The sequence below is a fragment of the Sphaerodactylus townsendi genome, linkage group LG11, assembly GCF_021028975.2.
Source record: "Sphaerodactylus townsendi isolate TG3544 linkage group LG11, MPM_Stown_v2.3, whole genome shotgun sequence".
In the NCBI taxonomy this organism is placed as follows: Eukaryota; Metazoa; Chordata; class Lepidosauria; order Squamata; family Sphaerodactylidae; genus Sphaerodactylus; species Sphaerodactylus townsendi.
This window is the reverse complement of record NC_059435.1, coordinates 52,674,879-52,819,057: the sequence shown is the minus strand read 5'-3', so window position 1 is coordinate 52,819,057 and position 144,179 is coordinate 52,674,879. Positions and strand designations below refer to the sequence as shown.

The 144,179-nt window shown below is 41.8% G+C and overlaps 1 protein-coding gene across 1 annotated transcript; it reads left to right on the top strand.

Moving 5' to 3' along the window:
- Positions 1–28,832: 28,832 nt before the first annotated feature.
- On the top strand, positions 28,833–128,247 carry ZNF804B (zinc finger protein 804B). The gene is made up of 5 exons (XM_048510489.1): positions 28,833–29,037; positions 33,529–33,602; positions 99,779–99,922; positions 118,704–118,834; positions 122,970–128,247. The coding sequence occupies exons 1-5, from the start codon at positions 28,833–28,835 to the stop codon at positions 126,430–126,432; spliced, it is 4,017 nt and encodes a 1,338-aa protein (XP_048366446.1). The 3' UTR covers positions 126,433–128,247.
- The last annotated feature ends 15,932 nt before the right edge of the window (positions 128,248–144,179 follow it).

Below are 144,179 nucleotides of genomic sequence, written 5' to 3'. Positions count from 1 at the left end.
TACCAACAAGTTGCTGTAAGGGAGTGTTAGAACAATGTTGTATGCAAAGATTACTGCAACAGAATGGTAGGAGGCATGATTTAACAGACCAGTTCTGTAGTAAATTCCTTCCTACATTCATCCACTCCCTCTGGCATTGGCAAATAACTATCAGCCAGAAGATCCCAATTCTTCCATTGGAATCAATAGCTTTAGGGTTGTCAATCTCAAGGTGGGGCATAGAGCTGGGGACCGGACACAGGGGGGAGAAAAAGCAGGTGGGTGGCCAAAATGCCCCCCCACATGACCCAAGTGAATGGTGCCTTGGTTGTCTGCCCCCTCTGTCCCCCCCCCCATATATGCCACTAGGTGTAGAGGATGGTAAGCACTTTGTGTGGGTGGGAAAGGGTCATCACAGGGTCAAACAGATTTTGTTTATCATTTATTATTCATACATCATTAGCAGTTAGAAATTGATGTCAAAAACTAAAGACTTGTACACATACCAGCACACTAAATTTATTCTTGTCCCATTCATTTAAGCACATGCTGCATATATAATTAAAACTTAACATGAAAACAAATGCCTTGTATAATTCCACTGTTGCTGAGAACAGCATACATGGGGAGAAAAGAAGTGAATCCTCTTCATTTTTCATGCCTGACATTTTTACAACTAATAAATAATAAATGTCTATCAATCACACCGATTTTGTTAATTTTGTGATAGCATCCAAATTTAGGTGAACATCATACTTGCTGCCCTTTTCTTTCACTTGTGAATGATTCAGTTTCTTCCAATAAGATCAACTGTAATAACCTGAGAGGAAATTCTGGGGAATTTTGAGTTATGAACAATATTAGTAGAGCTGAACATGGAACTTAACTCACAAATTGCACTTGATTAAATCCTTAGGTGTAATAACTCAATAGCCTTTTGTCATACTAATAATTAATTACTTCCCGTTAAGAAGGATGGATGATGATGGGCTCCCTTGCTATTTGACACTTGAGAATATTAATGCTTGCATTTTTGCCCTTTAACAAAGGTATTTCCCATTTTTCTGCATACCAAATTCAGAGGGATAGCACTTCTTCATCGACAGAAGAATGTTTTAAATGGAAATGTACTTTGTTGGCAAAAACATGGCAAGGAAAACAGAACAAAGAAAAAAGAAAAAAAACCCAACCCAAACAAGATGTATTGGCTTTGTGAAGAATTATTGAAGACATCTTGTGGAACAAATGCCACCCAGGGGGAGGCAGAAATATAAATTCAGCCTGACAAAATGACATTCTACAGGCATGGGTTGTTTTAAAAGCGTTATAGAGGACTCAGCCCCAACTTCTGTATCACTGTTGAAGCTAATCAGATGTAGAGGTGATCAGTCCCTTGGATGGGAAGCCATTGGGAGCAGATTAATTAAAATGAGATGTATAATTACAAAATTAAACAGTCAGAGGGCAGGAGTTTCTATATTTTAGTGAACATTTCTGTTTTCATCATCCATGAAAAGATGCGAACTGGATGTCAGATAAAAATGGCTTGCAAGTTTGAATTTTAACTTAGCCATGTCTCTCTTTTTCACCCCTTGCTTGGACTATATTGCAAGGCTGAGTCAATTTGTAGGGGTGGCAGTGTTGGAAAGTTCAAAATCAGTCAGAACAAACTATCAAGGGATACCATAAGTCATCTCCTTACTTAAAACACCAGGGACAATGAGATCTCTGTGTCTCTCATACCATGCAAGTAAAAGGAGTATATGTTCAGATATATGGAACAGAGCAGCGTTTCTCAACCTATGGGTTGTGACCCCTTTGGGGGTCGAACAACCCTTTCACAGGGTCGCCTAAGACTCTCTGCATCAGTGTTCTCCATCTGTAAAATGGATAAATGTTAGGGTTGGGGGTCACCACAACATGAAAAACGGTATTAAAGGGTCACGGCATTAGGAAGGTTGAGAACCACTACAATAGAGAAAAGAATGGGGGGAAAGCTAAAAGAAAAATTTGTCCCAGATTCTGTTGTTGCCCTTCAAGTACAACAAAACAAAATTGCACCAGATGTTCTCTTCTTTTTTGACTGCTTGTGTCTCTCTTTCTCTGTACTACGATTTTACATTAGTCCTGATTTTACCAAAAAAACTCTGGGACTGGTGCTTTGTGAAGGAAATAAGGATTCCTAACCCAAGTTATTCCTCAGAAAATTACAACTCACAGTGTTGAAGAGTCCACAAAACTCTTTGGGACTGAGATGGATTTTTCCAGGTCCTTTGGATTGATTTGTGGAGACTTTTTTCACCTGCCTTTAATTGGTCAGGTAAAAGTTTGAATTATTAATATTAGTCATGGAAAACTGGTTAAGTCCTAAATAAGTCCTTAATAGGAGATACAGGAAGAGTGTGGAATGCTAACACATAAATAGAGCATATTGGGGCATCTAATAATGAATGGAACATTCCCAGGCAAGGTTTTAGAAGCTTGATCAGCCTATGGTGAAGCCTTGTGAGGCTTAACACTTAACAGCACAATTTTCTGTGTGAACTGGGATAAACCATTAGCCCTGGCTGGGTTTTGAGGTCAATTTTTCCTCCTTCGGAGTGTTTCCCAAACTACTTATACAGGTGACACTGAATTCAGCAAAAGAATGTGCTGATAAACATCTTCCATAAAAGAAAATTGTTCAGAACATGAACCCTGCAAAGAGTAAGAAGAGAACAATATTTATAACACTTCACTTCCATTTTGTCTTCATGAGTTTGTAACAGTCAGGGCAAACTCTTCGGTGCAATCTCCTTCCCTGAATACATTACACCTTGATTGATTTTGGTGCTCTCTTGGAGCCTCATCTGCTTGATCAATACTTCAACGATGCTCATATTCTTTCAAGAGACTTTATATGCCCCTCATGAGGCATGCCTTGCTTTGGGAACCCCCGAGACATAGAACAGTTAATGTTAAAATGTAGCCAATAAAACTCTAAACCTACCCCCAAAAAATTGCACTTGGGGAAACTTTCAAATAATTCATTCTTATAATTCAGAAGGGCCATATTTTTCAGTATTTGTTTTGTAAAATCTCTGGCCTTGGCAGAAACAGGAATAGTTGTGGATTCCCAAGTTGTTGTGAATGACTGTACTCCTCCATGTTGGTGTACTGAAAGTGCCAGGTTCATCTGATGAATGAGGGGCATAGAGTTAGTTTGCATTGAGGGTTTACAGCTTCATTGTACTTCTAATGCTTTGGTCATTGTTTTTCTGTGTGTGTGTGTGTGGGGGGGGGTATTTGCTTTATACATACCTCAAACCTTTGGTGAAAATGTAATTTATAAATAATTATTTTTTTTAAATCAAGGTAGTTCATTAAGAATTAAAAAAACACCTAACTTTGATATTTATATATTTAAGTCCAAGCCTAGAAAGACATTAAGGGTTATTTCAAGCCTAGAAAGACATTAAGGGTTATTTCTGCACAACACAAGTAGTATGTTTTGCAGATGTTATAAAAAGAACTGTTTTGCTTTTTTCTGTCTGCTTAGCACAGTAAAATAAGGTGTCCCCGGTGACAATGGTTCTTTACATTTTTTAAAAAATCTGAGATGTATCTTCAAAGCTATGTAGGTATGGAGACTCGAAATTGACACATGTTGCTGATTCTCATATGTCATATTATGCCGCCATAGCATCGAGGATGGCTCATAGAAAACAAAAAAAATGAAAAACAACACATTTGTATTTCCTTTGTAGAAATACTGACACTGCAATCCTGTGTGAGGGGATGAATTGTGTTGTGGAGCTAGTACACTGCTGCACCCATGCATTTGTCCCCCCACACTGATGCAGGGGTAACCCTTGTGGAGGGGGCAAAGGCATTGGCTGCTGGCTGCCACTCAGCTCCATGACAGTGAAACCCAGAAGGCAGGGCTGCCATGGAACTGTGCTAATGTCCGATCATCAACAACTCTTTTAAACAATAGACTAAATTGTGTTGACCTCTATGAATTGTTAATAATTACATCTTTACATAATGGTGGTGCAGGTGGAAACAACAGCCAATTGCGAGCTTTTAAATGTATGCTTACCTCCATTTTGAACATTAATAATATTTAATATCACAGTAAGAAATGGTTGGCAGAACCAAAACATAGCAATTTGTTTCATTCAATAGCTACAACAACTTAGCATGTTTATGCGAATTGTATCAATTTACCAATTTCCTCGGCCTTTTGTGAATTGGATTCTTCCTAAGCCATTGGGAATTAAGTTAACTAGTCTCCTACACTGCAGTAAATAGAGCAGATCATAGTACAGTGCACTAATGCTTGTGAACAGGCCTCTTTGGACCAACTTGGAAAAGGTAAACAAACATTCAACTCTTTTTACCCGTCCCTGGGTGGATGCTAAGCAATTCGGTTATGGAAGCCATCATCAGGAAAGGGAATGGTACACACAATAAAGTGGTCTTTTCTAGATTGTATTTTCCTCTAAGGTCTTTTAAAACTGAGGCCTAGAACACTTTTTTTAAAAAAAATAAAGATTTGGTAGGTTTTAGGAAGCACCAATGAGCTTGTTTCCTGCCAAATACTTATATTTGCCATTTCTGTACAATAGAGGCTTGGTCTTAAAATCCTAAGACATAATGTGCTTAGGATGGAATGTGTGGCAGGGGGGCGTGTCCCCTGGCTTGGGCGACGCGCCGGAAGGTCGCAGGGAAGATATATCGATCGGGCGACGGCGCAGCGCTGCGCTGTCTTCCCTGCCTTTTCCGGGACCGTTCGTGCGAACGGTCCCGGGGTGGGTGTGTCAGCATCGTATACGCCGACGCACCCCCCAGTGTGGCCGTGCGGAAGCGGCCATAATCCCTTGGTAAGATCTACAAGTTTGGATGTATAAGATATGAGCAAAACAGACACACCAGCTAATTGGTTTGACTCCAGGAGTAGCCAGAAAAGTGTTCATAATCGAGCTGACCATGGGCAGCAGAGCCTGCTAGTTCATGAGCAGAATGTGGTTTTGTAGATATTAAGGCGAACACTACATCTCTTGTGTTGAAGAAGTACACAAGAAAAAAATAGGGCTTGTGGGAGTGATATGGGTTGATATAGAATATAACAACACAGAAGGGTTTGGGGTCTTCTGTGTAGCGAAAGGTGGACCAGCACTAAGGGGAATGAGTAAAAAAATTGCCCCTGGACAGGAAATCCATAAAGATGCTGGGTCAGTCCTACAAAAACCAACTATACAATTTGGGAGAGTTGGAAAATATCTTAACTGAGGCATCAGAGATATTCCAGGGAAACATAAAATATTTTTTAAAGTACAAAAACAAAGTTGACACTAGTTGAGAAAGTGCAGGGCAAGTTTCATGAAGTCCTTATAGCAATCACCTCAAAGTGGTTGCTCAATTGACCATGCCATCTTGGATTCAGCCTGAGTCTTTTTTCACTGCCACTCTAGCCGCCTCCCTTGTTTTTCATTGTGTACAGCTCCTTGGTAAGCCAAGGGATTGGTAATGCTCTTAGATTTGAGAGAGGACACCTAGGTGTGATTGTGTCAATTGCCCAGGTAATTTCCTCATTCCAATCAGGGCACTGATGGGAATTCTGACCATATCAGCAGGAAAATCCCCTAATGCCATCACAAAACTATTTGGATCCATCAGGCTGCAGAAGTGGATCTCCTTAATGGATCCTCTACTCTTGCCAAGTCTTGTTATCCCTATAAATATAAACCCCAGCAAGGTCCCCAGCAAGGGACCATCTTCACTTTCCCCCACCTTCATTTCACTGTCTTTCTGCAGTGAATTAAATATCAGGGCTGAATCCAACCAACTTTTCCTCTGGTAAAAAAAGAGAGGAGAGGCTGCTCTCTGACCACCAAAAAGACAATTTGGAGATCATGAGACTTGAGTGGACAAATGCCATGTGAGGTGAGGGCTGGCTGGATCCAACCCAATGGGTTTTCTCTTTGCTGCCATTAATTTTATGAGAATCTTAATGATTTGTTGCCCATCTCCCTTGTTTTATTACCATGTATAGTATTTTATATTACACTTTATGATATTATATTATCTTTTATATTATATTAATATTATATTTTGTTATATTATATTTGTATATTATTTTAATTATTTTATAGATGAAAGAAACTGCCTGAATTTTGATTAAATGAAGAGCATAGCATATAAATATATTAAATTTTGTTTAAAGCAGATTGAATTCCCCAAAGGGTCTTCAAATATTCTGGATGAACTGCACTGGCAGTGGCTTAGTTCTGTATCATGGCGTTATCCATCTCTTAGTTGCCAGATTACATTTTATTATTTTTGTGGCTTACCGTAAGGTCAGATGGTTATCTTGGTCATGTTTTTTTTCACTGTAGGAACACAGAAGGAGGCAGCCCAGAAGGATTATTTTAAGACCTTCTGCAATAAGCAGCCCTGAATAGAGCCATGACTTCTTTACAGCTCTTTAAAATGAAATGAGTTTTCAAGGAAGGATTATAAAGAGAGCAGCTGAAATGAATTTCATAGACTAGAGGCACCATTGATGCAGTGTATCTTGTGCTCTCCCCCTCTATCACGCAATTGTCCCTTGTGGGCATGAGATTCAAAGTGTGTGTGTGTGTGAGGTAGAATTAATATCCAAGACCGGTGATCCTAGCATGACATCAGCTGTATCATAGGAGAACAAAAGGTTAAAGAAAAGAAATTCTAATTGTTCAGCAATTTACATGGGAAAAGAAAGTCATATCAAATTAATGATTCTAAGGCCTTGATGTTGTCTTGCTATATATTTTATAAATTTTTCTCCTGTGAAAAGAGAACATCTCTTATGAAGAGACTGCATTTGCTTAGAGAATAAATCAGTACTTTTTTTTTCTTTCAGGATCAAACTTCTTATACATTTCCATCACAAACACCCCTGAGTTTTACATAGAACATAACATGCATTATAATATCTGTGCTGTGTAATACTAAGCTGGGCTTGGTCAGGTCAGTGTTGGATGTGGGGGACTGTAGACTGGCTCTGAATAGCCTTTGACAGCTGCTTTATATAAGTTTTTCAGGAGTCAGAGCCAAGTATTACAGGAGCCCAGCTATTGTTTACGTCAGCGGTTCTCAACCTGTGGGTCGCAACCCCTTTGGGGGTCGAACGACCCTTTCACAGGGGTCGCCTAAAACTCTCTGCATCAGTGTTCTCCATCTGTAAAACGGATAAATGTTAGGGTTGGGGGTCACCACAACATGAGGAACTGCACTAAAGGGTCACAGCATTAGGAAGGTTTAGAACCACTGGTTTACATCGACTGGATGTACCATCCACCTTCTTCCTTCTGCATGCATTTGTCATGTTGTCTGAAAGGGAAGGGAAATGTGTGTATTTTTAGTATATATACATCTTTTGGTAGGTAGTCAACTTCCAGGCGATAGCTCGAGATCTCCCACTGGTCTTTTCCGCAAAACAGCAATATAATGTCTTGAGGACACCATAAAAGGCATTTTGGGGAAGAAGTTTGCACAGCTTGCTCACCCAAAACATGTTCATGCCTTTTTTTCTGCCTTCTTGTCAATTTCTGTCAATTTTTTCAAAAATCACTAGTTATCTTTTTACCAATGTACAGGCACACAGGTGCATATAATCATTGTGCCCAAGAATCTTGAAACCATCCAATGTGCAATCACATCAAGATCTCTTTCCTGCATTATTTTACCAATCTCTACCTCCACATCAGGAATATGGGTGTAGGAGAGGAAATGTAAATGAGATGAAGGAACAGAAAGATATCACAATTTCTAGTTAACCTGGATTTAAGAAACAGTTAAACTTGCCGATTGGGAACTATTCTGTTTCTCCATATTTTGTCCAAAGAGTAGCCTCCAGAGTACTGGTTGCACATCAAAACAACCAGATCTTTTGACACACTCACATGTTTTAAAACTGTCCATAGCTTTTCATCAACCACAGTTAAAAACTTTGCTGAAAACTATAAAGCACAAACTGATTTTCTCCTGGATTTTTCTGGAGGCCTCAGTAACCACTGTAAAGTTGCAATATGATCTCTAGTGCCTCTTCCTTTTCTGAATTCAGTCTGAACATCTGGCATTTCTTGTTCCAGAAATGATAAGAGTCTTTGTTGTAAAATGTTGAGCATCGCTTTGCTTGCATGGAAAATTAATGTGATGCAAGTTACGCATTTCATACAAATTAACTCTTGAAGTGGGGGAGAGAGAGAGACTGGAACCCCATCATATTTTATGGTCATGTATGAAGTTTCACCCACCTAGACAGTTGTAAAGCTATACAATAATGTATAGACTGGCTTCAATATTGATTCTAGCTTGGTTAACTTCAGGACACAACCTTGCTGAAAGGGAACAGAAAATGTTATCTCCAGAAAACAGTGTAAAGAAGCTAGCACTATGTACACATGGAAGCTATATGCACAGGAGTGCCTTCTTTGAAGTTTATCTTCTTCATAACTCTTGTAGCTGAGAATGCAAGCTGTTCCCACCCCCACATCCAAATAACCTTTTCCATCTTTGATAAGTTGCTGTTGGATCAGGAAAAAGAACCTCTATTAGTGTTGATTAGAGCTCCTTTCATGCCTGAGCAACTTCTTTGTATTAGTGTCTCAATCTGAAAATCAGAATGGAAGCAGAAACCATGTACTTTAGGGAGGACATTTATGTTCAGATACCATGTATACCTAGTATATTAGATGCCCCTGCAAGTAATTCCATGTCATGTGGTAATCTGTAGTCCATTAAATGAAATAGATCTTCAATGAAATATCTTTTTGGTTGAACTGAAAGATGTGACTATGAATTACACTTTTCAATTTCCATCTACCGGTAGTTTTTGCTGCTGAGGTGTACGCCTTTATACAGTGCTGTTAGTGGCTTCAAGGTTTCATGTGCCTTGATTTCAGCTTCTATGCAAATGTCACTATTGGTCAGGATTTATTTCATTAAAGAATGCCAAAAATGCATCCTGGGGTTTTTAAAAATGTATTTCATAGCTCTTTCTGCACAAACCACATAAAATGTTTTGAGTCAGGAAATGCAATGTTTCCTCCATGGAGTTCCGCATAGTTTTTAGCCCAAAATGTATTTTGTGCCTGAAAACATTTTATTTGCATGCTGTTACCTAACAGTTCTTTGTTGAAAACATTTTGAAAAGGTTTTCACTTACTGTGTGATCTGTTTAAAATGTTTCCCATGCCTATCTTCAGTCCCCAGACTTCCTTGTTGATGCCATTTTCTGAGCTCATGCTGGATGTTTCACACTATTTCTGTCAGGTTTTTTTTTATTTCAGAGCGTTGTGTCTATGTAGTTACGTAGGCACAATCCCTAGAGAATTGCAGTAGGAGGCTTTGAAGCTTTGTTTTTTGTTTAAGAAGTTTTTTAAAAAATGAAATGACCACAAAATGGTGGCCACAAAGTGTCTTTGAAAGGGTGAGTGCGAACAAATGAGTTTTTTAAAAAAAATGCTTGCAACACATTTTCAGGGGCTTGCGTGGAATGGCCCTATTATAGCACAAAATAAATAATTCTTTTCTGGGAATAAAATGAAGTGGAACTTACTGAATTTTTTTAATAAACTTTGTTGAATGAGCCCGAAAGTTCCATCTTAAGTAGAGTTGCATCCCTCTAAGTACATTGATGTCAGTGGGCTTAGGAGGGTGGAACTCTGCTGAGGATGGACGTGTCGAGGTCTTACGAGACAATGTGAAGATCACAAATGCCCATTTATCTTAAAAAGCTATATTACAGCTGTGTAGGATGAAATTCAGATAGGGACTCTGAAAAGAGTGGGAATTGGGTTTAACTCCTCTGCACATGATTTCACTAATCAGAATGAATCAAACTGATCAAATCTTTATCCTTCCCTGCACAAACTGTTCTTATCCCTTTAAAGGAAAACCCAACAGACACTAATCTCTGGAACCACCACTTTTCATTAGCAACATTTATATGGGAGTGAAGTTAAATCCCCCTCTGCTCTTCCTGCAAGCATCAATCCAAATCAGAGTCTTGTACCACATTAATTTTACTTTAAAAGATTCCAGCAAGATACAGTTATGGACCTCATCTGTTTCGACCCTGAATCTGCTTTACAGTTCCTGGAACACTTTCATTTACAGGTTCCATAAGCCCTGTAAAATCAAGGCTGTTTTCTCCTAAACATCTTTGCTGTAAATTATCAGATTTGTTTGAAGGAAGGTTCCATTTAAGAACTTTTCTTTAAGTTGGGATAGCCTAGCAATAAAGTCTCGGGGGTGGAGTCTTGTCACCCCCTCATCAAGAGTGTGAGGTGACTTTTACACTCCATTTTGTTTTAAAAAATGTTTACACACCAGAGAGCATTTATCATGCCCTACATATGAAAATGATGAGCCTGCCAGAGAAGGTTAATGCAATGGGCAAAATGAATCAGTTTCAAGTTTCAACTAACAGCCTTAATAGCTGGGCAAATCACATCAAAGTGTTCTCTGAAATGGCTGCTGTAAGCTAATGTGACAGGGTGTCCTCCATTAAGAAACAATTAGTGGCCTTAAAGTAGAGTTGTCTTTGTCACCCTTTTAAAGTCATAATGAAAATTTTGAAAATAAGATATAGGAGCAAAGTAGAGTCAGAAAGACATACTTTGCATTCAGTCACAGGACATGAAAGTCAAATTGGTTTGATTGTCTTGGTGTATTTTGTATCACAAAACTTCAGCTCCTTCCATATGTCACACTTGGGAATGTGTTCAAGAGGTCTTTTCACACAGTCTGTTTATTTGTACTATAAACGTGGACATCGTTCTCATTTGTTGCACACAGACCTCAAGGTTTCCATCAGTGCTGAAATAATCGAATATTGTGCTTATTCTCAAACCACTATATTTTGTAATGTGGAAAATACTTAGATAGGTAGGTGTTCATTGCTGTTACATTTGGTCCACGGAATCCAGTTGTGTGATTGTCAGTAAATTTTCTGTGATGTTATTAACCTTTATAAGGTAGTCGTCCCACTATGAGTACACTTAACTAACTTTTGTTTTGAATTGGCAAATACAAAGCTATCTTCCATCTCAGATATTTCATGCATATAGCCAATTTGTAAAAAGTATGAACGGAATCCTGGCTTCCTGTCCTCCTCTCTTTTTGCTAGCCTTTCCATCTATGTACATTGAATTCAGCCTGCAAACTGAGTATTCAACAGCCAAACCTGAAAACATGCTTTGCCTTTTATTTTTTATTTCTATTACTATTCTATTCTATGATTCACAAATCAAAACTGATGTTAAGTAAGGCCCCTTCTGCACATACAGAATAATGTACTTTCAATCCACTTTCAATGCATTTTGCAGCTGTTTGGAATAGCAAAATCCACTTGCAAACAATTGTGAAAGTGAATTGAAAGTGCATTGTTCTGCATGTGTGGAAGGGGCCTAAGTATCTAATCCAAAATATATACATATGAAAAGGATATGCTCTTACAAGGGGGCAGAGGCGGAGCAAGGAGCGAGGGAAACTGTGCCCGCCCCGTCGGTGCTCCGCCACTGCAAGGAGGAACCCACAAGCATTTAATTTTTTTAAAAAATTAAGATGTTCAAATACCTTTTTGGCTCAATTCTTGTAGGCAGTTGCAAACAGGTACCTACTTTTTTGGCAAACAGTTTGGTAGTTTGCCAAGCTTTTTGTTGGTGCTTGGCATGTTGGTTAACTATATTCCTTCACCAGATTCCTTCCTGAATATGGCATAATTTGTTTTTTATGCATGCATGTTCTCACATAGCCAAACTGAACTCTTCTAGTGGATACAGTGATGGCCACAAGTATAAAATGCTTTATCATGGTTAGATAGATACACGGAAAAGAGATCCATTGATGGTTGCTAGCCTGCCAGAGAAGGTTAATGCAATTGTGACTAAAGGGAATTTCAAGATACAGTGGCAGCAAAACACTCTGAATATCAGTCCTAAGAGACAGCATTAGGGGAAAGCTTTCATCTTTATATCCTATTTGATGACCTCCTGGATCTGGTTGGCTGCTGTGTGAAACAGGATGCTGGATTAGATGGACCCCTCGTCTGATCCAGCAAGATATTTATGCAAATTCTGTTGTTTCAGTGAGGTTTACATTTGCCTTTCCCTAGATTGCATTCTAGCCTAATGATGGAAAGCTAAGTCAGTTGTGCATGTATCAATTATAACTGCATTTTGGGATGCAAAAGAATCAAAGCATCTCAACAGACTCATTTCTAAAGAGGGACAAAAACATCGATTCAGGTATGTTAGGAAAGAATGAATATTTATGAAAAGCAATCTTGATTCTCAAGACCAGTATTTATAATGTGTAAATATTATAACGGCTGCTAAGTTAAATAATCTGTCAAAACTATAGATCTCCTGTGTTTGCCTATGAGAAACCAAGGACAGTGTGTTTCTTATAACCATAAAAAAGACTTGTGCTTCATTAATTTGTGTTTTTATTAGATTTTCTTTGTCATGGTGCCTGTGGAAAACATTACATTTCATACCCAGAAACTGGCATGGAAGGATCTTTATGCAAGATATAAAATTTGATGTGGTTTCAAATACTTTGAGCTTTACTTCTTAATCTGCAAAATAGAATGCTCTAGCCCATTTAATCTATCAAATAAAATAGTAAGTGGATGTAATCAAAGAGGGTTTAGTGTTATTTTCTCTGCAGGGTTGAAACTTCTCCCATTGATGAGAAGGGGAAAAGTGAGTCTGCAAACTTACATGAATGAAGGCATTTTTGTAGCAATCTACAAATTAGGAAAAGGATGCAGTAAGCTAAAAATGTTTCAGTTTTACTTTCAGAAATCATTTTTACAGCAATACATTACAAATGCAGACTACAGTAAAATTAACCTTCAGAGCTCATATATTCAACATTAAAATGTTGTTCTATGGAGAGTGACCATGCAATGCATAGATTTTGTACAGTAAATATTACAAAAGTTCAGCATTAGGATTCTATCAGTGGCCAACCTTTCCATAAGTGCAGGAGAAAGAATAAGGTTCCTTCTATCAGCCTCTGGGGCCAATTGTTCCTTGACCTCTCCACTTCAGAGTCCACTGAGTGTCAGTCCTGAAGTTGGCAACGCCATCTTAGTAAATTTCTGGAGATTTGGGGCAGTTCCTGGGGAAGGGAGAAAGCTCAGCCATAGAGTCCACCCTCCGAAGCTGCCACATCCTCCAGTAGGAACTGATCACTGTAATCTGGAGAAGAAGAGTTGGATTTATATCCCCCTTTTCTCTCCTATAAGGAGACTCAAAGGGGCTTACAAACTCCTTTCCCTTCCCCCCTCACAACAAATACGCTGTGAGGTAGGTGGGGCTGAGAGAGTCTGGTGAGGGCGGAGTCTGGAATAGAGATGGAAAATTCCTGAAGATTTTATGGGTGGAGGCTGGGGAGGGAGGGGTTTGGGGAGGAGAGGGACCTCTGTGGGCTATTATGCTATGGTTACCGCGATTTGCCAGGTAACAATAAGTGATTTCAGCTCATCAACTTAATGAGGCGCAGGAAGCAGGCGTTCTTCAAAGCAAAAGGATTTTATTGCAGATGGTGGTCAAGGCTCGGTCAGGAGAGAATCGCCTCTTGCAACCCAGTGCAAGAACTTTTATTCCCAAACTTCAAAAGGGGCAAAGGGGAGGTGAGGGGGCAAGTCCCTCACCCAAAACACCAATCATAAAACAAAACAGTTTACAAACAAGATACAATTACACTTTTCTGAATGGGAAACCCAAATATCGCTGTCAGGCGTCTTCCCACGGGATTTCGCAATGGTCCTGAATGGAAAGCAGATAGCGTCTACTGTAAATCTAGGTGGCTTGCTATTGCCCTCAACTGATTTATTATCAGCTGGCTGTTTCCTTCAGTGATGCCCTCAGGTTCCCGCCTCTCTCTGCTGTAACAAAGAAAAGTTCAAACTGTCCAATGGTGATTCCTGCATGTCTTCCAACAGCTGGGAGTCCTTTGGGTGCTGGCCGCAGATTTGATTTGTAAATCCAAAGAGGGTTGTTGTCCTTATCAAAGAGTCGGCTGGGCGTTGGTCTAGGCTGCATTCCAGAGCCAACTTCCTTGTTCCTTAATATCAGACCTTGACTGGCTATTGCCTTTACTAACAGACACAAATTTCAAAAATAACATTTCTAACTTAAACATTAGGGAAACCTTAAAGGATACCACATGTACTTATACTTAGAGGCAAGACTTCACAAATACTTATTGGCATGGCTTTCTTAAATCTAACACTAACAAAACCTTAAGCTAACTGAAGAACCTAACTAAACTAACATCCTAAACTGCAGGCATATCCTAAATTCAACTTAAAAGGGGGCATTTATTACATCCTAGAATGACACAAACACAAGGGAAATCATATAGCATTGGCACAATCATACATATGCATTCTTTGTGAACCTTATGAAGGCTTCTGAACCACACAAGTCTCCGCATCCGGGCATGGAGCCAATGTAGCCAGGCAACCTGTCTTCAAGAAAATATTTCTTTATTTTCTTGTGGTGGTAACACTATGATGCAGTCCAACCTTTGAAGCAGCCCTTTTCTCTAGGGGAACTGATATCTGTTGTGTAGAGGTCAGTTGTAATTTCATGAGATCTCCAGGGCCCCCCTGGAGATTGACAACTCTAGTTGATCATGTTATGCATTGATGAATGTAAAACCCGAGTATTTTCTGTGCTAAATAAATGGAATAAATAAGGGGAGTCATCACTCTTTGGACTCTTACAGGAGTCAGCTCTATCTTTTATTCACAGCTGAATAGTGAACTGTCTATCACTACAATTATCATATTGATCTCCAGTACTTAACTGTATTGTAATCTTAATTTTAAAAAAATGTTTTGGTTCCAAAAATGAACAAATGTTGTTTTATTATAGGGCTAACACTCTAAAGGAATTCAGAGGGATACAATCACTAAACAGGATCTTCCTTGTAATATAATATTCCAAGTACATCTGACTTCTTTACAACCAACAAGCAATCAAGGGCTCTCTGTTGAATTTCCCCCCTTCCATTTGTGGTTAATATTATCTGCTTTCAGTTCAGTTCAATTTTATTTGTCTCAGGCATAAATGATAAGAACAGAAAAAATAACACTCACTAGAACAGCACAGACATTTAAAAATGAAAATAACTGCGCAAACATCATAAAACATCTGCAACAAAATATTAGTCATCCAGCTCAGAGTCTACTACTTGGGCACTGAAGTATTCTGTCAACACTGCCTACCCTCAAAGCGAAATTGGTTGCTTTCTGTATAGCTTTATTAATATTTCCCAGCAAATCTAACCATATAACATATTTTAACCACATACTTCAATCTGCCCTAGAAATTAATGTCTCTCCATGCCTAGAGAAATCCATAAAGGATGTATTCATATTCTTCAGTGCATTATTTTAAATTATTCTGGCCTGGTTAACCGGAGAGGCAGATGTTCAGTACTTCAGAAACAAAGGCTTTTAATGTTTCCACAATTGAATGGGAAACGTCTTTGAAAAGATATGAACCCCTGTATCTCTCCCAGTTTAACAGTATGAGTGGGGCTGTTTCAGAATATGCAATTAGGTGTCCTGAGTCTATAATTAGCTGGAGAATGTGAGCAATTGGAGAGCATGCTATTGTGATCGTGCAGGGGCCACGTATACTTTGACACATCAGAGAAACATCCATTTCCTACAGTGCTCTCAGTTAAATAACTTTACTACTAAGATATGTGTAGGTCAACACATACATAAATGTATACAGGCTTAATCTATGTGGAAAGATATTCCAGCCTTCTGTCATGTCTCATGGTTTGGTGTTCCTTTGTCCCCCCGTGGGCTTGCCGTTGCCCTGGCTCTCAACATTCTCACCAGCTGGTATTTTCAATGCATTGTTTTAAGTAACTGGGGAGACTGTATGGTTGCCAACCTCCAGGGGGCTCTGAACATCTCCCAGAATTATAACTGATTTCCAAACTTAGGCCCTTTCCGCACGGGCCATTTACGGCGCCCTGGGGACTGCAAAAACGCCGTCCCCAGGGAGCCGTTCGCACAGGCGGCACTGCCAAAACGCAGCAGCGCCGACCTGGCTCCCCTCCTCCACCTCCAGGGCGGCGTCAGGCCGCCTCCAAAAACCTCATTCCCGGCGGTGCAATGCAAACAGCACCGCCGGGAACACGCTGTTTTCCCCGTCCCTCTCCCACTCACCTTGTCGCCTTCGTCACCCTGCTGGCCTCCTAAGACCCTCCCTCGCTGTCCTCTGACCCCTGGAGGCCGGAGGGCAGCGTGGGCGGGTCTTAGGAGGCCAGCAGGGCGACGAAGGCAGCGAGTGAGTGGGAGAGGGACGGGGAAGAGGCGGCTCCATGCCGGCCTCTGTGGGGGCTGCTCGCACGCTCCTGTGCAAATGGCCCCCACCCCTCCACCGGCAGAATTCCTGCCGGTGCAGGGGCACCCTTTCCGCTGTGCAGAAAGGGCCTTAGTTTCCCTGCTATGAAGGGTGGACTGAGTCGCACTACACCCTGCTGAGGTCCCCCCCCCCAATCCTGCTTTCCCCAGGCTCTACCTAACAAGTCTCCAGGAATTTCCCAACCCAGATGTGGCAGATTTAGAAGGCTGGAGACTCTTCTGTGATTCCAGCTTTATAGTGACTATTTTGGAATGTATTTTGCCAACTGAAGTTAGTGTCTATAGGACACTACATCTTTAGACATTGCTGATTCATAAAGCAAGATAAATAAGTTCATCAGAAATTATCATGCCCGCAGAGAAGCTCTTACTATTTCTTATCAAGTCTGAGTTGTTCCTTTAGTTACAATGGGTTTAGTTCCTTTTGTATAGTGTTCTAAGGGAAGTTATACCCTGTCCCTTTAAGAAATCCCCTAGAGGCAGTCTTCCTTTTATTATCCAGTAATGCCCCTGTTCAGTTAATTTAGTCCAAGGTGCCAGTGGAGTTGGAAGGCTGCAATATCTCTTATGTCTATGGTGTATAGCCTAAAGTGTATAATGAGTATAAAAGTTAAGGTGTTAACAGAAAGTAGAATCCAGATAAAGAACACTGAAGGAATCAAGAGAAAGCACAGACAAAGTGGATTTTCTTAGGAGTCAAGGAAGAATCTAAAGTCTCAAGCTTTAAGTTGTTCCATTCAAGCAAGTAATTTATTTTAGTCAGACCCTGGGAGGAGTTAGGGTCTTAATTCTTCTAAGCAATAAAACCTCTTTTTAAAAAACTGTTACACCTTGCTTGTGAGTCTCCACTCTGTTCTGGCTGAGTACAGGGCACCTAAGATATTTTTACTTGGGGAACAGAACAGAAATCAATAGAACATATCTATCGCACTGGAGGGAAGGATGCATTTCAGAGTTTTATCCTTTCTGTGGGGGAAATGTTCTTTAAAACAGGAACATGGAAGTAAAGAGTTTATTTGACTGTTCTAAAAAAATGCCTTATGTACTGCAATAATTATACTTTTTAATCAACAACTCTCTGATGGGAAAAAATCAGAAGTTTATTTTTCATGTGTCAAGTGAAAACCTTGTACTCCAGCTAAAAGCACTCACTGTTACCTTTTTAGCTTTTATTTAAAGACAATCTAATCATTCTTAAAATAATTAACTAAAAAGAATCACCATGGCCATTTTTGCATAGTCAAAATATCCTAGGGTGAGCATGGAAAATATCCTTGTGCAGCCTGGAATTCCGCATGGTTCTTGAAGTTGCACAGAGTCTGCCCCGGTGTTACCCCACAATTTTTCCTTTGCTCCATGACTTTCAAAAATCGCCAGTTTGGTGGCTTTTTAAAAAGATCCACTACCGTGCAAGCACTATGAGAGCAGACATTTTTCCAGTACATTTTTCCCATTCCCTCTGGCGAGGCTTGGATCATGCAGGGGAACGTGGGGGGCCGTTCCCTCTTGCTTTTGGAGCCCGTGATGCATGGGTAAATACAAAAGACCTGGGCAGTGCAGAACAAACTGGAGTATTATCTTCCTGTCCTGCCTTGGCTCCTGGAAAGAAGCAGGGAGCCGTGCGGAGGCAGAAACCGGTATAAAATATGATCCCGGGTCTACTCCGGTGTAATTGTGCTGTGCGCAAACAGCCAATGATACAAAAATGTTAGCATTATGTCAATGAAATTAGAAATAAAAAGCCTACATGTTATTCCTCATCCTATCTTAAATTTAAAGAATAAAATACATTTTTCTAATATTTTACCAATGCATTTTCAGAAAATGCTTTCACTGAAGCCCCAATCGGAGAGATTTAAGGATATTAGGGTATGGCTACTTTCTGTGAGCCCAGTTACAAGAACCTAAAATGACTTTATTAAATCATCTAATTTATTTCCATTGAAGGCATGATGTAAAACACCTCTGAACCTAGAATGGCACTTTTCTGAAGAATACTTGTTTCAATCGATGCTCATATTGTTCTGCTCATTTATTTTAGGCATAAAGACATTTATTCATATAATGTCTAACATTATATGGTTGCAGGATGGCCCATGTCCATTCAAAAAATAAAATAAAAATAAGCCAATAGCATCTTGCAGTAAATTGGCAGTTGATTCCCATATTGCTTATATTTAATTTGATCTTGTAAGCCAATAGGGCAACATGGTTAGAGTGCTGGACTAGGACCAACGAGATTTTAATCTAGACTACCATAAAGTACCCTTGATGATATTGGACCCATCTCTCTCTCTCTCTCTCTCTCTCTCTCTCTCTCTCTCTTTCTCTTTCTCCCCTCAGCCTTGCCTAACAGGGATGGTGAAAAAATAAAATGGTAAAAAGAACCATGTATGCTACTCTGTGTTCCATGGAGTATTTCTTTTCAGTTCTACTATTTTTGTCCTACTGTAGTAAAACTGAAAAGAAATGATCTATTGTTTGGTTTGTTGGCTCACTGACTGACTGGTTACAATAATTTAAAGTCAGTGAGGAAGTAGATATGATAGTCAGACATTTGTAGAATAAATTCCTCTGCTCAAGGAAGGTTGTGTGAGCAACATGATGATTTTGAACACATTAATCTACTGCCCTAAATGAAAATGGGAACAAATAGGAAGTCTTTTCATCAAAAAACTGGAGACTTAATCTTATTAATTAGATTAAGAACAGATACGAACATTTTAATGGAATATTCTTTTGTGATACGAGAGGTCTGCACTTGTGGATTATTTTTATTTTTAACAGCTTTGTACTACATATTTCTTTTCATGAAATAATCTGTATCAATAAAAATAACAGAAAAAATTGTTCTGTGAGGTACATTGAGTTTCTGGTTGACACAAAGTTGCACAGGGATTTGAAAAAGTTTTTTAAGCATAGTAGAAGTGTTTTAAAAAGCAGATAAAAACAAAAACAAGAAACCCAAGGCATCTGTTTTTTAAAAATTCATTAGTTATAATAAATTAACATACAGGAAACCTCTTGCGGCATGTGTCATCCAATTTATGCAATGAAAACCAGATGTTTCATTTCTGCTTTTTTGGCATGTTTCTCCATTACTTCTTTGTTTTGGAGTCCACTCAGAAGATAACATTCTTAAGCGATAATTGGTACCCCTGGTAGCAGGTTTACATTTCTAGTCTGCTCAGTGCTAGTGAAAATTATAGCAGGGGAGTTGCATTTTGTTCTGTGTATCCATAAAATTGCACTTGCTACTCTTATGTTTAAAGGATGAGACAGAAATTACAGGTTTTCTACCAACCAAACATTTTAAGTGTATGTTGTACTATAATGCTGCAACAGCTGATTTATGTCCCATAGAATCAACAGGAAAATGTAAGGTTACAAAAGACAAGGTCTAATAACAATGTCCTTTTCAAATTTACACTAAAACAATACTATTCTCATCCTCAAACTGCGGGCTTGGATATAACAGTCTGCAGAGGACTTGAAGTGACAAATTCCTAAACCATAAACTCTTCCTGTGGAACTGACAGGTAATTCATTTAGTGTATCTCAACCATGGTTTTTATATCTAGCAGTTTTTTTAAGCCTTTCTATACATGCAAGTCAATAAAGTTTGTATTTTGCAAACCCAGTATGTTATTATGGCCACAGCAGATCTCCCCTCTTAACAGTCCAAGCACTAATGATTTGTTCAATGGGCAGAGGCAATTAAAAACCCCATACTCTGGCAGAGGTTCAACTTCTCTCCTCTTACAATCTCCCCTCTTACAGTCCAAGCAATAATGATTTGCCTAATGTGTAGGAGCAACCTAAAACTCCATACTCTGGCAGAGGTGCAACTTCCCTTTCTCTTTGCCGAAGTACAATTATATTGTGCGATCGTTGCAGGTTGTACTTCTAAGAAGCAGAAAAATCTCAGTGATGTTAATGTAGGGAACATGATATAAGCATATCAAACTGAGTGAATTTACAGTGGTCTGCTTTATAACAATGGGAAAACTGCTGATACATTTGAAATATCTAAACAAGAGAACTAGCATTTGCCACGAACATAAAGGGCAAGGGTAAAATCAATATTTTCCCATAGTCTCTCAATGTAGAAGAAGGATCCTTTCCTTGCCCGCCCCCCCTGCATGGATGGTAATTGAATGTTAAATTGTCTTTGTTGTTATAAATGTAGAACAGAAGTTAGAACTCCTTATCTTCTGCCCCCACACACGACACACACACTGAGTAGAAATGATGGTGGTTGTATATGTGAGACATCTAATATTGCTGTTTAGCTACTGTATGCATTAAACTTCATGTTCTTTGAAAAATGACATAACTTTTTAAAATTACAATCAACAATGAATGCGACGTCTATAACATCCAAATATCGAACAGTTCACACGTTGCATTCAGGCTGTAAACATCAACAGAAATTTGTATTTTTCAATAAGAACATAAGAACATAAGAACAAGCCAGCTGGATCAGACCAGAGTCCATCTAGTCCAGCTCTCTGCTACTCGCAGTGGCCCACCAGGTGCCTTTGGGAGTTCACATGTAGGATGTGAAAGCAATGGCCTTCTGTGGCTGTTGCTCCCGAGCACCTGGACTGTTAAGGCATTTGCAATCTCAGATCAAAGAGGATCAAGATTGGTAGCCATAAATCGACTTCTCCTCCATAAATCTGTCCAAGCCCCTTTTAAAGCTATCCAGGTTAGTGGCCATCACCACCTCCTGTGGCAGCATATTCCAAACACCAATCACACGTTGCGTGAAGAAGTGTTTCCTTTTATTAGTTCTAATTCTTCCCCCCAGCATTTTCAATGAATGCCCCCTGGTTCTAGTATTGTGAGAAAGAGAGAAAAATTTCTCTCTGTCAACATTTTCTACCCCATGCATAATTTTATAGACTTCAATCATATCCCCTCAGGCGTCTCCTCTCCAAACTAAAGAGTCCCAAACGCTGCAGCCTTTTCCTCATAAGGAAGGTGCTGCAGTCCCTCAATCACCCTCGTTGCCATTCTCTGCACTTTTCTAGCGATCAACATCGTTTTTGAGATGTGGTGACCACAACCGAACACAGTACTCCAAGTGCGGTCGCACCACAGCTTTATCTAAGGGCATGACAATCTTTGCAGTTTTTATTCTCAATTCCTTCCCTAATCATCCCCACCATAGAGTTTGCCTTTTTTCACAGCTGCCATACATTGAGTTGACATTCCCATGGAACTATCAACTAAGACGCCTAAATCCCTTTCCTGGTCTGTGACTGATAGCACTGACCCCTGTAGCATGTATGTGAAGTTTGGATTTTTTGCCCTTATGTGCATCACTTTGTACTTTGCTACAGTGAACTGCAGTTGCCATTCCCGAGCACACTCACCTAATTTTATCAAGGTCCGCTTGAGCTCCTCGGCAATCCTTTGTGGTTCTCTATACCACCTCTACATAATTTGGTATCATCTGCAAACTTGCCACCACGCTACTCCACCCTACTTCCAGGTCATTTATGAATAGGGTTAAAGAGCACTGGTCCCACACATCGGATCCTTGGGGACACCACTCCCTACATCTCTCCATTGTGAGAATTTCCCATTTACACCCACCCTTTGCTTCCTGTTCTCAACCAGTTTTTAATCCATAGGAGGACTTCCCCCTTATTCCTTCATTGCTGAGTTTTCTCAATAGTCTCTGGTGAGGAACTTTGTCAAAAGCCTTTTGGAAACTAAGTAGACAATGTCCACTGGTTCCCCTTATCCACATGCCTGTTTACATCCTCAAAGAACTCTAGTAAGTTTGTAAGACAGGATTTGCCTCTGCAAAAGCCATGCTGACTTTCTCAGCAGGTCTTGCTTACATGTTTTATAATTTTATCTTTAATGATAGATTCTGACTAATTTACTCAGGAACAGATGTCAAACTGACTGGGCCTGTAATTTCGGTCCCCCCTAGATCCCTTTCTCAAAGATTGGTGTGACATTGGCCATCTTCCAGTCTCTCAGGGATGGAGCCTGATTTCAAGGATAAGTTGCATATTAAAGTGAGAAGATCAGCAATTTCATGCTTGAGCTCTGTAAGAACTCTTGTGTGAATGCAATCTGGGCCAGGGGATTGGTAACATTTAGTTTATCAATGGCTGCAAGATCTTATTCCTAGTCTACCTATATCTTTGTTAGATCCTCGGATTAACCTCCTAAGAAGCTTGGTTCAGGTGCAGGAATTTTCCTCACCTCCTCTTGGAGTGAAGACAGATGCAAAGAATTCATTCAGCTTCTTTCTGCACTCCCTGTCATCTTTTAGCACACCCTTTGTTCCTTTGTCATCCTAACTGGCCTACCAGCTTCCCTTGCTGGCTTCCTGCTTTGATGTACTTGAAGAACTGTTTGTTGCTGGTTTTGATGTTCACAGCCATGTGTTCCTCTCTATAACCTTTTTGCCTCCTTACAGCTAGCTAACTTTGCTTCTTTGCCACCATTCTGTGTTCTCTCTGGTAATTCTTTATCAGTTAAGTTGGACTTCACTTTCTAAAAGACATCTTTTTTTCCCACAATTTCCTCAACGGCCCCTTTTGTTAACCATGGTGGCTTTCTTTTGGACTGGAAGCTGCCTTTCTAAGAACACATTCCAGCTGAGCTTTTGTGACTGTGTTTTTAAATAACCTCCAAGCATCTTGGACATTTTTGACTCTCTTGATTTTCCCTTTCAGCTTCCCCAAGACTATCCCCCTCATCTTTGAGAAATTTCCCTTTCTGGAAGAGCAAATGTAACTACATTAGTAGTTGTCACTTGTTACGCATGTGCAGAGATACTCGAATCTGACAGCATTGTGGTCGCTGTTCCCTATCGGCTCAACAACACTGACTTCCCGCACCAGGTCCTGGGTCCCACATAGAATTAGATCTAGGATCCCACATCTCCCTGGTTGGTTCACTACAACCATCTGCTCTAAGCCACAGTCATTTAGGCATATCCAGGGAATGTTCTCTCCTTACCATGACCTTGAACATGCATTTTCCAGTTTATATAGATAGTTAAAATCGCCCATTACCAATGCATATTTTGCTTTTGTTGGCCTCTCTAATTTCTTTTTTTTTCCATCTCAGAATCCTCTTTGCGCTTTGGTCAGGGGACTTATAATATATTCCTAATGTTAAACTATGCTTCACCTGGTATTGATATCCACAGTGCTTCTGTAGGGGAATCAGCTCCCTGCATTTCATTGTCTATTTTATGTGACACCATGCTTCCTTTGATGTAGAGGGCCACTCCACCCCCAATTCTACCTGTCCTATCCTTCCTGTAGAGCCTGTAACCTGGGATAACAGCATCCCACTGGTTCTCCTCATTCCACCATGTCTCTGTGGATGCTCCACTATATCAATGTCCTCCTTCAAAACTCTGTACTCCAGCTCCCCCCATTTTAGGGTCGAATGCTTCTACTATTAGCATAGAGACACTTGTATACTCTGTCTCTGTCCCTAACCTGGGATTTATGTGTTTTGCCCTAGCCTTTTGTAGACACTATCACTTATCACATTGCTGTGCTCTTCACTTGTATGTGGTTGATTTAAAAAACTCCTTCTCTGTCTGCATCCCCATGGACTCTGTATTCCGGAACTGTCACCTCAGCTCCTGTCGGCTTTCCCCAGGGATCAGTTTAAAAGCTGTTCTGCCACCTTTTTTTCAAGTTGAGCCAGCAGCCTGGTTCCTCTTGGTTAAGATGAAGCTCCGTCCCCTTTGTACAGGCCTGCCTTATCCCAAAGGTTCCCCAGTTCCTGACAAATCCTGAAACCCTCTGCCTTGCACCACCTTCTCATCCACGCGATTGGTGAACCCTGTATTCCTGGGCTGCTTCGCTCTCATGCCAGTGGAACAGGTAGCATTTCAGAGAATGCCACCTTGGGGGTCCTGGATTTTAACCTTTTTTCCCTAGCAGCCTAAATTTTAGCTTCCAGAACCTCCCGGCTACATTTCCCAATGTCATTGGTACCAATGTAACCACAGCTGCTGACTCCACCCCAGCACTGCTCCTTAACAGCCTATCTAGGCGTAGGGGCTGACATCCGGGTAACCTTCTCAAGACCAGGCAGGCAAGTCACCTCAAGTGCGGTCATCCGCCTGTCACAAACCCAACTCTCTATATTCCTGATGACTGAATCACCCACTACAAAGGAGCCCCACCTCCCCGAGGGGTATCCTCAGTCGTAGAGGATATCTGACCACCAACTAAGGAAGGGGTCCCATCTAAGGGGACATCTTCCACCGCAGACTGGCACCCTCTGTCACCCAGACTCTCATCCTCCATGACATCTGAAGAGCTGTCACCTTGGGAAGTGGGACCCGGCTGCTGGGTCCCTGAAAGCCTTGTTTGTTGCCCTCTCTGCCTCTCTCAGCTTCTCCAGGTCTGCCACCTTGGCTTCTGCAGAACGGACATCGTTCCTTGTATGCTGAGCTCATTGCAGCGAGGGCACACTCCATCACTTCTGGCTCTAGTGGCAGATAGTCATACATGTGACACTCAATTAGTGCAAAACACTGGCTTCTCCCCATCCCCTGCTGGCTTCCTGCCTTCATATCTGCTTTTGTTTATATATTTAGATATTAAACTTTTAGTCAGTGCCCCTTTGAGCTATCTGTACCTACTATCCCTCAAAAAAATGTCCTTATTAATTAATTAATTTATTTATTTTAAAAAAAAGAAGAAGAGAAATTATAGCTAGCGCCAAGGCCTTTGGTTCCAGAGACTGAACTAAAGACTGAATGACTCACCTCAGGAGCCCCACCTTTAGCAGCCCAGGACAAAGAGTAACCTCTGTTAACCCCTGTTAAGCCCCACCTCCAGCAGTCTCAGCTCTTAGCAACCTAACAAGGAGAAAAAGAGAAAACCCCTGCAAACCCCTGTTAAAAATACACTGTTTTAAAAGATGTGGCTTTGAGAAAAGCCCTCCAAAATGAACACCAGCAGGTCACTCTGCTCTTCCTGGCCAGTTGCCTTGTCCACTGCTGCTCCTTTCTGCTCCTTTCTGCTGGTTCCAGAGACTGAACTAAAGACTGAATGACTCACCTCAGGAGCCCCACCTTTAGCAGCCCAGGACAAAGAGTAACCTCTGTTAACCCCTGTTAAGCCCCACCTCCAGCAGTCTCAGCTCTTAGCAATGAACTCATATCAATGAACTCATATTAAAAAAAATGAAGACTCCGAAAAACACTGGATACGTGTGATGCGTTTCTTCACTGTTCACTGATTTCACTGAAAAAATGAAGTGACTTTTCTACTACAAGAATTTTTGAATGAGTTGATGATTTGAAATATAATGAAATTTGGCTGAATTGACAGTTTGAAGAGAAAACTCCGGTGTTTGGTATGGATATGCTAAATGAGATAGTCCAATTGTTAGGATAATATATATTTATGACAACCTTATGGGGTTTATTGTGATACTTACAATTGATAATGAGTTCATTGAAAAATACAAATTTCTGTTGATGTTTACAGCCTGAATGCAACATGTGAACAGTTTGATATTTGGATAACTTTTTAAAAAAACATGTCAACAAAACCAATCACAATGATTCCAGCACTTCCCATTCAGTTCCATGGCATAACTTCCTGCTTTTGTGAGAGGTAAAGGTACAGGGGCAAACTAAAATAGATGTCTTATAGGTTTACTCAGTAAATATTTATTGTGACATGAAGTTTTTGTGAGCTAGAACCAGTGGTGGGATCCCAAAATTTTAGTAACAGGTTCCCATGGTGGTGGGATTCAAACTGTGGCGTAGCGCCAATGAGGCTGGGCGGGGTACGACAGGGGCATGGCTGGGCATTCTGGAGGCAGGGCATTCTTGGGCAGGGCTGTGGCAAGGACGCAGCTGCTGCGCCGGTCCTTGGGCGGGAAACGAATGCACGCAGGTGCAGGCTGCCACGCACGCCGGTGCACCTCCTGCTAGACTGCTTCAAGTTCTGCGCGCTACTGCTGAGAGGAGGGGCGTTACTAAAGCAAAAATCACGTGGCAAAATCACCAATTAGTAACCCCCTCTCGGCACACACAAATAATTAGTAACCTACTCTCGGGAACCTGTGGGAACCTGCTGGATCCCACCTTGGCTAGAACCACTTTATCAAATGTAAGAAGTGTCACACACACACACACACACACACACACACACACACACACACACAAATGATAGATATATATGCATACATATAAAATGATAAAATTAGACACATAGCTAAAGAGAAAAATATAAAGAGGCACAGGCTATGCAAAATGAGTAGATGAGGAGAGTATTTTTGTCAGGAATAGCCTGGCTGGAAAAAAATGAGGAAAGTTCCTTTTGCTTCTTTTACACATGAAGGCTTCTATAGCCATTAGAGGACTGCTCCGATACTTGCTGTATTTGTGGTAGTTTAAATACTGAATGAGCAGATTTGCCTCCTGCCAAAAGAGCTGCAGCAATACCTGCAGCAAAACCACCCTTTTTTTTGTTGAAATGTAGGCAAATGTAGGTTTATAACAAATGTTGTACCCCACATTTCTCTTCAATGGTAACTTGTGACATGAACAGAAGGTTTGCTGTGTTTCCTGAATTACAATCCAATCCAAAGCCTGAGGTGGCAAGGGATGATACTGCTGCTGTGCTGCCCCGCTTCCTCCAGAGGTCTTTCAGGTGGTGCAGGGAGGCAGGGAAAAAGGAAAATTCCCCGGCTGCCTAAATGCACTCCATTGCCTCATACAAAGTTCTGCCACCCTTTTGGGTGGTGTAACTCCAAGGCCTTGGGCACCACGTTCCTGGCAGCAAAGCCCAGGTGGAAGTCAACTAACATTGGCTCCACCCCCAAGAACACTCCTGGATTCCAACGCAGCTCTGAAAGCCAGCCTCTCTTCTGGGTTGGGTCAGGTGCCACTGAGGTCCACACTGCCTGCCCACCTCCCAGCTTGCCCACTCCACCAGCTTATTTGCCAAATATGCTGGTGGGGTGGACAAATGCGCTGGCACAAGCTTGTGCCAGTTCCATAGACCCATTTCTCCCTGCTTTGGATTGAGATGTTAAAACTATTCATGTCTGAGATGATGGTTGCTAGAATGTTTTATTGTATCATCATATAGTTCATAACTTATTGCTTTTATGGTGACCACTATTTTTTGTTACATTTTATGTTGAGATTGAATTTATTTGCCTTGATTTAAACGTAGTTGTTGTGTACAATCTTGTGTATAGGTCCATAGAAAGGCAGGATATTAATATTTCAAATAGATGAATGAATAATGAGCAACAGGGCAAAGGCCAGAACTGTCTCACAACAATTGCTGCTATAGTACTTTCTCTGTTGTTTTTGTAGATTCTGATCCAGTACTCCCCTTTCTCCCAACAATATTTCAGGCTGCAGAGTTCCTCCAGAGGGTCCCTCGGGGATTTGTGTCAGGATTAGTGCTTTTCAACCTGTTTATTAATGACCTGGAGCCAGGGGTGAATAGTGAGGTGGCCAAGTTTGCAGATGACACCAAATTATTTCGGGTGGTTAAAACAAAAATGGATTGTGTAAAACTCCAAAAGGATCTCTCCAAATTGACGGAGTGGGCATTAAAATGGCAAATGAGATTCAAAGTGAGCAAGAGAAAAGTGATGTGTATTGGGGCAAAAAAATTTACATAAACACTGATGGGATTTATGCTGGCTGGTGGTAGTGGATAACTCAATGAAAACGTCAACCCAGTGTGTGGCTGCTGTGAAAAAAGCAAATTCCATGCTGGCCAGAATTAGTCAAGGAAGAGAGAATAAAACTACTACTATCATACTGCCATTACACATATCTATGGGGAGACCACACTTTGAATAATATATACAGTTGTGGTCTTAAGAAAAGATATTGCAGAGATTGAGAGAAGGTGCAAAAAAGAGCAGCCAAAAATGGTCAGGGGGCTAGAGCAACTGCCATATGAGGAGCAGTTAAAACACTTGGGGCTGCTGAGAAATGATACAGGTCTATAAAACCGTGCATGGTGTGGAGAGAAAAGACAGGGAGAAACTTCCTCTCGCATAATACTAGAATGTGGGTCATCTGCTGAAGATGAAGGATGAGAGATTCAAAACAGACAAAAGGAAGGTTTCTTTAAAAAAACGCACATATAGTTAAATTGTGCCAGCATGTGGTGATGGCTGCCAACTTTGGAAGGCTTGAGGAGGGCAATGGACCTGTTCATGAAGGATAGAGCTATTTATGGCTACTAGTCAAAATGGATACTAGTCATGATGCGCAGCTATTATCTCCAGTATCAGAAAAAACATGTCTATTATATTAGGTGCTGTGGAGCAGGCAGGATAATGCTGCTGCTACAATGTTCCCTGTAGGCAGTGCAGGTGAGCAGCCTTGCACCCTCCATTTCTGTGCTATGCAGTTGAAAATTTTGCTACTCATTGAATGAGCCTGAAGGACACTTTGCAGGGGGAGCTCTTCCAGGTGGCTGGTAATCTTCCTCAATCACAGACGGGAAGTCATGCTCTGCCAGGTGTCACCAACCTGACTGGGGAGAGGCATGTGAGGGCCGGCGCAGAGGTGCAAGATGTGGCCTGGTGCAGCTGGGGGAAGTGCAGCGGCAAGGAGGCCAGAAGAAGGACTCCAGAAAGTGAGGCAAAGTGGGTTGGGGTGGCACCTGGTGCTGCTCCTTTGGGAGTCAGCATCCTGCTCTGGGTGGGAGCAGCACTGGTGAGTGAGGGCTGGGAGGAGTGGGGAGGGGGTGCTCTAGTTCTCCTCTGTATGGGGGTAGGGAAAGAGCAGGATGTGCCTCTGCTTCTCTCTCTCTTTCTCCCTCTCTCTCCTTCTTGCCCCTATCCTTCCCCTTCTCTTTCCTTTCCCCTTCTTTCTCTCTTTCTTTCAGATCCCACCCTGAGATGTTCTTGCAGATCCCAGTTGCTCAGTGTGAAGTAGTCTATGGATTCTTTGCTAAAGGCATCTCCATTGCCTTTTTTCATTTATAACAATTTTAGAATAATATTACTGCCTTTATTACATTTCTTTGACTGAGCACCGGACACTCAAGTCTTAAGTTGTTAAGAAGCTCCATAAAAATGTGAGCAGAGGATAATTTTATACCAATATTCACAATGTAAGAAAAAATGTTTTCATGTTCCAAAAGTGTGGCCTTGGGCATGGTTTCTGGGTGTAGTGATTAATGAGGTCTGGTTTTAATTCTAGAGTCGTCCCTCTTTTTCTTTTAAAAAAGACTTTTTAAAATTATGATTTTTAATACATGATATGGATTGGGGAGGCAAGCCCAAATAAAGGGAAAAATGAAAGGGTGAGCCTCGTGATGGCAAGGAGGACTCACACACATTTGCAATGTGATCCTCAGCATATATACGCATCAGGAAATCTCATTGGCCCAGACCTAGATGGCCCAAACTAGCCCAAGCCATGGTGAAAGTCTATAATTGCTATGAAGAGGCAGGCAATGGCCAACCACCTCTGAACAGCTCTTGTCCTGAAAACCAGCTGCGACTTGAGGGCACTTTCCTCCCCCACAAGCAAATAGAGCGATGTCCCTAAAAGCTCAATTATTTATATTTCTAACCCAGATACAAGTGATGCAGTAATAACTCAATAGAAAAGTCTTTTTAAAATCACAAATATGTGCTGTATAAGCTGCATGAAAGGTTGACAGCCACACAGTAGCTTTGAATTTAAAATATTTTTGCTCAAACCATCAAAAGTTCCGCTCAGTGGTTGGGAAGTTCTGCTCAGGTCGGGGAAAATTAGAGGGAACCTTGTGCTGCTGTCGTCTTGTTTGTGAATTTTCTAGAGGTACCTGGATGGCCACAGTGTGAAAAAAAACTGCTGGACTTGATGGGCCTTGGTCTGATCCAGCGTGGTTTTTCTTATGTTCTTATGTTTTCTGTTCAAAATACAGAACTTCCTCATAATATTCCTTTGTTGTTCTGTAGGTTCTATAGGTTCTGTAGGTCCCAGCTGCATTCTGTATGGCTAAACTGGAAGTACTGGGGAAGGCATCCTTTTGCTGCAGTTCTCAGTCCCTTGCATTTGTTTACATCCTTTTCATCTCTACATTAACCTTTGGGTGGCATGTTGGGAAGTGAAAGTGGTCAAGGAACAATATTGGCTGAGTGGCCCCGCAGAGCTGTCAGCAATGTGAAAGAGTGCTCGGCTCAGAATTCCTCAGCAGCAACAATAATCAGTGCAGGAGATGGCAACTGGTGAGTTGACACCAGTCATTGCTGCAGTTGATAGAGCTTCAGGTCCTTGGCTCTGCTTGCTACGATCACCAGTAATTTCCCCAGTAAGTTACATAGTTAGTCTGTCCTATTACCAGTAAGCAAGTATATACTGACAAATTCTGCAGAAAAACTATCCTAAATGTGATTGTACACATCAAGGCCCCTTCCGCACATGCAGAATAATGCACTTTCAATCCACTTTCACAATGGTTTGAAAGTGGATTTTGCTATTCCGCCCAGCTGCAAAGTGCGTTGAAAGTGGATTGAAAGTGCATTATTCTGCATGTGCGGAAGGGGCTATTTTTGTGTTTTTTGTGCTGATGGTAGCCACACAAAGATGCAATTGTATTGTACATTGTATATCCAATCGTATCAAGACTGCATTGTGCTAGGGTTTTATAAATGCACCAAACTGTACGTGTGCATTGATAAAATGCTTCCCAAGAGTAAACTAAGATGTGCAGTCATACATATAGACATATAAGCATGGCTTTTCAGAATGTTTTACCAATGGACACAAGCGCATCCATAACATATAAAAAGGAAAAGGCATGAATGAGCTAAGATGATTGACAGTTACAGCAGCCTAGAAGTGAAATAAAATAAAATAAAAAGAACAGTTGAGGGGATGTGAACATTGCTTTCACTTTGGAAACACAACCAGGTAATTTAAAGTTTCAAACTCTGGGGAGAAATTTGGATGAAGATAATTTTAGAAGCAATTCCCTTTTTAAAGCCACAATTAATTTTCTTCTTCACACTTCATACTCATTTAATCAGTGCTTACTGAGAGCATGATTTCAAGGAAGTACAGTGCCCAGGTTTTCAACATAGTTTAGATTCAGCTTCAACTAGGCCATTAGTAAAATGTTCTGCACCTCAAGCTTCATTGAATCCTTTTCCATTCTGTTAGTGGAAAGAACGTGTTGTTTTTTTTACCTTATTCATATTTTTTTCCAGTGATTTCTTTCCCATGGGGAGGGATCTGGGCTCAGCAGTGGTGTATCTGCCATGAGGATATCTGGAGACAAACACCCTGGGCATCCCCATAGGAGTCATGTGGGTGGGTGGAAAATCCCCCCCCCACTCCCGGGAAGGAGAAGGGGCGCAGCTGGGCCTCAGCGCGATGTGAGCACACCAGCCGGGCCAAGGGGGGAAATGGCACCCGGGGAAAAATGGTGCCCGGACTTCACCTTTCCATGGCACTTTCCTTGCCTGGTGGGAACTACACTTCCCAGAAGACCTTGCGAGCCTCACAAGGTCTGTTGGGAAGTGTAGTTCCCAACAGGCTACTTTTTCAGCAGACTGATTTTTGCAGCTGGCTAAACTCAAGTAAGTGGGGGGAGCACAGCAGGGGGAGCAGGGCCTGGGGACCATTAGAAGACCCCCCAAGTTTGGTGAAGTTTGTGTTGGGTTGCCCAACACAAACTTCAGTTTCCCTCCATTAAGATGCTCATTGATAATACCTAGCATGGCTGCAATAAGATCATTAGGTCCAAATCTGTAGTACAGCTGCAGCCAAAACTTGAGTGTTAACAACTACAGTTTTGTTCCTAAAAGTCTTTGACTTGTTTCTTGATATAGGGAATGAGTATAGAGAACTCATTTTGGTGGAGGGCAGCTTCATGTGTTCATGTGTACTCTTCTATGTATAAAAATGGTCCAGGTGGCTTACAGTATAAAAAAATATAAAAACATATAACAGTCCATAAAATCTTATTTATTTATATTATATTTATATCAACCATTTCTGGTTGAGGGCGGGCTCAGGGCGGCTTACAATAAGATTAAAACTGTCTAAACATATAACATTAAAAACCAAATCTAATATTTAAAACCTAGCATTTCTGACAGCGCCTGTACAATAAAATCCCAGCATGGTTTCTGTCATAAATAATAGGCTTAAAACAATAAAATTCATAAGTGACATGAAATTCTGTTTGAAGGCATTTTGGAAAAGATACATTTTTTAAAAAACCACTGAAAGTGTAATGAGAAAATTAATGGGAATGAGTGCTACAACTTTACAGGGAGGCTGCTGAGAACATTTTTCCATAGATTGTTAATAGATGCACTTGTGACACCTTGCCAATATATTACTTTTTAATGTGAACATCTCATTTGAAAGCCATTGTGATATCTTCTAGTGAAGACAAAGCCAAGAAGACTGAATCATTCTTTTGAGGTAATACAGATTTCTAGAGAAGTGGGAATGGAGACTCAAAGGATGTGTAACAATATAGTAGGTCAGAGAACTCTGTGAAAGGTGTTAGAAAGACTCAACTCTTGTAGCATATTCACAAACGATGAAAGACAAAATCAGGAAAGAAAATGACCCTGCATCCTAAATTTAACTTTGGCTCATTCCGCACATGCAGAATAATGCACTTTCAAACTGCTTTCAGTGCTGTTTGAAGCTGTGCGGAATGGCAAAATCCACTTTCAAACAGTTGTGAAAGTGGTTTGAAAACGCATTATTTTGTGTGTGCGGAAGGGGCCTTTAAGAAGTGGTGCCAGTACCGTAGATTCTCCACAATAGCAGTCTATACAGCTGCACCCCAAGTTTGCAGAGCCTGAATATGCTTTTTGTGGGTGCTTCATCATGCATATGATGAAGCTACTGAGAACAGGAATGATACTCTTTATTTAGAGTATTTGGTAATGGATAAGTGTTAATACAATAAGAAAGGAAAGATGCAGAAAAGTTAGTTGGCACAGTACTCTGAATCCTGTCCCTGCCCCACAGAAAACTAAGCTTGAAATTAACATCCCCATCTAAAGTGTGTGTGTGAATATGCCCATAGGAGCAGCACATGGCCACTCCAGTAGATTTGCCCTTCCCAGGGCACTTACCCCGGTGGACAGATGAAATCATCAATTTGCAGTTGATGCCACCGCCCTCCCCAGCAGTGGGCACAGTGAAGGACACAGCAACAGCATCCCTGTGCCTCCACCACCAGTACAGCAGGGGTAGTCAACTTTACTGAGCTTCCTCCCGGCTGCTCACACCTTATGCCAGTGGTCATTAGTTTAGACTTGTGCCACTGAAAAGGCAGTGTATAGACTTACACATAGAGTCCTATAGAGGCTTCTTGGCAGAGGCTAGCTGCTGGATGGCAGGTAGCATGCCCACATTCTAGGTGAAATCCAAACAGCTAGGCACTATATCTCATATTGAATGTGACTGGCTCTGCTCACAGTACAAAAAAAAGAGAGAGGCAATATATGGTGGTCATGCTAATGGTTGATAATTGTCATAACTGTTGATACATGCAGTAAACTTTGCAGTGCAAAGGAATTGTCAGTAGATCTGATACTAGAAAATAAAATCCTAACAATACAAAGGAAAATTCTGATGGAATCAAACATTACCAGAAACACCTAGTTGCCATCAGAAGTGGCAGGCTTGGGTCAACGTTACCGCACCTCCTTTGTAGCATAGTACAACTTTGTAGTGCAGTACAACTTATTCAGTTCTGATATCCTTATCATGAGTTTTTTCCATTCCTGCTTCACATTGCTGCAGATGGTGAGACTTACTTCGCTCAATAAACACACAACAACGACAGGCTGGAAAGGAATGGGCCGCAGCCCGTTTATTAATAATCAATAACATAACAACATGAACTATATACATGAGAGCTGGGCGGCAAACGGGTCGCACATCACATCCCAATCTCCATTGGGAAACTGGCAGGAAGGGAAGCCCCAGAGATAACACTCCTGCTTGCTTCCACCCTTCCCGCCCATGCTGAGGAGACGGGCACCGGCTAAGCCCCAAGGCCGCCTAACGGCCCGTCCTCCTCCCGTGCTTGCTGGGATGTCGGGCACCGGCTAAGCCCTCGGCCGCCTATCGGCCCGACCCAACCCCACTCCCTGGGGTGTCGGGCAGCGGCCCGGCCTGCCGGCCTGCCAGCCTGCCCGCCCCACCCCCCGGGCCTTCCGCAGGGCACAAGCCTGGGAGCCCCAGCCGGAAGGCTCGTTCTCTCCCCAGATGTGCGACACCGTTGCAAACCCGCCAGGACTGCGACAGTAAGGACCCAAACCCCGCCAACCCCTTAACCATAGGGAGGGTGGGTGGGCCACGCCTTGCTGGGTCTCGCCGCCGGGAAGGGCGCGTACTGGGAGAGGCATCTTAATATACCCTGGCTCCTCCCGCCTTTTCGGCTGGGAGCCAATCATTGCACCCGGTTCTGCAGCATGCCACCAGGCCATGCAAGCCCCTTATTTTGCTGCGTTGCTCACCCCAGCAGCAATGGCTGCCCCCGGTTATTCGGGTGCATCTAATTTACTATATAATGGCATCATGACATGAAATGAACTACAAAGTATTTCAAGAAAAGGACAGGGATGTTGACAAGGGGCTTCCTTTTTTGTGGCAGCCTTATGTTTCTTGTAACATTTAATGCTGCCTCCAAGGCAGCATAATTTAAAATAGGTTACCTATAACACAGTCATTGCACAGTGTCTTTTTTATCAGCTTCTCAAAATTTCTCCAGGGCATCAATTGCAATTGCCTTGTTCTGACACTTTGACCAGCGTCTTTTTTTCAAGGACAGTGAGTTTCAGTTCCTTCAGAAAAGAGCAGTAAATAAATCTTTCTTGATAAGCAGACATTTGAGAATGTTTATACGCTTACATGTCTTGTTTTGTGTCCATGCAGTTTGTACCTTAATGTCGCATCTTATTTTGGTGCTGTGACTCTTTTTTGGAGCATAAATAATAAACGCAACGCTCACTGCTCCGACACAGAATCAGCACGTAAAACAATTCTTATGTGGATTGATAAGATTTGTCTACTGAAGGGTTTTGAAAATCTCTCAAAAAATTGAAATATCCTGCTAAATGTATTGTGAAAGGTTTTCATGGCCAGAATCAACTGGCTGTTTTGGGTTTGGGGGGCTGTTTGGCTATGGGCTTTGCTCCTGAAATTTCACCCGCATCTATAGTTGGCGTTAGGAGCAAAAGCTACTGGACTGTGACCACATATCCCAGAAAGCCTAAAACAGCCAGTATCCTGCTAAACTCTGTGCCAGAAAAGGAAATGTCCCATTTTAAATTTAAATTAAATATACTTCCCAAGGTCTCCCGGGAGTAGCTTCTGCAGTCCTCCTTACCACAGGTCCATTTTAGGTGACTATTTTTTTAGACTACAACTTTGCTGGAGGGAATGGCTAGATATCCTATTTAGAGCAGCCTGAGGACAAGTGTACATGTGTTTTTGATGCTCAGAAGCAACAAACTCCAAAAGAAGCGTGCAGAATGTCATTCTGAAGAGCATTAGAGAATGGCAGGATAAGGTAAACCAAAATCTCATTAGGAAACATGGCAGTTTAAGCAAATCTAGGCATAGATGCAAACTATGGACAAGTGAAGCGGAAAAGCCTCTTGAAATGCATGGTCATATCCAATCATTGAAGCATTTGATGAATGGGTATTATTGTAATTGGTAAAGAGTGTGGTCTGATTTGAGCTACAAAGAATATAGAAGACTTTATGTTGCACATTAAATATTTATTTAGAAGATTTTTATGATGTCTATCCATACTCCTGCTAGAGGAAACTTACAAGAAAAAACACAATAAAATCATAAAGTTATCAGAAATTACAATTATAACCCCCCCCCCCAAAAGCAATTAATTAAGAATTTTATTGTCCTGGTGTATAAAAAAAGAATAGCATTGGCTTGAAGTAAGCCTGAAAAAGAGGGGCATTCTACAGGCAAGATTTCATGGCTGAAAAACACTTGTTACTGATACCTACCTACCTGAAGAAAGAGGCACAAAGATCAGAGCTTGAAGGCTGATCATAATTGTTGGGATAGACATGAAGAAAATGTGTATCTGAAATAACCACTGTTTATATAGGAAACTTCAATGGAAACCTCTAGATCAAAGGAAGAACAATTCCGGCCTTTATCATATCCTGCAAATTATCAAACTAGACAACACTAATTAAACAGCAAAGCTATAAAGAAAATATACAAGTAAACATTTAGTCAAATCATGGGCCCTTTCCGCACGGGCCAATAACAACGCCCTGGGGACGGCAAAAACGCCGTCCCCAGGGAGCCGTTCGCACAGGCGGCGCTGCCAAAATGCAGCAGCGCCAACCTGGCTCCCTTCCCCCTCCCCCAGGGGGGCCTCAGGCCGCCTCCAAAAACCTCCCTCCTGGAGGGAGGTTTTTGGTACAACAGCGCATTCCCAGCAGCGCAGTGCGAACTGCACCGCCGGGAATGCGCTGTTGTCCCCGTCCCTCTCCCACTCACCTCATCGCCTCCATTGCCCTGCTGGCCTCTGAAGGCCCTCCCTCGCTGTCCTCCGACCCCTGGAGGTCGGAGGGCAGCGTGGGCGGGTCTACGGAGGCCAGCAGGGCGACGGAGGCGACGGGAGAGGGTCGGGGAAGAGGCGGGTCAGCCGGGCAACGGCGCTCCGCGGCGCCGTCGTCCCAGCGTCGTCGGGTCGGCATAGATTACGCCGACCCAACCCCTTACGCCTCCATGCGGAAGGGGCCATAGAGTTGGAAGGGGCTAAAGAGGCCAACTCGAGTCCATTTGGACTAAACTATTGATAAGACTCTGAATGGCTGCTGTATCTATCTGTCTTTTATGGACAATTGTTTTATTGTTTTATTGTATTTATTGTTTTATTGTATTTATTATATTTTGGAATGCCAATAAAGGCCATCATGATATAGAGGCCAACTAGTCCAACCCCCTGCTCAATGCAGGATTTGCTTGAATTATCCCTGATAAGTGTCCATCCAGCTGCTGCTTGAAGACTGCCAGAGAGGGGGAACCCACCACCTCCCTAGGTAGCCAATTCCATTGCTGAACCATTCTTACTGTAAAAAAAGGTTTCCTATATCACAGTACCTTTCAGCCCATAATTTATACCCAAATCCTATCCTCTGCTGCCAACAGGAACAGTTTTCTGCCCTCCTCTAAACCTTTCAAATATTTAAAGAGAACAGTGCTTAAAGAGAATAATCATTCAAATACTTAATTCAACTACTTAATTTTTGTTGTTGTTTTGAGGGAGGTGTCTTTGAAGCTATGACGAAACGATATGAGAATCTGCAATATGCATATATTCCAAGTTGTCAAAGCATCAAAGACATCTCCCTCAAAACAACAACAACAACAAAGGAACAATGACATGTGTGCCAAATTGGCAGTCAAAACAAACTTTATCCATGTACTTTTTACACAGAAATAGTGGGCAGATGAGCTGCAGAGGAAACCGAAACCCCCAAGGGAAACCAAATAGCGGGTGGCAGAAAGACTCACAAGTAGGAGAAAATGGCGGGCATGAGCTGCAGCGAAAATGGAACTGAGAGCTAGTGTGGGAGGGGAGGGGGAGCTGCTTTTCCTGGCTACACTTTTTTTGTCCACACTATGCTGGCAAAAAAAGCCAAAACGGTTCTTTTTCATTTGTCTGCAAGATGTTTTATTTGTGCTGTGCAGAATGGGCCATTGTATTATTCATGAGTATAGTACACAGCATGCAGCCCTCTTCAGGCAATCAGATCTTCATATGCTTCATACCTCTGTAGAAGGGAGCAGGAACCAGATTACTAGACCTTCTTCCACAAATCCACAAGCTTTCCCAATCATGTTGAGAAAGCATACAGGCACTTCCTGTGGATGTTTAGGTGGGACCAGTGAACGTGGTCTCATTATTTTCTGCGTTGCATGCAAAATGTGAATTTGAATGCCTAAACATCTTGGTGGGAACACTGATTTTAATTTAAAGCTACAAATGCTTCAGGGTGTTACAGCTGTGCTCAATCATGAACCCAACATGGAAAACATACATTGCCAAAATTACAAGATATAAGACAAGGACAACATAATTCCATAATGTTGTAATTACTGTTACTAGCAAATACAGTACTTTCCATATTTTAATGCTCCATTCCTAATTGTTCAGGAAATAAGCAGTAGATAGACCGTGTGATGATAATCAAATTCTGCACCACTTTTTGTAAAATCTGTGTTTGAGTATGTATACAATTAATTCCTTTTATATCTACACAAGTTTTTTTTTGCTTTGCTGTATATGAACAACAGCAAATAGTTTCATTTAATTTTATCTCAGGTCAAAATTTCTAGAATGCCTAATTTCCCATTTCTAATTACTTACCATAGAAATTTTTTTATTGTGAACAAGTCAATTTTTTGTATTCTTTTAACTGTATCAATTGTCTATAATGATTATGAGATGGAGAATGTGTTCAGATATCATTCCAGTGATGGCAGATATTATTCCAAGTGGTATATAAACCTTGAATTGATGCATTGGTTTTGATTTTCATATAATCATCAGTAAAATAGGGTTACAACCATTTAGGACAGTGGTGGTGAACCTTTGGCACTCCAGATGTTATGGACTACAATTCCCATCAGCCCCTGCCATTGGAATTGTGGTCCATAACATCTGGAGTGCCAAAGGTACGCCACCACGGATTTAGGTTGAGGAAGGAGGTGATTTGTAAGATAGGGTTGCCAGGTCCTCTCTGGCCACTGGCAGTGGATGAATGGGGAGGGAGGCAGGTTTGCCTGATACAGGCTGGGAAACTCTTTGAGATTTGGGGATAGAGCCTTAGGAGGACAGGGAGTTCAGTGGGCTACAATCCCATAGAGTCCACTATCCAAAGTATTCATTTTCTCCAGGGGAACTAATTTCTGTAGTCTGGAGAGGAGCTGTAATTTTGGGGTATCCCAAGTCTCACCTGGGGGCTGGCATCCCTAGTCTGAGATCCCTGCCAGTCCAAGGAGTCATTGAGGACTTGGAAGTATTAACGATCTGGCTGATTTGGAGGCTTCTTCTTACATTAATCCATGTTATTGATTCCACAGTGAAACTATCTCTGTAAAAATAAACTAAAACAGTTACCTGAAGTCCCTACTGCAAGGGAAGCAAGTCACACCCACCTTGTGTTAACACAGTCCCTTTCAAAGAAGGGTATATCAGTTTTGAACTGCATCAGACCATTCCTATCAGCTAAAAGTCAGGTTCAGGAAACTGTTAAAGAGCAAGTGAGCTTCCAGCTGAGCACTTGACAGGCTTGGCTTTGGTGGCGCCTTGGTGTTTGTCTTTGCCAGTGCTTTCATTCTCTGTAGTGAAACTTCCAGCTGAGTTCCAAGCTTGGGTCATTTCTTCAAAAGATGAGAAATGCTGGGCCTGTGGAAGGTAATACTTTGCCACACATCTGTTGCAAAGAGCATGTGGAAAACTCTCTCAGGGAATTCAGTCTCTTGGCGCTTTTATCTTTTAGACTCCAATTTCCATGTCACCATAGATTCCTGGAAGACTTGCTTTCTTGAATGCAATATGCAAATTAACTGTTCAAAGCAAGGGAAGTGTAGGTGAGGAGAACACCTGTGGCTAATGGCTGTCTAAATTTAAGTGCAGGTCCATGAATAAACACAAAAAGACTGTTCTGTAAATTACCAAGTGAATTGTTATCAACATGCACTTGTAATTTATATAGTGACAAGCAGTAGACCTTCAAGGACTTGCGGGGGGCATCTCATTTTTCCTCCTCCCACTATTTCTTCTATTCCTTTCCTGAAAGTCCCCCTAGCCTCTTCCTTTGTCCTCCAATTGACAAAAGCTGCTCCCCCAATTGACAGAAGAGCAACTTTGCTTCCCAGCCCAAGCCCCCCAGCTCCCACCCTGCCTGTCATTCTCTTCCTTTCCCTCCACCCAACAAATGAGGAAAAAGTCACCTGTAAGCCTGTTGTCCACCCACTTGTGTGCCCTTCCTCTGCTTGGACTTCTGCCTCTGAGCTTCGAAAGGGGCGAGCAGCCAGAAGAGGTGGGCAGCAGGGCAGCAGAAGAACAAGGTGGTGGGCAGCAGAGGCTCAGACTGGTGGGTAGGGAAGAGGTGACAGGTAGGTGGCTGGCAGAGGGTGGCAGATGCATTGGGTGGCAAAGACTCAGATGGGTGGGCGTGCTGGAGGAGGCAGCACTGTTGCTGCCTCACCCCCACTGGACCCTGCTTGCTCCTGGGAAGAGTGGCCTAGGATGCTGCCGGGCAAAGTGGGACGGTGCCTTGCTGCCACTGATGCCCTGTCATAAGAACATAAGAACATAAGAACAAGCCAGCTGGATCAGACCAAAGTCCATCTAGTCCAGCTGTCTGCTACTCGCAGTGGCCCACCAGGTGCCTTTGGGAGCTCACATGTAGGATGTGAACGCAATGGCCTTCTGCGGCAGTTGCTCCCGATCACCTGGTCTGTTAAGGCATTTGCAATCTCAGATCAAAGAGGATCAAGATTGGTAGCCATAAATCGACTTCTCATCCATAAATCTGTCCAAGCCCCTTTTAAAGCTATCCAGGTTAGTGGCCATCACCACCTCCTGTGGCAGCATATTCCAAACACCAATCACACGTTGCGGGAAGAAGTGTTTCCTTTTATTAGTCCTAATTCTTCCCCCCAGCATTTTCAATGAATGCCCCCTGGTTCTAGTATTGTGAGAAAGAGAGAAAAATTTCTCTCTGTCAACATTTTCTACCCCATGCATAATTTTGTAGACTTCAATCATATCCCCTCAGCCGCCTCCTCTCCAAACTAAAGTCCCAGCGCTGCAGCCTCTCCTCATAGGGAAAGTGCTCCACCCCCTCAATCATCCTTGTTGCCCTTCTCTGCACTTTTTCTATCTCCTCAATATCCTTTTTTGAGATGCGTGACCAGAACTGGACACAGTACTCCCAGAATGCGATTACAGCACCACTGCTTTATATAAGGGCATGACAATCTTTGCAGTTTTATGATCAATTCCTTTTCTAATGATCCCCAGCATAGAGTTTGCCTTTTTCACAGCTGCCATGCATTGGTTGACATTCCCATGGAACTATCAACTAAGACGCCTAAATCCCTTTCCTGGTCTGTGACTGATAGCACCCAAACCCCTGTAAGCGATAATATGTGAAGTTTGGATTTTTTGCCCCTATGTGCATCACTTTACATTTTGCTACATTGAACTGCATTTGCCATTTCTGAGCCCACTCACCTAATTGATCAAGGTCCGCTTGGAGCTCTTCGCAATCCTTTGTGGTTCTCACCACCCTACATAATTTGGTATCATCTGCAAACTTGGCCACCATGCTACCCACCCTACTTCCAGGTCATTTATGAATAGGTTAAGAGCACTGGTCCCCAAAGCGGATCCTTAGGGGACTTCCCCTCGACATCTCTCCATTGTGAGAACTTCCCATTTACACCCACTCTTTGTTTCCTGTTTTCAACCAGTTTTTTTAATCCATAGGAGGACTTCCCCTCTTATTCCTTCATTGCTGAGTTTTCTCAACAGTCTCTGGTGAGAACTTTGTCCAAAAGCCTTTGGAAATCCAAAGACAATGTCCACGGTTCACCCCTGTCCACATGCCTGTTTACCCTCAAAGAACTCTAGTAAGTTTGTAAGACAGGGATTTGCCTCTGCAAAAGCCATGCTGACTCTTTCTCAGCAGGTCTTGCTTTTCTACATGTTTTATAATTTTATCTTTTAATGATAGATTCTACTAATTTACCAGGAACAGATGTCAAACTGGCTGGCCTGTAATTTCCGGGTCCCCCTAGATCCTTTCTTAAAAGATTGGTGTGACATTGGCCATCTTCCAGTCTTCAGAGGGATGTAGCCTGATTTCAGGGATAAGTTGCATATTAAAGTGAGAAGATCAGCAATTTCATGCTTGAGCTCTTTAAGAACTCTTGGGTGAATGCAATCTGGGCCAGGGGATTTGGTAACATTTAGTTTATCAATGCCTGCCAGAACTTCTCCGTCATCTATCACTATCTTAAGCTAGTTCCTCAGGATTAGCCTCCTAAGAAGCTTGGTTCAGGTGCAGAGTAGTACTCCTCACCTCCTCTTGGGTGAAGACAGATGCAAAAGAATTCATTCCCAGCTTCTCTGCAATCTCCTGCCATCTTTTGCTTTACCACCCTTTGTTCCTTTGTCATCCTAGCAGACCTACCGCTTCCCTTGCTGGCTTCCTGCTTTTGATGTACTTGAAGAACTGTTTGTTGCTGGTCTTGATGTTCGCAGCCATGGATTCCTCATAATCCTTTTGCCTCCTTACAGCTTCTTGCTTCTCTTTTTGCCACCATTTGTGTTCCCTCTCATATGGTAGCCCCATCAGCCAAACTGGACTTCCATTTTCTAAAGACATTTTCTTTTTTTCTGATAATTTCCCTCAACCTCTCTTGTTAACCATGGTGGCTTTCTTTTTTGGACTGGGTGCTGCTTTTTTCTAACCCGTGGAACACATTCCAGCTGAGCTTTTATTACTGTGTTTTTAAATAACCTCCAAGCATCCTGGACAGTTTTGACTCTCTTGATTTTTCCCTTTCAGCTTCCTGCGCTTTTCTCCCTCATCTTTGAAATTTCCCTTTCTGAAAGAATGTAACTACATTAGTAGTTGCCACTTGTTATGCATGCAGAGATACTGAATCTGACAGCATTGTGGTGCTGTTCCCTATCGGCTCAACAACACTGACGCTTCCTGCACCAGGTCCTGGGTCCCACATAGAATTAGATCTAGGATCACCTCTCCTGGTTGGTTCCACAACCATCTGCTCTAAGCCACAGTCATTTAGCATATCCAGGAATGCTCTCCTTACCATGACCTGAACATGCATTTCTCCAGTTTATATGGGGATAGTTAAAATCACCCATTACCACTACATTTTTGTTTTTTTGTTGGCCTCTCTAATTTCCTTTTCAATCTCAGCATCATCTTGTGCACTTTGGTCAGGCGGACGATAATATATTCATAATCTTAAACTGTCCTCCCCACCTGGTATTGATATCCACAGTGATTCTGTGGGGAACCAGCTCCCCATTGTCTATTTTATGTGATACTATGCTCTCTTTGATGTAAAGGGCAACTCCACCCCAATGCGCCCTGTCCTATCCTTCCTATAGAGCCTGTAGCCTGGGTATAACAGCATCCCACTGGTTCTCCTCATTCCACCATGTCTCTGTAATGCCCACTATATCAAAGTCCTCCTGCAAAACTCGGTACCCTAGCTCCCCATTTTAGGTCTAATGCTTCTACTATTAGCATAGAGACACCTGTATACCCTGTCTCTGTCCTTAACCTGGGATTTATGTGCTTTACCCTCAAGTCTTTTGTGGACACTATCCTTGTCACATGCACATTGCTATGTTCCTCACTTGTATGTGGTTGATTTAGAAAAACCTCCCTCTCTGTCTGCATCCCCTATAGATACTGTATTCGAACCGAAGTCACTTCCTCAGCTCCTGTCGGCTTTCCCCCAGTGAGGATCAGTTTAAAAGCTGCTTGCTAGCCACCTTTTAATGTTGAGCCTTGGCAGCCTGGTTCCCTCTTTGGATTTAAAGATGAAGCCTCGTCCCGTTTTGTATACAGAGCCCTACCTTGTCCCAAAAGGTTCCCCCCAGTTCCTGACAAATCTGAAACCCTCTGCCTTACACCCTCACCTTCTCATCCCACTTGTGCATTGAGCACCCTGTATCTCCAGCTTTGCCTAGCTGGCCTCTCGGGCGCTGGAGCGGAGTAGCATTTCTGAGAATGCCACCACCCTTGGAGGTCCCTGGACTTCAACCTTTTTCCCTAGCAGCCTAAATCGGTAGCTTCCAGAACCTCCCGGCTACATTTCCCAATGTGCGTTGGTGCCAATGTGGGACCACAACTGCTGACCTTGGCCACCCCAGCACTGTCTAAAGCCTATCTAGACCGAAGCGTGACATCCTGCGAACCTTACAGCACTGTAGGCAGGTAAGTCACCATGCGGTCATCAATGCTCGCTCTCTCCTGCAAACCCAACTTTCTCTACATTTCTATTGATCAGATCCCACCCACTACAAGGAGCCTCCCCCCACCTCCTGGGGGTATCCTCGAGTCGCGAGAGGATAGCTGATCACACCCCAAGTTAAAGGAAGGGATCCCATCTAAGGGAGCATCTTCCCCCACCTCAGACTGGCACCCTCCATCCCCAAGGCCTTCATTCTCTCCACTGACATACTGGAAAGAGATGTCACCTTGGGAAGTGGGACCCGGCTGCTAGGGTCCCCTAGAAAGCCTTTCGCTTTGTCACCCTCTCTGCCTCTTTCTCAGCTTCTCCAGGTCTGCCACCTTTGGCTTCAAAGAGAGCGCCTGCGTTCCTTGAGTGCCAGGAGCTCATTGCAGCGAGGGCACACCCACGACTTCTGTCCTAGTGGCAGATAGTCATACATGTGACACTCAGTGCAAAACACTGGAAAGCCCCCATCCCCCTGCTGGCTTTCTGCCTTCATATCTGATTTGTTTAGATATTTAAATATTACGCTTTTAGGGTTAGGGTTATTCTGTCAAATATGTCCTTATTAATTTAAAAAAACAAAAAAATTAAATTAAAATTGAATTAAAATTTAGTTCAGCCGCTGGTTCCAGAGACTGAACTAAAGCCCCACCTCTCAGGACAAAAGCCCCACCTCTAGGACAAAGAGGAACAAGAGATGAACTCTGTTAACCCCTGTTAAGCCCCACCTTCCAGATTCAGCAGCCTTACAAGGAGAAAAAGAGATAACCCCTGTTAAAATACACTGTTTTAAAAGCTGTGGCTTTGAGAAAAGCCCTCCAAAATGAACACCAGCAGGTCACTCTGCTCTTCCTGGCCAAGTCTCTTCTGCTGCTACTCCTCTCTGCTGGTTCCAGAGACTGAACTAAAGCCCATGCTGGGCCTGATTGCCCGGGGTGGGGGGGAGGACTGTGCTGCTACGAGGCTGAGCAAAAAAGTGCCTTGCTGCCCCACTGGTCCCTCCTTGCTCCTGAGGAGGGGAGGCAGGGGGACCGGCCAAATGCACCCCTTCCACATGACATTTGAAAGTGGTGCCTGAGTTACCTATCCCCTGCCCCCCCCCCCCCAGATACACAATTGACTACAAATTCATATGCACAAAAGTTTCCCTAGATTGTCACAAACCAAAATTTAGCTTTCGTTTTCAATAATGAGAAATATAACTCTGGTAGCTCACTTTCCATTCAGGATATCATTTGCCAAAGCTGTATGAAAGTGGATTGTAAGGGAGACTTGGCTGTCCTGTTTACATTCATCCACTTGTATTAATGACAGGAATTTGGACCAACAGCTACCTTTGTTATGAAGTTGTCAGTTTCCTAAGCTGTCATCATTGAAGAAATATCGAGCCCATAAAAAATTCAGGAAGATTTCAGAGCTACTGTTTGCTGTTCCATGCAATCTGCTGGAATCTTTCCCCGTCAATCAAAAAGCTACATTACATTGATTTATTCAAAAATATGCCCTTGCTACATTTAACTTCTGATTCATTCCAGAGCTATTCTTCATAATTACGCATCTGATGGACAGCTGGAGTACCATTCATTTTGACACCATCATCTTCTTTGTAGTACAATCTCTTGAAGTGTGTTTGAAGAAATAAAATTAAAGTCTTAAAGTGCCAATAGCTTGCTGTCTTTGCTGCTGCATCTGTTGCGCGCCAGCATTTCAGCGATCTACAGATATCAAAAGGAACTATGGAAAAGTATTCAAAAAGTACACATGCTATACCATAAGATCTAAACAAGGTCAGTTTACTATACCCCATCTTCTTCCCATTACAACTTGAACAGTGCCATCCCCAGAAGAGTTACATTTGTCTAAGTCTTGAACACTTCAATCAACATAGAAACTTGTAACTCTGCTTCGATGGTTCTATAAGTAACTGCAATTCCTCACAGACGTAGCAATTGTTCACATACCATCTTCCTGGCCTAAATTCTTACACAGAAAAGCACATTTTAAAATTGAATACTACAGACAGAAATGGGGAGGGGGGAGGGAACAAAAATGTAGGACATTGAACAAGAACAGCATGAAGGTTGTTGTACAATAGTTTCTGAGTGTGAACAGTCTACTTGTTCAGGGGGAACCTGGAATTTCAGTAGCAATACCTTTACTGAGATATTGACAGACTGTAAATTGTCAAGTTAAGACTAGGGAGATATGAGTTGAGGTCTCAACTCTGCCATGAATGGAGAAGTCATGGTCTCTAATTGTAAGGTCATTCCCAAGATTTATTCATGAACCTTTAATGGCATAGATAAAAGATCAAGGGTAATATATTAAAATTGTTCAGTTTATACATTTGGTAAAATAGAGACAACAAATTTAGTCACATCTTTGGTTCGTCTGATATTACAGTCGTTCAAAAGCCGCCGACTCTTGTCAGAGTTGGAGATAGGTGAGCATCTGTTGATATGAGGCTCAATAAATAGTCTTCTCTGCTTTTTGTGGTTGGTGCAGTACAATAGAATATGTTTGGTGGTCTCAACTTGCTTGAGGGAGCAGTTTCATAAACGTTCTTGCAAGGGAACGTGGAAAAATCTTCCCCTTGTGACTGCCGAGGGAAGAATGTTTAGACGAGCCTGCATAAAGGCATGTCGCATAACGGGTGAGGTTAAGTGAATGAGATATGTTGACAGAATGCCATATCTCAGGGGTGAACAAATTCTGTTGGAGAAAAGGATGTAGGCCACCCTGATCTTCTTGGAGGTCGTGTGCAAATGTGAAAATACAGATAAAGCTTGCTGGAATAGTAGGAATAATAATAATAACTTATTGATGAGGAACTCACAAGATGCTCAGCCGCATCTTCACCGAAACCAGAACCACTTGCTGAATATTCTGTCATGTCAATATATATTCTGTCACCAGTATATTACAGTGGAACATAATTACCAAACATGATGTTTAGTGCCCTTTTGTTTGACTACTTTTTTCAGCACTGTCTTCCTTCCAGTTCATGGAACAAAAAGGAAACTACCTGAGGTTTAATAGCAAGTTAATACTTGCTCAAAATGGGAGAAATCTAGGGTTCTCATAATTAGGACCATTGATCACAAAATAACAAATAGGATCAGTATTCCAGAAGAACATTCCAGAGGAACAACAACAGAGGTGGCCAGAGAAAGGAGCTATTAGCCAATCACCCCTTCAATTCAGCTTTAGGCAAAGCATTCAGTCTACCTACCATAAATGGATGGTGGTTATTAGGATAAGTAAGATATTTTAAAGATAGAGGAAGACTCATAGAGGAAGAGATTCCAAGGGCTGGGGGGGAGGGGGGCGCCTATGCAGCGAGCTCAAAACTTGATGCTAATTCTATTGTGTTTCATTACCCCCATTTTTATCTTTCTCAATGCTTCATAATAGCCCATATTTTAGGTCACTGTAAGGGAAAGGCCAAGCCACTCAAACTTGCTGTCCACTAACTTAACCTAGGCACTTTTATAAGTATTTCCTTCAGACAATGTCAGCCCTCCATAGGAGTTTAGTTAGTAAGTTAGTTAGTTAGTTAGATCCTCCCATGCTAAATAGCATATTGGGCAACAAGTGCTCTCCAGCATTTCCGGTCTTGGGAAGTTTGGCACTGAAAAAAGGTACTTCAATCTCAGATGTTAAGTTTCTGTACAGGTGAGCTTATAACCTTACATTTACCAGGCAATCATCTGAGCACCCACAACTGTTTGTAAGCACGTAAGCAAAGTTTCCTTCTCACTCACAGTTTTTTCCTGAAACAATCTTTCCCAAAAAATCAACGTATGTTTTTCTGAATTAATATATATCCAAATTTAAACATAGAATTTAAGGAGCATGATTTTGATGAAAAACACAGTCAGGTCTCACAGTTCATCCTGTCAATGAACTGCTGGAGCAGCAGAAGTTTATACGTTAGCTGATACCAATGCATCTCTTGAGTATTTATCAGTAAGATGAGAGGGAAAAACTCTGTCTATGTATGGTTAAAGCTCTAAAGGCTCCTAGCAATATTGCAATAGCAAAGTCTTTGCAGGATGCCAAATAGGGCACTTGCCCTTTTTGTCATGGAAGATGTCCATAGCAATAGCAACTCACAGAGCAGATCAAAACAAAAGGATGTGTTGGTGGCCAACACTTACAAGCACGTCTAGTCCTATTGACGTGATTGACAGCACATTCCGTAAGAATTTCCCCAGTGGTTCTGATCAGGCTCAATACTACAGAAATAGAAATGGATAATTTAATGAGTGGTGATGGAGGCTGGAACACCATTTCCATAGATCGTGGTTTCTAATTGGCAAAGTAATGATTAGCCATCTTAAAAGTCAAGGAAACAAATAGTTTAAACCATTATCACTTAATAAATAATGTAATTAGGCAAAGAGGAAGTCAGTTACCAGGCCCCTTAGGAACGTAGCAAATCAATGAATGATAGCCTCACGAAAATCTACTTTCGAAAGAATTTTTAAATGGAAACAGGACCAGGAAACAGGACCATAAGACAACTAAAATAGTTCCAATGAGTCTTTTAATTAATTATATCAGTTTCAGTTAACCATTTAAGAGCCCCATCCAGAGAATGGGGGCTGAATCGACCAGGGGAAGTGGTGTGTGGCAGTGCTGACAGATTTGCCCTCCCTGGGGCACTTAACGCTGGTAGAGGGGCAGACTTGCCAGGGTTTGGCTGCTGCAGTCCCCTCCTGGCACAAGATGCTTCACCAGAGTCCCAACACCCCTGTCACCACCGCCATAGCAGGGACAGGGACGTGGAAGGAGCCGGCATTAGTCAGATTCCTCCCAGCCATTTGGCGCTTTACACCAGCGGCCAAATATTGAGACTTTTGGGTGGTATAAGTCTATTAAGCTCCACAGGGGCTTCTCAGTGGCGAGGAGGCATTTGTACTTTTTAGGCCTCCCGATGCCACCAGGAAGCCTCTTTGGGAGCAGTGGCTGGTCATGTGTCTATGATAGATTTAAAAGGTGCCTCTATCAAGTGTCTATGATAGATTTAAAAGGTGCCTCTAGTTAATTATGCAGAATATTTCAAATATAAACTAATAGGTAACCTTTAGATTTAAAGAACGATTTAAAGCCTATGTGATCCAGAACTGTATTTCCAAATGCTTCTTTCACAGTGTATTGTTCGTTGTTTAGGCAGGTTAATTGTTGCTAGACAGTGTCTGCATTCCCAGACTCAGTCTGCTTTGTTCACTTGTTCACCATTCCAATTACAGTGCAATCTTATGAAAGTGTTTTTAAAATTAGGTCCCAGTTTGTTCAACAGAGCCTAATCCCACATGTATGTTCAAAGGGTATACTATCAGTTTCCACACTCATACTGCCGTTGCTGTCCTGTGACATTCTTAATTCCTGTTCCTTCCTCTGCTTCTTTCCGCTACTGCTTTCCTCTTCTTCCTCTTCCGCGTGAAATAACACACATGGCCCCTGTTTATAGACAAAAGGGATGTGGTTCGATTAGGCCAGTCCTACATGCACAGTGTGTAGTGGTTATGAGCGGTGGACTCTATTCTGGGAACAAAGTTTGATTCCTTACCCATCTCCAGGAAGCCTGCAGGGTGACCTTGGGCCAGTCATAGTTCTTCAAAACTCTCTCAGTCCCACCTACCTCACAAGATGTGGGGAGAGGAAGGGAGGGAGTTTGTAAGCTACTTTGAGGCTCCTTACGGTTAGGATAAGGTATAAATCCAAAGTGAGGTATAAATCCAAACTTTTCTCCTTCCTAAGGCAGGGTTCCAAATTCACCCTGCAGCCCTGTGGCAGGGGTCCTACTCATACCACTTCCCAACAGCCCCTGATTGGCTGGGACAGCTGATGGTAAAATGACATCAAGGATCTCGGAATATGCAGTATTTGAACATCAACATTCTAACTGCTTCCTTCTCATGTACCATGAATGGAGACCCTATTTATGGGAAATACTGGCATAAGACAGCCAGTGTGGCAAAGTGGTTAAATGTTAATAGAACAACCAGTTAAACTGGAATAAGAATCTCATGCTGGGAGAAGGCTCTGCAGCTTGGACATTCATACCACTATTTTCTATTTTCTCTCCTTACTCATATATATGAACAAAAGGCAAGGAGAAATGCCTGGAAATTCCTATCAATAATGGTAAATTTGGACTACAAAGGATTTCTTACCCCAATATACCTCAAGAACATTTATTCCAATTTTTAGGATGTATTTCTTTGACCTTGAATGCCTACATTTTCTGTTTGCAACTGCAAACATTATCTTGTATGGATGGATCCTGCATCCACATCAGTGTTTATTCAAGGAAATTTATGTTTTGCTTGAAAACAGAAAGGTTCGTGGCACTTTTCCCCTGAGGAGTCTAAGGCTTATGTCAGACAGGGTTGGTTGAGATTTATGTTGTCAGCTGTTTCTTGACAATTTGCTTCAAGTCTTTGTTTTACCTTAAAAGGATCAGAGTTGTTGTTTATAATAGATTTCTTTTCTAGAGTTCAGACAACACCAAAGAGGTCAGACATTTATGTATGGATCTTCTCTGAACTCTGCCTGATAGTAACACAGATTTAACTAGTTATTGTCACAGTATATTGTTTTGGGCTAACAGATTTCCCCGAAGAAACCTCTTGGATGTAACACATAGGGAATTTTAACTGAGTAATTCTATTATATAAAAGGCAAGGCATATTGGTAATGACTCACTTTTTAAACAGACGTGTGATCAGGGGGGGCGGGCCATGCTGCCACAAGTGCTTGCAAGGCATATTGGTTGCTGGTCACAGTTTTCCAGAGCCTGTTGTATTTTGTTTCACAAATGGCCTTTATTGCTGGTAAAATATATTTTACCTATTTTGCACCATTGGCCTAGCCACTTGCCAGCTTGATGGGAGAAAGTTTGCCACTTGCCAACTTGACTGGAGAAAGTGAATTACTAAGTCTTGATATATCAGATTTAACCACGAGACTTACCCACTATTTCACTGCTTGCCCCAGGCACTATTTATCATAGATATGCCACTGATAAAATATATGGGAATATATTGGAAACTTTCCAGTAATGGAAGGTGTGAAGGTTTCATCTGCTCAGAGACAACCATTCCAAAACACTAGAGCATAGGTGTCAAACTCGTGGCCCTCCAGATGTTATGGACTACAGTTCCCATGATGGGAACTGTAGTCCATAACATCTGGAGGGCCACGAGTTTGACACCTGTGCACTAGAGGAAGGACGAACATAAGAACATAAGAAAGCCTTCCGGATCAGACCAGAGTCCATCTAGTCCAGCACTCTGCCACTCACAGTGGCCCACCAGATGCCTTTGGAAGCTCACATGCAGGATGTGAAAGCAATGGCCTTCTGCTACTGCTGCTCCCGAGCACCCGGTCTGCTAAGGCATTTACAATCTCAAATCAAGGAAGATCAAGATTGGTAGCCATACATCGACTTCTCCTCCATAAATCTGTCCAAGCCCCTTTTAAAGCTATCCAGGTTAGTGGCCATCACCACCTCCTGTGGCAGAAAACAGAGCATGCATGATGAAAGATGGAAGATGGCTTGAAGACAACAGGGAAGAGAAACTGGTCCAGCGTCCAGCGTTTGCTCAGATATTCAACTCCAACTATCTGTGGGACCACATTTCAGTCTGCATTAGAGCAATTTGATTCACATCTTTGTAGCTCAGAAATAAATTTATGACCTCTAAAATTTCATTTATTGAAGGCAGATACTTGGTAAAGAAGTGCATTTCCCAGAAGCCGTATGGATTTTGAGAGATGCATTCCATCCCTTCTGCGCTTATGTTCTGGTACAGATCAGCAAAGTCTCCATGTTGCAAGCATCAAATGCCAAAAGCATGATTGTTTCATGAATCTATTCCCACCACTGCTCGGTGTATTCATGTATACAGTGCATAGGTTTGTATCCAGTATATGTTTTTCTCCATTCCTACCCTAAGCTTTATCTGGAGGTGTATATTTTATCTTGCATGACAAGTAGCAAAGTTTTTTTTTTTAAAAAAATCAATATAAACACTTTAAGGGCAATTTATTGAAAGCCTTAGAAGGCTGATAGTGTGAGCCACACTTTAGCCAAGCAGTTTGAGCTTTGTAATAATGAATGCACACTCACAGTGTTATCTTTTCCCCCCTTCTTTTTTGCTTTCCTGCTTTTTTTTTCATGGTATCACCAGTGTCATCTTTGTTATTTGATTGCAGACCTGGATTTGGAGTTGCTCTCAGGGTGCATTCATTTCAGTCAGCATTTCCATATGCTGCAAGTGGAAAGTTTATTGCAAAAATAATTTATGTAGCTATAAATGGAGCCCTTGGGAAATGCAGCCTGTGACGAACACAATAACCAATATATATCCAAGGGAAAACAAAATTCCTTTGAGAAGTTCATTAACTAGGAAAACAGTGTTATAATCTATAAACTAATGACATCCTGTGGTGTTTATAAATAAAAAAAATAGCACTCTTGTATCTTTCGGCCTTCAGAAGTGTTATTCTTGATCAGGAAAACATAGATGACTGAACTGGGCATGCAACAAAAACAGGACTATTAAAAAAGACTCTCTAATTCATTGTTACTACAATTCAAGGTTTCCCATTGTTGTAATCTGTTACACAGCAATTCAGATTAAAGAAGCAGTTTCATATACACTTGCTGGTATTCTTTTATGACTGTTGTCTCAGCATTGGCCTTATGACCTATACTAAATTAGTTTTATTCAGGAGTGTAGCTACCATAATATGAGCTAGTTCCAAGATCAGCCTTTAGGAAATTATCCTCATATGACACATAATATCTTGAAATATGGGGTGTCATGACGAACACACAGAATTTATAAAAAAATGAATTCTCATGCATAATGTAAGCAAAGGGTGTTTTGTTGAATGTTCAGAAGATCTGTGTGCCTCTCTCTCTCTCTCTCTCTCTGTGTGTGTGTGTGTGTGTGTGTGTGTGTGTGTGTGTGTGTGGAACAAACCAGAGGAAAATGACATTAAAGAACTTTAATACATTTTTGATTTGCTAAGCTGAAAGTGTAACCTAAGAGTACCCTAGAGAAAGAAAAAACAGATTGTGCCAGTATCTTTCAGGTACTACAGGTCATAGCCTATAGGGTAAAATAAAAATTAAATCAGAAGAATTAACCTAGATTCCATTTGATAATGTGCTGGTGGCAAAATACAGCCTTATTTAAAATGCTTTAAATACACACTGGTAATACACACTGATGGTAATAACTATTATTGGTTCTTTATGAATATGAATGACCAACATTGTGGTGTTGCAGAAAAATGCACCATTTTAGATTGCTGTAGAACAAGATTAATGGGTTATGAATTTCAAAGTTTTCCTGAGCCAGCCCAACTGTTCAGCCTTTTGCATCGTACCCCCCTCCAAAAAACCAAAAAAGCAGAGACAGTGCAAGAGAATTTTTACTTGTATTCCCTGTTTAATCCAAAATAAGAACACAGTCTGCCAAAAATTCTCCAGATTCCTGCGGCTAGCAGTGATCCCTTGTGTGTAAGACTAAGAGGGAACAGTAGTGCTCCATTTGGTAAAAGACTATAGTTGGACATGACTGCAAGAGATCCATGAGTTGTTGCCTCTGGAAGGGTAAATTCAGACCAAGGCCATGGCTGGAGGGTAAGTAGAGTGAATTCCTTCATCCTGCACCAATTTCACAGTTGTGCCCCTGGGACTGCCATTGACCTTTGGGGAAAATATACAGATTCTATGTAGACACTTTCTGGTATATAACTGGGTAAGCTTTCAACAGTGGAACAAAATTCATGGAGAAGAAGAAGAGTAGGATTGGTATCCCCCCCTTTCTCTCCTGGAAGGAGACTCAAAGGGGCTGACAATCTCCTTCCCCCCCCTCACTACAACAAATACCCTATGAGGTAGGTGGGACTGACATAGCTCAGAAGAACTGTGATTGGCCAAAGTCACCCAGCTGGCATGTGTTGGAGTGCACAGGCTAATCTAAATTCCCCAGATAAAGCTCCACAGCTCAAGTGGCAGAGCGGGGAATCAAACCTTGTTCCTCCAGATTAGAGTACACCTGCTCTTAACCACTACGCCACTGCTGCTCCAGTAGCCCCTTCAAGACCAACATTTTTTTCCAAGGGATAAGTTTCCATGAGTCAAAATGCACTTTGTCAGATACCACAGGTTTTTATCCAGGAGCCTGTATAATTACTTAAATGATATTGCTTAAACAGTCAAAAGGCCACAAGCAGGGACCTGTATGGGGTGCTGTGTGGTTTCCGGGCTGTATGGCCGTGTTCTAGCAGCATTCTCTCCTGACGTTTCACCTGCATCTGTGGCTGGCATCTTCAGAGGATCTATAAAGCAAGTTTTGCTTTATATATAATTTACCTCTCTGTAAGTGCTCCATTTGTAAAACACTGAGGTAACTTGATGTGTGTGATAGCTTCTAAAACTGAAAATGGTGGACTTGGGCATCTGAGACACAAGTCAAAAGCATTTGAAAGGGAAATCCTTTATAATGACCCAGTGCCAAATGTCAGTGTCCTTTGTACAGTAAGGAAAAATGTAGGTGTGTGGCTGTTAACTGGCGAGGTAAGGAACAATCCTTTGGTTACAGTCACAAAGGACTGTTCTTTAATGGATTTTCCTTGTCACATTTAATTCTGCTTAATCTTTGCCTGAATTTCATGACAGCAGCTTTATCATAGAGATGGCTTCGTTATCATTCTGGTTGTGATAATTAACTTTTCTACATGCTACAAAGGTCAAGAAGAAAGTATTGTATGGGTATATTTATAGTCTTTGTGAATACTGATGGTGTTAACCAATCAGCATTTTCTTGTACATTTTTGTAAATTTCAACCTGCTGCAAAGTAGGACTCAGAGTAAAGCCTTCCTTAAGGAGCAGCAGTGGCGTAGTGGCTAAGAGCAGGTGCACGCTGATCTGGAGGAACCAGGTTTGATTCCCAGCTCTGCCACTTGAGTTGTGGAGGCTTATCTGGGGACTTCAGATTAGCCTGCACACTCCCACACATGCCAGCTGGGTGACCTTGGGCTAGTCACAGCTTTCCGAAGCTCTCTCAGCTCCACTCACCTCACAGGGTGTTTGTTGTGAGGGGGGAAGGGAAAGGTGATTGTCAGCCCCTTTGAGTCTCCTACAGGAGAGAAAGGGGGGATATAAATCCAAACTCTTCTTCTTCTTAATCTTCTGTGATTTAATCTGTCTAGAAAAACTTGGAAATAGATAGCAGGGAGCTAGCAAAGTGCACAAACTTGCTTCTGTGCTGCTGGTCAAGGATTTTTCTTCTGAAAAACTTCATGCTTGAATTTCAGGTAACTCTTTAACAAAGCATCTGAAATCAGGGATTCAAATAGATATAAAATAAATCTTTATGTTTCCTTTTCTTAATCAGGAACTATCATTACTTTTTTAAAAATAGCTAACAGTATTTTATAGGTCATTTGGTCATAGTTAATAATCAGCCCCAACTGTTTACCTGATGTTATTTTAGAAAAGGTAGCACACATATAGGTGGTCTTGTAGCTTTAGGTGTTGCTTAGACATGGTTGTTTCTTAGATATTTCACAGAGATTACAATGTGTATGTGCTGCGTGAATGGTAGAGACTTTCACTTTTTGAGATTCATAACCTATTTTTCAACCAGTTAATACAATACATTTTGGGGAAATCTGTGATGTATGTTTAGCTAGAATCTACCAGTGCATTTACTAGGGTAATATTGCAAGTTTAAGACTAATAGGACATACCATTTACAGTTTTATAGACTGTCATTGCATGATTATAACGCTGAGACTCAGTTCAGATATCACACCAGTTAAGGAAACTTTGCTATAGTTTGCATTTGGATTGCAAATCAGAAGTACAGACTACACTTTGAAGTGAGTTGATAATCCATACTCATTATGCGTTGGCATGAAATCTGAATGGCCAAGCCCTAGAAGCACTTTCCAGTTAGCTGAGGTTGGCTCAGTGTACTTGGGAAGGACAGCATGAATGGTAAACCTCTTTACCCTATGCATGATCATTTGAAGTTCTGCATAGATTTTACAGCTCTTGGCACATGAACAAGAGCCCTACTCAGAGGGTTGCCAGCCTTCCCACTGGTCATCACTGCTGCCTGTTACTGCTCTGAGTGGTGGTGGGAGAAAACACAACTTGCCACTGGCCTCTGTGCTGGTACAACACTTCTGGGTAGAAGTGACAATATGTAATTCTGCAATGTAATAGCTGCATAAATTTGCGCCCAGTGCATGACTGAAATTGCACCCCCGCCAAATTGCCACAGGGGGCAGCAGGCAGGGGAAAGAAGTGATAGTGGGTGAGTGTGGCTCCCTGCTTGCTCTGGGAGGATGGAAGCAATTGCAGGAGTGAGGGGGGGACCAGCCCAATGTGCCTCCCACATGACCCTTGAAAGTGGCACCTGGGTTGCCTGCCCTCTCTGTCCTCCCCCGTTCCCAGATATGCCACTGCAACTTTGGGAATTGCCAGAAACTTTATGGTTTATGTAATAACATTGCTGATGTCACATTGACTTACGTGTGGCATGCTCCAAAGTAAAACTACTGAGGATTGTAGTCTTGAAAGTGAAAGTAGTGATAAGCATCTATTGGTTTTGAGATTTAAAATGTTTATTGTAATTATGCATACATAGGGTTAATTATTCACTTGATTTAACTGTTTTATCAGTATGTATATTTCAAGTTTTAATATGGCTGGTGGTTCTGTGAACCAAAATGTTATTTGGATATTATGATCCAACACTCACATACTTGAAGAGACATTCTATTGAAACCACTTTAACAGTTTTACAGTTTACAGTTTACTGGGTGTGTTTTTTGTTTAGTTGGTTAGTGATATGTATGTACAAATATTCCTTCATTTTAAAAATATCATTTAATCCTCTTTAAGATTACTTAGCACAAAATCCTTTTTCAGTTTAAATCAACAGCTGTTTTAACAGATAATTCTATGCAGGCAGGATTAGGTGTTGTGTGTTGCTGTGGGTTGAGAATTTCAAAATGAAATCCCATTTCATGACTTAAAGTATCTTAAAGTTTTGTTGTGCTTCTCATTGAGATACATTACACAAAATTTTAATTAAGGTTCTAGACGTTACTGGCTAATTTCTGGAAAGATATGGTTTCAGGAATACACATTTGTTACATAGGGCAGGCGCAGGAAATTCAAGGATCCTTAGGTCAGAGAACATCAGTGGACCCACAACAATTTAAAAGTGAGACAGACATTTATGAAGTTTTGGGCTTTCTCAGTAGCCAACTTGAGCTTTGAAATACCTTCAAATGGACATTCAGTTGGCTCTCAGTGAGTCAGCTTTTCTACTGGTGAAAAAAAAGGAAGAGTCCCTTTGAACTATGCTGGGGATCATGGGACCTGATCGTACGTATGGGATGGGGCTGAGGTAAGGAGAGGAACTGGGTGATATTTAGTGAAAAAACTGGCTGGATCCAACTTAGCAATAAAAACATACTTATTTAGGGCCACAAACGCTGTGGCCTGGGGCTTGGAGTTACATCACTTCAAAGCCTGATGGAGGGCTTCCAGGTGGCAGGACTTCTTTTTTCTTCTACCTGCCTCCCCACACCACTTGGATGCCTTCTGGAGAAAGCACGTGGCGCAGCAGCAGGGTTGTTCCTGAGATCAGGATTGGCCTGTTTATTGCCAAACCTCCTGGAGGTTGATGAAGTGATCCAGCGAAAATGACATTAAATGTGTGGTGGAACATTTCTTACATAGTAGACCAAACTTTTTCTGGTTTGTTCTCATAACTAAACTGCTTCCTGCATCCCTTTGGGAAAGGGACCCAGAAATAGAGCTTGAGTTTTTTTTCACTGAGGATCAAATTTTTCTTTCTGATTGCCCTGCTACTTTTGCAGAGCTTTCAGCTGCCTGTGCTTTTCTTTCCCCGGCTTCCCTTTTCAAATCATTCCTTGCAGGTTATCAAATAGGTTTAGCCAACCTCACAGGATAGCTTGACATTCTAGCTACAGCCTCTTCTCTTCCAGCGTCCCTGCAGGACACAAATGACCTTGTTTGCCCCTGAACTAGTAAGAATTTCATTTAGTTCTTTTGCAGACTACACTATAAGTCTTACATGTTTTTCAGTTCAGTAATGATTACTTTGTTTGGGGACCTCTGTTATTCATAATGCTGCTTTAGCTGAAGGCGCTGGAAGCAAATCTGCAGATGGTGCTAAAACCTGAGACAGTGGAAATAATGAGGATCAATGCAGCTAGATTTAAACTGAATTTTTTTTTTCCCAAGGACTAGGGTGACAAGAGCAAAAAAAAAAGTTGAATGGATACAAATATAAAATAATTGTTCTGGTTGCAAGGAATCAATCCATGAGATACTTCGTATATCAGAGAGAAAAGCGGAACGCCGACTAGGGGAAAGAAGTAAGATAAGGGATGGAAAATAATTAATGAACAAGAAAGTCTACTGGGCCCAGCAGGTTGAATTAAAGAATGCAAAGGCTTTTTTTTGCTTGCTCATTTTCCCTGGCAAATGTTTCTGAAGCTGTGTGCCATGCTCCTCTTCTGGGTGAACTGAGGCAGGAAACCAATCACCTAAACACAGAGAAAGGAATATACTAATATAAAGGAATATACTAATAAAAGGAAACACTTCTTCATGCAACGTGTGATTGGTGTTTGGAATATGCTGCCACAGGAGGTGGTGATGGCCACTAACCTGGATAGCTTTAACAAGGGCTTGGACAGATTTATGGAGGAGAAGTCAATCTGTGGCTACCAATCTTGATCCTCCTTGATCTCAGATTGCAAATGCCTTAACAGACCAGGTGCTCAGGAGCAGCAGCAGCAGAAGGCCATTGCTTTCACCTCCTGCATGTGAGCTCCCAAAGGCACCTGGTGGGCCACTGCGAGTAGCAGAATGCTGGACTAGATGGACTCTGGTCTGATCCAGCAGGCTCTGTCTTATGTTCTTATGTTCTTAAAGGCACATTTCTCTGGTCTTGTTAGTCTCATACTAGGGTATCTAAAATGTATGGTCATTGCCTTGCTAGGCTATCAGTATTTTCCCATTCCCTGACCTGTGATAACATAAGAGACCAATGGTACCTTCAAATATTTATTCCAGCATGAGCTGTTGTGAGTCAGAGATTGCTTCTTCACAGGCACTGCTTTCTCTTTAGGAAAACAATCCCAGAGTAAATTTTAAAAGTAGCAAATCTGCACAGAGCTTTTTAAAAAATCACATGAGCAGTTTGATCCTACACGTCTTGACTCGAAAGTGTGTCACTGAGTGCAATGGGCTTGCCACAAAGTATATTCACAGTGAAGGGTAGCTTAAAAGGTCAAGGCTATTGGTTAAATCAGTGTTGACACCTAGAAAGATAATGGGCAATAAAATATTATTGGAAACAAAAAAAAATAAATGGTTCATGCCAGCTAATACTACCTGCGGATTGCTTTATCTAAGGAATACTATGGTCATTGTTTCAAGAGAACCAATGGCTTAAGAATCCTTCATACCAGATCTTCAACAGCTAAAATAAGGTTGTAGTTGATCTTATAAGACGTGATTAACAGAGTTGGCATCGAGCTGGGACAGTAGTTCATCTGCCAAGGCCCAAAGTCTGGCAGAGAGACCACTACTGATCAGAGAGGAATTAGAAAATACTGTGATGTCTCCTGTTTTGTGTTGGATGAGATGCATGGCAGGAATGGGCTGTTCACTCCACTTACATTTTAGCTTGGCATATTCTGAGGGGACTTAAAGCATTATGAAACCATTACAGTCTGGCCCCCTCTGCAGAAATGTATTTGTGCAAGCATATGCACAGTGGAGGTATCAGAGGTATCTTGTATAGGGCCTTATAAAACCTGGATGGGTTAGTAGTATTGGAGCAGAAATGTCAGAGCATAAGGATTTTCTTTTACCTTCAATTTTTCAGGTGATGAACTGAGGATGAGACCCAGAGATTTGCCCTTCTACTACATTTAAGGCTGAAGAGATGTTTGAAAAGATGCCAGTAAAGATACTGCAAATTATGCAGCAAATACATAATTTTTTTGATAGTACAATCACCTCTGAATGGAACATCCCTTCTGTTTCCCTTCCCATTGATCCCCATGAATGACTGTCAGACAGTTTTGCACCTGTGCAATAGACCTGGTGATGGAGTTTCATTTGATTCTTTGCAGGGGATTTTACTTCTGCATAGTAGGTGAGAGTGAATCTACTTGGGATCATGTACAATCGGATCAGATCACTAAATGATGTGCAGGTAAAACTAGGCCTACCAGAAGGTTATACAAAAATACTTCTGAATGACACAGCACCAATAATACAGACTTATACAAACACCAGGTTTTTTCGGGGGGGAGGGGGGAGTTTGAAGATTGCTGACTGATATTTTTTTACTGTTTATTTATATAATTGGTTGCTGAATGGAGTACAACAACATGAGGTCTGTGGGATGAGAGGGAGTAAACAGCCATAGGAATCAGTTAGAGTGAACATGCATGAAACACTGCCAATAATTCTGCACTATATCTCTGTACAGTGAGTGTTTGAGAGTCAGCTGAACTAAATGTTAGATTTCGTTTAGAGTCATGGATATGCCCAGTAGTGTGTGTGACTGCAGTTTATAGAAAGCCTCTGGTGAGAGCATAAATGTAAAAGCAAACTTACATTTATTCACCCTCATCTCTAGTCTAAGCAACTTTGTCTCAAGAAAAGGTAGATAGAAAGAAATCCCTAATCTAAAGAGATTTCATTTCCCTATGATAAGTGGGGTACAATCTAACGCTAGCCATCACGCAGGTGGAAGTGGGAGAGGATGCCGAAAGTGGTGCAAAGCGCCCCACTGAGCAGGAGCTGCTAGCTGGACTAAGCGCTCAGTTCAAGCAAAGGCTAGAGCAGTAGCTAGCTTTAGCATGGGGAAGAAAGGGAAGTTAGTGGGCGGTCTCCTGGCCCAGACAAGGAGGGCAAACAAGAGAGGCAACATCACAGCTAGAGTGAGACAAGGCACAGCACCCCCCTGCGTCCCAGGCAATGCAGTAGTCGCCATTCCAACACTCCCTCCTCGACACTGCACATGCTTTCCAGGTATACAATGTCTAGCCTTGTCACGCAGGCTTTGGAACTTGTCTCTTGGCAGTGGCTCTGGTCAAGATGTCTGCTGTCATCATATCACTCTCAGTAGGGACAGCAGTGAAGTTCTCACAGTTCCTTCCAGCTGCCCAAGAGTCTTCCATACTGATCCTTAATTCCAATGTGTTTGGGGTAATGCACTATCTCTTTCCTGAAAGAGAAAAGAGCCATGCTAACTCTGGTTATCTTCTAGCATTTGGTAGCTATGCAAAGGTTCATCAATACTCAAAAATCTTCTAACAACATTGTAAGCCATTGTAATTCTCTACATGCCCTGGTAGAAACTGATACTAATTCTGATTCAGTGCAGGGATGAGTGAGCAACAACACTTTGTCTACGGCTCATTTGCCCAACTTACAGCAATTTGCTGTAGAAAAATACATAGCCACTGGTAGATCGATCTTAGATCTGTTCTTTCTCCAGCTCCAATCTGTACCTCAGTATATCCCATTAGTGTGGGATCTTTTGCTGCTGGAAGTTCTAGCTTAAAGTCTAAAGTACCTTCCAAGTACTCCTCACCACTCACAAGGAATAGCAGCTTCAGTCCTTTTGGTGGTGGGTGTGCTAACCCCCCTGGACAATATATTCTCACGGGCCAGTAGTAAATGTTGTGGTCTGGTTGTCATTAAGTAAGCTAAGCAAAAAAGCTTCGCCTATTGCAGTCCCAGAATCATTGTTGCTGCTGTGGTAGTGTCATCAGGGTAGTAATTTTGTCTGTAGAAATCAGGAACTCATTGGGGTAGGTATTGGACTGATAATTCTCCAGGTTCAGACTCTGCAGCAGTTCCAATATTTCTCTGCTTCTGGCTAAGAAGATAGGCCTTCCATCTGGCTCACGCTCGATTTGGATCCCCTGGCAGAAGGCTGGCATCTCCCAGGTGCTTGACTTCTACTTCCTTGTTGAGTTGGGATATAATCCTTGTGCATAGCCAGCTCTACCTTCACGGTACAATCAAGTCATCAACATATGTCAGGATAAAATGTCCATCTCCCATTTCTGTGCCTGCTTGCTATAAAGACAGAGGGTCTGCATACTTGCCTTGTTTGAAGTCCCTGACTTAGTAGCATCTTTGGCTGAAAGCTTATCTTGACCAAGCTTTAGCTGCTTGTTTCAATCCATAAAGTCCTTTCTGAAGTTTTACAGACTAAATGTTTATTCTTTCTCATCCACGAACCCTGGTGGTTGCTTCATATAAAGCTCCTGTTCAATTTCGCCATGCAAAAATGCGGTTTTAACGCATCCAAATGCTCCAGTTGCCCCTCATGTTTCTAGATGCAGCAATGCTTCTGGCGAAGAGCATTCTAATTGTAGAATATTTTACAACAGGTGCAAGAAGTGTCTGATCATAATCTGTTCCATAGATCTGAGAGAATCCTTTTAGCAACAAGTCTGGCCCTTTATATCTCTCAATCTGACCTTCCGCGCATCTTGTTGTTTTAGCTTTTAAAACTCCATTTCATAACCGGAATAACGCTCTTACTCTGGAGAGGTAGTTCTGTGGAGAGTCCATGTTGTGGTTTTATGTAGGTGCAGCGATTTCTTCTTGTGCTGCCTCTTTCCACTTCTTTGGCTTCTGGTTCAGGCATTCGCTGTAACTCCAGACCCATGAAGCTTCGGTTCATGCAGTAATGGCCCTTACGGCAAGGTAGGTAAAGAAGTTTCGGCTGGAACTCCACTTGTTAGGTCAGCGATGGCGAGCCCTGAGGGGCCAAAGGTCTGTCTGCCTCCGCGGTAGTCTCTGTGACTCCTCTGCCTCACCTGTCTGCAGGTCTGGGATTTCCACCGCTGCTCCCTCTTCCAGGTTGAGCATTTGGCTGGCATCTGCACGGTGATGTCATCCTGGGACTCCTGGGCGATGTAGGGATCAGCTGAGGTCGCAGCTATCACCATCTCCTCTGAATGGTCATCCATCACAGCAGGCTTGCCAATCTCTCTGGGTCGGCTTCGGTCCAAACTGCAACAACTCTGCATATAGTAATTTGGTTAGTTTCACTGATCAAAAATCCTGTATCGCTTGTTACTTTCTGGAGAATAGCCTGCAAAATATACCTGCTTAGCGTAGTAGGGTCTTAAGCTTGGATCTCTTTTTCTTTTGGTATGTGGAGCATAAGCTTTACATCCAAAGACTCTGATGTGTTCTACATTTGGTTTCCTGCCATGCCATAACCTCATATGGAGTTAGCTTCTGTGACTTTGGTTGGCAATCTATTTTGTAGAGTAAATCGTAGCTGCAGTCATTGCTGCCCCTCTCCCCAGGTGCTGCGGGGAAGGCCTTGAATCAATGAGCATGCACCGAATCATGTCCATTATATAGCGCATTTCTTCTTTCTAGCAATTCCATTTTGTTCTGGCATGAATGGGCTGCAGTAAGTCTGTGTTGTTGGATCCCATGTTCCCTCAAGAGAAATCTGTTTATAGATATGGAATTGTATTCACCTCCCATGTCCATTTTAGCAGAAAACACTTGGGTTTCCTATTAAACTTATTAGATACCATAGCAACATAGTCTCTTAATTTTTGTTCAGTCTTTGAGACTTTTCTTTTTAGCAAATAACACACACAGTGTATTCTCGAAAGTAGTCATCAATAAAAAGACAACAGATAGGTGTTTCTTACCAGTTGATGCTGGTTTGATTGGTCCACATAGATCAGAGTGAATTAAGTCAAGAGGCTGCTTACGAGCATCTCTTGGCCTTTGGCTTTGGGAATGAATTTGGACCTAGATTCCCTTTCCTCTTAAACAAACAATCACACAATTGGTTATCATTGGGACAGTCTTTTATAGAAATACCTGTTACCAAGTCCTTGCTTTTCAGCTTCAAGGATGGCCTCTTTATCACGGTGGGCAAACCTCCTATGCCAGAGCTCCAAAGACTGCCTGGGTAGAAGTTACCTTGGCTGTGTGTGCAGGCTTCGTGGTTCCTCAAGCAGTCCAGTTCAGTAAAGAGGAACTCCATTTCTTAGGGTACCTGTGGAATATAGCTCACCATCGTAGCGTAGATAGTGCACACATACTATTCTGCAAAGTGAACAGCAAATCCTTTTTTTCTGATAGTGTGGGGGCGGCTGATCAGATTAGCCACAAGGTCTGCAATGTACAGGACATTTTCTGCCACCAATCTCAGTTCCATTACCATCCAGTTGGCAATGTAAAGTAACTTTGCACCTTTCCATTCCACTGGAATCTGTTTTCCATTGGCTAAATACACATTGCATCCAGCATCTCTGTCTAATTCATTGAACAAAAGCAACATCTGAAGCCATGTGCCTAGAAGCACACAGCTATCAATAATCCAAGGCTTATATTTTCATTAGATTTGCTATCCCATGTGGGTTGTGCAAAAGTTGAACGGCAGTTTTAGGAGTAAAATCCCTTTGTCTGTGTGAATAAGCAGTGTGAGATGGCTTGCTGCCAGTCTCAGCATTCTTATTAGCGTCGACGCACTCCCACCTCTGGAGAAGTGACCAGGTTTATTACACTTGAAACAGATGGGTGGGCTCCTCCCTTTTCCCCTGTGGGAGTTGGATTTTCTGTATTCAAATGATTTAGTTCCAGCCCCCCTTGCCTCTCTGGCTTCTTGGGCAATGTAACTTGAGCCATTGCTTCCCTCTGCTCTCCAGAGAGATACTCTTGCTGCTTGCGAAATTCAGACCCTGAGTTAGTCCTAGGAATTTCCTCAAATGTGCAGTCTTTGCCATTCACGAAGTAAGGAGACAAAAGCTGAATATTTCTTCTCCAGGCAATGAGCTTAAAAGCAGTCCAGTTTTCAGTTCTTCCTCCAGAACTGTGCCAGTGGTTGCCTTAACTTATCAATCAGATTCAGCAATTTCTCTATATGTGCAATTGGCATCTCCATTTTCTTATACTTTGATTGAAAATAGTTGTTTGAATAAACTCACTTTGCTATTTCTGTCTTGCTCTCCAAAGACCCTTTTAATGCTTCTAGCATGTCTTTGGCAGAATGCTTGTCGCTTTTAACATACACCAGTTGGCCGAGTTTGTGAGGGGGTACTAACGAATTACGTTCATGGCCTTTTCATCTGCTCTTTGCCATCTAGTCTCTTTGAACATTTCCACTGTTTGAACGTTTTGGTGTAGTTAAAAACAAAACCTATGCCCTCTTCCTTTACTTGTGATTGAATCCTGTAGAGCCATGAGTTAAAATTCAGGCTTGTAAGCTTCTCAAGGAATATGCCTTGCAGCTGAGCCATTTTAATGCAAAAGGCTTTTCTGCAATCTCAATGAGTCACACACACACAAGAAAGAGGAAGCAGAAGCCTTCTAGGCTATGCAACCTTTGTTGTTACTCGCTGGCCTGTTAGAGCCAGGTGAGCAAGAAAACACAAAGAACCAAGGCAATGGCTGCTTCAAGCCATGCAAGGGAAAAAAAATTTGCTCCAACTTTAAAACAACTTTTCAAAGCATCTGGGCTCCAAAAATAACCATCCTCTGCTACCATGTTAGATTTCGTTTAGAGTCATGGATATGCCCAGTAGTGTGTGTGACTGCAGTTTATAGAAAGTTCTCCAGAGACATAAATGTAAAAGGTAAAACTTACATTTATTCAATCATCTTCAGTTCACAACTTTGTTCCAAGAAAAGGTAGATAGAAAGAACCCTATCTAAAGAGATTACTTTCCCTATGACAAGTGGGCACAACTAACGCGCCATCACGTGTGTGGAAGTGAGTGGATGCTGCAGTGGGAAAGGCCCCACTGAGCAGGCTGCCATTGACCATGCGCTCGGGTCAAAGGCTAGAGCAGAAGTGAAGCTAGCATGGGGAAGAAAGGAAGTTAGTGGGCGGTCTCCTGGCCCAGACAAGGAGGGGAAACAAGAGAGGCAACATCACAGAGTGAGATACACAGCACCCCCCAGTGTCCAGGCATGCAGAAGTCGCTTATTCCAACACGAAAGACGTCTTTGAGAGCCAATGGAAAGTCAACCATGAAGCCATAAACTGAGTGAGTTTTGACTTAACACTTTCTCTCAGTCTACACACTCTGGGTTGTTGTGGAGTCAGAATGAAGATTGAGAGAAACAGGCAAGCCATCCCAAGCTCCTAGTACAAATATATAAAATATGTTCTATAGATGGTTCAAATCCTAGTCATCATAATGATTCTGTTATGGACTGAGCTGCCCTTAGTCAATGAGTGTAGAGATGAGTCACAAAACAAAATAGAAACAACCCACAGTTCCTTCCTTAAATCAGATGAACTAGATGGACTCTGGTCTGATCCAGCAGGCTAGTTCTTATGTTCTTATGTTCTTAGAATCAGAGCGTTTGTTGTCCTTTTGTTCCTTTCCCGCCATCAGTTCAACTAAAACTGTCAACCTTTTCAAGGTATTACAGGTATTAGAACCCAAAGGAAGTTCACTGTAGAATAAGAAATGGATTTATGATCTCTATATACCAGTGTGTTGTCTGCAATAAAGTCACAACTAATAAACACAGTCCTCTGAGAGAGAGAGAAAAGCATTCTGTATATAAATACAATATGCTAATTCTTTTTTCAAAATTTACTGCCAAGAAAGAAAGCTAAAATTTTAAATGTAGAAGAAATATGACAGTATAGCACCCCCACAACAAATTATTTGAGTACTGATCTTAATTTTTAAAACACACATCCTAGCCAGGTTTTAAATTATTATGTTTGATATACATTCTTATCTCTCTCCTGATGTCATTCATTATGTCATTTGTGGTGCCTTTCATCCCCCAAAATTGATTTTTTTGGTTAGCTGAAAACATTCTGTTTCACTCAGTCTTTGCCATGCAAGTCACATTGTCTGACAGTCAACACAAGTCCACTGCCAAGATGCTAGCATCTTTTTACAGGAACAATTTTGCAATATTCTATTTTCATGGATAAATGTGCAGTACTTCAAAATGTGGTCCTCAGAAAAATAAGTCTGTCATTTTGAATCCTTTTATTACCGCCTTAAAGGACGGGGGCGCAGAGCAGACACACAGAGAGTTCAGCTGCTACAGAGTAACACAGAAGAAAACAGCTGGCCCACTGCAGTGCTCATTAGGAGCAAAACATGTTTCCTAAACTTTTCATTATTTTTTCAGAAGCAAGATTGAAGACACTCTCCACACTCAAAGAAGTACATACCAATTATGTACTTCTTGCTCCCCCACATGGTGAGATATCCAGTGCATGTGGCCCCAAGTTTAATTTTGAAACAACAGAGAGAGCGCTGTAAATTTATAATGTCTTTATAATCTCATCTTACAATACACAAGAAAAGCTTAAGAGGAGGCAAAGAGGCACACTGAGAAGTCAGCAAATTCACGAGCTTATCAAAAAATGCAGAGAGAGAGAGTCCCCTAAATTGTTTCCCCTTGAGTCAACTTACAGCTCTTTTTCTACCTGTTCTGGTAGGTGTTATTTTCGCTATTTCAGATGAGGAAATGTCTACAAACTCTGAAGCATATGGTATCTAAACATATAGTGAGATTTTCCAACTATCAGGAGAATGTCTCATGATTAGTTCCCACAGACAAAACATCAGCTGCCTGTCTTAACAAAGGAACAGTGGAAGAGATCGCTATCCATCACTAGAAGGCAAATAGCAAGCATGTGTAGCTTTGGCTGAGGCTGGGTCCCAGCAGACACGGAACAGGGTCTTCAAGCCCTGACTTGGTTTTGCTCACTGAAGCTACCATCCTCCCTATTGTTATGAGCACTTTAAATAGAAAAGACAAGTTCTTTTTTAAAACTAGACATGCTTGCAGTATAAGTACCTAATCATTTTATTTTAGCAAGATGAGCATTCAAGCAGTTCATAGTTCTACAGTGTTGCACTTTGAACACAGGCATTGCTGGCTTTGCTTTTTGTCAACTCCCACTAGAGTGTCTTCTGACTTAACCACAGAGCATTATGCAATTCATCATACAGAAATGAGTGATGTTGTTAGCCTACACAGCAACACAGCTCTGCAAAATAATGGAAGGAAGGCTTCTATGCCATAACTCTTTGCTAGCACAAGTGCCATTTATTTTCCTTCATATCCTACCCAGATAGTCCTTTTCACATTAGGTTGCATATTGTACATTGGGTTGGTTACAGAGTAAAGAGAATAAATGAATAAATAGGCCTTACCCAATACAGATGCAGAGTGCAAAAATGAGAGTGCTTTCATGAGGGTGAAAATACAAATCTTATTAGTTTATATTGTAAGGTTGTCTAGTGCATACTGTACAGTGTACTTAGCAGATACACTCCATTACAATGCAGCATGCACATCACTAAACCATATTGAAAAATGACTTGTTCTATATGTGCACTGCAGAGAGCAAAAGATGTAATATATTTGCATGGGTGACAGTGCAAAAATGCAATCTTGGTCATATTTTGTACTGTAGCAAGCAATATTTGCAGTAGCTTTTCTATTACTGAAATTATGGCACAAACCCTGTTCTGATGGACAATGCTTGTTCACCTGGCTGCCTGTCAAACCTCTAAAGCCCTCATGGCTTATATGGAAGCACTGATTGTATGAGCTATACTCTGTTTCACAGAAATATGTTAATAGATTGCATATCCCTCTGCCACCGAACAAAGCATGCCAGACCTTCTTTGTTGTAGAAGAGGACTTCCCTCTGTGATTCACCTCTGAAGATGCCAGCCACAGATGCAGGCAAAACATTAGGAACAAGATCCACCAGACCACGGCCACACAGCCTGGAAAACCCACCAGAACCAGCTTAATCTGGCCATGAAAGCCTTCGACAATATATGCAGCCAATTGTATTTGATCAGAAGGAAGTTCCATAGTGTTTTTCAGAATATCACTCTTCCAATTACACAGATAAACTACTTTACATACAGGCACTGTGTGCATTATTACATAACTGTCAAGGAACTCAAAAGGCCTCACCTGGCCCCAACCACTTTCGAAAAACACTTGGCAGTCACCCAGAAATGTGCCAGTCGGGGACCTGGACCTAAGGCAGTTCCATATGTTTAAGGGACTAAATGTGATAGATCTCTTTGTAGGTGAAATTATGCCAAAATGCATTACTAGCACTTGTGTTTTGGCTGGTGTCACAGACAAAACTTCCCATGTTTCCTACTCGTGATTGTGCTATTGTTCAATGAAACCACTGCAGGACTTGGAATTTGACAGGCACCGCGGAGTGCTGTCATAACACTGTCATTTAATAGATTTCTGTTAATAAGTAAGAGTGTGGTGCACACCAGAAAGGCAGGCTAATAAACTATGCTGCTAGAAACTGATGTGATTGCAGCTGAGATCAATGGTGCCTCTATGTATCTAAATGGAGACTAGAGCTTTCCCCCCGCCCCACAGGAGTGCCATCAAGAAAATTAGTCATCTGAAATTCACATACAAGTTGCAGGTTTGTAATGTAGTAAAAAAAACCGTATAACCTTTTTAGGGGGATTTTCTTATATCTGGTATCACCTTTTGAGTAATTACAGTGCCAGCTTTGAATTACCCTTGCTCTAGTTTAGACTGTAGTCTCAAATGCCCATTTTTATGATACCAGCAATTTCTTTTATGACATCCTCCCACATTATAAGCAAAGATAGTACAATGTTTCAGAAGCTGCCACTGTAAACTGACACAAAATTATTCTATTATTTATTATTTGACAAGCTCCTTGGTGTGTCATTTGGTCCTTAAAACCAACTAGATCTAGGAGCTAATTTAAATTGAAGAACTGCTCTATATAGAAGAAAGTTTTTTTAAAATATGGAGAACTTTGCTGTTTTGAGAGGAAAAATTAATGAGGTGTTAGATGGTATAAGCACAGATATCCAGCATGTGGAGAAACATATAATTATGAAAATCCCAACACAGAAATGAAATGCTACAATGAAATAAGATCATAATCCAGGAATAAAATACAGTTCTCCTCCCAAATAGGATTACTAAGAAAATAATTTTTAAAGAAATCTTCCAAGTGGCTGTGCTTATGTGTCTTATATGTTCTTCACCGAACAAAGTTACTAACTGGTTGTTTGTGGTCAGATTAGTGCGTCCCATGTTGGATCACGGGAGGAAAGAGACCGTGCTAGACCCCTATAGCAATTTTCTTGAAGACAGGATTATTTATCTGAATATTGTATTGTCGAAGGCTTTCATGGCTGGAAGATTTCATCAGATCCTCTGAAGATGCCAGCCACAGATGCAGGCGAAGCGTCAGGAGAGAATGCTGCTAGAACACGGCCATACAGCCCAGAAACCACACAGCACCCCACTATCTGAATATTGTCTGTAGTTTTCTGTATACCTTCATATACATCTTCAACTAATGGATCTATTTTTTTACAGTACTGTTGTAGCTGGCTATACTTAAGGGAATATAACATACTGTACTTAATGCTACAGTTAGAACCTTTTCCAGAGAGCATTACTACCTGAATCTTTTCTTCCTTTGCAAGTTCTCCAAAGTGCTATTTTGGTGCAGCCATGATGGAGGCAACAGTATGAGGAAGGAGCTGGAAAAGGAAAACCAGTAAAAATACCTCCCTTTCTATATCTTTTTCAGGATAAAGAAGATAGTTCAGTTATGCATTCTCCTGCGGAAGTCCAGGCAGCATGCTCCTTCACTGTAAAGAAGTCTGATTCTCTGGCTGCATTTTAAAATCTTATTTAAACACTGCTGCCATTGAAACCATTATTAGCTGCACAGGGAAACAGAGCAGTTTGATAAAATAGCATTTATATCCCTCCAGATGCCTATTAGCGAGACCTGCCTTTTTTTATAAAGTTACACCTGCCATTTTCTTTCCTGTGCCTGCCAGTTCCATTATGTTGTCAGAACAGATAAAACACATATAACACATCTTACAGAGCAAACAAAATAGGTCGTATGAACATAAGCATTAGATTCTTAACCCTCATACAATGTGGACATGCATTCAGAATGTCCATGCATTGGCTTGGATTCAGCAATGTGCAAACAGGAACATAAACAGTGCATTTCCACCTGGGCAAGATCCTGTGCAACACCTGATACTTTTCTCCCATATGTCATAGTGGCCAGAAATTGGTTGTACAAGATCCTGTGCAAGCAGAACACAGGTGGAGATACAGTCAGGCCTGTTCTGCACTGGCCAAAAACAGTGGTGTGGGGACGGTAAAAACACTGTTTTGGAGGAGAACTTTGCACAGCCACCGCAGCTGAAACAAAGTTGAAACATCCTAGTTTCCCCAAATCGTCGCATTTGAGAATTTCTAAACTATGGATTCTTTTCAAAAATATCATTCTGCAGCCGTTGCCAAGTGAACGGCCGGGCAGGAGGCGCTTCTGCTCTGGCCGTGCTTCCGTGTTTTTTTAAATTCCCGGCTTACTTCTGCTTAGCCAAGCAGGCTCACAGGGTCGTCTCAGGGTCTCGTGGGATGTCGCGTCGCTGTGGGGGATTCATGTGTGCATTCATGCATAGCTACGCAGAAATGGGCAACCAACGAAAAAACCACGCCGTGCCTCTGTGCGAAGACCCCGGCCCAACCGATTCACATGCTGTCCACGGGACACCTCAAGGCAGCTGCAGTTTCATCTACACCAACTGCACTCCACTTTTATTGGCCTGTGTGGAATGAGCCTAAGTCTGATTTAGCACAAGTGGCTACTTGTGGTCTTATTCTGGTGTTTCCATTTGTGTGAGAGCTCTAGCGCAAGTGGGAACTCTGAACTGGACCCAGCTGATTGTTATAAATCCAATTCATTATTATAAAACCTCTGTTCTTCTCACTTAGCAGCACAGCTCAATAACTGTTCCAGTAGCCATAAAACAGTATAAACTGGGAATGTCAGCATGCGCTAATCCATCTCTGAATGGCAATATCATTGAGCTATCAAACTCTGTTCAAAGCTAATTATTTTTCTGATGAAGGTACATTAAATTACCACCTCCTTGGAATATTATTACAGTTTTGGCAGCCAGTATAATTCAGCTTGGCCAGATCTCCTAATTTGATTATACTTAAAGGATTATTAGTTACCATGCAAAAAAATTCACTATAGTCATCTTTCACTTTTGAAACACCAGCAACATTCTTTACTGTGCAAATGAAACCAGCAAAAATTGGTCACAGCCAAGAGTCATAAGGCTATTGCACTCCATTCCCAACTGGGAAAGGTTTTAATGTGCAACCAGTTGCAAGAGCATCAACAACTGCTACAGACTATATGGTCCACATAGTATAGAGATGCCTGAAATGATTTGGGTTTTTTTTCCTAAGGTCAGCTGCTTGCAGTGGGATACAGCAGTATAGGGGAGAGCAGGACAGAAGTTGACTAGAGTAGGAGAGTGATTTGAATGCAGCTGAGTGGCTTGGATCACAAAGTCCAGGTTAGCTGCCGGTATATTTATCTGCTTGTGGATTCAAATAATGGTTAAAGAGGATTAAAATTGTATAGAATTTAGTAGTTAAGAGAAAGAACCAAGATAAATTAGATGTAGGTAAGTGGGGATGCCTAAGAAACTTGTGGGAGTTGCTGTCCCATTTCCCCACCTTTGCTTCCTCTCTACTCCCCTACTTCTCAGTCTCTCACAGTTTTGCTCCTCCATGCCTGCCATTTACTCTCTCTTTCTGACCCCAACCCATCAATCTCTCTTTCTGCCTCCCCTCACACTCCCAGTCTCCCACAGCAGCAACAGTGGCAGCGGCTCTCATGAATCACAGTGGATTCCCCAACTACAGAGATCGGTTTCCCTTATGGTTGCCACTTCCAGGTTGGGGGATTTGATGGTGGTACCTTGGAAGGATGAGGTTCATGGAGGGAAGCAACTCAGCAAGTTATGATGCCATAGATTCTACTCTCCAAAGCAGACTTTTTCTCCTGGGGAACTGTCATCTGGACAGCAATAGTAATTCCAGGTGATCTCCAGCCCTCACCTGGAGGTTGGCAATGCTAGTTCCCCTGGAGGAAATGGCTGCATTGGATGGTGCAGCATATGGCATTATACCCTTCTGAGGTTCCTCCCCTCCTCAAACCACACCCTTTCCAAGCTCCACCCCTCAAATCTCCAGGCATTTCCCACCTGGAGTTGGCAACCTTATCTCTTCCATACCCAACAGCAAACCTACATTTATTTTGTTGTTGTGGGCTTTCCGGAATGTGTGACCGTGGTCTGGTAGATCTTTTTTCCTAACGTTTCGCCTGCATATGTGGTTGACATCTTCAGAGGTGTATCACAGAGAGAAGTCTGTTACACACTGTGTCTAGTGCAGACACAGTATAGACACTGTGTCTAGTGTAACAGACACAGTGTGTAACAGACTTCTCTCTGTGATACACCTCTGAAGATACCAGCCACAGATGCAGGCAAAATGTTAGGAACAAGATCTACCAGACCATGGCCACACAGCCCGGAAAGCCCACAACAACCAGTTGAATCCAGCCATGAAAGCCTTCAACACTACTTTTATTTATCCCTCTGTCTTAAGTTTTCCCTCTCTCCACCACCACCTCTACTTTGGAAAATAACAGTCCTCCACAGTGGGGACAAAAGCAGCTTACATTATTCTCTCCACTCAACAACACTGTATGGTAGATTAAGCTGAAAGTGTGTGACTGGTCCATAATCACCTAGTGAACTTACACAGCAAGGTGAGGTTTTGAACATGGTTCTTGAGACCCTGCTTTGAAGCTCTGTGCTATACTAGCTTTCATAGGATGTACTATACTAGCTTTCATAGGATGGCTTCTATTGAACAGTAACAAGCAGCCAGGCCTAGTACTGTAACACATGCAAATCAGGTGGCATTAAGTCACCCAGAAGCTTCTGCCAGGTCTAGGGCTGCCAACCTCCAGATGAGCTATGGGAATCTCCCAGAATTACAATTTGACTCCAAGTAATAGAGATTGTCATTTCTGTGGTGGGGTTTTGTTTGGTTGAAATTATAAAGCATTAACTAAACAGAGCTTCAGAGAACTGAAGCAAAGAATCAATGAAGCATCATTTCTATGAATAACTCCCCCAAAATAAAAAATCAACATGGAAGCAATGAAATGTTTTGAGGAGATGAGTGTGGACAAACTTGGGGGGGGGGGGATTGAAAACATTCTGGAAATGTCTTAGGTGACTTGTACGGAAAGGGCCAAAGTCTCTGGTTTAAATCTCATTTGTGCTCGGAATTCACTGTGTGTCCTTAAGTCATACCACTCCCAAATTTAGCTGCCTACCTTCACTACGAGAGTAATAATACTTACATACTTAATACATAAAGGGTTACTGTAAATATAAAACATGAAAAACACGTAACACTGTATAATGAAGTGATCATCATTGTCATTGTGGTAGCAGTGGTAATCGTAGCAGCAGCAGTATAAGTTTGGTCATAATAGCACAGATAATGAGGAAGCTAGTTATTGCCAAATACACAGACTCCATTACAGCCATCTGGCAGTTGTATTGTCAGAAGGTTCAAGTCTGCATTGTTCATTTTGCTGGAGAGTCGGTAAGGGTTATGGTCACTCTGAAACATTGCAGAAGTTCATTCCCCAGCGGTAGATCAGCCGCACAAAATGATGCACACCATGTGTGCACTCGCCCTTACAGTTGGCAGCTCCATTGTTTTGAGGAGCCAGGCTGTCAAAGGAAGTCATGGATTTGGAGAGACAGATGGTCTCTATGGTAGCCTGGAAGCATGAACTGGTTTGAAAATTAGGATATAAAATCAATTTGTCTGAATACTCATCAGGGAGGCAAGAAAAGTTAGGAGACATGCAAAGGTGATGAGCTTTCAGGAACCCATGTCACTAAACAGGCAAGCTTTAGCATACTAATTATGAGCTTCGTACGCTGTCATTGCTTTCATTACTATGTGACATTATTAATCCTTGAACGCTACTAGCGAACAATTCACCCCAATAAAGTCCAGGTGGAATAAGGAAGCATATTGCTGTCTGCCTAGTCCTAGTATGTTGTTGACAAGATGTAATGCAGCTTTATTAGCTGAGAGCCGGTGTATAGTTAGATTGCGTACATAGACTTTATTTTTCATACCATACAGTTTTAACCTTTTTTTTTCAGTTTTGTTATTTAAGCGAGAATCGAAGCTGGTTAATTCTAATTTTGCTTCCATCTCTTTAACTACCAAGCAATGGAAAGGTAGCAGAATTGCTTCTCCACTAATCTTGTGCTCTAAATTAAACTTACGTCTATTATTGAAAGTAAATGTTTTCTACCTTGCCCTTATTGAAAACAAGCACATTAGAACAGTTTCATCTTTTAGAGAGCATTTTCAGGACTAAGGTGAGCAGTTTACTAAAATAAGAGAAAATGCATCGGGCTGCCTCAGCTTTCTTGTGACTTGGCCATGACAAAACTCTGGCCCTTTCCGCACGGGCCATTTACAGCGCCCTAGAGGCGGCAAAAACACTGTCCCTAGGGAGCTGTTTGCATGGGGAGCGCAGCTGCATCGCAGCCACGCCGCCCTCGCTCCCCCGCCCCCAGCGGTGCGAAGCCGCTGTTTCCAAACCTCGCTTCCCGAGTGAGGTTTTCTGGAAACAGCGGCTTCCAGCCACTGCCGTGTGAACGGCAAGGGGGGGATGTCCCCTGGCCTGGGCGACGCGCCAGAAGGTTGCAGGGAAGGTACGTCGATCAGGCGACGGCGCAGCGCTGCGCCATCTTCCCTGCCCCTACCGTGACCGTTCATGCGAACGGTCGGGGGGGGGGGTGCGTCGGCATTGTATACGCCGATGCACTCCCCAGCGTGGCCGTGCGGAAACAGCTTCTGTTTCTTATCAATATTGAGATGAATTTGATAAAATGGTTTAGCACTGGCTTATGAAAAACTTTATCACAGCATGTTAAATTATTGATCCAAGAAACTGGATCCCAGGTTCTTTATGTTTCCTGTACCAAGAATTAGCAATGTGTTACTGTGCTCGTGACCTGCACATGGTGAGGTGAAGTGGTACCCTCTGCCAGTAGATTTTGGAAATGGCATCCATTGTCACCTTACCTTGCAACTACCATGATAAAATTGTGTATTGAGTATTTTCATGCTGTCACAATTAGTATCAGCTGCACTTTTGGTCAGATATTTGTTGGTTCCATTATTCAACACAAGCTGCATATGGGAAGAAGACTATAAATGTGAAGTGCTTCCATATGGATAGCTCAGGAAGAGATTTTCAGCAGCAGTCCAAGGGTTGGATAAAGACATGCAGAGGCCTCACACTGTAGGTTTTAAAGGCCCAATGGCTTGCCAATATTTAGAAGCCCTCATATTCTGAGACCCTAAACTATAGTTTCTTTAGCTAGCAGTTCTCACCACTTCTCCACATATATATAGTGCAGAGTGAGATCACATGGGGACTGTAATGTGTACGCCTGCCCCAGTGGTGGGATCCAAAAATTTTAATAACAGGTTCCGATGGTGGTGGGATTCAAACCGTGGCGCCGCCACACACACGCACACACCTCCAGTCCCTATTGGGCAGGGAGGTTGCTTTAGTAACCCCTTTTCAGCACTCAGAAAAAATTAGTAACCACTTCTGGAGAAGTGGTGAGAACTGGTTGGATCCCACCTCTGGCCTGCCCTAAATTTATGACCCATTCTACACAACACAAATAAAACATCTGCAAGCTGTTTTTAAAAGTATTTTGGGGTGGAATTCCACACAGTTCCTCCCCACACACACACAAAAAGTTTGGAAGACATTCTATTTTTGCCCAAAATGGAATTTCCTGATAAAGCTAAACTTGCGACTTTTCCCCCCAAAGTCACTCGAAAAACATTTCTTGCTTGCTGTGTGGCGACCATGAAACATTTTAGTTTCTTTGCCTGACTTGTTACAACTCTCACTTTTGCTACCGATTCTTATCTTCATAGTTTCAGACACCTCAATGAAAAAAAACAAAAAACCCCGACACATTTATGGAATTGGCAGAGCAAACTAGCTTTATTCATGTACTTTACAAATGAAAATAGCTGGCAGATGAGTTGCAAGCAGAGTAAACATCTGTGGGAAACCTTCTACAAATGGCGAGTGGCACAGAGAAGCGGCAGAAAATGGCGGGTGCGAGCTGCACAAACCGAAAATGAGAGATGAGGAAAGGGGGGGGGTGTAGTGGACAAAATAACCATTTTCCCCTGGAATGCTTTTTTTCTCTGTGCTATGCAGATTAAAAAAGTGGAACAGTTCTTGTTAAAATGTCTGCAAGATGTTTTATTTGTGTTGTGTGGAATGCGCCATTGTCCAATTGTATTGTAATTGTCCCACTTCTACTTCTTCCAAATGTCCTGCCCTGTTGTAAGCTCCTTACTACTAATTGGCTTGAAAGTCAAAAGTCAACAAAAAATTATTTAAGAAAGAAGCACTGGAAAAGTATCCATCTTCTAATTTCCCTCAAATTGTTCCAGGGTAGCCTAAAGCACTTCCGCTGTATGTATGTAAAGTGCTGTTAAGTCGCAGCCAACAGCAAGGCAAGAAAGATTCAAAGGTGATTAGTCTTTGCCTTTCTCTGCATAATGACTCTGGTATTCCTTGATCGTCTGCCAGGCCAACCCTGATTAGCAGCTGAGATTTGACATATCAGGCTACCCTCACCCATCCAGGTCAGGCCTCTAGCTGGCTGTACGTGTATAAAAACGGATAGGGTGGACGGGGCTCTTCAAAGTAAGCCAAAATCGTTCAAGAACAATTCTTCAAGATCAGATTGTGGAAACAGTATGTATGTTTCTTTGTACCTGTAGTCAGAGAACAGAAATAAATGCAGTTTCATCAAAACAAGAAATCTAAAGCACGTTTGATGATTGACGAAAAGAAGAAAACAGTCCCTGAAGTTGGTCCCTTTTGCATGTTGCCAACATGTGACACTTGTTCTTTGCTGAGAGATTCCATTCTTGAACTAAGACAAAACATTTATCTACGTTAAACTACTAAAATGCCAATCACCATTTTTTACCACAGTTACAGAATGACTCCTTAAAAAATTTCAGGAAATGGAGAAATAGGCTCAAAAATTTCAACCAGTAATATCAACTCATGGACAATCGTGCATTTCTTCCAGATTTTTTTCTACAATGCAAAAGTAATAGAGTTAAACATATCAGTAGTGAATAACTTTTGGAGACTCAGCATGGTGTAGTGGTTAAGAGTGGCAGATTCTAATCTGAAGAACCAGGTTTAATTCCCCATTCCTCCATATGAAGCCAGTCAGAATTCTCTCAGCTTCACCTACCTCACAAGGTGTCTGTTGTGAGGAGAGGAAGGGATTGTGTTTGTAAGCTGTTTTGAGACTCCTTAAGGTAGAGAAAAGTGAGGTATAATAACCAATATGGGGTGCTGTGTGGTTTCCAGGCTGTATGGCCATGTTCTAGCAGCATTCTCTCCTGACGTCAGGATAGAATACTGCTAGAACACGGCCATACAGTCTGGAAACCACACAGCACCCCAGTGATTCCAGTTGTGAAAGCCTTCGACAATAACCAGTATGTTCCTCAAAGATCATTCCATTCAGTGAATGCAAATCTAGCTGGCTTTTTCTTGGCCCTAGCCTGATGGAATGCTCTAAAGAGATCAGGGCTCTGTGGAACATTATGCAGTCCTGTAAGATGGAGTTGTTCCACCAGGCATATGGTTGAGAAAGCTACGGTTAACATCTGGAGGCCTACCTGCCAATCAACTCTTGATCATCAATCTATCAGCGTTGTTATATTAGTTAATGTCCCTTGATGTGTTGGTTTTCAAATCAGGATGATTTAGAAGTGACACCTCTTGGGACACTGTATTTATTGACGTGATGTTTAAATGTTATTGTGTTTTTATTGTTTTCAAGTGCATAGTTTTAAAATTGTTCAAGCCTGAAAAGAGAGTAGTGTTACATCAAAACTCAATAATAATAATGAAAATCAAGATTCAGTGACTATGGCACAAACCAGCTGAGGTCATCCCAGTGGTAATCGGCACCCTGGGCGCCATTCTGAAAACACTAGGGTGGCACTTAAAACAAATTGACAAAATCAACATCTGTCAGATTCAGAAGGCAGCCCTGCTGGGATCTTAACAAATACTATGCCGATACATTACAGCATCCTTGGCCTCTGGGTTAGGCTCGAGTTGTAATGAAAATCCAGCAACAACCAGCTAAAGAACTGGCAGCTGTGATATTATACAAAACTAAATAACAACAACAACAAAAACAAAAACAACAACTCTTCTTTTTGTTGGCAGACAGTCTATTGAGCTGCTGATATAGCAATAATGTGATCAGGCATATTACCTATTACCTATATTACCTATTACCCTAACAATAGACTGGCTACTACAGTCTGCACAAATTTAAACAGTTTTCAAAGGCTTCATTACAGTGATTCAAGCAGTGGGCAGACCATGTATCTTTGTGGCCAGGTCACACTTTTTGAGGAAGGGCCATAGCTGACATTTCAGTTGAAGCCGACCAAAAGTACTATAGGACCTGAGCCTCCAACCTTGAGCCAGGATCCAGAAGCACTCCAAGCTGTGAACCTGATACAGGGGAAGACTGGGCTTTTCTGCACAATTCATTTAAAAAACGCTTTGAGGCGGGAAATAAAACATTTTGGGGTAAAGTCAGAACTGAATTCCATGGAGCGAATGTTTCATTTCCTGCCTCAAAATGTTTTAAATGAATTGTGTGGAAAAGCCCAATCTTCCGCTGTGGTTTCAAGTAGATGCTAAAAAGTATAGGGAACAAGATAGATACAATAGCACAAATTCAGTGGGACTAAACAGTAGCCCTCCTGTACCTCTTTATGGAATAGATCAGCCATGTAAGATCAGACCCACTGAAGCATTTTAACCCCAAGTCTCAGCCCAACCGGTGCCTTCAGAAGGATAGTATAATTGAAGGTACTGAAAGCCACTGTTGTGAAGTTTCTTGAGCTGTTCAGTACATTTGGGAGTCATAGCAGCAGAGAAGTTACTTCAGCACAGAGACCTGTTTCCTTCATGTCTCGTAGCAATTTGCTACTGAAGAAGACAGGGAACCTGTGAAGCAAACAAGAAAGCAGCAGCACAATGACAAGGACTTTCAAGGTGGGTAAAGGTCAGTGTTAGAGGAAGGTGAATGAGAAGCATAAGCTGGGGTCACAGCTTATCATATTAAAGGTTCTTCACATGGTTAGCAATATAAGAAGCACCCTGCTGGATAAGATGAAGGTGCCATATAACTCAACATTCTGTTTCTCACAGTGGTTAACCATTGGCCCCTACAAAGGCCAAAAAGAAGCATATTTGGTTTAGGAACTTTGGCAGCTGGAGCAAATGTCATTAATCAGCCCCTGAATATATTTTATGGCTTGAGTCCAACATGCACTGGATGTCTCATGTTCCTTCCCTACTTCAACTGACTGTGCCATCTGAAAAATGAGCTCAGGAGGGATCAGGGACTTTTCAGTCTATCAAAGCACAAGGAACTGGACTTGAAAGAAGAAATTCATGACAGTGTGTTGGTGCATGTGAAGAAGTAGAAGCATAGAGTTAGAAGAGACCACAAGAACCATCAAGTCCAATCCCCTGCCATGCAGGAATACACAATCAAAGTTCCCTTGACAGATGGCCATCCAGCCTTTGTTAAAAAAAACCTCCAAAGAATACTCCACCACACTCAGAGGCAGTCTATTCCACTGTTGAATATAAAGTGACTCTTTATATTTCAGCCAACACCTTTCATCATAACCTACTGCCAGTTTATAGGTAAAATGCCTGTAATGTACAAAATACAGAAAATGCAAATAATTTTTTTATTTCAGTCATGTGCCTATCCCATTTCCTTTCTTGCCTTTTTGAGGGTTAATTTTTACCAAGAACAATATAGGGGAAAAATTCCTATTCCTCATGTAAATACATTTACATATGAAAAAGTTCAGAAACGCAGCTAATACAATATGGGAGACTATTTATTATTCATGCCTAGCCAACAAACAAGTTAGCTGCTAGTGTAACTTGACTGCTGTATGTTTTGTGTCGCTATGATAAAGTTGCCAAAGAATTAAAATAAAGCTTTATGAAGACAATAAAAGAAGAAGCTATTACACAAATTGCCGTAGCTCAAATACAAATTGAACTCAGCACATTTTACCTCAGGTACAAACACAAATTACAGTAGTCATTATTAGACTGGGACAGAATCTAAAACAGAAAGATTGAAATAAAGAGATGTGATAGTTAAATTATATAACTTGTCATGAACAAATTAGTCGACTCTCCCCTTTTAATGACAACTTCAGCAAAATACTTTTAAGGAGTTCAAAATGATGTAATTCAGCAATAGTAGCGAGACAAGCTCGGCAGCAAGAACTCTGTGGCATTATAATGATCAATAGCACATTTTAACAAATTATCACTGTGTACTAAATTCCAAGCTATTAATTACTCTGAGTGAAAAAAATTCAGCTTTATTGGAGTGATTCAAGAAAGAGCAATACGTTAGCAATAATCTGGGTCTTTGCAAACAACAGAACAGTACCATTTGTCTTTCTAATGAATACAGCTCTTAACACATTTTATTTACATCCCAAATTTTCTGTAGGTTGTGTGATGGTGAACTTGCTTGTAAATCTTTTATTGGGTCTGCAACTTCAATTCACAATATGTACTTAACTTGTTTTATAACAGTCAATGGATCCAGTGAATTGAGACTGGACTTCCACCAGTGGCTCTAGAGAAAGTTATGTTCAGGCTCCTATGAAAAGTATTTAGTGTACTCTACCTTGAGAGTAAGAATCAACCAACTTTTTTGTTGGATTTTTGACCACCAAAAAGTCAATGCTGGAGATAATGAGGCCTACAAGGATGAAAGCTACGAGGAACCATGGCTTTAAGAAAAAGAAGAATTAGGTGAGAAAAGCTGTCTGGATAAACCATTGATTTTATACTGCAAGCTAATATTCACTGGCTAAACAATCCAATGCTTGGGTCCTGGTTTGCAACAAGAATGGCAAACATAGAATAATGGGCCATGTCGGATTTAGCGTCTTACGGATAAATTTGTTTGGGATTGTTTTATAGCACCAAGTTCCTTGTGCTTCTCAGCCAGGGTGACTGTGAAAGCCACCACATGGCAGGGGAAGGAATTGTGAGGTTTATTCCTAATCTCCATAACAATGATTTACTTGAGTGCCTGATTTGGCATTGTTTACTCAGCTACTGAAAAGGTTATGGTATTGTTTAATATTCCTAAGAACATCACAGAGCATATGAGCTCAGCTTCATAAGGTACTTTGAAGTCTTGAATTGTGTGCTTATGCATTTAGATGACAGGAGGTTCCAAAATGAACTCACAGCTGGAGATATAAATCTAATCTGGCTAGAGCTTTTTTAACTCTCTTGATAAAACATAAGCAATAATTCTGCAAATCTTGTCACAATGATTTTCACACAGATAGACCAAGATATTCTGAGTGCATGAGAATTTAGACTGTGAGCAGGGTTTCTACTGTGACTAGCAAATGGGAAAGAACAAAATAGGTCTGTTTTACATTCTTTGTAGACATCAGTGTCCTATTGTCCTATTCATGAGATACATTTTTAATGAAATGGTTACTTTTCTGTAGAAAGCTACGCTGTATGTAAGCACATATTGGTGTCTGTAAGACCTCATCCAAATCCGTGAGATGTAAATATGTATACACATTCAGCCCAGGCAAATAACTACATGAGTAAATGATGCTGTAGTTAATGACAGTGTTTCTTACAGATCTCTCATTGTGTCAGGACCACATTAAAGTATGATGAACATGTTACACTGCAACATCTGCCAGGATAGATGACTTAAAACTAATGAACTCATGGCAATTCTTTGTATTAGTAAAGAACATACAAAATGGCTGAATTCAGGTGTCACGCTAAGCCAGAATTAAACTCCTATTTGCCAAGATGGGCATGAAACCAGCTAGTTTGTTCTGCCTACCCACTCCCCTTATTCTTCTTCCCTCCTCATGCACCATTTGAAAACAAATTTCCAACAGCCTGTGATGTAGTCGAGTGACACAAGGGCAATCCTCATTCTGCCATGGAAATTCTCCATGCCCTGGGGCCCATCAAAGTCTCTTAGCCTAATCCACCTCACAGGGATATTCTGGAAAAGGACAGAATAATGTGATCAGATGCTGTTGATGCCTGTTAGGGAGATAGCAGGCTATGAATAATGTAAACTGAACAACTGACAACAAATGCTGCATGCCCAAACTGTCTCAATTGTTGGATTTCCACAATTTGAGAAGTTTTTGTGAAAAGCAGCAGCTCAGGAATTATCTAGGGCTGTTTTGCAGCTGCAGGGAGGGGAGCGGGACCAGCAGGTAGGTTTTCAGGCTGAGCATTGGGGACATGAGGCTGGACAAAACTTCTCTTGCCTCTGCTTCCCCTTGCCTTCCCAGACAGTAACTGTAAGGTAAGTCAGAGCTATGTTTAATCAAAGTTTCACAGTGATTAATTAATTTTCCTACAGCTATGAAAGTCAAGGAAAGGATAGGATTATTTTTAATTTTTATATCTTACAATACTTGTTACTCAACAGAAGCATGAAGTTTCTTCCTGACTTTGGGTGTTTACATAGCTCTGAAGTCTTCCTTGCCTTGTTCTGTATGTTGAAGACACATGAAGCTTGTTAGTTCCCTTGGTTCAGACTGCTCTCTGAACAGTCTGCAATAAGGACAGGAAAGCACTGCACCTGGAAGATTCCAACACTTCCTCAGCAGACCCTTTAAAGCACCTTTTCCTTCCAGCCTCCATCTTTATCTCACCTGCCTTTGCCAGTTCACAGAATTCCTCTTTCAGCCAGCTCATCCACAGGTGCTATCTCATTTTGTTTCCATCAGATCTTGATAGGGTTACCAGATGGTGACTGGCAACCACCCAGACCAGCGGACAGAGACATGGGAAACACCATCAGGTGACAGCATGATATCACTTCCACTTCCAGAGAAAATCTAGTAATGACCTCATGCCTCTCTAGGAATCATTGGAAACACTATGGTAAAACTATAGCATTTTTGGTGATTCCCACAGCGGATTCAGTCCTGGATTAACCATTAAGCATAATAAGCACATGCTTAGGGCACCAAGGGAAAAAGGAGCACCACCACCACCACCAAAAAAGTTAGTTCAACTTCAGGTGAACTAGGGTCCCACAATAAAGGCCTCTGTATATGTATATCTTACAGATAGAAATGCAGCTGGTACCCTTAACTAAAATGCATAAAGATCAACATGTCTCTATCCCGTCATGGGCTGGTTCCGCATGGGCCAAAAACAGTGGTGTAAAAACAGTGTAAAAATGGTGTAAAAGGGTTTAAAATAGTGTAAAAGGGTTTATACCATTTTCACGCCATTTTCACACCACTGTTTTTGGCCCATGCGGAATCAGCCTTAGTGTTACCGCTGCCCTAGGGAATGTGAATTCTGACAGCTAAAGTTACTGACTGCAAGCATGCTTACTGATATCACAGCAACTACTAGGAACAACAAGTTTACTTGTATATGCATATTATCCTAGTATCAGTATGGGTATACAGATAAGCATACATATATGGCAGCTAGATCTAGTAGACTATCAGTTGGTTGTAGGCCTATATACATGGTAAAAATTTACATGTATATGGATTATATATAATATATACCTGTATTCCCATTTCCTAACACACAGTAACTAATGTATGGTCATGTTCTATTCTGCTGTTCTAGAGGGGAAGCATTTATTTATTTATTTTTCATTCGTCCGTTCTTTCACTCATTTAGATTTGCTAAACCGCCCACCCCCGAAGGGCTCTGGGAGGAGTACAGTATAATACAACAATTAAAAACATCATAAAATCTTAAAACCACAACAGCCGCAAAACTAAAAACAACCATCAGATGGTGAGCAATATTATAACTCAGGAGGAGTGAAAAACATAGTCCCTGACAGCGTAGGGGATGGCATTTAATCTCAACCTAGAGGGTGGGTGCGGAAGGTGGTAGTTACTAATAATGATCTGCTACTGGTCAACAATTGTCTTTGTTTTAAACTTCAGACTGGACATTCCAAAATGAAATGTGTTCATTTGGGTATGAAAGAAAAGAAAACGAGCAAAAGAAAATGAACAAAAGGGAAGGGCTGGGGCACCCAGGTTGGACTGTGCTTATGGCATCAGTAAAACTTAATCCAGCCCTGAGTGGACTGACATCACCTCAGTTTTTCCCTGGAAGGGGCAACATTCCACTGCCTGATAGAACTTTTTTTTTCACTAGGAGTTGAGGATGGGGAATCCCCTGTTCCTAGCAGGAGCCTGTTAACCCTGGGTCTTTGAACAGATCTGACAAAATTCATTAGACAAATGCTTTTAAACTTACAATGCCTTATGTTTAAAGCAGCTAAATTAACTGGGGGGAAAAATCAAACCAACTCACCTTTAGTAGCAGCTTGACATGCAAACATTAATAGGTGAAGCTATTTGCAGGCATGTGGATAAATATTATAACCCGTTAATGACTAGAGATCATATGGCTGATAGAAACGCAGCTGAAGGTTCAAAGATCTGCAGCCCTAATTGCACTACAGTTCATTTCAACTCTTCAGAGTAAATCTGTGTAGAAAGACTGAGTTCAAGGGGTTAATAGCCACCTCTGGAGGCCTATATAAAACACTATCAAGCTGTAATCAGCCATTTAAATAACTTTTTTCCCCCTCTAAGGCATCATTGAAAGAGCTCATTATTGTGTGAGTGGTATATTCCTATCAAGAATCAGTATTCCATTTTAAAGTCTCTTTACTTTAGGGCTGAAAAAGGAGCATGTAATCACTTTTTTTTACTACATAACCATGAAAGGAATGGCCATATCAATAGCCCCTTAATACTGAAAGATATACATTATTCTGAATCCTTGGAGATAACTAGATCACTTCCAAAATTGTAAATTGAATCTAATTTTAGAAATGAGTAAAAAAAAAAAGAAGTTGTTTTCTACCCTGGTGCGGGAAGTTGCTGCCCTGCCAGATTTTTCAAAATGACTGAAGTGTCTACATTACCAGAGTGGTAGAGATATGCCAGAGAAGCTCACGTACTGCTGGGCAATCATCCCCTAAAACTCCATCCCAAAAATCTGCCAGGATTTTCCAGAGCAGGGTGGCAACCTCATGATTATTAGAAAACATCATAAGACACATAGTTGTGTGTGAATTTTGTGATGATATTTGTCAGAAAAAGACATTTTAAAAATATTTTATTTGACAATGAAGCTCGTAGATCGTAAAACTGTTTCAAATAGCTTACTTGTGGATATACTTTTAAATTTGATTTTAATAGCATCCCAGTTAACCTGGTGAGCTGGTCAAAATGTTAAACCATGGACAATATTTAACTGGACAATGACAGTCTCTGTTATTAAGCAATATACCACCCTCACCCATAGCATATACCTTTAATCTGATTAATGCATTCTTCTGTGGGAAATACTGGAAGTGCAGAGTTAGTTTGTCTACAATAACCTACATATGAATAGAATCAGATATTATTCACCTCCTGCTGCATAACACAGTAACCTTGGTCCCTATGACCAGCTCTGAAAAGTTTCATCAACTGGATGGCACACATAAAGATTTACAATTTTTAAAAAATGGCATAAAATCATACCATTTTGTCATGGTTTCTGTACTCATAAAATAGTAATGTTGTAGATTTTACTTTTGCACCAAAGTCTGGGTACTGAATGCTTGATCTGGCTGGAGTAAAGAAAGGGGAAGAGCCAGAATTCAGCCATGCTTAACTGCCTCTCCTACCATGTCCGATACACATTCTAGCTACAGCCAGTTGCTGTGAAACAGATATGCACTGTCTTCAGCACCTCCGCATATTGTGGGAGAAACAGTACATTTTTATCAGGGTCTGAAGTTTCAAAAGGGAACATGTCATTTCAGACTGTGGAGTGGCATTTGCTCTGAGCCCAGAGAAATTATTATTGGGCTCCAAGGGCCTTTTGGTGAGGCATTTCAGAAAGAATTTGGCTCAAGTTTTATCTGTGCAAATTAAAAAGAATCAAGTACTCTAAATATTGCCTAGCAATGGATTTAAATCAGCAATATTTTCACACAAAGAGTGTCGATTTCCACCACCAACCTTCCCCAACCAGTCCCTTCTGACTCTGGGAGAGTGTATCCCCAAGTTTGAAGGACTTGTGTGGATTAATAGTAGGGTCACCAGCAGAAGGAAGCTCATTGTTAGGGAAGAGGCTTGCCAGCCAAGTAAGGGATGGGAGATCCCCTGCACCCATCAGAAACTTGGCAATTCTGATTAATGGCCACATGGATCAGTGGGCAGCAGTGGGAATGGGGACAGGGGCACAATCATTTCCCCCCTCTCCATCAGCTTAGCTCTGCTGATTGAAGAGTCAGCTCCAGTGGCAGAAGAGGCATTTTGCTTCCTTTATTCAGGGCTGTACCCTGACTTACTTGGTTATTTAATTACTGGCAGTAAAGCCCATTGTATGAACACATACAACAGGCTCTAGAAAGCTGTTGGTGGGTTAGCAGTGCCCATCAAAAGGGCCAACCCTCCTGCCTTTTCTCCCCACTTGGCCCCACAATTTACCACAGACAATGAAAACCTAGCCTAATTATTCAATGAAAAATGCTTACTTACAGATTTCAATGCCCCCCTCTCCCCCCCCCCCCACAGGCTCCCCTAACTTTGCAAATATGCTGTCCTTTCGCAGATTCCCCTCCCCCTACACAGACAGATTTTTCTAACTCTGCAGAAGGGCTCCTTTTTTTCAGACTCCCCCCCTCCCCTGCAAACATAGGCTCCCGTAACTTTGCAGGTGGGCTCTTCAAGCTCAGCTGCAGCTTGACAGCGTTTGTCCCATGTTCCCAGGCAGGAAGTTCTTCAGACTAGTACTGGTAGGGAGTACTGGTACTGGTAGGGAGAAACCTACTGGTAGGGAAACCTACTGGTAGGGAAACCTAGTACTGGTAGGGAGATGCACAACATGGAGGAAGGAAAGAAGTATGGCTTCCGCCTGCACTTTCCTCCCTTTTCAAGGCTCGCTGCCACCAGGGAGAAGCACACTGTAGGGAGAGGAGGAGGGTATGGCTTCCTACAACAAGGGAAGTGCAGTGCTTGCCTCTCTGGGAGGAGCTGGAATCTGGGTCCTCCCAGGTGGCTGAAGACTACACCTTTCATCAGCCTTTGCTTTTTTAGATATTCTAGTTAGAAAAAAGGAAGGGTGGGATGCAGCACAGACAGCTGTAAAGGAATGGATCGAGGGAAATCTATGCATTCCTTTTTATTATTACTGTTAAATCATAACTAGCTAATGTTGATAACAGTGTAAAAGTTAATTGATACTTAACTAAGGATTTCTTATACTCTGTCTTCCTATTATGCCTATTAATGGAAAGATTTTTCCTTTTGTCCTCATTCTCTGATCAATAGCTAGTTTAAGTCAGATATCAACATAATGTAGCAGTTTTTCAGAATGGAGTGGGAGGTATAATATCACTGGAGAATAGAGTGACTGATAAGAAGCAATTTATTTAATGACATCAGTGAACTGAGATAGTTGTTACCTATTTATAATGAAAATACATATCGGTGGGGCAGAAGAGTGACTTACAGATGACTGATTAATTGTCAGTGAATTTAACATCGGGATTTTCAGTGCTTTGTCTGTAATAGGACTTTTAGAGTGGGTACAGTCTAGATTTTATCCTCTCTCAGCTATATGAATAAAGATGGAATAATTTACTAAAAGATAAATTGGTACTGGAAATTATCATCAATAGAATTAGAGTAATGACAGCAGCTTTAAACAGTGATAATTTTGGGGTGATATTTTAAAGGAAACAGTGGATAAAAATGCTATAAAATTATAATGGAATTACATTTAATGAACTACTGAGGTAATTTGATGCTAATTGCCTTCCATAATAGACCTTCCATTGAAAATCCCTACAAAACATTAGTGGTTGTTACTGAAACATACTGGAATAACTATGGCCATTTCCCCACTCATCTTTAGTTGTGGGGCACTTGCAGCAAATAATCCAGGGGCCTGCTGTGTTCCCCACTACCTCAGCAGCAGCAATGCAGCGACCCCGATTCTGCCGCTCTCCTTCCTCCTTTGCACGCGTTATTTCAGTTCCTGTTTGGTCGAGCACTTCTTCAAAACCCCACGCTGAGCACAGGGGCACGCGGGGAGTGGGGAAGCCTGGGGGGTGACTCCGGGTTCAAGTTTCCCACCATTGCTGGTGACGTGGAGCCCTCCATCCAATTAGGCAATGGCGGGGTGTGCGCTATGCGTGCGCAGCCTGGGTTTTAATTTTTTTCTTCAAAGGCGCAGGGTCTTTCTCGGAGTCTGGACACCCCAATCCTGCCTTTCCAACCGGTGGGTCTGGACAAGAGAGGGCAGACTGTGTGTAGGAAGAGCCAGGAAAAGAAACAGCAGGGAGAAAGGGGGAGGTGTAGAAAAGAAAGGACGAGAAGGTTTGTTCATTGTAGTGTTGCCTTTCTTTTCGGAATTTAAAACAAGCAAAGGTCATAAGAACATAAGAACAAGCCAGCTGGATCAGACCAGAGTCCATCTAGTCCAGCTCTCTGCTACTCGCAGTGGCCCACCAGGTGCCTTTGGGAGTTCACATGTAGGATGTGAAAGCAATGGCCTTCTGCGGCTGTTGCTCCCGAGCACCTGGTCTGTTAAGGCATTTGCAATCTCAGATCAAAGAGGATCAAGATTGGTAGCCATAGATTGACTTCTCCTCCATAAATCTGTCCAAGCCCCTTTTAAAGCTATCCAAGTTAGTGGCCATCACCACCTCCTGTGGCAGCATATTCCAAACACCAATCACACGTTGCGTGAAGAAGTGTTTCCTTTTATTAGTTCTAATTCTTCCCCCCAGCATTTTCAATGAATGCCCCCTGGTTCTAGTATTGTGAGAAAGAGAGAAAAATTTCTCTCTGTCAGCATTTTCTACCCCATGCATAATTTTATAGACTTCAATCATATCCCCCCTCAGACGTCTCCTCTCCAAACTAAAGAGTCCCAAACGCTGCAGCCTCTCCTCCTAAGGAAGGTGCTCCAGTCCCTCAATCATCCTCGTTGCCCTTCTCTGCACTTTTTTCTATCTCTTCGATATCCTTTTTGAGATGTGGTGACCAGAACTGAACACAGTACTCCAAGTGTGGTCGCACCACGGCTTTATATAAGGGCATGACAATCTTGTCAGCTTCATTGTCAATTCCTTTCATGATGATCCCCAGCAGACCGTGTGCCTTTTTCACCGCTGCCATCCTGTGGGAGGACATTCCCATGTAACTATCAATTAAGACGCCCAACTCCCTTTTCTGGCCTGTGACTGATAGCACTGACCCCTGTAGCGTGTATGTGAAGTTTGGATTTTTTGCCCCTATGTGCATCACTTTGCATTTTGCTACATTGAACTGCATTTGCCATTTCTGGAGCCCACTCACCCTAATTTATCAAGGTCCGCTTGGAGCTCCTCGCAATCCTTTGTGGTTCTCACCACCCTACATAATTTGGTATCATCTGCAAACTTGGCCACCACGCTACCCACCCTACTTCCAGGTCATTTATGAATAGGTTAAAGAGCACTGGTCCCAATACGGATCCTTGGGGGACACCACTCCCCACATCTCTCCATTGTGAGAATTTCCCATTTACACCCACTCTTTGCTTCCTGTTTCTCAACCAGTTTTTAATCCATAGGAGGACTTCCCCTCTTATTCCTTCATTGCTGAGTTTTCTCAATAGTCTCTGGTGAGGAACTTTGTCAAAAGCCTTTTGGAAATCCAAGTAGACAATGTCCACTGGTTCCCCCTTATCCACATGCCTATTTACATCCTCAAAGAAGTTTGTAAGACAGGATTTGCCTCTGCAAAAGCCATGCTGACTCTTTCTCAGCAGGTTTTGCTTTTGTACATGTTTTATAATTTTATCTTTAATGACAGATTCTACTAATTTACCAGGAACAGATGTCAAACTGACTGGCCTGTAATTTCCCGGGTCCCCCCTAGATCCTTTCTTAAAGATTGGTGTGACATTGGCCATCTTCCAGTCTTCAGGGCTGGAGCCTGATTTCAAGGATAAGTTGCATATTAAAGTGAGAACATCAGCAATTTCATGCTTGAGCTCTTTAAGAACTCTTGGGTGAATGCAATCTGGGCCAGGGGATTTGGTAGCATTTAGTTTATCAATGGCTGCCAGAACTTCTTCCTTGTCTACCACTATCTTCGTTAGTTCCTCGGATTCGCCTCCTAAGAAGCTTGGTTCAGGTGCAGGAATTTTCCTCACCTCCTCTTGAGTGAAGACAGATGCAAAGAATTCATTCAGCTTTTCTGCAATCTCCCTGTCATCTTTTAGCACACCCTTTGTTCCTTTGTCATCTAACGGGCCTACCGCTTCCCTTGCTGGCTTCCTGCTTTTGATGTACTTGAAAAACTGTTTGTTGCTGGTTTTGATGTTCACAGCCATGCGTTCCTCATAATCCTTTTTTGCCTCCCTTACAGCTAACTTGCTTCTCTTTTGCCACCATTTGTGTTCTCTCTGGTATTCTTTATCAGTTAAGTTGGACTTCCATTTTCTAAAAGACATCTTTTTTCCCCTAATAATTTCCTCAACGTCCCTTGTTAACCATGGTGGCTTTCTTTTGGACTGGTTGCTACGTTTCCTAAACTGTGGAACACATTTCCAGTTGAGCTTTTAAGACTGTGTTTTTAAATAACCTCCAAGCATCTTGGACATTTTTGACTCTCTTGATTTTCCCTTTCAGCTTCCTGCGCACTATCCCCCTCATCTTTGAGAAATTTCCCTTTCTGAAGGCGAATGTAACTACATTAGTAGTTGTCACTTGTTCGCATGCGGAGATACTGAATCTGACAGCATTGTGGTCGCTGTTCCCTATCGGCTCATCAACACTGACTTCCCGCACCAGGTCCTGGGTCCCACATAGAATTAGATCTAGGATCACATCTCCCCTGGTTGGTTCTACAACCATCTGCTCTAAGCCACAGTCATTTAGCATATCCAGGAATGTTCTCTCCTTACTATGACCTGAACATGCATTTTTCCAGTTTATATGGGGATAGTTAAAATCGCCCATTACCACGACATTTTTGCTTTTGTTGGCCTCTCTAATTTCTTTTTCCATCTCAGAATCCTCTTGTGCGCTTTGGTCAGGGGGACAATAATATATTCCTAATGTTAAACTATGCTTCACCCCTGGTATTGATATCCACAGTGCTTCTGTAGAGGAATCAGCTCCCCCTGCATTGTCTATTTTATGTGACACTATGCTCTCTTTGATGTAGAGGGCCACCCCACCCCCAATACGCCCTGTCCTATCCTTCCTGTAGAGCCTGTAACCTGGGATAACAGCATCCCACTGGTTCTCCTCATTCCACCATGTCTCTGTGATGCCCATGTCTCTGTGAGGTCACATCAATATTCCAGACATCATATGTATAAAGTGATATCATTTACAGCAAAGAGATATCTTTGTATCTAATCCACAAAGCCCGTTTTGTTTTTTAAATGCTGAATGTAAGAAAATAGAAATGCTTAATGTTATTAGTACTTAAATATATGTCATTACTCTACATATTATGAGTGGTAGTAGTGATAATAATAATGGTTACTGTTCAGAGGTAGTATAAGTACTAAATTCGTCTAAGTACCTAGTGGATTCTTTCCCTTCACACATATGCCACATTCCAAAAATTTTAACCATTATTTGGAAAAAGGTTTTATGCATTCTGAGTCTGAAGACATTCATTGCATGCTGTACAGAGAACACAAGAGTTGGGTCAGAGTTTGTTCAAATCTTAAAATAATGTCAAGGGATTCTTGTGGCAAAGAAGCACTAGAAGAAGAGACAGAGCTTTGTTTATTTGGCTATATACAGAGCTGGAACCCACATTGTACTCCTCAAGTAATTGGACAGAAAGGGTTTCAAGAGGCAGTCACTTAAAGAAGGAAGGAGGACTAGCTGGCTTCAGATTGTGTGAGAATACCTGAGCTCATCAGAGAAAAAGTAAAAGGAATGATCCGTGAAAGAGGAAGAGAGGGAATATAGGACGGGAATGGTGAACAAATTGAACAAATTGACAATAAATGAGAAGCTGGCGATAACAACTCCATCTGTAGGCCTCCTAGGAGAATTAAAAAGCGTACAGAAAAGACAGGAAAGCAAGGATAATGCCCAGGCTGTAGGTTAGGTGAACGTTTTCTGCAGAAATAATTTTACTAGGTCAAATAAAAATGGGCACATTTGGGGCTGTAATATTCTCTGCAACAGATATCTCTAGTAAATTAGTAACTTGTTGGTCTGAGGACATAAGGTAGAGGAGTACAGAGATGAGGATGAAGAACCATTTTGTTTACTTACCGGCCCTAGACTAGCTCACTGCTCTGTACGTGAAAGAATTGCAAGAAATTATGGGATTTGTGGGACTCTTACCATGTTTTCTCCCTCTGGCCTGAAGCTGGCTGCAAGGGGTAAATGCGGCTATTACCCACTACGAGGGAATAAAGGGAACAGGTCAGGAAACCAGCTAGTGCTTGCTATTGACTATCAAGGAGATTAGTCAAAGAGAATTGATTACATCTCCATGGGCAAAGTGTTTGTTGTCCTTAGTGGAGATTACATAACTGTTGTTTAAGGTAATTCTCTTTGGAGATGTAAAGGCAATTGTGTCCTGCCTTTTCCATTGCCTCTTGGTAAATATGTTTTTAAAAGCATACCAGCTTTAGATATTGCATGCCTTTATGTACAATGTGTTACAGAGTGGTAAACCACAGTATTGCGCTCAATGTTCTGCTCACAACTTGAGTGTGAACTCAGAGGAAGTTAGTTGCAGGTATCCAACTGAAGGACCTTTTCCAAACAAGTTTTTCCCAGTGAAGCTTGTTGCAATTTCCCAATGCTATCTTTTTCTTTGAATTCTGCATTTTTCCCCCTTAAATGTTTTCCCAAGCACTTTTACTGCGATTACAAAGATCTGTTACTCTGGAGAAAACGAGCACTTTGGAGGGTGAACTCTATGACAATGTTTTCCTGCTCAGCTCCCTTCCATCCCCAACACACACATACACAGTACCTGAATCTTTAGGAATTTCCCAACCCACCTTTCTCCCCAGTAGGAACTAAAGTGACCTACATCATGCTCCTCTCCTCCATTTTACTTTCCCAATAGCTCTGCAAGGTAGGTTAGGCTGAGAGTTACTTGGCCCAAGATCACCCAGAGAATTTCCATGGCACAAGTGGCAGTGGGGGAACAGAATGGGGCGGGGAGAGAAAAAGAAATAGAAAGGGAGACAGAATGAGGGAAAGGGAGATAGAAAGGGTACCAAGAAGTGCTCAGAAAGGGAGGTGAGTGGTGGCAGCAGGCAAGCTGAGTGCCTTTGCTACTGTGACAATATGACCAGCTGCCTGGTGGTGCTGGCCCACTGGACGATCCTACTTGCTGGACCAGAGACAGCAAGTACCTTTGCTGCTGCAACTTTCCAGTGCTGCTCCTGCTGTGGCAGGCCCTGCTTGCTGGGAAAGGCGGGAGGTTGAACTCAGACTGCTGCACTGTCGGTGGTTCCTGATCTTCTTACTCCTGGTGGAGATTGAGGGGAATGGCTGAAAATGCGCCCCCACATGACTTTTTAAAATTGTGCCTGAGTACGAGACCCCTCTCATGCACCCCACCCCTTGGAATCTTTATATATGTCTTCTTTCCCTACATTTTTTATTTTCATCAGTTCTCATGGGCTCTTCAACCAATCCACACAGTCCACTAAAGACAGTGAAAGGAGGACAGATAGCCATAACCTTATCAGATTATATCACTCGGCTAGACATCTACCGTTACCAAAGCATGAGGTAATAATGCATTTATTAAAAAGTGGCATCTCCAGTAGTTTATGCACCAAAGCTCAGAGAATTTGTGAAGCAACTATAGAAGGCATGGTTTGGCAACACATAGGCGATAACAGCTGGATCAATTACAGATTGGCGTGAGCTAACATGGTGTAGTGGTTAGAGTATTTGACTAGGATCTGTGAGATCCCGAACAAAATCTTCTTTGCGCCTTAGAAACTCACGAGGTGATTTTGGGCCAGTTATACACCCTCAGCCTAATGTATCTCACAGGGTTGTAGTGATGATAAAATGGATAAGGGAAGAAGGTTGTAAGCCACTTTAGGTCCTCGTTGTGGAAAAAAATGGAGCACAAATAGAGTAAATAAAGACAATGAACTTGGAACTATGTGTACCAGTCAAAACGCTGTTAGTTGGGGAAGGGTCCAAATCGTTTCCAAAATGGAAAGCCCTGTAATATGTGCAGGTATGGATCAGACCATCAAAATTATACTGATTTATTCTGGATGGTTGTTATGAGGACAAGGGCAATAAGGATTACAAAATACTCCACTAATTAACTTACCATATAAATAAGCTACCCAGATAGGAATTTGTTTACCAAATATGAATTATTGACATAAATTAGGCTAGAATTATGCACAGCTTGGCACGAAAATCAGGTTTAACAACTTAATAGGGAAAAACATCGTGACCCCGAAGAACTCTACATGATGTAACAATCACCATACCTTTTCCCAGATCAATAACCAAGCTAGAAATTATAGTTTTTCCCCATGGCAGACAAGTGTAATTAGGCAATCAGGCACTGGAGGTAGACGTGATTATCTTAAAATGCACATGGGAGCTAATTGGTTGCTATTTTAACAACCATCTGTATAGAAAACTAACTGTGTATTAATTTCAACTGAGGAAGGTAAACTTGGAAGATTAGTGTGCTTTTAAATCAGAAAGTTCCAGTTGTTTGTCACAAAGGATGCTACATGTCTGTGCACCTCAAACAGTTAGGAACCCTGTCTTCAGTGGAATGGAATAAGCTGTAAATATTTAATTGACAGCCCAATGTCAGTTAAATATTTTTTAAAAGACCAATTACATTTTGGACGGTTTCCAGCATGACACAATCTCCCCCCTCCCCTTTCTACCCTCAACATATTTTGCATACAAACAGTATACCCTCCCGCACTTGGCTTTTGCAGAATGTGTCTGTACTTAATTAATGCTGTTGCACCCACATTCTAATTTATGCATTTTAATTATACAGAGAGGCTCGTGAATAATTAATGTTATTAAAACAATAGGCCAGAAGCTTATGCTTAAAAAAGTAGCAATCAGTAGCTTTAATGGGGTGTTTTTCATGTAACCTCAGGACAGCTTATTAAAAATAGTTGAACTGTTTCATTAAAAGAACAGGGGGACTTACCTTTATGGAATTAATGAATAAACAGCTCTGAACAGCATCACTTAACAGACAGCTCACATGTAATCAAGTGGGTCGGCTGTAAATGTTTGCATTTGGGACCTATTCTGTGTGTAATCAAATAGGTAGAAGGACCCAAAAGGCACTGCAAATGCTAAAGGGCTTCTTAGAGTTTTGGGGAGACCGTTTTTGCAAACTGAGTGGGGTGCCATTTAAAAATCTTAGGTGATCTGGTAAAAAGATGTCATGTGACTTGCCTGAGCCCTATTGTATTGGGAACCCCAGAGAGTTAGATCTAATTTTGACAAACAGATGAGATAGCCAACTTGTGTCTCAACAGTACCACTTCAACCCACAGTGTGGAGAGATAGATGTATATGGAACTGCCTTTTCTAGACCGTTGGTCCATCCAGTTCAGTACTGTCTGCTGTCATTGGTGAAACTTTTACCATAAAATGATCTCACTGGCAGAAAATGAAGAGGGTTTTTTTGCCCAGCAGCTTTTACCAAAGATGTTTCATCTGGAGGTGCCTAGGAGTGAAACTGGGACTTTCCTTGTACAAACTGTGTGCTCCAGGGGTTCTCAATCTTTTTCAGCCTAAGGGTACTTTTGTAATTCAGCCACAGGGTGATGGGCACTCTGGAGTTTACCACAAAGTACACTAACCACACCCTGGCAGATTCAAGCCCAAGGCAGGGTTTACATATACAGTCCTGGCAAATGAAGCTTCCTCAAGAGATTCCTCAAGAGATTCCTCAAGAGATCAATCCTCCTCAGATGCAGATGCCTCCATCTGGCAGAGCCTTCTGCCATACCTTGCTGCAATGTGAGCATTTCTCCTTTGACTTTGCAGCTGTAGCCTCTGCCTTTGCCTGCTTTGAGCAGCTGGCTTGTTACTCCACTCTTCTGAAATTCTGAAGACTTCTGAAGACTCTCCCAGCTGCATGGCCTCAGACTCTGCCTTAGCTTGCAAGGAAGGGCTTGGAACTGGCTATGCTGCTTGCATTTCTTCACAAGAAGCCAGCTCTGAATGCACAGTGTCTTTGGGGTCTACATCAGAGTCCTTAGTGCCCAGGTCTGTGCCTAGGGGCTGCAAATTTGGTGCCTTTACCTTTAAAAAAAGCACACACACCCAGAGCTCTAGAAAGATTTCCTATAATGGAGAAGAGGGGAGGAGGGATTTTTTCTGCTTTTTTTTAGGATCGGGATTTTTCAACTACTGTTTAAATCAGGGGTAGGGAACCTGCGGCTCTCCAGATGTTCAGGAACTACAATTCCCATCAGCCTCTGTCAGCATGGCCAATTGGCCATGCTGGTAGGGGCTGATGGGAATTGTAGTTCCTGAACATCTGGAGAGCCGCAGGTTCCCTACCCCTGGTTTAAATGAACCATTTTTAGCTGAAAAAAGCTGGAAAATACTGATAAGATATTTGTCAGCGTTCTTCAGTTTGGTTTTGCAGAATGCAAACTATGATCCCTCATCCATAGTGCACATTGTAGACCCCTCCCCCCTGATATCCTCTATCACTGCCTACTAGAGATACATACCCTCAAAATATAATGACTGGGGTGGGAGGGCAGGAGTTAGAATGGCCAGAGGCTGAACAAAGTAGATTATTTTGGTCCAGCAGCTCAGTTTCCTTTCCTTTCTAAGATGGCGTTGGGAATTCAGACCTTCCAGCAAAATGTGTTGGTTTTTTGTTTAGTTTTTTAATTGGTCATTCTGAAACTTTAAAGTCTGGAGAAATTCGGTGAAGAGAAAAAAGCAAAGTGACCTCAAAGTGTACGCCAAGGGTAATATGGACACAGGCAGATTTTATATTGAGATTTGGGGTTTATAGACAATGAAGAACTATTCATACCTCTTTAAAAACCTTTTCAGCCTTTTTGCAGACTGAAAAGTGAAGAACCACAGCAGATATCTTAAACAGCTGTAGAGAAAAGTAAAAACAACGTTGATGGCTGTATGGAAACAGTGCATTCCTTCATTCATGGAAATATTTAGAAAATGGATACCTGCATTATCATGTTGTTTTCCATTATTATAAGTAGTACATAAGAGAGGATCACCATACATTAGAAGTATCAGGTATAATTGAACAAAAGCTAATTACAACTAAATGCAATTGAAATTGATAGAATAGGATTGCGGTAATGATTAATAAAGATGCTTTTACTTCATTGGGACTTTGTCATGACTGCCTGGTGCTGGATTGTACCCGCTAATTGTAATTTTAAATTATATTATTGATTAGCTAATGAAGTAAACTTCCTTTACATGCCAGTATCTCATCTTTGCAAATGAACTACTGCTGCAACTATTTTCTCTTCCAAGAAGGGGCCCAGTCTTAATGTTGTGTTTTGTGTAATTCTGGATGTTGTGGTTTTTAAAAAAAAAATCTCTCAGCTTTCACCGTATGAGTGTTGAAAGCAGTACTCATTAGCAAGACGAACAAATCTATTAAAACTCTTGAGAGGGTTAGCTTATTCTACCACTGCTTACACAAAGTTGTTCATTTTTACCTCTTAACTATACTGTCTGCCTGATAAAGGGATTAGAGCCCACTCATTGTACTTTAACATCCTGTCACTATAATGTGTTTTTGTTCTACACCTTGGCTCAGAGTGGTGTTTAAGTGGGACTGGAGGACTCATTAGTGTAGAGGGTAAATGTTTCTTTAATCTTCTTACAGAGTCTTACGTTCAGTAAAAAAGCTCCTGTCCATTTCTTTAGATCAAGGGCCTACCATTTTATGGTACCATTTTATATTACTGCAGTGAATTTCCAATGCAGCGATTCATGCACCCACTTGAAGCTTTTTGATGCCCCTATAGTCCTCGATGCATATGTAACTGTAGTAAAAAGAAATAAGCAACATTATCAGTAACCATATTTCCCTTCTTTATATCTCCCCTTGTAGGATTTTGCTGAAAAGGAGAAGGCAGCAGCTAGAGCTCTAGAGGACGTGAAGGCTAACTTCTACTGTGAATTATGTGACAAGCAGTACCATAAACACCATGAGTTTGACAACCACATTAATTCTTACGATCATGCTCACAAACAGGTAAGACTAAAAGTCATGCAAGATGTTTTGGTTTGGTTTTGAGCCATACAAAACAGGCAGAGGTCATGTGCTTGTTTGAATTTACTACGCTTGTGGATTTTGGTGGATGTGTGACAGTAAGACAGGTTTGAGGAAACTCAAGTGACCAATTGCACATGGAACAATTCATACTACCAACAGAGCTGATTGGTATCAAGTAGTAAGTTATCTTCCAAGGCTAGCTGTAGTTTCTGAAATAATGAATCAGGCTCTGAATTTCTGAATTTCTGAATGGGCTTTTTAAATCAAAGCTCAGAAAATCAGTTCTACTATGCACATTCATTTGACTGGCACATGCTTTTCTGTTTAATATCTCTTAATAATTCAGCCATGAAGTTCACTACATGGCCTTAGATTAATCACCCCTTTGCAACCTAGCCTACCTTATAGGATTTATGAGGAGATAAAAAGGAGAGGATAAAAAGGAGGAGGAGAGGTCCATGAATTCCATCCCGAGTTCTTTGGAGAAAGATGTGATTGGTAGATATTACTGAGGGTTTCCAGGTCCCCCCTGGCTACCAGGCAAGGGATGAGGGGTGTATGGTTGCCAGATCCAGGATGGTAACCTCCTGGAGATTTTGGGGGTGGAGCCTGTGGAGGTCAGGGATACAATGCCACAGAGCCCACCCTCCAAGGCAACCTTTTTCTTCAGGGAAACTGATCTCTTTAGTCGGAAGATGGACTATAATTCTGGGGGATCCCCAGGTCCCACCTGGAGGCTGGCATCCCTAAAACTATCTTATTCAACAGTAAATCAACTTTAGGTTTTATTTTCTAATGCTCATGAGGACCAATGCAATTTTAAAAAGTACATTTCTTGGGCTGATTCTGCACAGGCAACACGGGTTCAGGTAACCCATTTCAGTTGCCTGTGCTGCCATTTGCACGGTGGGTGGGGTGGCCAGTCGGGATCACTGGGATCCCAGAAGCAGGAGGCGGCACGGTTCACAGAGGAAATGCTGTATTTCCATGAGAACCACACAACAGAGTATCCCTTCAAGAATCTACTCCCTGAGAATCCCCCCACCCACTTACTGGCACAACATGGCAGCTACCCATTAGAGAATCCACTCTAATGGTGCATGGCTGGGAAATCCACCACCATGGTGGATGGAAGGGGGTGAGAATTGAATGCTTCCTGCTTGCTGTAGTTTGCACAGACAAGCAGGAAACCTTTGAAACCCAGTTTAAGAAAAAATTAACCTGGGTTCAGGCAAATAGAATGGGTCAGAAGCATTTGAGGGGAAATTCTATGGGAACTTCCCCCCTCCCCAAATGCTTCAAATAAAAGTATTTTTTTTAAGCCTGGACTCGTTGTATTTGACCCGTGCTGAATCCCCCATAAATGTAACATAAACCATGACTCTGGCCCACTATTTTTCAGACAGCACTTGGTTAATTACATTTTTTAAAAAATCAACTGCTTTTCTCTCAACCACTCATTTTGCCCATAAAAGGTTTGTAATGATATAAAACAAATTTCAGATCCAAAACATGTGAAGCTAATCCTATAATCCCTCTTGCCTACACAAAAAGGATTTATTTCCAGCGTCATCTGCTTTTTCGACTTGTCAGGGTTGTTTCTGGACTCTGATCGATCTGTTCCCAGCAAGTCCCATCACATTTCTCTGCTTGGTGATTTATGCAAAATAGAAATGCCATTTTGATGCACCAGTCAGTTTTTCTTGGCTGTCTTCCATCATAAAAGATAATGGTTAAAAGCAATAAAACTCTGTTTTTAATTTTAAAAGTAGATTTAGTACTCTGAACAATGACAGATTGTCAGGGGAAGAAATGAAAGTCCAATATATTTAAAAGAACAACATAAAACCACACATGGACAGGCAGACAAACGGAAAACCTTTATTGGCATATCTACCACATGTGGAGATTCCGGGGCATGTTTCTCCCATACAGCCCTGTGAGGCTCAGAAATATTTCAATTAGCCTATCCACGAGGTGAAAAGGTAGCATTAAAAAGGCAAATGCAGTTGTTCATCATTGCTAAGACAATGTGCCAGTCATGTTTGTTTTTAATCTGGAGTGGACCAGAGACCACAGCTAGATTGCTCTGAGCTTTGATTTTACAAGCCAGTAAACAGCCATGCATCTGAATCCTGATAGGTTTCATTCTTGAAAAAAATGGGAAACAGACTGTTGGGTATATGCATATTAGCAGAGTAGAACAGAAGAGACAGATTCTCAGTTGCTTTTTATAAATGAGTTTGCTAACTATAAGGGAGGATTACATAGAGATAAAATAAGAAATCCTTTATTTCCTGTTACACATCTGCATTACTGTATGATTGGTTACATCTTGGTACCTATCTGCTGTCTTGTGCTCATGGTGGTGCTGCCCTCAAACAAAGAAACAGAGTTAACTTAACTTTATAACTTCAGATGTATTTGCTCACTAACATGTAAGCAATGGCTATCTCATGGAGCAATAGCTGATCAATAGATTAGGTCATAATCAGTGACATCAGCAACTTGTTTACATACAAACAGTTAACTCTTTTATAACTGAGTTTTGGCAGACACTTGCAAAATCTCAACATGGATCTAGGGCCCTTTCTGCACGGTGGAAAGGGCGCCTCTCCACTGGCAGAAATTATGCTGGTGGAGGGGAGGGGGCCGTTCTCACAGGAGCATGCGAGCGGCCCCCGCAGAGGCAGCACAGAAGAGGCTACTCTTCTGCATCCCCCCCCCCCACTCACTTCGTCCTCCAGCATCGGTCTGGAGCAGGGGTCTTCAAACTATGGCCCTCCAGATGTTCATGGACTACAATTCCCATCAGCCCCTGCCAGTATGGCCAAGTGGTAGGGCTCATGGGAATTGTAGTCTGTGAACATCTGGAGGCCCATAGTTTGAAGACCCCTGGTCTGGAGGGCTGCAGGGACCCGCCCATGCTGCCCTCTAACCTCCAGGGGTTGGAGGGCAGCGGGGGCGGGTCTCAGCAGCCCTTCAGACCGATGCTGGAGGACAAGGTGAGTGGGGGGGATGGGAAAGCGGTGTCCCTCAGGAAGGGAGGTGGAAAGCGGCGCCTTCACACTGCTCGGGACTGCACAAGACAGCGCTGCTGCATTGCAGCAGCACTGGTGTGCGAACAACTCCCCAGGGCCCGGTGTTTTTCTGTCCCTGGGCCACTGTTTTTGGCCCCGTGCGGAAAGGGCCTAGTATTCCATACAACAAAAGGTCATACAACACTGCATGACTATTCCCTTTCTGCAACTTTGTTAAAATTGCAGTTAGCATTTCTGACTAAAAGGGCCTTTTTTCTGGCCTCTACTTTAAATTCTGATCTTGCTGAGAATTTTGTGATATCATCAGTTTTCAAAGCTAATTTGAAACTGTGAGAACTTCAAAACTGACTCCTCCCATTTCAGCTATCCTGCCTACATATATATCTAGGGGCATACCACCCTAGGGGACATATGGGGTCAAATGTCCCTGGGCTGCAGCCATTTAGTCTTGGGGGGTGAAAAATCACCCCTCACACCCCTCCTCCTTCTCCCCGGGTCCGTATACGTCCTGCTTAAGACTATTTCCCTATAAAGACACACTCATGGGGTGAGGTGTGTTTGCAGAAAAAGAGAGGGGCACCTGTGTTTGGGGGTGAGGGAAACCAAACAGGTGCATCCTTAGGGGGAGGGCGGTATACAAAACTAATAAATAATTAAATAAAATCCCCAATGAACATTTCTGACAGCACCCAAACCTCGGTTTTTATCCTGCCCGTTGTTGCATCCACATTTGTATTTGCAGCAAGACAAACTCTGCAGCCCCAGCAAGAGAAGGAAAAGCAACCCAAGGTCTGCCCACTCTAAAAACCACTTCCCAAAATCCCAGGCTGCTTGTCTTCTTCTTTTTCTCAAATTACTTTTAAAGCTAGGGACAAAAGAGCTCTTTGGCTGCCCCTGACTCCACCATGCACCTCTGAGCTTCATTTATCATCTTGCTCTCCCCCCACACAATGTCCCCCTTCCCCTTTATGAGATAATGCAAATACAAACATCAATAAGGAGCTGCAAGGGGAATCATTATATCCATACCAGGGGCGCAGAAAACTCAGTTTTTGCACCAGGCTACATTTTCCCTAGATACGCCTCTGTATATAGCCTGTCTTCAGAAATCCAGACCCTGCTTGCAGAGGGGTTACTACCAACCAGATCTTGAGCAGAAGTTCCTTGTGAACATGGGGAGACCAAAAGAAGGAAGGGCTTGCAATGGGCAACACATTCTAAGACCTTTCTTACAAGTGCATGCAGTTGTAGTTTGTAATTCCTCCAAATCTAAGATCCAAAGGTTTTCTGAGAAAAAAAAACCTCTCGCTAGTTGCAACTACTAGGTCTTCTTATAGAGGTGTCTTTGATGGTGCTAAGTCATGATAATATGAAGACTATTTTCATATATCTCTGGAGATTCTAAGGATTGCTTCAGGGTTAATATCAATGGCCTTTCAGAGTGAGGAGTGGGTGTTCACTAAGGTGTCTGGAGAAGCAGAAATCATTGAGAAGAACTTGAGAACAAAGTAATCGTTGGAAGCCTGGCATTTCCATCTGTGTGACAGAATGCTACTACCACCACCCTTCCAGTCTGGTGTAGTTGTAGAAAAAGAGGACTTGTTTGAAAGACTGGTAAGTACACTGGTCTCCCACTGAAGGCACGCACGCACTCACATACACACACACCAGCATTGCCTAGGCCACAGTTGTCAAACTTGCGGCCCTCCAGATGTTATGGACTAAAGTTCCCATCATCCCCTGCCAGCATCAACATCTGGAGGGCCATGAGTTTGACACCTATGGCCTAGGTTATGGGTTTTTAGCTAATGTTTTTAACTAAAAAATACAAACTTACCTTTCTTATATACAGCTACCTTCCCAGATGATTTACATCTAATTAATCAATTAATTAATTAATATGAAAGACATCTCAAAATGCTTGAATGGGTCTCCAAAAAGGCAGAGCCTGGCTGTGTTATGAAATTTAAGATTAGCTACATTCTATATAAACTGAGCAGCTGTTTGTACATTGTGCTCAGTTGCATCTGAGGGCAATACTGGATTCTAATTATTCTAAAGTTTGTAATAATGTTTTTCTATAAAGGGATGTGGGGTTTTAAACTGTAGAGGTAAGTGATCTCTGGTGGAAAGAAACTGGATTCTTATATCTTGTTCCTATGAATACTGTATGAAGACGTAGGTAGGTAAGATCTCATCCCTGTGTGAGCTGTTCATCCATCCCAGTTACCAGTTTCATTACTTCATGAATAGGTTGTTCAGAGGTTTTTTGAGTCTAGCTGAATCTACTCAAGGCAAAGAATAAGCAATGTGATACTTTCCTGTGTAATGCTGTTAATAGCTGCTTTTCAAAGCACACAGTACTACACTTACATTTCAAAGATGCCTAATATTCCTATGGCATCTCTGAAACGAACTCTACATTTTATTCACTCTTCCCATTTCATTTGGAAATGGAAATCAATATTACATACTTTTCTAATGTGATGTATTCATTTTTGAAGCATTAATTTATTGCTGACTTCAGCCAAGATACTTAGCTCGAACATTACTGCAACCACATTTATGAAATCAGTGCTTCGATAGCAGAAACTGAATTATCAAATGCCACTGAACACAGTCTAGTGACTTGTTATGACTTGAGGCAACACATTCCCATTTTAAATGTCAGTTTATGCAAGTCTTTATTTGAAATCCACAAATCTATGCAGTTAGATAGGCTTTATTAAAAACCAATGCACCTGCTGCACTGGAACTGCTTTGTTACGTTCTTATTATGCAAATAAATTAGCAGTATTCATCCCTGAAAACCACATGTTGTTTAGAATAATGAGCTTCCTTTCATTGTCAGGATTTCAGAAATCTCTAGCAAGTAATCAGAAGCTTCCTTTAAAAGCAGCGTCTAGATAAGCTAAGTTGTTAAATGTTAGATGTTGTAGAATTACATCTACTACTTTTTAGACAATGCTAATTAATATGTAAATTAGAAGTTTAGCCCTCATTAAATTAGTGGGGGGAAACCATGGGACAGTTAATTTCATCATTGATGATAGTCTACTAGAAGAACAGTAATGTGAAGCATTACATTATACAAGGAACTGCGGAATTCTGTTATCCAATTCTAGCACCTCAAACCAGCTGTGCGTGTCCGAGGGAGTGTGTTAAAATTTGAATTATCACCTGTTCTTAGTTTGCTCTGAGATTGCATATTTTAAATAATTCTACACAGTATATAAGAATTCAAAATGGATACCATAGTCCACTTTTGGGATGTATAAATCAAGCAATTCTTGTTTACATTCTTAAAAATGCTTGTTTGAAAGTAGGTCCCATTGGCTTAAGTGGGACTTGCAAACATCAGTGGGCTTGAACTCTAAGTAGTGTTTCCCTCCAAAGGCTGTACCAATACTGGCTTATCTTCAAGGGCGGGGGGTAGGGGAGTATGTTGTTTCTGTTACTACACTTGAGGTTCACCAGACGCCTTCTACTTCGTATGGTGCATGAAAGAAAACCAGTCAATGTAACACTTTAAGTTACTGTCTCAGAGGCACATATGCTTTCAATATCTTTGGGGTGGGGAGCCCAATCTATCTATCTTAGCCAGTGAAGTTGTTGGAAAATTCTAGAATCCTTTATGTAGGCAGAAAATCAGAATAACAGCTCTGTATTGTACTCTGCTTGAAGGAGTGGAAACTCACACCAGAATAAAAAAGACAGCTGAACCACTTGACAAAATTATCAGACTGGAGACCTACATGCTGTCAATTTTCCAGCTTCTCCTATTAGGACATACTTAGATGAGTCAGCTCTGCAGAAGCCAGCCTCCTGAAGGCATAGCTATTTCTCTTGAAGGGGTCACATGTGAGATACCTAATTAGCCATGGAAACATTACAAGACTAAAATCTAATCTTTCTGAGTCTTAAATCCTGTGTTGAGAATTTACCAGTGGGGTCATCTTATGTTCCTGGAGATGTGTGACCCTTCTCACCTCTGTTGATAGATGGCTGAAAAGACAGGGGCTTGTGGGGGAGATTGAGAAGAAATAAGTGACTACTAACATGGGAAGGCAAGTATAGGGGGTGTCAAAATGAAGATGAGGACTTTGCCTCTGCTCATTGATGGAACAGGCATAAGTATTTGTTTAGAGTTAACATGGTACTGTGAATAGAGAGTGGAGATTCTGGTCTTCTCTCAGCTATAGAACTCACTGACTTTGAGCCAATCGCTGCAATTCAAATTAACTAGGGATGTGCATTCTGATATATTTGATGCAAATATATATCTGAAAAACACCTTATTGATATTTTCTGGATATATTCAAGTATCTGGGAACTTTTGTGATACCAATGTGAGTCCTGAAATATCCCAGAAATATTTGGGAATAACCAGGAATGTCTATAAAAAACCTCAAAATACTGATTTTTTGATTATAAGTTTTTATTGCTTTTCCAGAAAGTTGAGGGATTTATACATCAATACATCAAAGTCTGAGAGTGCAAAATTGTTGTACTTAAGAAAAAATAATAAGAATTTGTAATAATATAAACTGAACTAATACATTTGCTTTGCTACTCATCTAGTATGATTTCCCCTCCTTTCTCCCCCTCCTTTCCTCCCCTCCCTCCCTCCCTCCCTCCCTCCCCCCCAAAACTGTTTCCCCCCCTGACTTCCCCTCTACATTTCTTTCGTAGATTCATAAAGTAACTAATTTTTCTAATTCTTACATCTAAGAACAATGGTCAGGAAAAAAATGCAACACATAAAACTACAATTAAGAAGGTAATTAAATTACCTAAGCCTATAGTAAGTGGGACGACATTTTATATACTTTAATAACATAATTAATCCATGGCTGCCTCAAAATACTGATTTTTATTGAGGTACAAATCCCTCAAACTAACTTTCTTACATACTTGATGTGAAGGTTAAATGGGATAAAGCCATATATGCCACTCTGAAAGGGTTGGAAAGGGCAGGATAAATATTCTCCCCCAAAAGTATCTAATGGTTAAAAAGGTATTTTTGAGTTTAAAAAAAATCAGAGCTAGAAAGTAACCTACAAAGTCAATATACATCTTCATAAATAAGACAAATGAAACAGCCTTCTTGGGACACCATGAATTCAGAATACAGGTGGTATTAAATCACATCCCTGGTTACGAAAAAATAAAATTCTAGAATATCTGATAAAAGGCAAGTCTAGAATCCTTCTAATTTGTGATCTTTCTATGGGCAGCATATGGAGGTCAGCAGTAAGGTACAGGGTCACTGAGAGTAGCTATGGCTTGGGTTTCCTCTGAGTCTCCAGTTTCAGGATCAAATGGTAACCCTTGCCCTCTGCCATTTTAAGGTCAGGAGGGGAAGGAGTTGCAGCTCACCTGGGGCCTCTTCCTCCAATTGGGTAACATTCTGTACACTCTGGTCTTTTTCAGGGCTTCCACAATAGAGAGAGGATCAGCTTAATGTTCCTTCTCATGTTTGGACTATTGGGTCACAATTCTCTGTTCTGGACTCCTGTGGTGCTATGGGCATACATCAGTGGTGGGATGCATCAGGTTCTGGTTGTTAAAATGGTACTTGTAAACAATCACTTATTGAATTATTTGAATCTTATCACCGGAACTGGTTGTTCAATTATTTGAATTCCACCACTGGCTTACATGTTAGCTAGCCCATGGGAATGTGGCTGGGAATAATGTTGGGCATTTTGCCTGTCTTCTTCTGTGGTCCTGCCCAGCAAGCCATTGGTAGCAATGGGATTCAGGCCAGGGACAGGCATCCAACATGTGATACAGACATGAATTTTGAAAAGATAGTCCCAGGAGAGTTGTATTATGTACTTTTTGCAGAAATGAATGTCTATCTGCTGAGGGGTTTACACCAAAATGTAGCTGCCATACTCAGCTGGTGCCTTCAAGGATTTAGCATAAGTCCCACAAACTGAAATGCCCTGATTCAGTCTATGAATTCTATATGCTGTAGTAGGTCCACTCAGAGGAAGAAATTAGAGCATCTTTTGAGCTAACCATCTCTCAGTCTTCCCTTTGCCTTTGAGAAATCCTCCTTGTTTATTGTGATTATGGATCATGCCATTTATGTCAGTTCCAGAGGCTGACATTTAAAAGCGAAAATGGAAATCTGATGTTTGGGATTTAAGTGGCTAGTGCTGTCCAATTATTTTTTATTTAGGTTTTATTTAGAACAGAAATAATATATTAATATTAGATATTCTCCTTTCATTCCTTAGTAAATTAACTTTGATTGGGATTTAAAAAAACTTTCCTGCTGTACAAAATAAGCAAAGAAATACAGACTAAGGCATGCCTTCCTTGTTCCCTCTATGATACAGAGATTGGAACAAACTGCAGTTGATTGTAACATTAAACTGGAGAGAAATAACAAGCTATGGTTTGTTCTCTTGCTACAAACTAAATTCTAAACCCTCAATTCACCTGGGTTTAGAATATCCACTTGAGAATGTCACAACAAACTGCTTCTCATTCAGGAAGTTTTCATTCTCCTCAATGAGAAGGGAACAAGAATGAGAAGGAACATCTGAGCCTCGGGAATCCTGGTTCACTTTCATCATGAACCAAATTGGGATGTGTTTGTAACATTGGCATGCAGCCAATATTTCTGTGAATGGAGCTTAATAGAAATATATAAAGAGTAGCAATGTTAGATTCTGGCAATCAGCAGAACTCAGTATCATATAAAAAGCAGGAGCTGTTTTGGCTCTGACTGTTGCCTCCGCATGGCTGTCCAGGGTTCTACTGGCACAATGCTCAGACAACAAAATGTCAACATCAGCCTAATTTTTATTCATTTTGCCATAACTTTACAGCTGATAATGCTTCCCTAGCAGCTGCTTGGTTTCCTCTGGTGGATGATTCTGTCATCTGATTAGTTTCCCCCTTTTTACAGCTAGTTTGTGCCCTGGCAAATCCATCCACTGCACTCGCTTATGACTTTTCCCTCTACTCTGAATATAAATTGTTATCATCTATCTGATTAATATGTGCAATTTAGCGCCATAATTGAGTCCAATGGTGTAAGAATCTTGCTGATCATTGTTTTTGTATATAAATAAGCAGTAAATCTTCAAGGTATGCTTATAGCATTAAAACTCCCTTTTTAATAAAGAAAGCATGATGCATGCTTGTGCCTTTTCAAGGTAGCAGTGTTATGAAGACAGGATTATTTGTTTAATCCTCAGTGTGAGATTGAAATTAATTAACACACTTTCATTCCACCTCGAACATATAAAAGGGAAAAAAAGCATTCACCGACTAATTCACATTGAAATTTTCAGATCTATTTAAGCATCAGATGTTAGTATTAACTCTCAGGAAATGAATGGGATATCAGGTATCTTCTTGCTCCTGTAAGTTCACAAAAAGTGCTTTGGTCCACGTGCCCATATTAATTTATAATGATTACTAAACTCTCAGTTTAAACAGTGACAGCATGCAGAGGATATTACTGAGCTTTCAGACACAAGGATTTTTTCCCCAGCTAAGCCTTAATTTATGTACAGGAAACAGTTATCAGATTTAGTTTGCAAATCTTCACACCCAGCCACCATTTGAAAAAAAAAGTTATTAACAATCTGATCTACAAGCCAGTTAAGATGGACATCATATAATGTTGCTGATAATAATTGGCAAAGCCAGACACTCTTACATAGTTGAACCTATGAGCTGGTTTAATTGGAACTCTCAGTAGTCAGTTACAATTAACATGAGTACAAGATGGACGCAATTGTGCCAGGAGATGGGACTAGCCCTTTGGGGGGATGGGGAGGAAGAAAGGCAACACAGACACAGTGTGCTAGGAGGAATCAGGCCGCAACTTCAACGATTACAGATTTCTCAATTTCTCCCATGCCCAGCCAGGCAGCTTCTTGTAAGGTAAGTTGGGGGCATGGCAGGGGGTGGGGCCAGGGCACCATTGTGCCCTGGGCACCATCCCCCCCATGCCACTGAGGGCAGACTACTGATATCTGGAATGGAAGTGACAGAAACTGCTATTCCTAATCATCACCAACTTCCTGGGGACAGGGCCAACCCCAAGTTTGGCTGTTCTGTCCCCTGCCCTCCAGATTTCCTTTAGGGCACTTGCCTTTTTTCATACAGAGAGCTTACTGTGCACAGCATGCACAGGTTTCCCCAGCTAGTGCCTAAAAGCCAGCAGCCAGTTGCAGCAGCGAAACTACCAGGGGATCGAGGGGTGCGCCACACACCGGGCGCACAGATTTGGGTCATGTGGAGGGCGCATGAGACCCTGGGAAATGTAGTTCCCACCAGAACAGGCAGGCCTGTTCTCCAGCCTGCTTGGTTTCCTAAAGTAAGTGTGGTGGGGGCGCCGCAGGGGGCATGATTTCCCCCCTGTGGTGCCCCCCACACTTACTTTAGGAAACCAAGTAGGCTGGAGAACAGGCCTGCCTGTGTGGGAACTACATTTCCCAGGATACCCTGGGAAATGTAGTTGTCATCAGAACAAGCCTCCAGCCTGCTCAGTTTCCTAAAGTAAATGGAGGATGGGGGTGCCGCAGAGGGGGGGGGATCCAGAGTGCGCACCGGACGCACTCTGGCCCAGCTACGCCTCTGGCCAGTTGTGATGGTTATGCTGAGAGAGAACTGCTAAATGCCAAGCACTTCTTCAGTCCATTCCTTGCCGTCTAAGCTGAGTGCCATCCAAGCCTGTAGCCTGCAAGTTTGCATACCTCCCCATTCCGTGATTGAGTGACCTCTAGGATGAGATGGAGGAAGCTGCTTGAGAGCTGACTGGCTGACAACTAGTACTGGGTCCAATTGCCCAAAATCGCCTTTGCTTCCACCGGCATCAGTGCCACTCCCCTCAGTCATGTCCAAGATATCCTATTTTCTTTCACGTTCATGCCACCAGTTCCTACCACCACTATCTACCATGCAACTATAGGAATTAGGATTCACTCTGTTGCTGCCAATACCTGAAGTAAATTCAAAGGAAACTAATTGTCATATAGTACAGGATACACAGGAGTTGGGTAGCACCTTAAAGACTACAAACGTTATTTCAGCTTGATGCTTCTTGAGTTAGAGCTCACTCCTTAGATGCATAGAAATAAAAACCCATTAGACATAGGTCCTTTCCACACAAATCACCTAAAATGTTTGTAAAATATTTTCAATCCCTCCCCCTCTACCACAATGTTTGTCTGCACTCATTCCCTCAAAACAATTCATGACTGCCGTGAGGGGTTTCCCCTACTTTTTAAACTTATTTGTTGAATTGGTGTTTCAGTGCCTCTACAGCTGGTATAATCAATGCCTTGAAGATTTTACTTCCGAATTTTTTTAAGCCCATACAGAAATGATGAAAATAAACAGGGAAGGGGTAGTGATGCAATAAAGTGCACCAAGGAGGAAGTTTGGGGACACCACAGAGGCATGGAAAATGTAGTAAACAGATCATACAGCAAGTGAAAACATTTTAGAAATGTTTCAAGCTAAAGAATTGTTTTAAAAGGGGATCATTTAAAATGTTTTGGGGCTGGAAATGAAACAGTTCCAGAACATAATGAGTAAAAAACAATGCGGAATTCCATGGAGGAAACATTTTATTTCCTGCCTCAAAACATTTTAAAAGGTTTGTGTGGAAAGGGCCCTGATTAAATACACAATAGAGGGTTACAAAGAGAGGCTGGGGTAAAACAAAGGCTGAATTGCCTGCCTAGCTGGCTTCTAGTTGTGATATATCTGAAGAAATTGTTACTGTTTGTCTTAATGTTTTTGGCCAATCCTATGTTAAATTCCCTTTTTTGCCTGTCTCTTTGTCAACTCACATTTGTTTTACAGTGTTAGCTGCCATAGATTCATCAGCCCTAGCCCTTCTGTCAAATGAGGCATGGACTAGATTGGAATGATCCAGCAGTGTTACCCATTTGTTTTTATCGCCTATGCAGCACACTTCTATTCAGCAGAAATTTCACAGGGGGTGGGGGTAGGGTAGAAATCTAGTAAATGTAATGATGCTTGTCTAGGAAGGGAATGTAGGATTGTAGATTCCCTTATTTAACAATCATACAGCTTTACAGAATACACTTCAAGCAAATTTCAGGTTTCTATATTATCTAACACCATGTGCAGATGAACCTTGGTCGTGGGCAGAAATATAGCAGGTAGTATAATTGCACAGGAACCACCTAGTCAGAATCTTTAATATTAGTATTTATCATTTGGTTGGAAGCAAAATGGGTTGTCGAAATAAGTCATGTACGATGTTGCCTTAAAAACGTACTCCAAACAGCAATATATATGCAACTGTATTTATCCACTATTCAAGTGAAACAAATAGGACATAGTTTAATCAAAGTCTGCAAAATGTTTGTCATTCAACCTATCATTTCCAAAGATCATACAGCTGCACAAGGTTATTCCACTCAGCCACACCAATAACACTCCAAATAACAGTAACATATTATTTCAGAAATGAAATAGCAACTTGAATAACATTCAGCTGCCCTATTTCTCCTTGTCTTTCAGTATAATGTTGGGTATTACTTTGGGTACCCTAAGCCAAAAAGATATAAAGTCACTATCAGCATGTTGAATCTGTGCTGGTGCATATTTTAAGGGGATTCCGGTGCTCTTTTAGTATTTAAACTCAACACGCTTTCTTTCTAATGGTAAATAATTCAGATTCAGGGTTACAAGGCAGGTTGCTCACGGGAAAAATATATGCCACCGTGTAAATGAAATATAATATTTAAACTTTCCAAAAGAGAGAGAGGGAGACTTCTCAAAGCTCACAATGTTGTCGAGGAACAGTTAAAACTGGGGCAGCCCCATCCAAGTGACCAGGGGCCCTGGATGCAGCACCACAGTTGTGCCTCTCTGCTGTTCCCAAGAGTTTGGGGAGGGAATTGCGTTCCAGTGGTGTGGGGAGGTCAAAAACATAAAAAAGCCTCCCAGCTCCTAGAAAGCCCACATTAGGCTGAATGGACCTATGCCACCGAAAATGTGGTATAAGTCCAAAGATCTGGACATAACAGGGGCAATGGCCAGATGAAGCCTACTGTCAGTTCCTACCCCTGCCATACCTCCAAACTGATGGTCAAGGTGCAGGGATGCTGGCGCAGCATTCAGTGCTGTGTTCCACCGCCATGTAGGGTTGTAGTAGCCACCAACCAGCAGATCTTCCCCTCCGTTGGAACAAGTGCCCCAGGGAGGGCAAATCTGCCAGTGCAACCCTGCGCTGCTCCCATCGGTAGATTCCCCCCACCCTTGGATGTGGCTGTTAAAGCCTCATTTAGAAACTAACTGCATCATAAGCAGAAAGTTTAAAATAATTACAAGCTTAAGGACACTTTCCTAGGAATAAGTACAATTGAGTAAAATTGTGTAAAATTCTGACTAGAATGGCATACTTGTGTAATCTTACTTGGAAGTAAGTACTGTTGAACTAAGTGGGGTTTACTTTTGAGTTAAAATGTTTAGAGCTGCAAAACTAATCTGGGTCCTTTTGATACCATTTTTTAAAAGTTGGTTTTCAAATGACTGCCTAAGTGCACATTATTGTAAACCTGTATGTTGGCAACACTACCCATCTGAAACTTGAAGAGAGCACAAAATATTCCTTGCTGGTATTAGACAGGGTTCTGGTACAGTCGCCCTGCCCTTCAACCAAACAATCAGCAAAGCTATTAGCCTGGAGAGGCAGTGGAAAGCAAAGGAATTAATGAGCTATATGTTGATTAAACTTGCAGGTCAAACATGACAATAAGATCAAGTTTCCAAAAGGTCAACAGCCCAGGGAATGGAGGACAGGGCAAACCCAGAGTGCTGGCATTACTTCTGGGGTTAGATTTTTCCTTACTGCCTTGAAAAAAAAATCGATAATTTCAAATACTGAGACATAGTCCTGTTTGTTAAGGCTGATTTAACTGCCTCCATGTATGAGGGGGCCCTGACCTGGATAATCCTGGGTTAGCCTGATCTTGTCAGGTCTAAGAAGCTAAGCTTGGTCAGCCCTGCAAACTACTTCAGAACAGTCTCTTGCCTTGAAAACGGGGTTGCCATAAGTCAGCCCTGACTTGGTGGCATAAAAGAAAATGCATAAGGGTCAACGAATGGCTTGCTGGAGCATCTGAGTCTAAGTGCATCCAGTTCACAGCGCCACTTATTTTGACTGGACTGAAGAGCACTTAAATTTCACTGGGTACCACCCGGTACTGGGACAATGGGGCCCTGTACAGAAATCCTGGAATAACTCAAAGAAGTTGATAGGGTTGCTTGGCAGCCGTGACGGATAACAGCAGTGCATATTCTATGCGGTAAGATTTAGCACAAAGCTCATCATCATTATTAAATCCGCTTCAAAGTAATTTCACAGCGATATTGTTTTGTGATTCTGTAAAACAAACGGAAATGCATCAGTTAATTTTAAAGTTGCCTTTCTCATACATTTAATCCTGAAAAGTAATAGCCTTTTCAAAGTTATTTTTAGAATGCCAGTTACCATGGTGAAAGCAAATTCTCTCCCTGCTCTTTCTGCTAGTTGCTTAGATGGCTAATACAGTACACTTTAGACATATCTCCCCCCCTCTCCCCCCCCCCATATTATGCTTTTTAATAACTTCATCATACTCATGTTATGGCTGGGGTTTGGAACTCATTTTACAAATAATGTTATTGGTTCTACTATATTATCCAACATTTTATTTCCATTTAAGAAAAAGAAAGGAAAAACTCATTTTAAAACTCTGTTGGCTGCTGCACGCTCAATGCATCGTGTTTGCTGAAAAGACGCACATCCAGTTTTAGAACAGAGTTGATACAACAAGATGTAACCTGGACTTTTTGTATTTAAAACAATCCCCATAATTCTTAGCATCATTATCCCCCCCCCTCTCCAAATATTACTTGTGAATCTGAAAGGCCAAGAAACAAGATGTTGCTTAGTTCAAACCCAAGGGGTGGGTTGGTGGCTGGCACTCAAAATTGTTCTTTTGGGGAGCAGAGAGGGTCTGCACAGTGTGCAGGAGTCACTGTGTTGACTTTTGCTGCTCCTAGCAGGTGAAACTTTGTACTTAGTTTACAGAAGAGTGGGGGTGATTTCCCACTCCTCCACATGAGCGACAGACTCTCATCTGTTGAACTGGAATTGTTTCCCCACTCCTACATGAAGCTTGCTGGGTGAACTTGAACTTCTTTGGAACTCTCTCAGCCCCACCTGCCTCACAAGATATTTGTTGTGGGGAGAAGAAAGGAAGCCACATTGAGACTCCTTACAGGAGAAAAAGGCAGGGATAGTCCAATCCCAGTGGCACTGACTGATGTTCCTGTATTTGTACAATATTCACTGGAAGTTATTGCCATGCTACAGGTTGTGGGGGTGTTACCTGAAATGGTGGGAGTCTATCCCTTTTAGAGTATGGGAATGACCTAGAGCAGACTCTTGGTTTAGCAAAAGGTCAGGCAAGTTCAAGATCTTTGTTGCCTATATATACCAAGGTCAGCTTTTGCAAGAAATCTGCAGGTGACCAAAATAAAATTTAACCAAAAAAAATCAGGGAAAATAGGGGCACACACACACACACCATAATCAAAGCAGCGGAACACATGCACAGTCCTAGGATATAAGCAGAGTTGAGAGAATAGGCTTCAGATCAATTTAGGGAATTTGGGGAATAAGGGTTATAGTCACCTGATCTTGGAGCAGAAAGGTCCGAGTGACCAGCGCTAGCTCTGGCAGGAGAAAGAACAGTGCATTGGGTACAATATCAACAGAGAGATGTCCAAAGATATTGAACACTGACTATTGGGAGAGGGACTTCTTATAGGGGAAAAGGGACCCTCAGGGTTATGCGAAGTGGCCCTTAATCTCTGAGGAAAAGGGGAAGTCATGCCTTTCCAGAGAAAGGGAAGAGACAAACATCAACTTTAAGTGTTGAGTCATTAATCTAATGGTTTGAGTGCTTAGCCTGATGGGCTAAGCTGGAAGTCCCCAGAGGTGGACAGAGTGCTGAGTCAGTCGTAACTATAAACAATGGCAATGTAAATAAAGTGGTTGTTAGAGAGAGATTAGTCAGAGGAAGATGGTTTGGGTTAATACAATACTGACAGGAACACTTGAGGCAAACACATTAAAAGTCTGGTTGTAGTGGATTTTCTGGGCTGTGAAAACAAACATTCCCATCTCCAACCTTAGATTATCCACCCTGAGAAAGCAAAGGACATTAAAAGTCCTTTGCTTTTTCAGGGTGGATAGTCTAAGTCTGTAGATGGGAACGCTTGTTTTCTCTGAATCCGTTTAAGAAGGGTGTGAGGCAGGTATTTGCAAGGCAGATATTGGGTGAGACAAGTCCAGACAAGTTTTTACTGTGCACTTGTGGGTACACTAGCAATGCAGAGAATGGGCTCCCCATTTTTCTAAGTATCCCAAGGGCTGGCAGGAGAGGTAGAGACACTTCTGTCTTAAAAACAGAGTTTCCCCAACCCACTATGGATCGGTCTGGTAACAGTGGTTCTATAGTCCTTGTCTCTAGTCTTATGCACTTCTTTGCCCAGCTCCCATGATTAAGCTAAATATTCCTTGGTATTTTTTATTTCCAAAAGCAAAAGACCCAAATGCAAGAATTCTGTGAAATAAATCATAATTTGGCATGTGCGACTAAGTTTAGCCAGCCAGTTAGGTACCTAATGGCATGAAAAAGGTAATTGCACACTTAAACGTCTGTTAATTCCCAGGCTCACTATCTTGGTTGAGTGCCCTTATGTATCGTTGCAATTATTCTGATATTGTTCAGCAACGCTCGTTAGGATGAAAAGTCCACTTAGCGTCTTTGCCTAATTGTGTAGCCAGACAAATGCTACAATTGTATATTTTGTGTACAAATTCTCCATTTCACAAATGGCCATTCCATGATGGTTTCAGATCATGACGTTTTTGTTGTTGTTTGGAGAAACACATGGAGATTCATACTCTTTGGGGTATATTTCCAAGTCCAGAAATTTTATTCAGTAAAATGCTTCTGAGTTCAGCTGTTTAAATTCTTCTCATCAAGTCTTTCCCCCTTTTGCCTGAAGTCTTCCCTTTTTTGTTTATCTCACCTGATGTGATTATCTGATAACAGTTTAATTTGTATGTGAAGGCAGAAGTCAGCCCACTGATTTGACTCTCTTTACATCTTTTGGTTCCTTTATTTCATAGGAAAGGTTTGCTGTGTCTCTGTCCTCTGGTTACTACTGGTAGTCATTTTATTGATGGAAAATTACCATTTCCCAGAGCTCGAGTCTCAAGATGCCTTTCCTAAGTAAATATGATTCCTGCCTCCCTTACTACCAATTTCCTTGAATTATTCCAGCGATTGTGATGGGCATCTATTTGCTACTGCCTATGACATCAGTGCTACATACCAGTGACTGTTTCAGTTTAAGCAATGTCTTTTCGAAGACTTGAGCAACTGAAAAATGCAGATTGAAGGTTTCATGGTTCCAGCTGCAAAAAAAAAAAAAGAAACACCCCAAAAATATAGGCCTGCACCAACATCTCTGGTTCATGATATAACCTTTCATGTTCCTTTAGTGTTTTCTGGCATCATGCAAAAATTGTATTTCTAGGCTTCCTAGTGAAAAGCCTTTTTTTGGCCTAGTGTGTGGAAGGAGAAATGTATGATCATGGTAAAAACTGGCTCATAATTGTTTATGCTTCCTCTTCTCCTCTTCTCACACAGAGACTGAAGGAGCTCAAGCAAAGGGAATTTGCTCGGAATGTGGCTTCAAAATCCTGGAAAGATGAGAAGAAACAGGAAAAAGCACTCAAGCGCCTGCATCAGCTGGCTGAACTGCGGAAGCAGTCTGAATGGTAACAACCATATTACATTCTAAGCTCCTCCTCTTTTCCCATTAGCCCCCAGTTCCTGCTCTCCATCATCCACTGATCATATCACAAGCTCTTTCAACCACAGTTTTCTTTATCCTTGATGCTAAACATTCTTGCATTGCAAGTCATACAACTGGAAATGCTGAATTGATTCATTAACTTCTGAAGGCTGTTGTTTTAACATCTTTTTTGTCATTCGCTCTTACCTGACTAATAGTGCTTTAATAAATTTTCAGGGACAAAAAAGGGGGCCTTAAATGGTTGCTAAATTTCTCTCCATAAGCTTTTGCTTGTACCTTTTTCTCCTCATATACTGCTGTTAGATGCAAAATAGCACCTGTAGCCCTTTGCCTTCTACTCCAGAGTTGAACAGACCCTAGAGCAGTTATGGTCTGTGGATTTGAATCCAGCAGTGAACAGACAGAAAGCCCCAGGCAAGGATCCTTTTAAAATGAGATAAAGCTTTGTTGAAACTACTTGTGCATCCTAGGTTCACATCATTCACACACACACACACACACACACACACACACACACACACACACACACACACACACACACACACACACACATCCCACCATACCTGGTTGATACACAATTTTACTGCTGAAGCAAAGAAGATACAATGAAGATGGAAGGTGCGCAGACTGCTTGAGTTGTACTAGTAGTAGAAGAAGAGTTTGGATTTATATCCCCCCTTTCTCTCCTGTAAGGAGACTCAAAGGGGCTTACAATCTCCCTTCCCCCCCCACAACAAACACCCTGTGAGGTGGGTGGGACCGAGAGAGCTCCAAATAACTGTGACTAGCCCAAGGTCACCCAGCTGCCTTGTGTTGGAGTGCACAAGCTAATCTAGTTCACCAGATAAGTAGAGACGTAGGGCAGGGAAATGGTGCCCAGGGGAAATTGTGCCTGCCCCCATGCCCCCCCCACTTACCTTAGTTTAAAAGCAGTCTGGTGGGAACTACCTTAGTTTAAAAGCAGCCTTCAAAAGCAGCCTGGTACAAACTACATTTCCCAGGAGACCTTGTGAGCCCCAACTCCTGCAGGGTGGAGGGGGCAATTTTCTGCCTCCACTGGCACACGCCCAGTGCAAGATGCACCCCCCTTCCCCTTATAGCTACACCTCTGCAGATAAGCCTCCACAGCTCAAGTGGCAGAGCGGGGAATCAAACCCGGTTCTCCAGATTAGAGTGCACCTGCTCTTAACCACTACGCCACACTGGCTCCACTGATGATGGAGAGTACAACTCGTGCCTATTCTGTCTTTGGCCCCTCCTTTTAAGGCTGATGACATCATGGTGCCTCTGGTTCTTCTCTTACGTGTCTTCCTCCTTAGCCTCCTGCAAGGCTGTAGATAAGGGGGGATTCACAGGTTCAAACAATCCCATTATATGTCTGGCTTGCTTGAGCACCCCACTGCCACCTTCTCAGGATAGGGCTCCGCCCCCGCCTCCCTGAACCCACCCCATAAAAAAATCTATACCTACGTCACTGGCCTCCAGACTGGATGTGAACCCAGTTCTTGCTTGATTCTTGTTGACAGCTTCAAGGCTCCAAAAGTCTCAGGAGATTTAAGCTCACTTCCCTCAAACTGCTCAGAGATGTTCAAGTGTTTATCATGCGTATCAGGATGGCCCAGGACAGTGTAGTTTCAGGAAAAGGCAGGAGGGCCCCTGATATTTATCCCAGCTTTTATTTATTTTATTGGTTTTGTATGTTGCCCTTCCCCTCATGGGCTCAGGGCAATTTCCAATATTTCATAGAAATAAATACAGCAAAACCACAGTTTAGAGAGCATTTAAAACCCAATCTAAAAACCCAATGGTGACAGATATTTACAATACATCCCAATACACAGAGGTAGAGATGTGACATGGATGGAAAAGGGGGAAAACCAAAGTGATAGAAACAATAGGTGCCTCAACCATATGCCTGGTGGAACAGCTTTGTCTGCATCTCAGATCCTGTGGGGCTCAGATCTCACTGGACAGAGAGTTCTACCAGGTTGGGGCCAGGGCTAAGAATACGCTGGCCCTGGTCGAGGCTAGCCGATATCTTTCAGGCCAAGGATCACCTACAGATTTTCATTCGCTGAATAGCATTTCTGCTACACACACATTTCCCAGACACACTTCTAGGCATTTCTCTATCTCTAGACAGGTTTAGGAAATTTCAGTCCCAAGTTGCTGAATACACAGAAAATGCTGGAAGAGCTGCAAATGCAAGTTTTTGATCCTACAAATTTGGAAGCAGATATATCAACATTGAATGAAGCATTTCATAGGGCATAATTTATTTGCAACAAATATTAGATATGGAATCTAAAGTGTTAGATCTACCCTTCCCTGGAATGCAATCACGGGAGGCAACTTGGTGTTCTTAGTCCTGCTAGAAGTTATATCATAGCATTTTAGTCTGAATGGGGAAAAAGATGCACCCTTCTTTCCCTGTCTTGCTGCATAGTGGTTGAAGTTTCTTTGCCTATCCGTGCAATGTGCCTAAGACAGAACATCAGTTTGTTTGCCTTGCCAATAGTTTTGCTCTCTTTCTTGCTCACCAATGTTTTGATGCCCTTTCATGCTTTTTCCCAAATTGTTGGAAAGGGATCACTTTTTCAAGGGTACAAAAATGTTCTGGTAAACCAGCTTCCATTTCAGCTTAACTCAAAAGTTGAAGGTATTATTAAAATACCATTTTACTTGAACTTGATTTACTGCTTTAGGCAATTTGTTTAAAAGTGCTAGGAAGCAGGAAGAAAATCTTAATTATAATATGTTTAGTCAAGTAATCCTTGTTTTCATTAGTTTGCATATATCAAAATTATTCAAGTAGTTCCCTCCAGGGTGAAATAGCACCATCCTGTTTTTAAAGAATGTGATATAGTTAATTCATATAAATGCCCACAAGAAGTTGTCTGCGTATGTGTTTTAATTTAATTATTTTAAAGGCCCTTTTCATTGTTCAAATGTTTTCCTCTCCTCTGATTTGGGGGACACTAACCAGGTGAAAAGGCCCATAAAATGTTTTAAATAGACAGGACCAAACTGTTGGTCTGCTAAGCTTCCCATAGTCTCCTCTGATTGCCAATTAATTTTGCCTTTGGTAGCCATGCTAGGTGCACAGGGCAATGACAGAAATTGAAGCTGAAATTCATACATGATTGTTACACTGATCATTACTTCTGTACTGAACAACTTTTGCTGCGTATAGTGTAACACATAGAACTGAGTCCAGAAATTTCTAGTACTCGTATATCTTCTTCAAATGTGCAGCTTATGAGTCATCATAATGTCGGGCGTGCCTCCAAACATGCTTTCTTATTGCCCAAATGCGTTTGCTCCATACATTGCAGTGAACAAGATGCCTGTTCTCATAAGGAGCTCTGTATCTTTACTGGAGCAAATTAGAAGTTTTGGATCAAGGCTCTGCCTGCAACTTGAAAAAAATTCATGGCAATGTAATCATTGAGTTCTACAAAAATATTATGGCGTAAGTCATTTGAGGGATGATGTGTTAGCATGTCAGACTGTAAAACTCTTTCATAGTTAGATGAGCACTATTTGAAGCACTGTTTATATGAACAGAGAATGAATCAAATCAGAATTGCTTAGATAGTACCGCTAAGTTGATAGCAAAAAAAAAAAAAAGCTAAGTTGATAGCAAAAGGAGATGGCATCTGCTTTAGTAGATTTTTACAGGTTGGGTTGAGCCTTCTGCAGTAATATCACCCATTATCTTGTACACCATCACAATGGTCTTCTGAAGCTATATTTGTATCAAAGCTGGGACATCCCACTTACCTTTAAGGCCCCATTACAGAGGCGTAGCAATGGGAGAAAGCACCTGGTACACCCTCCACCCCCGTGCCACCCTGGAACACCCCCATCCCACCCTGCAAAGCCCCTGGAATGCCCCCACCACACCCCCACAGGGGCGTGTACCCGGTGCATCACGCGGACCCCCCCCCCTTGGAGCTACGCCTCTGCCCCATTAGGAATGTTTTTGTTGGATTTCATAGCATCAGTATAGCTGTCCTTTTCCATACTTGTCAAAGAAATATCTTTAATATGCAATTCATTTTTTAATCAATTGATATTATGTCATTTGTTCCTAGTGTTGTTGGATGCCAACCTGTGGGTAAAACATCCCAAATGACTGAAGAAAAGCAGCCAGAGCTGCAAGAGGAATTTCTCTTAGTTCCTGAGGACAAAACCAAGAATGCTGCTGAAGGACAAATTCTCACCAGCAACACTTCAGAGGAACAACAGGATCTTGCAATAAGCAAAAACCAGCCTTGCATGGAGAGGTGCCATTTGCTTCGGAATCGTGTCTCTCCAGCATTTCCCTGCGGCACCAATGCCTGCAACCGAACAGGTGTGTCTTTCTCCTTCTCTAAAAAGGTTCATTTGAAGCTAGAGTCATCAGCATCTGTTTTCAGTGAGAACCTGGAAGAAGCATATGACTGCACTGGATCCCCTAGGCACACATTGAAACAGACTCCTCAAGACTACCATACTTGTATACATATGAATGATGAAAGAAAAGCAACCATACAAAAACGCTTACATAGACTTCAAGGTCACAAAGATAGCCTACCCTCATGCAATCCAGCTGTGCCAAGCAAAATGCTGAAAGAAAAGAATCACAATGTCAACAGAGAACATGCGGAAACTCGTCTACATCCTCCAGATTTGGGATGCTGCAGATCTCCTTATGTAAAGGACCAAGTAAGAGAACTGAATGAGACAAAGAAATCTTCAGAAATGGTTGTTCCAGCTCAATACCAAACTAGCAATGTATGTATGCAACAAAACAGTTATAAGCACAGTGATAACCTGTTAGCAGAGCATGACTCTCAGTTCTCAACACAACGCTCATCAGAGCATGAACATTCATGTGCGGTAAGCTACCATCCGTACGTGTTCAAAAAGACTGGTTCATCTGATCGTTTAAAAGCAGTAAATGAAAACACTGGAATACCTGGGGGTGATGCATTGGTTCATAAAATTAAGCCCAAAGCATTACCTTTTCTGCACGTTTTGAGTAAAGATGGCAGCACTGCCTTACGATGGCCCACAGAACTTATTTTGTTTACAAAAACGGAACCTTCTGTTTCCTATGGTTGCAATCCATTATATTTTGATTTTAGACTCTCCTTATCTCATAGAGAAACTGGACATCATGAAGCCAACCTAGAAAATTGTAACGAGCACTCAGTAATGATGGACGTAGATAGAAATGAAGCCTCAGGTCTCACCAAGAACAAGCAGCTGTCCGATGAACAAGATAATCAGTCTTTGAAGCCAAAGAAGGCAAGAGCTCTAAGCCTCAGAAAGTCCCAGCCAAAATTGGATTCAGATATAGAGAATGAAATGAATCAAAGTGCTCCAAAGTGTATTTCAGATGGTTTGAATGAAAGTATACCTAAAGTGCCTGGTCCCCTCAATTGCTCACAAAGGCATTATACAACAGCTCCACAGACAGAAATGCCTGTGAGATCTGTAGCACAGCACTTGCAGAACTGTGAACAAACTCTACAGGAGGAAAACATTTGCATCAGTCCTTTGGTGTCTAGAATAAAGAAGCAAAAATGTGTACAATGTGATTTAATGTATTCCCAAAGACAAAGCAACTTGGATTTGGTCCCTTGCAGAAAAGATGGCATTCTTGGTTACAAGTTTGGTTCCGCTGGTGAATGCTTGGAAAGTGAAAGGAAGGGAGATTTTGCTGGATGTTGGGAATTCTCTTCTTTACAAAAGTCCTCCTCTGACAGGCAGTCTAATTATTCTGACACCTCTGTTAGCAGTGCAACTAGTTATGCTAGTTGCTACTCTAGTCACCGATCAAGTGATCACAGTAGAAGTCATTTGCCTTTTTGTTGCAAAAAGAAACAAAAGATGGTTGAAAGGCAGAAGTATAAACACAAAAAGCACAATTGCATCTCATCTTCCGATGATGCGGATGAGGACTGCCTTTTCAACAGTAAAAGTCAAAGACTTAGGAACTGTATGCAGAGGCATACGGTAAAATATCAAAGACATTCAAGATACAGGCATTTACTACACAGAGACATATCAAAGCAAAGCCGAAACAGACATTCTGCCTGTAAGCACAGCAGGTGTAGAAGCTACAGCAGCTCAAAAGGGTATTCCACCCAAGATTCAGGGAGCAGTGAAAGATCATCAAGTTGTACCAGATCAAGGGGTAGCAGTTCAGAATCAATATGTGATTGGAACCAATACAAAAGGAATATGCTAAACTATTATGGCTCCGAATTTGGGAAAGCAGATTCTGTACACTTTGACTGCCAAAATATAAGTTGCCCAGCACAGCAAGCTGGCATTTGTTCTATCAAACACCTGAGAAAAGAAGCAATGGGTCAACGGAAGTCATTAATTGCCAAGCTGCTTTTAGAAAAAGTGAAATCAAAGAAGATCCAGGAGAAAATTCAGAATGGGGAGAGCGTTTCGAATGTTTGTGGTGTAGATCTCTGCCATAGTCAATCTGGCACTAAATGTATATCTTCAGTGGATAATGAAGGAATGTTACCTGTGCCTGAAAATGCCCTCCACATCAATGCTACCAGCATGTGGAACAGTGAAACCAGCACTGTGGAAAGCAGTACAAACAAAGATCAAGTTGAAGCTTCAGCGATAAATAATGCGGCTCCTACAGCTAACTACAGTCATTGCCTCAATTTAATTCAAAGAGGAAATGAGTATCAGGCCTCAAATATGGAAAAGCACACAGCAATAATTGAGCCGTCAGAACTTTTAACTGGTGAAACACAACCCTTTCTACAAAGCTGTGACCCAGTACCAAATGACTTTCCTGGTGCTTTTCCTTCTAATAGATATTCTGTTGTCCCAAATCCAACAGAGACCAAAGAAGAACACAATGCAAGCTTGAACTTGATGCAAGTAGAAGGGGATTTCAGCTCTTACTCTGACAGCGCTATGCATAAAGACAATGAAACAGAAAACAAGACTGAATTGTACAGTAAGTGCATCTCTTCTCCTTTAACTCAACAGCCTATAACATTTTCCCCTGATGAGATCGACAAATACAGGTTTCTTCAGCTGCAGGCCCAGCAGCATATGCAGAAACAACTTGTGGCAAAGCATCTTAAAGTTTTATCTGCCACCAGACCAGCTGCCTTCTCTGCACCCCCATCAGTTCAGTCGGTTCCTGTTCCGCAACACGCCTCTGTTGCCACCCTCCACCACACGTTTTTGCAAAGCTTTGCTCTCTCGGCTGCAGTACATCCCCACAGCAGCCATCTTTCCCTGACTCGTATACACCCATTCCCGCAGTCTCACTTTGCCCCAATCTCTCTGTCGCCTTTCCCTCCAACTTTCATGCCTGCGCACTCAGCCCTCCTGACAGGCCATCCACTCCATTTAGTATCTGCCACTCCCATTCACCCTTCTCACCTGGCAATCCCCTCACTGCCCCATCCAACATTTATCCCTACATTGTTCACTCCGCAGCTCAGCGGAGCTGTACCTTCTGCAATACATCTCAATCCTTTCATTCACCCACTGTTCCAAGGGCAAGACTTTCGGCATCGTTCTTGACCTTGCAAGATGTGTTCACTGTCTGAAATGAAAGGGAGGGGGGAAGCAAATATAATTTTTTTAAAAAAAATCTTCATCCAAAACAGCTTAGAAGGGAAGTATCCTTTTAAAATCTAATTGTATATCTTAAGGAAAACTGTATCACTGATCTAGAGCACATCAAAAATCCAGAGGGAAATCAAGGTTGGCTGACACAGCATTTTGAATGTTAATTTGATTAACTGGACATTCAGTTAACATGATCCAGAGTCCATTCATAATAACTTAGATTGAGAGTCAGTATGTTTCCTTACTTTATTGTAAGACTTACATTAGTTTTTTTTATCTTGAAAAGAAAATAAGCGGAAGGATAATTCCTGAAGCCCAGTTATTCTGATACCCGCTTGGTAGGGGCAGGACGGTACCATCATCCCTGGATTTTGCTTGAGGTACTTTAGTGCCAATAGTAAAATTCTGTTTACTTCCTTGTCTGGGAAAATTCCTAGACATTCCAACAGGACAACCAACAATTTTGTTCTGGCTAATTCTTTGGCATAGTCATCAAACCTTCATATGGCACACAGGTGTATGAATGTCAGTAGACTGATAAACCTGGGGGTGGATGGGCAGGTAATTTTTTGAACTTACTTGTATAATTTGATATCTAACATTATATTACACTATAAGTGATCACATCTGATTTCTGCATCAAGTCTCCAACTGATAAAAAGAAATATGAAGAAGATTATGATGGTTTGGGTTTATGAGAATTGTACTGCTATCTCTGAAAGTACACTGAAATATGGCAAATATGTACCACAAGATCTGTGAACTCAATATACCTGCATCTGGTTAACTTTTTAGACTGGGACATTCAGCATATTTACTTGAAAGTTATTTCTATTAAAATAATTTAAACCAATTTCCAAGTACAATGATTTGAGTCTGGGTGCTAATATTAAAATATGTGTCAACCATACTGTATGATAATCATGGATCCTAGTAAGTGAAGAGTGGGGTGGGTTTACTTCAACATTTTTATCTGTTCACAAAATGTTCTCTGTTGCTTTCCTGTGAGACCCTGACATGGCTATGCCTTAGAATGTCCTGACATGAAGTCAGCTCTGCAGACCAACTTGTGTTCCACAAGCCTCCAGCATCAGGTCTCCCAAATGCATTTCTGGCCATTTGTAAAATGTAGCTCCATGCCAAGCTCACCACAGGGAGGTTAGAATTGTGGCAGGAGAAGAGCGACCAGGTGAGCCTATCCCAGCCAACTGTAATTGTTTCCCATTAAGCATTGCTGTAAAATGCTAAAGACGTCTCTTTGTTATACAGTTTTACAAAAATGTTTAAAAATGCCACTGGATTCATTTTTCCAATACATTTTTTTTGTTTATATTAAAACTGAACAATACTCTGGCTAGTATAAGCTGTAAACTAGGTATTTCGTTTTGTATTCTATGTAAAAAGTGTTTTATATTATACAGTAGATAAGTGAAATTGCACTATTGAACATGCAATGCAGCTTTTTTTTAAGGTAATGAAAGTTGTTCCTGGGAATGTAGTTTCATGCAATAATTTTTTTTCAATAAAAAGGCTTACATGACAGAAAGAGTGTCAGTCATGCATTTTTGAATACCATTCCAAAAGGCAAATTACAAAGTCAAATGCAGATGGGAGCAAACATAGTCTGTATTTTAATCCACAAAATTGAAATGCATTTAATTTCAACAGGAAGCTGCAGTAACTGGTTTTTAGGCTATTTTTTTTAATAGCATGTGTTAGTAGAGTTGTTTAAATGGCTCTATAAATAAATATTCCTTTTTAAAATCATCCCTGATGTGTTCTTTATAACCATATTAATAAACAATGAATTGTTTTTCAAGCACTTTAACAAAAGACGGTTTAATATAATCTTGATTCATGATTTTGCCAGATTTCTCAGGATTCTTTCTTTCGAGTTTTTGAATATCACTGTGTGAAAGAGACTCACTAGAAAAAAGTCAGCACTCAGACACACTACATTACCATCCTCAAATCCTTGCCGGTGGAAAATTAAAGATTACAAAACTCTCAGAGAGGAGCTATAAACAACTGACATGTTTAAAAGACCAAGCCCTCTTGTTTAGTTGTCTTCAGCCTTTCAACTGGTCCTATATAAGTGATTCATTCCCATTTGTTCTTTCAGAGGGATCACTTTGTGGTAGAAGCACAACTTTCTTGCTGAATGGGTACCTCAGCTATGACTGACATAGACCCTTGGAGAAAATGTGTATCTGTGCATTGCACTCACATATACAGGCACTGGAAGAGGGAGATCATTGCAATATAGAGGGTGAGCAGCACTCACATACACACACAGTATGGCATTTCACTAGGGCTCCTTCCACACATGCAGAATAATGCACTTTCAATCCCCTTTCACAACTGTTTGAAAGTGGATTTTGCTGTTCTGCACAGTAAAGTCCAGCTGCAAAGAGCATTGAAAGTGGATTGAAAGTGCATTATTCTGCATGTGCGGAAGGAGCCTAGGAAATGATAATGACTATTTAGAATTATCTTTGAAAGCATGCAACTTTCGTTTTTATTACAATGTTGATTATTTCACATCATCTAAAATGGATGTATCAAAATAATTCATGCCATAGTGTTTTCATTACTATGCATGGGGTGTGAAAATCGGACACTGAAGAACACTGAAAGAAGAAAGCTGATTCACTTGAAATGTGGTGTTGGAGAAGAGTTTAATGGATACTGTGGACAGCCAAAAAAAATAAATGAGTGGGATCAGTTCAAGTGAACTCTCCTTAGAAACTGAAATGACTAAACTGAAGCTATTGTATGTTGGTCACATTATAAGAAAACAAGAATGACTGGAAAAGATAATGCTAGGAGAAGTTAAAAGCAGTAGGAAAAGAGGAACACACAACATGAGATGGGATTGACTCTATAAAGGAAGCCACGGCCCTCAATTTGAAAGACCCAAGCACGGTTGTTAATCATAAGACATTTTGGAGGTCATTAATTCATAGGGTCGCCATAAGTTGTAAGTCCCTTGATGGCACTCAACACACACATAAAATGGATGTAGATGTCTGCAGGTTCTGAATTCAGATGGAAAATTGCAGTAGGTTTTGCTGAACTGCCAGAGAAAGGACAAGAGGGACAACATAAAAAAAGAAAGTCCTACAGTCCTTCCCTCTATCCCAACTTCTTTTTTGGTGTCACCAAAGCCTCATTCCGTTAATATAGATGAGATGCCAAAACTTGAGAGATTATTTTCTTTCCTTCTATCAGTGCTGCTTTATCTTGTTCTACCATCCTGTTTTGCAGAGTGCATACTTTATAGTATTAATTACATTGTGTGCCATGACATATTGAGGAGATCCTAAATACTGCCAGCTGATATCTCTGACTGTTTCTGCACAGCCAGATTTGCGGGGCTGCATCAGCATGATTCATGCCAATGCCAGCCCTGGGGCCATTCGCAAAAACAGCCACGCGGGCTGCGCAGCTGTTGTAGGGAGAGGACGGGAAAGGAGTTTGTAAGTCCCCTTGAATCTCCTTACAAGAAAAAAAGGAGTGGTATAAATCCAAACTCTTCAAACTCCTCTGCTAAGGATGCTTAACAAAAGCCCACACTTTTCCAGCCAACCCCAGTGATAAATTGTATTTATCAGTTTTATTTATAAAAATTGTTCTGCATAGCATATATGCAAATCAATGTTATTCATAAAAAGTCTAAAAAGCCTTGATCAGGACCAATTAGAATGACCCAACTTTGAAAAAGTAGCAAAGTGAAACTGGTGAAGACGTTCTCTTTCTCAAGGATGTTGTGAGTTTTCCAGATTGTGTGGCTGTGTTCCAGTAGTATTTTCTTCTGACGTTTCGCCTGCATCTGTGGCTGGCATCTTCAGAGAATCTCTTTCTCAGCAAATCTGAATGAGTCCAAACATTCCTACTTGGCCCTTAAGCAACCAGCTATTCTCACTTTGACTAAATACAGTGTTGGGCAAGTAGCTGTGATTACCAAGTGCTGTTGCTGGGAACGAGCAAGATTGCTCCTTGACTTTGATTGGTTGGGAGCCCAGTTTCCCAGCAAGCCCACCAAAAAGTTTGGTGTCTTTCAATTTTGGGAATGGCCCAAAGCAGTTTCCAACTCACAAGGGCACAAAAATAGTTCCCAAACCACTAGGAATGGCAGCTGAACTACTTTTAAAGATGGTCATCTTCACTTATACACACTGAAATGTTTTAAATTCAAACAAACTCACTTTACCAATTTGATGTCCATTCTGTAAGCCCCTCAAATCAGAGATCAAGATGCAACTGTTTGCAGACCTTCAGTTTTGTTATGCTGTATGTCTGCTGGCATGAGAAATCAATACTTCATTCTCCTACGCCACCGAACTTTTCAGAGCAAATAAATCTCCAATTTGCAGCCTAATAAACTATATGTATTTATCAATTTTATTTCTAAAAATTGTTCTGCATAGCATATATGCAAATCAATGTTATTCATAAAAAATAATGATGAGCAAGCCAAATTATTAAATGTCTGCCAAGTCTGTGACCTACATAATAAAATGAATTATTTGACCAAGTTATTAAATCATTGATTGAAATATTGCTTCTCGCATTCTTATCATATACAAAGTTACATGCATAAAGGCCCAATAAAATGGATGAGTTTCAATATGTCTAACTTTGTATAGGAGTGATATTGGAGCCACGGGAGGCCCAGCTGGTCAGCGAACATATGAAGAATTTCATCCAAGAGCACAGAGCTTTCATTTGGTGATATGGAATGATCCCACTGAGTCTGATCTCCCTAATATTGCCATTTCATCTAAAATGACTGAACTGAAGCTTTAGTCACCGGAAAAGACGATAATGCTAGAAAATATTGAAGGCAGTAGGAAAAGAGGAAGCCCCCCCATGAGCTGGATTGACTCAAGAAAGGACGCCACAGCACTCAGTTTGCATGACCTGATCAAGGTTGTTAACCAGAGGAGTTATTGGAGGTCATTGGTTCATAAGTCAGAAGCAACTTGATGACACATGAGGCATGTGAACAGGTCCTCTGTTCTTGCTTTCCACCACGACCCCCTTCCCAAAGTGTAAAATCAGGTTCACTGGGGAAGGCCAAGCCTATCAGATGAAGGGGCAGGAACAGTCATGGCCTTTGGTAAAGTCAAGCAAAATACAGCTCCCAGTTCTAAAGCAAGGAGGGAAGGGGTGGGGAGAAGAGCCCATCATCTTCCCCTCTGCTCCTTTCAACTCCAGATTGCTCCGTGACTTGCAGTGCCTCAGCAGAGCACAAGGAGCATGGGGGGAGAGGAAGGAGGATTTTATCAGGCATTCTAAAACATTAATGGTCACCAGCCCCTAAAACTCTTCTCTCCCTAAGAGAGTTTAGAATGTACCATAAGTGCCAACCCCCTCAGAAGTCCCACATGCCCAAAGCCTACCACAGCCACTGTTAACGCACAGTCCCTGAAAGGGGGAGTGGAAAGACAAAGAATTTGAAGGTCCTGCAGGTGGAAAAGCAGAGGGTGCCTTAACCAGGAGAAGGAGGAAGGTCAAGGAAGGTTACCTGGGGCGGTCTATGTCTCCCATTGCATAGAATTTGATATCTTTGAACATCTTTAGTTCCTTGTCCTCCTCACTCAGCTGACTAACAACCACAGCTGCCACCTTACCAAGGACTTCAACTTCCCCCTGAACCCTGGGGGCTCCCTCTTCCTTCCCATCCACCTCCCATCCACAGGCTAATCAGAGGAATGGTGTATCTGTTCTACAGAACAAGCCAGCTCTCCCAGGCCTCCCCCAATTCCTTGCAGCAGCCAAATCAGAAGAACCAGCCATGTCTGCTACAAAATGAGCCATCTCTTCCATGCAAGTGGTCCTCCCCCACTTCCTAGCAGCAGCCCAATTGGCAGATGGGTGCACACAGAACAAGCCATCCCTTTCATGCAGTTGAGCCCCCACCTTCTAGCAACAGCTTGATTGGGTAATGGGCACTTGTGCTGCAGAACGAGCCATCTCTGCTGGGCAAATGAGCCTCCCCAAGTCCTAGCAGCAGTCTAATCAGAGGAACAGGGTACACATGCTGCAGAAGAGTGATCTCTTCCATGCAGTTGAGCCTCCTGCATCTCCTGCCACCACCTCCTCGCAGCCCGCTGTCCAGAGCACCTGCCCCTCTCCCAGATCTGACCTGATAAACAAGCTTATGTATCAAAGACAAAACTGCTAAAGTCCATCAAGTGTTGGGCCTGTTCTTAGAAAACTTTAATTTCATGTGGACCTCACTGCATGGTGACCATTGCTTGATGGAAGGAGGCAGTGTTCTAAACGCAATTTACAGGTGTCACTTTTTATCACTTGCATTGTATGGGGCTTGCCACAGAAGGACGTATAGCTTCTATAAACACTGACTGTCTAAACAGAAATTATTCATGGAAAAAATCCAAATTTTCCAATGCTCGTTCCTTTTCTTTCTCTCTTTCCCTTTTGATATATGACTAGGCATGACAGAATTGCCAAAATGTGGCTGTCACATCTGGCTGCTTGTCTCATTGCTTTGAATCATGCTCCTATCTGGCTGCTCGAAAGGAACAGGAGTTATTGGTGTATCAGTATAGTGGTATATTAACTAAGGAATAAGCCCCTTAGAAACAAATGTCAAGGAATGAGTTCAGGCTGCATTTACACATCCAGGGGGCTTGGTTACACAAGTTTCACACAGGATATACACAGGGCATGCAGAGTTCACAATTAAAGCACCGGAGTTTTATTCATGCTAGCATTAAAGCTTGCCAGGACAATGGGAAAATGCCCTTTTTGACTTTGTAAAATGTATGCAAGTACTGCCTAAGGCTTTCACAGCCAGAATCACTAGGGTGTTGTGGGTTTTCCAGGTTGTATGGCTGTGTTCCAGTAGCCTTTTCTCCTGACGTTTTGCCTGCATCTGTGACTGACATCTTCAAAGGATCTGATGATAGTATGCAAGTATATTGCACATTGTAATTTCCCTTTTCCTGACAAGTTGCACTTAGTTCCTGGATCTGCTTTCTCTAATGACCCACAATCTACAGAATTTATAGAAGGCAACAGAAGCAGTTGGAAGGTTAGATGAAATACTATGCAAGTGTTATCTCATAATCTAAGAAACGATGTACTGACTTGAGTTTAGATAATCTAAATCAACCAACTCACTGGCGATTGGCAATGGGAAAGTTAGTGGCTGGTTCAGCAAACCTGGACAGAACAAAAGAAAGTCAATGCAGAAGGGAATAGACAGATTGAAGTTTCCAGTCTCCAGGTGGTGGCTGGAAATCTCCTGGGATTACAACTGATCTCCAGGCAACAGAGATCAGTTCACCTGGAGAAAATAGGAGCTATGGAAGGTGGAATTTATGGCATCAGACCCCACTGAAGACCTTCCTCTCTTTAAACCCAGCCCTCTTCAGGTTCAGCTCCTCCCCCTCAAAAAAAAATCTCCAGGTATTTCCCAACCCGGAGCTGCCAACTCTTAGGCCCTTTCTGCACGGGCCTTTTACAGCACCCTAGCGACTACAAAAACGCCGTCCCTAGGGAGCTGTTCGCATGGGGGGTGCAGCTGCATCGCAGCCGCACCGCCCTCGCTCCCCCCAGCAGCGCAAAGCCGCCATTTTCCCACCTCGCTCCCCGAGTGAGAGTAGTTCAGCAGTGGAATCAGCTGCCTAGATGAGTTCCACCTCTTCAGCAGTTTTCAAGCAGCAGCTGAATAAGCACTTGTCAGGGATAGTCTAGGCCAGTGGTGGTGAACCTTTGGCACTCCAGATGTTATGGACTACAATTCCCATCAGCCCCTGCCAGCATGGTCAATTGGCCATGCTGCCAGGGGCTGATGGGAATTGTAGTCCATAACATCTGGAGTGCCAAAGGTTCGCCACCATGGGTCCAGGCTGATTTTGAATTGAGCTCTATGATTCTATTATTCTTTTCTGTTCAGGCAACAGTAAACAGAGACACCAGTAATACCAGCCAAGTTTGGAGCCAGAATTGCTCAAAACCTGAGTAGCTGTAGTAGGCCACTTGGTAGCCACAACTCTGGCACTAAAAGTCTTCCCCTCCCCTGCATGCCACCCTTCCCTCCCTCCCTTCCCCCTCCTTCCGCTAGGGTGGGTAGGCCAGGTCCAGATGCCGGGCACCCACCCCTCCCTTGCATGCCACCCCTCGCTCCCCTCCCTCCCCCTCTGCTAGGGTGGGTGGGCCATGTCCAGATCCTGAAGATGTCAATGTCAATTGCAGATGCAGGCGAAACTACATCCTTCTGGTGCTGCCCTTCTGGTGCTGCCTAAGGCAGAGGCGTACTGGGAGAAAATGGCGCCTGGGGCAACACCTGCCCCGTGCCTGCCCCCCATCTCCTGCCTGCACCCTTCCCCTTGCTCCACCCCTGGCACTTGGTCTCTAAAAGGTTGGCCTTTAATAAGCAGTAACTCACAGATCAGATGTCTTTTGCCTTTATTTGGTGTGCCCTTTTAAAGGCTCTCTGGCTGATTCCATACGGCAAACATATAACAGGTTGCAGTTGTGATAAGGGAACCTGTTTTCCTGTTTACCTGTTCACATGCATTCTGTGCAGGCAGTGATTGGAGCCCACAGAAACAATCCAGGTTGCTTTCATGCTTCACACGGAGACGCCTCTCTTTTTTATTAAAAAAAATCCTGCTACACATGTGCAGCTATGCAGGCATGAAGAGATGAACCCCCACAGTCAAGTCGATCATCCCACAATATGACTGGCTGCACCCGTGTAGCTACACAGGTGCAACACGCAAAAAATTTTAAAAGGAAAGGGGGCCTCCCTGGAATGGTGGGGCAATGACAGGCAACTCCCCCCGCCCCCACTATGGAAGGCACAGTGGAAGGAAGGCAAATAAAGTGTTCTGGCCTGACTGTTCACTTGGGAGCGGCTCCAACCCAGGCTTTTTCAAAAGAATCGCTAGTTTAGCGATGATAAAAAAAACAGGTTGGGGAAATAAAACAGGGAAGACTCGTTTTGGAGGTGAGACCCGTGAAAAGTCTCCCACCCATTAATAGAATCCTACACCCAATCTTTAGAAAGCAGAAGAGAGTTCTTGGATTTAGCCTATTATCACACAAGGAACATAGTTGGCACTAGTGTGGTCCTCACAAGGCAGCACCATCCATATTTTCACATACCAACTCTTGCACCTGGGGTACAACATCACGCAGTCACTCTAAGGGAAGCCATATTGGACTTAGAGCAGATATGTCAACCAAGGGAGAAAAGGCACACATTATGGGAGACGAAAACTACAAAGCAACTCTCTCAATAAAGAGTGAAAAATTATTTGAGAATAATCCTTTTTTCACCCAAATATTACCCCTATTTTAGCAACATACGCATTAGCTTGGAGTTGGCAACATAAACAACTTTTTTCTTGCTTTTCAGTGGTATAAACAAGGTAGCATTGTTGAGTCTATAAAATTTTCCATTCGGATACCATTTTAATGAAAATGGCCTTCTTATAATTCTTAATGTACTCTAATGCACACTGCTATTAACTTGAAAATACCTTTTTGCTAGAGTAAAACTTAAAAACACCTTGTTATATTCTAGACTCCCTCCTTAACACATTTTCCTTGGCACAGCCTCACCATGAAGATTACAACAATGACTGTAAAATAGATATGAAACATCTCAAAGTACTTTTATCTACCTGTTATGTCAATAACTAGCTGGAGGGATCAGAAGCATTTTGGTATTTTCTTCCAGTGTTACCCACTCGGATTTAAAAGCAGAGCAAATATACTCAGCAGGTAATTGCGAGAGGGTCATTTTCCAAAGGTAAGAGGTTTTTAGCAACACCAAGCTCGTTGAAGTCAATAGAATTTTGCATGATTGTTCCTAGCTCAGAAATAAAATAGTAGTTTTTGTGTGTCCTGCGGATTCTTTTAAGCTGCCTGTAGAAACCCAAGAAAACAACACAGAATTATTTGGTATTCCCAGTCATATATCACCATGCTAGTTATTGGCATTGTGAGAAAGTAGATAAAAGTGGTGGATGTTTACCTAGGAAATCCCATGCTTTTAGTGAGCTCATTGTCTAACTCTGAGTGTGTTATTGTCTCTTGTTTTAAGTGCTCATCTACATCTTGGATGCAAAATTGGTTCCATTTTGATTCCATTTTGGTTCCATTTTTGTTAATGGTGATATCTTGCTCCAGTATTAAGCACCTTCCTTCAATGGGAAAAGTACTTTGGAAGACTCCTTAACCATAAAAAAAGCCTTTTAGCAGGCTAGAACCTTTGGATCCAAGCATATGTAATAATATGGATTTAGCATATGTAATACTGAATCACAATGTCCAGAGTTGCAGTTAAGTCAACACTGGCAATTGGAAACCACTCTGTAAGGTAAAGGTGATATCTGTTAGTAGTTATCCTGGTTCTTAAGGTGATGTTAATCATGCTTACTGACGCTTCAAGTGTGTCACTGGTGGCAGGCTCTGAACATGTGTAAAATCTGGCAGAATACTGGGAATCCACCTGTATGTATAATTCCTGTTCTAACTGGTTTAGGAATTCTTCACCCATAAGATGTATTATGGCCACCTTCCCTTTTATTTACGGTCACCTGTGGAAAGTTCCACTACTATTCCACCTTTAGCTTTGACTACTAAATAAAACTCTCAATTCTCCTGTCAGTGTATTTTCTGCTTTCAGAACACACTGAACTCAGTAAATTTCAAGTCAGATCCACTCCCTGACTGAAATTCCCCCAGAGTAGATATTTAACATACACAGTTAAGGGGCTTGATGTTAACTTGCAGGAATCCATTTCCAAAAAGCTTACACAACTTTTCCTCTCAGAGAGATACCTCCTTCCCAGAGGTGGGATCCAGCAGGTTCTCACCAGTTCCCGAGAGTGGGTTACTAATTATTTGTGTGTGCCAAGAGGGGGTTACTAATTGAGTCCACTTTTCCATCTCCACGCCTTCGCCTCCCCGAGAGGCATACGGCCTTTGAATGTGAAGGTTCCATATAGCAATTGCGACTAATAATGTAACTCCCTGAACTGGGTTAATCCCTTTCAGGTACTGGAATTTCCTTGATTCTCAGCCTTTCATACCTTTTATCTCACCAGTCTCTATCAAAGAACCTGTGTGTTTCACCATCGCTGTGTTCAGATTTGTGAGTTGGGGCATTTTCTATAATGTGATGATGATTTAGAAATGACCTGGTGCAAAAAAATTGGGGGGGGGGGTCGTGGTGGGGTGGCTGCCCATGGGAGGGCATCCAACTCAGGTTTTGCCCAGGGCTCAGGTTTGCCTAGGTACGCCTCTGCCCCCTTAGCTGGGGGGGGGGGGCTGATGAGGGAACCTGTCACTAAAATTTTTGGATCCCACCACTGGCCATGATGCTATAACTTCACATGATGGTGTTGTAACATCAGGCCATGATGTTATAACATCACATCATGATATTACAACATCAGGTCATGATGTTATAAGATCACATCATGGTGTTATAAAATCTGGTCATGATGTTATAACATCACGTCATGATGTTCAAGTTCAAGTTCAAAGGCCTTCATCAGGCATTTAAAAAACTAACATAAAACCAGGTAATACCAAATACAGTTTGAGGAACTAAAGCAGCGACTGCTATTTCATAAAGTGCATGCTTCAGAGAGAAAGAGGAACCCAGGAGGTTATTTCATAATCGTGAGCAAGAATTTGGCAACTATGTCCAGTAGTAACGCCATTACAACACCATTGTAACGCCGTTGTAACGCCATTGTAACGCCGTTGTAACACCATTGTAACACCGTTATAACACCATATTAATGCCGTGCCAGTTATTAACTGTGCCACTTATTGTGTACATGCTACACTTGTGACAGTTGGAACCACAGTTCTGTTCCGCAACAGCGCCATCTGCTGGCCATCAAAGCAACACCTTCTGATACAAGAAACCTAACCATGACTTCCTTGAAAACCACTGCCTTATGGAGTGAAAGGGATGTGGCGAGCTATCTGCACATGGCCCACCCACCCTAGCGGAGGAAGCAGAAGGTGAGGGAGGGTCCAGGGGTTTGCTGGACCAAATGCTCTGAAATTTGAACACAACGTAGCTCATGCCTCCCAGCGTGTTTTATGCTAGATCAGCCATTCTCAACCAGGGTACCGTGGTACCCTGGGGTGCCATGAGCATGTCCCAGGGGTACCGCGGCAACACTACCGCCCCGCCTCATTTTTGTGGTGTCTCGCACCGGCGCCAGCAAGGACATGGAGCTGGCCCATGGGGCAGGGCCTGTCACAAGGTCAGCAGTCACCACCACCCCCAGTGCTTCCCTTCACCCTGGGAGGGGAAGGTGGGGGGTATGGCAAGCAGGGGCAATGGGAGGGGAAGGTGGAGGGTAGCGGCAGGGGTACTGTGAGATATGAAGAGTGAGGTCAAGGGTACCCTGACCTTGAAAAGGTTGGGAAACACTACGCTAGATAATTCGCCTGCAAGGGAAGGGAGTGAAAGGGACAGGATCAGCCCACCTGGACATGGCCCACCCACCCTAGCAGAGGAAGGGGAACATTAGGGAGGGACCTGCAGGGTTGCCATGCAAGGGAATGGGAGAGAGGGAGGGGAGAGAGGGCCCACTTGTCTCTCCCCTCCCTTGCAATCATTGTGCAATGACACATGTTCGAACCGTTTGCTTCCCCTTTTCTTCCTTTTCCACTTCAACAGACTCCGGGCATGCTAGTGGTGTTATAAAATCTGGTCATGATGTTATAGCATCACGTCATGATGTTCAAGTTCAAAGGCCATCATCAGGCATTTTAAAAAGTAACATAAAACTAGGTAATACAAATGCAGTTTGAGGAACTAAAGCAGCGACTCCTATTTAATAAAGTGCATGCCTCAGAGAGAAAGAGGAACCCAGGAGGTTATTTCATAATAGTGAGCAAGAATTTGGCAACTATGTCCAGTAGTAACGCCATTAAAATGCCATTGTAACGCCGTTACAACGCCGTTTTAACGCCGTTGTAACACTGCTATAACACTGTTGCAACACCATTGCAACGCCATTGTAACACCGTTATAACGCCGTTGTAACATTGTTGTAACGCCATTGTAACGCTGCTATAACACCGTTGCAACGTCATTGCAACGCCGTTGTAATACCGTGTGTTACAACGGCGTTGCAATGGCGTTGCAATGGTGTTACAGCAGCGTTACAATGGCATTAAAACGGCGTTGTAACGGCACTACTACTGGACATAGTTGCCAAATTCTTGCTCACTATTACGAAATAACTTCCTGGGTTCCTCTTTCTCTCTGAAGCATGCACTTTATGAAATAGGAGTCGCTGCTTTAATTCCTCAAACTGTATTTAGATTATCTAGTTGCACGTTACTTTTTAAAATGCCTGATGAAGGCCCTTGAACGTGAACTTGAACATCATGACGTGATGCTATAACATCATGACCAGATTTTATAACACAATCATGTGATGTTATAGCATCATGGCATTATAGGAGATTTATAATGGCATTATTATGGTGTTATAGCGGTGTTATAGCGGTGTTATAACGGCGTTACAATGGCGTTACAACGGCGTTACAACGGCGTTGTAACGGCATTACTACTGGACATAATTGCCAAATTCTTGCTCACTATTATGAAATAACCTCCTGGGTTCCTCTTTCTCTCTGAAGCATGCACTTTATGAAATTGGAGTCTCTGCTTTAGTTCCTCAAACTTTATTTGGATTACCTAGTTTTATGACCTGAAGTTATAATATCATGATGTGATATTATAATATCATGATGTGATATTATAACATCATGACCTGATGTTATAACACCATCTTGTGATGTTATAGCATCATAGTGTTATAGGAGATTTATAATGGCGTTACAACGGCGTTACAATGGCGTTACAACAACGTTACAACGGTGTTACAACAGCGTTACAACAGCGTTACAACGGCGTTACAACGGCATTGCAACGGTGTTATAGCAGCATTACAATGGCGTTACAACAGTGTTGTAACGGCGTTACAATGGCGTTGTAACGGCGTTACTACTGGACATAGTTGCCAAATTTTTGCTCACTATTATGAAATAACCTCCTGGGTTCCTCTTTCTCTCTGAAGCATGCACTTTATGAAATAGGAGTCGCTGCTTTAGTTCCTCAAACTGTATTTGCATTACCTAGTTTTATGTTAGTTTTTTAAATGCCTGATGAAGGCCTTTGAGCTTGGACTTGAACATCATGACGTGATGCTATAGCATCATGACAAGATTTTATAACACCATCATGTGATGTTATAGCATCATGGCATTATAGGAGATTTATAATGGTGTTATAACGACGTTACAACGGTGTTACAACGGCGGTAAAACGGCATTGTAACGGCGTTACTACTGGACATAGTTGCCAAATTCTTGCTCACTATTATGAAATAACCTCCTGGGTTCCTCTTTATCTCTGAAGCATGCACTTTATGAAATAGGAGTCACTGCTTTATTTTCCTCAAACTTTATTTGGATTACATAGTTTTACGTTACTTTTTAAAATGCCTGATGAAGGCCTTTGAACTTGAACTTGAACATCATGATGTGATACTATAGCATCATGACCAGATTTTATAACACCATGATGTGATCTTAGGACATCATGACCTGAAATTATAATATCATCTTGTGATGTTATAACATCATGACCTAATGGTATAACACCATCATGTGATATTATAGCATCATAGAGTTATAAGAAGATTTATAACGGCGTTATAACCGGCGTTATAACCAGCGTTATAACCAGCGTTATAACAGCGATAAAACGGCGTTACAACGGCGTTTCTACTGGACATAGTTGCCAAATACTTGCTCACTATTATGAAATAACCTCCTGGGTTCCTCTTTCTCTCTGAAGCATGCACTTTTCCTCGTGGGTTCCTCGGATTACCTCCTGGGTTCCTCGGATTACCTAGTTTTATGTTACTTTTTAAAATGTCTGATGAAGGCCTTTGAACTTGAACGGGAACATCATGACGTGATGCTATAACATCATGATCAGATTTTATAACACCATGATGTGATTTTATAACATCATGACCTGAAGTTATAATATCATGATGTGATGTTATAACATCATGACCTGATGTTATAACACCATCTTGTGATGTTATAGCATCATAGCGTTATAGGAGATTTATAGTGGCGTTACAACAGCGTTACAACGGCGTTACAACAACGTTACAACGGTGTTACAATGGCGTTACAACGGCGTTGCAACGGCGTTATAGCAGCGTTACAACAGCGTTACAACGGTGTTGTAACGGCGTTACAATGGCATTGTAACGGCGTTACTACTGGACATAGTTGCCAAATTCTTGCTCACTATTATGAAATAACCTCCTGGGTTCCTCTTTCTCTCTGAAGCATGCACTTTATGAAATTGGAGTCGCTGCTTTAGTTCCTCAAACTGTATTTGCATTAGCTAGTTTTATGTTACTTTTTAAAATGCCTGATGAAGGCCTTTGAAGTTGGACTTGAACATCATTACGTGATGCTATAACATCATGACCAGATTTTATAACACCATCATGTGATGTTATAGCATCATGGCATTATAGGAGATTTATAATGGCATTAATACGGCGTTATAATGGCGTTATAACGGCGTTGCAATTATGTTATAACGGCGTTACAACGGCATTGCAATCGCGTTGTAACGGCGTTACTACTGGACATAGTTGCCAAATTCTTGCTCACTATTATGCAATAACCTCCTGGGTTCCTCGGATTACCTAGTTTTATTTTACTTTTTAAAATGCCTGATGAAGGCCTTTGAACTTGAACTTGAACATCATGATATGATGCTATAACATCATTACCAGATTTTATAACACCATAATGTGATGTTAGAACATCATGACCTGATGTTATAATATTATGATGTCATGTTATAACATCATAATCTGATGTTATAACACCATCATGTGATGTTATAGCATCATGGAGTTATAGGAGATTAATAATGGCGTATATAATCTGATGTTATAACACCATGATGTGATCTTATAGCATCATAGCGTTATAGGAGATTTATAATGGCGTTAATACGGTGTTACAATGGTGTTACAACGGCATTACAACGGTGTTACAACAGCGTTACAACGGCGGTAAAACCTAGTTTTATGTTACTTTTTAAAATGCCTGATGAAGGCCTTTGAACTTGAACTTGAACTATTAATGCCATTATAAATCTCCTATAACGCCATGATGCTATAAGATCACATCATGGTGTTATAAAATCTGGTCATGATGTTATAGCATCACATCCTGCTGTTCAAATTCAAGTTCAAAGGCCTTCATCAGGTATTTTAAAAAGTAACGTAAAACTAGGTAATCCAAATAAAGTTTGAGGAACTAAAGCAGTGACTCCTATTTCATAAAGTGCATGCTTCAGAGAGAAAGAGGAACCCAGGAGGTTATTTCATAATAGTGAGCAAGAATTTGGAAACTATGTCCAGTAGTAACACAGTTACAATGCCGTTGTAACGCCGATGTAACGCCGTTTTAACGCCATTATAGCACCGTATTAACGCCGTCATAAATCTCCTATAATGCCATTCCTCTCTGAGTCAGCTGGTTTCTCCACCAACCAGAGTGCAGGTCGCCTTACCCCATCAGGGTGCTTTCCAGTCCCTTGTTCAACTGACTGACTTGCACTTTTAAATCTCTATTTTTCTGTGCAATCCATTGCACTTCCCTTTGCGGAGAGGTCATGTAAATGCTACTTAAGGATGTGGCAGTCAGATGAGGATCATAACATTCTTCTGCAGTGCTGCAGAAATCTTATGTAACCAAAAATATAGCCATAGGCCCTTTTAACATTTTATCATAGAGACAGCATCTGCATAGCCAACCATTGCAAGCATCTGTTCTTTTAAAGCATAGATGAATTAGGAAGAGACACACATTTACTATCTGAGAAATTTCTCTTCCTAAAGGGCTGTGCTTCAAATTCGTCTTTCCAGTGCATGGAAAGCACATGCAAACTGGCTTCCCGATTTGCCTTAAGAGAGAAAACCAGCCATACATGCACACACAATATTCCAACAGGACTTATTGATTCTCCCCCTAATAAATCATATTTAGGAGACCTAAAGTAGATGGAATGGACATTGGAGAATTCAAATCTTCAAACAATAACCCTGTGAAGTGCAGACTTATTGAACATGAGACAAAATGAAGTAAAAAAAACAAAGTTCTGTCAGAAGAATGCTAGAAACACCAAGTTAGTACTACATCTGAGACAGTACCATTCATCTTTTTCATGCTTTTCTTCTCGAATATTGAACGCTGCTCCATAGTTCCTGTTTCTGCATGCAGTTCCTTTTTCAAAGTGCCCTTCCCTCCTCCTATTCTGCTTTTTTTTCGTCTGAACCTTGCTCTTTCTCCTGCCCAAAATACAACTTCACTCTTGAATATCATCAATATGTCTATTTTAATATTTTCAAAAGGTCATTGGTAACAAGACTGTGTTCCACAGTTAACTGCAAGTGTCATTTTGACTTAAATTACCTATCTCTTGTGCAGACCCACAACTCATTCTGTTCTTGCCAGATGTTTCCTAGTAAAACATCACATCTACATCCATTCATTCTGAATTGATTATCTGCACACAGTACCCTTGCTGTTATCTGCATATTCAATGACTTGGGGGTGGGACAGGTTGAAAA

Bases quoted from the DNA above. Each gene is read 5' to 3' on its own strand.
- ZNF804B (XM_048510489.1), top strand. From the start codon at position 28,833: ATGAGCCTGAAGGACACTTTGCAGGGGGAGCTCTTCCAGGTGGCTGGT. The intron at 33,603-99,778 runs GTACAGCAGGGG...CTCCCCTTGTAG, and splicing joins TCCCTGTGCCTCCACCACCA to GATTTTGCTGAAAAGGAGAA. The intron at 118,835-122,969 runs GTAACAACCATA...ATTTGTTCCTAG, and splicing joins CTGCGGAAGCAGTCTGAATG to TGTTGTTGGATGCCAACCTG.